Source organism: Syngnathus acus, chromosome 17, assembly GCF_901709675.1.
Source record: "Syngnathus acus chromosome 17, fSynAcu1.2, whole genome shotgun sequence".
NCBI classification, from domain to species: Eukaryota; Metazoa; Chordata; class Actinopteri; order Syngnathiformes; family Syngnathidae; genus Syngnathus; species Syngnathus acus.
Genome location: NC_051102.1, coordinates 5,549,981 through 5,671,876, shown reverse-complemented (window position 1 = coordinate 5,671,876; position 121,896 = coordinate 5,549,981). Strand labels below are relative to the sequence as shown.

General features: G+C 44.1%; 9 protein-coding genes and 2 long non-coding RNA genes across 17 annotated transcripts; 3 read left to right on the top strand and 8 right to left on the bottom strand.

Annotated features, from left to right (window-relative positions):
- Positions 1-1,298: 1,298 nt before the first annotated feature.
- LOC119137588 (guanine nucleotide exchange factor VAV3-like) lies at positions 1,299-18,372 on the bottom strand. 3 transcript variants are annotated; one of them, XM_037277044.1, is made up of 28 exons: positions 18,039-18,372; positions 16,977-17,093; positions 16,043-16,101; positions 15,858-15,923; positions 15,228-15,336; positions 15,027-15,122; positions 14,516-14,584; positions 14,315-14,418; positions 13,940-14,039; positions 13,733-13,828; positions 12,700-12,768; positions 12,187-12,273; positions 11,643-11,728; positions 11,445-11,577; positions 10,347-10,456; positions 10,174-10,275; positions 10,012-10,103; positions 9,689-9,711; positions 9,504-9,561; positions 8,789-8,919; positions 6,569-6,634; positions 6,271-6,305; positions 6,085-6,201; positions 5,309-5,396; positions 4,833-4,962; positions 3,033-3,086; positions 2,454-2,602; positions 1,299-2,391 (listed from the first exon to the last, which is right to left on the bottom strand). In XM_037277044.1, exons 1-28 carry the CDS (start codon positions 18,240-18,242, stop codon positions 2,353-2,355), a joined length of 2,589 nt encoding a protein of 862 aa, XP_037132939.1. In that variant the 5' UTR covers positions 18,243-18,372; the 3' UTR covers positions 1,299-2,352. The 3 variants fall into 3 exon arrangements, with proteins under 3 accessions (XP_037132939.1, XP_037132940.1, XP_037132941.1); XM_037277045.1 differs by lacking the exon at positions 3,033-3,086 and having other exon boundaries at positions 18,039-18,370; XM_037277046.1 differs by lacking the exons at positions 1,299-2,391; positions 2,454-2,602; positions 3,033-3,086; positions 4,833-4,962 and having other exon boundaries at positions 5,308-5,396; positions 6,569-6,629.
- Positions 18,373-19,294: 922 nt separating this feature from the next.
- dcaf8 (DDB1 and CUL4 associated factor 8) lies at positions 19,295-24,489 on the top strand. Of its 2 annotated transcripts, none has more exons than XM_037277050.1 (13): positions 19,295-19,316; positions 20,234-20,289; positions 20,362-20,445; positions 20,548-21,194; positions 21,272-21,412; positions 21,506-21,600; positions 21,708-21,818; positions 22,013-22,143; positions 22,240-22,347; positions 22,420-22,550; positions 22,704-22,823; positions 22,899-23,015; positions 23,258-24,489. In XM_037277050.1, the coding sequence occupies exons 2-13, from the start codon at positions 20,253-20,255 to the stop codon at positions 23,363-23,365; spliced, it is 1,830 nt and encodes a 609-aa protein (XP_037132945.1). In that variant the 5' UTR covers positions 19,295-19,316; positions 20,234-20,252; the 3' UTR covers positions 23,366-24,489. The 2 variants fall into 2 exon arrangements, with proteins under 2 accessions (XP_037132945.1, XP_037132944.1); XM_037277049.1 differs by lacking the exon at positions 19,295-19,316 and adding an exon at positions 19,647-19,902.
- Positions 24,490-24,811: 322 nt separating this feature from the next.
- ndc1 (NDC1 transmembrane nucleoporin) lies at positions 24,812-28,962 on the bottom strand. The gene is made up of 18 exons (XM_037277047.1): positions 28,815-28,962; positions 28,290-28,410; positions 28,121-28,222; positions 27,862-28,036; positions 27,672-27,798; positions 27,492-27,600; positions 27,208-27,259; positions 26,998-27,130; positions 26,817-26,909; positions 26,662-26,743; positions 26,419-26,580; positions 26,069-26,320; positions 25,887-25,999; positions 25,736-25,786; positions 25,601-25,664; positions 25,432-25,532; positions 25,065-25,225; positions 24,812-24,992 (listed from the first exon to the last, which is right to left on the bottom strand). Exons 1-18 carry the CDS (start codon positions 28,851-28,853, stop codon positions 24,929-24,931), a joined length of 2,001 nt encoding a protein of 666 aa, XP_037132942.1. The 5' UTR covers positions 28,854-28,962; the 3' UTR covers positions 24,812-24,928.
- Positions 28,963-29,329: 367 nt separating this feature from the next.
- Positions 29,330-30,275, bottom strand: zgc:113691 (uncharacterized protein LOC503529 homolog). The gene has a single exon (XM_037277072.1). It carries the CDS (start codon positions 30,105-30,107, stop codon positions 29,379-29,381), a length of 729 nt encoding a protein of 242 aa, XP_037132967.1. The 5' UTR covers positions 30,108-30,275; the 3' UTR covers positions 29,330-29,378.
- Positions 30,276-30,510: 235 nt separating this feature from the next.
- On the bottom strand, positions 30,511-33,948 carry yipf1 (Yip1 domain family, member 1). 4 transcript variants are annotated; one of them, XM_037277066.1, is made up of 10 exons: positions 33,856-33,948; positions 33,530-33,628; positions 33,178-33,320; positions 33,000-33,080; positions 32,765-32,852; positions 32,562-32,678; positions 32,259-32,425; positions 31,961-32,143; positions 31,672-31,769; positions 30,511-31,485 (listed from the first exon to the last, which is right to left on the bottom strand). In XM_037277066.1, exons 2-9 carry the CDS (start codon positions 33,561-33,563, stop codon positions 31,686-31,688), a joined length of 897 nt encoding a protein of 298 aa, XP_037132961.1. In that variant the 5' UTR covers positions 33,564-33,628; positions 33,856-33,948; the 3' UTR covers positions 30,511-31,485; positions 31,672-31,685. The 4 variants fall into 4 exon arrangements, with proteins under 4 accessions (XP_037132961.1, XP_037132959.1, XP_037132958.1 ...); XM_037277064.1 differs by having other exon boundaries at positions 33,530-33,646; positions 33,771-33,938; XM_037277063.1 differs by having other exon boundaries at positions 33,771-33,938.
- Positions 33,949-34,313: 365 nt separating this feature from the next.
- lrrc42 (leucine rich repeat containing 42) lies at positions 34,314-36,446 on the top strand. The gene is made up of 7 exons (XM_037277060.1): positions 34,314-34,866; positions 35,000-35,131; positions 35,204-35,325; positions 35,494-35,579; positions 35,648-35,761; positions 35,833-35,917; positions 35,992-36,446. Exons 1-7 carry the CDS (start codon positions 34,460-34,462, stop codon positions 36,267-36,269), a joined length of 1,224 nt encoding a protein of 407 aa, XP_037132955.1. The 5' UTR covers positions 34,314-34,459; the 3' UTR covers positions 36,270-36,446.
- Positions 36,447-36,740: 294 nt separating this feature from the next.
- Positions 36,741-39,372, bottom strand: tmem59 (transmembrane protein 59). Its single transcript, XM_037277062.1, has 8 exons — positions 39,116-39,372; positions 38,895-39,000; positions 38,596-38,690; positions 38,102-38,254; positions 37,966-38,011; positions 37,774-37,894; positions 37,408-37,525; positions 36,741-37,282 (listed from the first exon to the last, which is right to left on the bottom strand). Exons 1-8 carry the CDS (start codon positions 39,263-39,265, stop codon positions 37,124-37,126), a joined length of 948 nt encoding a protein of 315 aa, XP_037132957.1. The 5' UTR covers positions 39,266-39,372; the 3' UTR covers positions 36,741-37,123.
- A 423-nt stretch (positions 39,373-39,795) lies between these two features.
- Positions 39,796-41,027, top strand: tceanc2 (transcription elongation factor A (SII) N-terminal and central domain containing 2). The gene is made up of 4 exons (XM_037277074.1): positions 39,796-40,001; positions 40,090-40,231; positions 40,368-40,561; positions 40,706-41,027. The coding sequence occupies exons 1-4, from the start codon at positions 39,903-39,905 to the stop codon at positions 40,892-40,894; spliced, it is 624 nt and encodes a 207-aa protein (XP_037132969.1). The 5' UTR covers positions 39,796-39,902; the 3' UTR covers positions 40,895-41,027.
- Positions 41,028-41,101: 74 nt separating this feature from the next.
- On the bottom strand, positions 41,102-43,254 carry cdcp2 (CUB domain containing protein 2). The gene is made up of 5 exons (XM_037277079.1): positions 43,046-43,254; positions 42,541-42,888; positions 42,135-42,476; positions 41,684-42,040; positions 41,102-41,616 (listed from the first exon to the last, which is right to left on the bottom strand). Exons 1-5 carry the CDS (start codon positions 43,110-43,112, stop codon positions 41,129-41,131), a joined length of 1,602 nt encoding a protein of 533 aa, XP_037132974.1. The 5' UTR covers positions 43,113-43,254; the 3' UTR covers positions 41,102-41,128.
- A 7,065-nt stretch (positions 43,255-50,319) lies between these two features.
- Positions 50,320-61,465, bottom strand: LOC119137618. Its single transcript, XR_005100952.1, has 3 exons — positions 61,326-61,465; positions 56,013-56,015; positions 50,320-50,330 (listed from the first exon to the last, which is right to left on the bottom strand). It is a non-coding gene; the product is annotated as an uncharacterized LOC119137618 (long non-coding RNA).
- Positions 61,466-66,463: 4,998 nt separating this feature from the next.
- On the bottom strand, positions 66,464-84,112 carry LOC119137617. The gene is made up of 3 exons (XR_005100951.1): positions 83,935-84,112; positions 75,104-75,287; positions 66,464-66,674 (listed from the first exon to the last, which is right to left on the bottom strand). It is a non-coding gene; the product is annotated as an uncharacterized LOC119137617 (long non-coding RNA).
- Positions 84,113-121,896: the final 37,784 nt, after the last annotated feature.

The window sequence follows — 121,896 nt, the reverse complement described above, 5'->3', positions numbered from 1 at the left end:
ACTAAAATGTTGGCCATTAATGCAAATTCCTTCGCCGGCTTGCATTTAAAGGAGCACGGCCTCTGTCAAGTATCAAAGCGCGCAAGCACAAATAACTTCAAGAGGGAGTAACGAGGCAAAAGCGAGAAAGGGCGAAAAGCGTTTTTTTTTTTTTCGAAGGATCGCCTCATTTCGACTCTTTTGATCAGACAGATCTTAATTCGCAGTGCTAGAGATTCAGCGGCGTGTAGTGACTCCTTTCTCGATGTGTGAACCCATCAAACTGTAATTTATTTATTTTTTTCCAATCTGGCACTGGTGCTGTTTATGCACGGCAGCGGCCGTTCTTGAAGAAAAATGATGAGCTTGGGAACGCGGGCATCCAAACAAAACAACCTTTACTGAAGTGACAGATGCCCTTTGGAGGCTTCGAATGTGACGGTGCAAAAGAAGAAATCAAAGGCTGGGCAGCAGTGTGAAACTCAACAGATTATTATTTTTTTTTGGGTGCTGAATATCTTTAATACCGCCTGCCCCATGTCAAGATGCTAATTGAGTTCACGGTGTTAGCGAAAAGACAGAAGTGGCTCCATCAGGCATGAGGAGTAAGGTTAGACGTTGGACACAGTTTGGGTGTGAGGAGTATGATTTTGGGACGGGATTAAGGAAAGGATTGGGATTGGCCTTGATGTTGGCTTTTAGGATTCTGGTTTGTGTCAGGGTTAGGCCAAGCTGCTCTGTTTGACGGACTTGCGGTATCTCGTTTCCCCATGAAGCAGCGTCTTATTATTAACTATCTACTTGTGTTGCTCCAGCGTTTGTGTTTATTCATTTCATAATGGCATTTCCCATTATTAAGGCAGCGAGGTTGTTTGCATGTGGACTGACCTCAATAAATGGACACTGAAGAATAATTGTGGCCCTTTAAGATTGGAATGGAGGAGCCCTGCTTTGGCTGCTCTCAAAATACTTTATCCGAATAAATCCAATGTCTCTACAGCTGCAGTCTAAATTCGTTGTCGCCTCCTTTCATCTCAGGAACAGTTAGATTACGATGAGGAGGCATCTTAAGGGGGAGCCGTTTGCTGCCTTTTTGTGTGACGGGAGCGTTAGCGCCAAAGCGCAGTGGAGCGCTCAGCCGGCAGACTCGGGTCATTAGAGAGGCTGCGGAGCGGCGAGGGTAAAGCACGCCTCAGGCAGTGTTTACATTGCGAGAATACTGATAGCTCGACACCCCGACGCTCGAGTGAAACCTCGCCACTCACGCGGCATTTCTGCTCAATCTCGGTTTTGGAATTGCAGCCAGTACAGAGCCGCAATGTGGATAAGACAAACATGATTTATTGATCAATTATGGCAAGTTTCCAAATGGTTAATATTAATTTCAATTATTGGTGCTACTTAGCATCACCGAGAGTAATACATTTGAAATTCTCACATCCACAAATTATTTCCTTTATATGTGCATTTTTAATTGAATATCACAATTTTTGAGAAAATATAATATCCAACCGGTTTGTCTGATCTAGAAAAACTGGACGCATCCTGGGAAAAAAGGACATGCGGTCACTTGGAGATTCTCGGATGGTACCCGCATCTCCAATCAGACATTTCCAAAAGAAAATATATTCAAGGATCTGCTCAATAATTGATGAAAGTCACTTGCCGCGCGCGTGTTGTGTTGCTCAACACTTGTGCTGTCTCGTAAACAGGCGTGAATCATTCCTTGCAGAACCATAAAGATTTAAAGCATACGAAATCCTTCTTGGCATTGCCACCAAAGTGCCCAAACAAACCCCCCTCAATCGCGGCTCAAATGAAGACCTGAACGTCAAAGAACAAAATCCACCACACAGTAAACACACTCGTCTTTTTCAAATGAATGACGACTGGCTACCTCGGCATTGACAAATGTCCTCAGATCTCATGCCATGTTTGCTGTTCAACCACGTTTGGCTATTTCTGCAGACACAGCTTGGTGCACAGCCCTTGGTTTGGCGGAAGCAGTGACCAAAATGAGAAGACGCACATCTAAAATGATTACTGAATCAATTAAACAGTTTATTTACCTGATGTGAACACAAGAGAGTTCCAGCATTAGCCTGCCCTCTTCCAGTCGGCTGACTGAGCCTTCCACGCTAACGCAACCTGACGACAGCCGACAGAATTTTCACACGAGCCCACCAAGTCATCAATAATTAGACGAGGTGAGTCAGGGAAGGAAATGGATGGACGATGGGTAGATACGTATTTGTGATTTGACATGTGCTCTGCATAAAAGTCCTGTCAGGGAGGGGCCGGGGGGGGGGGGGGGGGGGTCAAGGGCATAGTCTGTTGAGTTTCTCCCAGTGACATCAGAGACATCCGGCTGAATCAGTCTTCTTCTACGTAAGTGGACGGAAACCAGCCCACCTGGGAACGAGTGAACAAATTCACAAGTGAACAAATTCAAACCAAGTCATATTGTGCCGCACCTTTCCAGCCGCCTCCCCCTTCCACCAGCCGCTGGATGTCTTGGTGTAGATGTTGACCACGTCCCCCCGCAGCAGAGACAACTCCCACGCGTCTCTGGAGCTGAAGTCGTAGCGAGCCACGGCCACGGCTAACACTCTGGGAGAAAACACTGGCGGGACACAAAGTTCTAGATGTCATCGGATGATCAGAGACGTGTTTGGATTTCATGATAATGTGATCGAAAAAAACATGCGGGGAAGGTGACATCCGAGCATTTCTAATGAAAGGGAATGCCTTGATTTTAAACGTAAAAGATGTGTTTTTATACTTGGTTATCAATAACAGAAACATTAAAATATCAATATTTGGACCCAGAAATAATTAAAACTGATCACTATTTGGTAGTCGTGTGTTGATGTAGCATATAAAAAAATTGCAAGCTTGATATTTCATTCAATACTACCAACATTAGTCCCTCGCTATGTCATTTCTGGCTATTGAGCGTCAAAGCTGGTTCTGCATTATTTATTAGTTGAGTGAGAGAAAAAAAAAAGTCATGCAACAAGACTGAAAAGCAGAGAAAGGCCGTGCAGCTGTACCTGACCAGAAAGGAGAGGAGGAGGGAGGAACAAAGCTGCAACCACCAGGAGTAACTACACACATACACACACACACAGCCAAAAAGAGAGAGAGACAGAGAGAGAATGAGAGAAAGAGAGAGAGAGAAAGTTGGCAAAGTCAAAGACCAAGCAAAGGAAGCAACACTGAGTGGGAGAGAAGAGTAAAGAGGGCAGGTCTTTACAACATCTATTTTGATTTAGGACTGAGGTCTTTTATTATTTATTAACATTCGAGTATTGTTCTTTTGTTTTCGTAAGGCAGTTGCACATATGCCCTATTAAGTCTGCCTAGCAACAAGTAGGCTGGCATCTACTGAGATGAGGCTTTTGAATTTGTAAAATATTTTATTATTTGTTTATAGATACAGATTTTTTTTTGTCCAATGCAGTTTTTGCAGTTAGTTACTCATGTGCATTGATTAAAAAGACACATTTCTGTCTTCATATTTGTACACGTACTAGATATTGTTATTACGACCTTCGGAGCTGTTGCACAGGTGCCCAATGAACTCTGCCTAGCAACAAGCTGAGGACTTTATTTGTACACACACACAAACATCTTGTCAAATGCTTCTCTGGCAAAGCAGCAGCATCTGTTTTTTTCCCCCCCAATATATAAGCACTCCTTCTTTTGATTGTGTTTATTTATTTTTATTTCTGTTTTGTTTGGCATGGCATCTGTCTCTTCACGGAAGCCGGTGCCCACACTCTCTAGCTCCAAGTCTACGGGGGCGGATGACTTAAGGCAATAATAATCTATCCCAGAATGCACTAGGCATCAGTGGCTCTGTCAAGGCGTCTTCCCGCTGAATGGCGCCGCTGCTTTGAAGGCGCATGAGGAGGGACGAGGATGTGCAGACACGCACACACACACACACATACGTGCGCACACAAAAGGCTAACGTTAGCTTTGTTCTAGCGCTGGTGCTTGTTTACGAATTTCCACTCTAGCTACCTCCCGCGCTTTTTATTTTGCAAACTTTTTCCCCCAGGTTGTGTTCCTGCCGCGAGACCCGGGGTTTCCCTCAGGTTTGTGTCACTCACTCGTTTTCTTCCTCTCTTCTCCTTCTACTCGGCTGGCTGTGCAAGTGACATGTCATGTCCTGTCAGGAAAATTGTGCATGCATGTCGGAGGCGAGCAGTGTGCTATCCGGCATGACGCTCCCTGAGTAGGGGGGCTCCAGGTGCTCGCCTGGGGCACCGACCTCTAACTGGGAGCACTCTGGCGATGCCTGCTGAGCTGCCAGGATGCCTCTCCATTCATTTCACTTTTATCTTGACTCAAATAATTTTTTTTACTATTTCATCCCTGCATCAACGAGCACATAGCAAGCAATGACCATTGAAGGTGGTCTACCTACTCAACTACCCTCCTCTCTTCACCAAGTGTCCACCTATTAATTGCCCGAGCGACTTTCCTCCACTACCGACCGACGCAACAACTCGAGGTTCATTAAAGTTTTCCTCATTGCATTTTTCCCATCCGTCTCTTTTCTGTCCGTGTCGTCTCGTCTGTCTAACCGCCTCATTACCGCGATTTCTTCACTACCTGCCGTCTCCTCACTCCTTCCTTCAAGTATGCGTCGGATATCAAAGACACCGCGTCGACATACCGCTGATGGCTTTTTGCGGGCAAAAAGAATTTCTCCACAAAAGCCCACAAGACAGGGCCCTCAAATAACCCCCCCCCAGTATCCATCTCCACTCTAAGCTGGGAGCATCTCCAGCTGTCAGACGCAAGAGTCTCTCCGGCAAAGTCTTTTGCGAGGGCGCACTCACCGCTGCCAGTCTTGCTAATGGCCCAAGACGAGCTTCCGTCGGAGCATTCCCGGTAAGGGATGCGCAGATTGGTGTCGAGGCTGCTGAAGCCTTCTTTTAAGGAGTGCTGCTTGTAGTACTCCACCAAATCCTGCAGGAGACCAAAACACACATCGCTGAATGACATATCTATCAAGTCTGCAGCCAACTACTCAACTCCCAAGATATCTTCCAACGGTGCCTACCAACACCAACCTACGAGCTAACCCTAACCCTAACCTCCCTACCATATTTAACAAATCTACCGAATCGTACTGCACCTATTTCCCTCTCACTTTGCCAACTGTACTTCATTTATATTATTATTCATCTGGTTAGCATATTTTAATGATGGTGATATTCTGCAGTGACTAACAACAAAACCACTGTGAGCAGAGAACAACATCAAATAGATTCCACCCATGGTTCAAGCGTTGCGGAGCATCTCCGAGTCTTACCAGCAGCGTTTTGAAGAGTCGACTCTCTGCGATGTAAAAGCAGCCGTCCTTGGTCAGAATCTTAATGTGCTTGACTCTGTCGTTGAACCTGCGCGAGGATGAATAAGACATGCGCTGCTAATCAACTAGACACGCTTCCGACGTCAGGCCCGGCCTCCCGTGTTGAAAGTCACGAAGGTCTGTGAGAGTATCCTCAAGACCTCTTACGAACATTGGCTTTCATCAAATGAGACCAATATCTAATGGCAGATTGCATTTAAGATACAGTTGCTGTTATATTCACTTTGCTGCCAGTTTGTATTCTTGTATAGGCAAAAATATGTCCCCCTGCGAATTTCCTGTATGTTGACTGAGCTGCAAATCTCCTAGTATAGTCTTTCATCGCCATTTAAGACTCCAATTTGAGCATGCATCATCAGTATGCAAAGCCGTCACGCACAGGCGGGCACGCACACACACACACACACACAAACAAACAAACAGACGTTTCCCGATAGAAGACCCAAAACAATGGATGGGGAAATTAAAAGGATTTTCCTTTATGCACCGTTCAAAGATTTCACAACGAGCACCTCAAGCATTCGGCAGTTGGTCTCCATTGTGTTTGCGTAATAGCATCGAGAGCCGAGCGCGACTAAAGAGCGCAGAGGTGCGGCATCAGGTGCTAACCGCGACTAATTCTTTGTTTGCATCGTTGATTCAATTAAAGAGCCTTGCTCTGTCATTTATTAGCACAGCAACCAAGGAAGGTTTTACGCTTGTGACATCAAACTTACTTTATACTAATGGCGTACTCTGTGCATTCTTTACTCCGATGCCGAAGCAGATAAGTGCTGTTCCCTCGGTCCTGGAGCTCCTCCTCGGCCTGGCACCTCTCCATAGGCCCGGCGAACCTGCAAAGCACCCACCGAGTCTTTGTGAATGTGAACGACTGGACGTAATGGAGACTGACGTGTTGTTACCAGAGGTGCGCCGAGTAATCGACAGGCTTGGGTAGCTGGCACGAAGGAGAAGAAGAAAAGAAAGCGTAGGGTTATTTTGCCATTCATCGCACTTGAAAGGCTTGGAGGTCAGACGACTGCTAATGCGATATTGGAGGCACGGCGGGGGGCTAAAATCAGACCTCGACGGGAGCGCAGGCATGTAATGGAAAAGCACATCTCTTCGCCCCAGACGTCAATAGTGGCCATTACTGGGCTAAATGCATTGCGCTCACGCTTAATGCGACGTATTGATCAGAAAGGAAATATGCACACTTACGCAGGGGCAAGGCCTCACGGCGTCGCTGGGAAAGAAGCCAATCTTGCCGCTCGCCGGGATTCTGCCCTGCGAATGCCACGGGATGTTAATCGCGTTAAATTTGTCCCGCACCTCCTCTCCAATCCCACCTCCTCCCTCCCTCGCTCCCTCCCCTCCCACGCCGTCGTGGGTAAATCCTGGGCAATTAGCACGTAACAAGCGGCGCATCTAATTTGCAGGCCCAGTTAATTACGCTAGCGACTCTGTCGGCAGTTTGATTTGTAGCGCATCACAACAAGGGCCTCGTTTGGCCCCGGAGTAATGGAGGCTAGTTTGTGCCAGTGAATACTCAAACAGCGCGGAGACCAAACAAGCTGTGTTTTAACTCGCGCTCTTGTTTATCTCTATTCAGTGTAGGAATTGCATGCAGAAGTTTTTTTTTTTTATCATTTGCACAAATCTGAATCTTCTAAAAAGAAGACAAACATCAACGATGTTTCACTTTGCTAACAATGACACGTTTAAGTTGTTATATATATTATTTAATGTGCTTTGATTTTTTTTGTTTTGGACTACACTGTTTGTGAAATTTCTCAAAATTTGTATTGTGCTGCACGCCTGATCCTGTCATGTAAGCATTCGCATTGATGCTAAAGTCACTTTTAGAGTTTCACGGGATTTGCCGACATGACGACGGTTTCAACGTTGACTTTTATTACTTTTCGAGCCGTATCACTTTCAGCTTCCACTGAATGATATGCCGGATGTCCTCAGTGGAAGTCTGCAGTCCAAAGTGACACTCTCGCGATAGATTGAGTTCATTTATAAGCGTTTAAGTCAACTAATTGAGAAAATGGAGTTCCTGCCAACTCTCTTCTACGTTTTTCCTTTTCCCTACTAACTCGTCTCCATTAGGCCACCGAGCTTTTTTTTGGGGGGGCAAGAGCATTCAGAAAAATGCGGGTAACTCAATTGGAGTCTCTGTGATTCATTCTACGCAATAACATTTCATCCAAGCTCTTTTGGTTCTATTTGTTATGCCCTGGATAAGCGTGTGCTAAAAAGATTAAATGCATTACTCGGGCAGCATAAACAGGAGGCACCCGCCGAAGGATCAAATGAAATCACTGTGATTGATTGTATTGTTGTGCCAGCGGGACGGAGATAATTGCCTTCTGGGTAACGGGGGAGGTTGGATGTGAGCGGGCGGATGGGGATGTGGGCGGGGGGGGGGGGGGCTAATTCCATCCCATGGCGCCGTCGGGGACGCCCGAGATTAAGGCTACCCTGCGGAGTTTTAATTGTCGTCACAAGTGCTTCTGTTCTGAAACTGAGTAACCTTTGTGTATTTGTAAGATGGTGCAAATGCATATTTTTATGCTCTATTTTCTGGTTTTGACAACAGTTGTCAATATGGAAATTCTATGGCAGCAGTTGGTAAAGTATGGCCACGGAGCACTTAATCTGAGCCACTGACCTTTTAGATCATCAAGAGTTATTTCTAATATTTGTTGCATTCGTGTCATCATTTTTCCATAAATGGTTAAACTAAAATCGATTTATTGTAAATAATGTTAATCAAAAAATTCGAATTTATTTCACGAAATAATTGCTCATTGTCATTACAGTCATTGAAAATGATATAATTTAAAAATGATTATATTATTTAGTTATTAAATGAAATCTCTATTGCCTCAGTCTCATTAGAGGTGATGATGAAGAGGAAATAGTATTTTTTCTTTTGGTGAAGAAGGTCTGTCACAACACAGACAAATATGGAAGATGAGGATTTAATGCCTCCGCCACCAGCCGGGATGAATTAGTGACCTTTCAAAAAAACAGATGAAGTCAAACGATATCATCTGCCTCACTAAGCAAAAGGTGAAAGCTCCTCCGCAAGCTGCAAACACCCGGCGTGTTATTGTCTCACTAAAGCCGCTAAATTCATCATCTCGTTGCTGACATCATACAGCGCCAGCTATGATTTCATGTGACCGAGAGTCACATGACCCGTGTGTCATACGTTGCCCTAAACACTTTGCGTCAGAGTCAAAGTGACAGACGAGAGCTCCGACCCCCACAAAAGCAGGAAAATATTTGCTCATCAAATTTTCTGACCGCATAAGCCTTGACCAAGTCTCATTGCTAGTTTTTGATTCCTGCTGATAAAAACAAAAAATGAAGGGAGAAAAGGCAAGGCAAGCCTCCCTGATGAGTTGCGAGTGGCACGCATGCACGCACCTGCCACCAAGAGCTGTGCAGGTCGGCGAACATCAGCTCGATCACATCGCCCGTGCGGGCGCACAACGGGGGGCCGCCTGGTGGGGAGGGGACGCCGTCATAGTCTTGGATCACCAGCATCCTGGGGAGACCTTGAACATGCACACATTTTTTATTTTACTTTTTTTTCAAATATGAATGTGATCTTTTTTTTCTCATTTAAAAATTGCAGTCTTATGAAAATAAAAGCATACATTTAACGGAAAGACTTAATTATAAAGACATAATTCTAATAAATAAAGTCATAATTTTCAGTTGTTGTAAGACAATTGTCCCCCCAAAGAAACTGAAGCTGAAGTAAAGCCCCTCTCCCCAACATGAAGTCATCTTTCGCCAAAGTGGCCGTTCACTTTGGCAGCAGATTCCTCTCCGTCCTTCCAGATGCAATATTTTCTCAGGGCGCCTAAATAAAATAAAAAAATAAAAAACATGGCCACCGGCGTCGGGCTCTGAATTGGAGACAGAGCGCTCCTGCCAGGGCGGGCGACACGGCCACTTTGTCTCCCGCCCTTCGTCGGAACCCCTGAGCAACCTATTAAGTGAAGCCGACACCCACACACTCATATCCGCAACAGCAAAGCGGCACGTTTTCCGCGACTTGCCCAAATTTGAAAAACGGTCTACATCTCATGGTACCCAAAAAAAAAAATCTAGATCCACAAAAAGCCAAACTGACCTGAGTCTGGAGGTGTTGTGCCTTCCTGAGTGGAGATAAGCGATGACATCGGTGTGACCTAAACAATATGGTCATCAGGTACACTTAAGAGGCTTTCATCTCGGAGGAAATACAATTAGCGTACCATAATAAAAAAAAAAAAATAGCAAAGGTTACATTGAAGAAGACAGTGCTGGTCTTCCTACCTTGGAGCGCTTCTTGGATGACTCTGCAATACCAAAAGAAGAAGCCAGTATGAATACTCAAAATAAATTTCTCATCCATTGCAGTCTGTGCGCTTCGATTTACACCATTAAGCTCCGTGCAGAGAATCGGACCATATATTCGAGTCGATAAAATTTTCAACCATACTATGTGATGGTCTGTGCACATCCAATTGACCATATTAATGGATTGTAATGAACCATATTAAAAAGCGTATGTCAGGCAGTCCATACGAGGATCTGTAATATACCATATTTTCTGGTCTGTTCAAATCTAGAGAGGATCAGTTGAAGGTTGTTCTCACCTGTCCTCCTGCAGAATCCCAGCTGACCCAGACACTCCTTGTGGACAGGCAATGTACATTTTAAACAAACGTAGCCTTGGTTGAAGATGCCCCTGCACAGAGACACAACGCATCTTTTGTGATGTCATGGATGAAAACATGAAGAGGAAGTGGCAGTGTTACCTGAGAAGCAGGTGACAGAAGCTGCATGAAGAGATTCGGTCAAAGGTGTGCATTTTGAAGTGGTGACCGTTATGGTTGGCCAAGGCCGGTCGGATGTTAGAGCTGATTCAGTAAATGGAGAAGAAAACAAACTTGGATGCAAATGTAAATGTCATTTGGAAAATATTACTTACACAGCCATTTCAAACTGATCCAGCCATTTCTTCTTCAGCTCCCTGGTTTTGAAGAAGAGCTCAAAGCCTGTGTGGCCCTGCTGGTGCGTCACGTAGAAGCCGTAACACCACTATGAGGGGCAACAAACAACATCGGTCAGATATATATATTTTTTTAAAGTAAAAAAAAAAAAAATTTTGAAACTACTGCTGTCCTGCTCTTTTTAAAATCATGACTAAAAAAAAAAAAAAAAGAGTCAAAATATTCTCCTTATTCAATTAAGACTGTTTTGACATTGGATTTACCTTAGTTTTGGAAAAAGAAAAAAACCAAACAATTTTTCAACAACATCAGTGAATTAGAAATTTGGGCAGACTCCGGAACGGCTGGTCCATGTCAAGGGGTCGGTCGAACCGACCGAAATCATTTTCAGACCAAATAAGCAAAACATTTCTGGAGATTCTCCAGTGCGATCCGACACACAGACATATTGAGGATCAATTTCCGAGGTGTACCAAAAGCACCATCTTCTCTCGGGCCTTAATGTGCTGCAAGCTTGTCGTGTCACATCTGATCAAATCAGCTTCAGCCGCCGCCCGCCACTGTTTGCGGCCCCTGTGAACTCCACAAGTGTTTTAGAGCTCCACCGAGCGTTAAATCAGCGCCGCCGCCGCTGCGACTCCGCGTTCACGCTCTGAAGTTTCATTTAGCGACCGATGATAGATCGCTGTGAGCAACCTCGGACCACTGCGCACGTTCATCATTCGCTATTAACGCGACGGCGATGCGGCGGCAGGCTTGCTCTTCTTCTTGTCTGCGTTGCTGCCTTTGTCGTTTCTAGGAAGCCGGAATTGGGACACAGGGGTCGACTTTATCATGGCGTGATTTTTCAATAAAGGGACTCAGACCTAGAAAAACAAAATCCTCTTCTTTTTTCCAAGACAGGAAGTACAACTTTTGTTTTCTATTATGAATTATTTTTTGCAAATTTAAAAATACCAGGTTTTCAGTTCCTAGTTTTGGTATGTTGGTGAAGTATAGTCAGCATGGTCCAGATTCTTTTTTGTCATTCTTATTGATTTCAAATGTGCTGAATCAAATATTGTGTCCAAGCCCACCTTCTTGCCCTCCTTGTCCGACATGGGGTTGTCGGTGATCTTGAAGACATTGAGGTCAAGCACGTCCTTCATCTCGTAGTTGTCGCCGCGTCGTTTGCACACCACAGCGGCCACGTCGAACAGGAAGAGGTGTCTGAAAAACAAAGAGACGGCAATCAAGTCTTGTTGCGATGGAGACAAAATGTCCGCTTAGCAAACCTGTCCAGTTTCCTCCGGTCAAAGTTGGACACCATGCGCACTTCTCCATCTCCTCTCGGGCGACCATAGCGGATTAGAGGCTGGTTCTTTCAAGTAAAAAAAATAGAATGTCATTATCAGAAAATATGAATGAAACAACAATCATATTTGTAAACAAGGCTAAAACTAAAACTTTTTTCTTATCAAATTATGACTATTGTCATTCATTTGTTTCACAACAAATCTAATTACAGCTATTTTCTACTACTTTACTTTTGTCATTTTCTTTCCAGCCTGTCCCTGATACTCCTCTGCATAATTAAAAGGCATAATGATTAAAAGAATCAACTGCTAATTAATATTTGACCAGCTTAAATACCTTTCACATAAACACTGGCCTTTGTCTAATTAGACACTGCCAGCAACAATTACCATATTGTTCCTATCGGCTTATGTTTATGCTCTCAATGAAGACTTTTGAACAGAGCGACCCTGAACACATCCTATCATATTTATTCACTACACATATGTGATGTTATGAAAACACAACATGCATGTGCCGTACCAGGTTCTCGATGGAGCGCTGGTACTGGTCCATCTCCCGTAGAGTCTCGTTGTCTCTCTTGACCTCATTGACAAATTGAGCCAAGTCCTGTCAAAACACACACACACACGCTTTATTAGATACACACCATATTTCATCTTTTACTGCAGGAGAAGTTGGATGGATGCAAAAATATTGACATCGGCCACAATATTAGGTACGGGGAACTTCTGCTGTTCCGACCAAGCCTTGCCACAAAGAGTGAAAATCTGTAAATATTTAATGTGCACCAAAAATGTTTTGTAATTACCTAAAGATACCACAAGATGGCAGCAAAACACTCTCGGTTAGACACGGCTATGGTCTGACTAAATTAAGCTCCTCTCCTCAGTTCAATAGAGTTGCTTGGCAACAAAGATGTCAGCAGATGTTGTGCCAAAAATAGATTTGGTAGATTTGCAAAAAATCCCCAGTCACAAATGTGAAATGCGAATTTCCAGAGCCGAGGTTCACTGCTCATCCATTTCCACTTACTTTCATGGCATCCAGCGCCACCTTCAGGTTGCTCTTGTCTGTGGCATCGTGAGTGTGCTTGAGAAGCTCCTGCAGGAGGATGAAAAGAATTCATTTGCTGTAGTCTCGGGTCATTTGGCGGCCGAGTACGTAACTTAATTGCTAATCGGGCTGATCTCTTATATGTATATTATATTAGAGAGAGAGAGAGAGAGACAGAAAGAAACAGAGTAAGATAGAGAAAATGTTATTTCGTTTTTTACTGATTGAATCTGGTTTTCAACTTAAAAAATAAAAGCTTTTTTTCTCAACTTGAATCTCCAAAATGTAAAGCTTATCCCCCCAAAAAATCTAAATACAACCCACGACACACTTTGAGCTAATCCTTAAAATGCTGAGGGAATTTGCATTTAAAAGAGCATTTAAAGTCACGCCTGCATGTGCCCTGCTCTCGAGCTATCACCAATGGGATGTAATTGATGGCAGGAGAAGGCATGTGCGCCTGCGGCCATCTGTTGACGACACCTGAGGACGACTTTGTGAAGGTCAACGCAAATGAACGCAAATGAGTCCACCAGGGGTGAATTGACTCTATTTTTTACACTTCAAATGCTCCTCTTTAAACTGCATATTTTTTCTACACCAAACAAACAGGATACAAAATAATGAATTAACAAGTGGTGACATTAAATCATGGCAGTTAAACTATCTGAGGACATATTTCATCTTAAAATGTACAAATGCATCCATATTTTGCTGGCCTTACTGAGACTGTGGGCCAAAATGTGGAGAGGTCGCCCCCTAGTGTATAAATGGAGAACAGTCACATCGAAGTAGATCACGCCATCTTTCACCATGTTTATTTTTTTTACACAATTCAGTCATAGTAATTCTTCTAGATTTGTAATTTGATGTAACATAATGTATTTATATAATTTGTAAAACTTTATTTCTCATTATTTCCTAATACATTTAGAAAATAATCCAATTTCTTCCATTTAAAAACTGCACTTCGGTAAAAAAAAATAAAAACATACATTAGAAAGGTCCATACCTGTAGCAAGAGGTGGTACTTGAGGACCCTCTGCATGGGGACCACCAGCAGGTCCCTCAGGGTGAACTTGCCATTGTTGGCCCTTTTCGAACACTCCTGCAAGCGTAAATGTGATGAGAACTTGTGGGACATTTTGAGTGACCAATACAAGCCGCCTTAACGAGCAATCTTGGCGTAGTAGTTTTGGTGATCGTGTGAAATCCTGACCTCCAGCTTGAGCCGCACATCCTCTTTCTCCTTGCAGATGAGGTCAAGCACAGCAATGGCGATCTCCACGCGGCTGCAGTAGACGCCATAGATGAGAAGTCTGTTGGAACAGCGATACAATTAATCAGGACATCATAAAAAAATGATGTAAGAATAATACAGTGAAATGAATTGACATCATAACTGCTCTCACATAGTTTGTTCACCCATGACTTGATCAGCAAGGTGGGTGAAGATACAGAGCCACTTTCAAGCGACAGCAATTGTTGATGCGGTGGCAGTGCGGGTGATATTTGTAGTTTAGCCCTTAACCCCGGTCGTCAAGGTAACAAAAGCTAGACTCCGCCATTGTAAATACACGTGAAAGATGAATACCTCTCTTTGTAGCTGATGAAGATCCGGTAGAGATTCAATGCGTTCTTGTTGACGATGGAATCCTGAACGTCAGCCATCAGGCTCTTGTGAACCTTCACCATGTCCTGTGGCGAGTGTGAAAGCAATGAAATGTTTGACAATAACAATGAGATGAAAAACAATAATACATTTATTCATCCACACAATAAGAGGAAAACTCACAGGGATATTTACAAACACTTGGTCGATTTCGGCCACGGAGAAAAACTTCTTGAGCGGGTTGAGGAAATACTGTGCAAAGACACGCGCAGACAAACATAAGCGTCATTATGCAACCTTCTGGCGACAATATGAATGTTAATGCATATTAATTTATAACAGCTCTCAAAAGGAAGCGGACGCTATTGCAAATTAGGGAGAAATTTACATAAAAAGTGGAACAAGTGATAGATAAACAAGAACATGGTGGTCATAGGCCACCATAAAATATCCAAGTGGACAGCCACTAAAATCAAAAGTGCATAACCACAAAGTATTTGGTGGCGGTCATTTCGTCGGAAGTGGCTCCAAAATGATGAATCTTCCACCGGCCTGCTGCCAAGTCGTGAGTGGAGAAACTCAAGTATGGATGCTAAAATATTGTCTCGATCGTGTCAACCAATTAATAATAAATGTCAACACAGTGGAAAGAGTTGCACGTTTGATCGTGCTGTTGCAAGATCAGAGGCCGTACCTTTTCGATGGATTCCAGCGTCTCGGTGTACTTCTCCTCCGTCTGCTTGATCTCGGAGAGGCAGCAGCTGCGAACGTCTGACATCTCGACCTGCTTCTGGAAAGAAACGTGACTCGCAGTAAATCTTAAAAAAAAAAAGCGATAGAAAGTACTTTCGGCAAGCTGCTAATAGTAAAACGGTATACTAATTTGTGTGTGTACCTGCTGCTCGGTCCTCATGAGGTCTTCATAAATCTCTCCTCCTGAATAGTCTTCTTCCAGGCTGTAAACTGCCACGTACAAATCCTCCTCACCTTCCATGGCATTTTCACTATGAGCCCCACGGAAAAAAAAAAAATTGCAAACTTAACACATCTCTTTGATTGTTTTGAAAATGTAGCCCTGAAACTCAACATGAAAATGAATACAAACTCGTGAGAAGACCCACAAATGGCAGGATATCTGAAAATTTGGTTCGTAGTGCCCATTTTAAGGTTCTTTTGGAAGAAATTTTAATGACCATTAAACTAAAAACCCAGCAAGCTCAAGGTTAGAGCTTGACCAAACTTGTGTGATGAAGAACCAACCATAGTGATTCATTTGCGCCCCCTACTGGCGAAACTAGCCACAACGCAAGTTACCCACCTACCTTCCCGAGTGTTTAATAGGCATGTCATGCAAACTCATTCATTTCCTTTGATAATAGCAAATAAACAGAGCAGAGCCCCAGAGAGCCAAGATGACGGGCCGAGCCGGTTTTGACACACACGCGCGCTGACATAATTATGTTATATCAACAGCAATAATGGACCCTCAGAGAGAGAGCGAGGAGGGGGGGCACCTCATACATACTCAATCAGGTCTTCCAGGTGATTGTAAATGTCTTCGTCCTTTAGACTCTCCTCTGTGTGGAAAGGCCTGCAAATGACAAAGAAAACATTTAAGACGGGAGAGTTTATTTATTCCTGACGTGAGGAGCGTGTTAAAGCAAGCATTTAGGGAAAATAACAGCCTGGACGAGAACACCAGACACTTACTTGAATCCTCCTTGCTGGGCAATTGCTGTGTATGAGAGCTTGGATAAAGTGTCCATTACCTGGGGAAATATTTAAGATGTAAGAAGGACTGGTTATAGTCAAGAGCTTGAAAACCACAAAGTTTCAGGAAATATGTTGGTTTCACAGTGCGGTAAGTGCAAAATTGTGATTGTTATCGTCAGTGAAAACGATAAGGAGGGGGGGGCAGCAATTTTACTTTGACGTTATAAACAAGAAAAAAAATTGCAATTAGAATGGGAAACATGTTCACATTTCTACGGGCGTGAAAATGAATTCATAAACGACTTTGAAAACACAGCTCCCTGTGTAAACACCGCTGTGACTTCTTGTCCACCATGTGAATTTGCAGCGTCGTATCTTTGTGGTATGACACTCAACATAAAATATCTATGTTGCCTTTAACAGGAACTTTGACTAATTCTCTTACGGACTCAAGAAATTCAAAAATCAAGGGGTTATATAAAACATGTAGTCACTGTAATGTAGGTTAGTCGCGTTCTAATGCCGCATCTTCTCATCCTCCAGTTGGCATCACTAACAAAAAGTGGATTATCTTGGTTCTAATTTTTCACATGTTCCTTTCTGGAGAGGAAAAAAAAACAGCAACAAACTTTTCCCATTTGTACAAGTTGTAAACGTCACAAGAGCTGGATCAAGTCCATCTGGGATGAACCTGACACACTGAATTGTGACGCCTTGCCAGAAGGTTGTTTGACTGAGATTATACAAAACGGTTGGTACAGTACATATTTGCAGTGTGTGGGATTATCAGATTAACTGGAAGCTTCTTTGGACCTCAAGTCAACGGAAAGAAAATGCATGCCAGCATCGAGCTTTAAAGCCGTTCCCACGTTTTGGAGAACTGTTCATTGAAAAGCTCATATGGCAATATAAAAATAAATCTGAAAGTCACCTTTCCAAAATCGCGCACGTCAAACAGGTCGAAGGCGTCGAAGAGGTCGCTTTTCTTCATGCCGAACACGTCGCAGCAGCACATCAGGAAGGTGCGAATGTTCTTCAAGCACAGAAACTGGAACGATGAAGAAAAAATACATCATAAATAATAAATAAAATAATAATAAAAAGTAAAAAAATGTCAAATAAAATTATAATAGTAATAAATAAAAAATAAAATAAAAAATAAATAAATCAGCTTGCATAGTTGTGAGTATGTTTGGAATCCTACAAATAAAAGTCACAGCACATCCTCTGGCCATAGCAGCGCTGGAGGGAGCCTTGTTTGTCCCACAATACTGCACTCCACTGACCCCGATGTCATGCTTTAAGCCGAGGAGCGATAGCGGGTCACCGTGAAAGGGGGCCACACACATGTGGCTTTTTCTTTTCGCTAGTACATGTCCCACAGCTGCAGGCCGTCCTACTGTTTTGCCATCACAGTCTAGTGAATATGCACAACAGGGCCGTGTAGAAAAAAAAACCTCGCTGCCTCATCTTAGGGCTATTCAAGTGACATCATCATCAACAACAAGACATTTGCCATTCAACATGGCCCTGATGAGAAAAAGCATTACTCTTGAAAATATTTTATGAGCTCCCGCCAGACGGGCGGATCAAAGTTGGGATGTTATCTGGCCCCCCCTGAGAAGCCACGGGACAAACTGGAAGTCGCCAAACTTGGCTTTTGTGATAATTAAATCGCTGTATCGTGATATTATCAATATTGTTGGTGAAACACAGCAACAACATCTTATTTTGTTATATGGTATTGTTGTGGTGCTGGTATGTCTTTTTTGAATAAACGATATCAATTATCAATGTCACTGTATCGTGATGGATAAATTTCATATTTTATCATAATATATCAATAGAGTATATATACTGTGATCCTATCAATATTGCTGTAAAACCAATAATGTTGTATTGTACCATTCAGTATCGCTTATTATATTTTATTATTATAAAATGAACCAATTTAGTAAAGACAGATTCCCAACTTTTTCGAGTGGAGTGGTACCTGGGACATCTGCGGCCTGAGGTTGATCTGCTTCAAGTCGATGCTGTGCGCCTTCAAGTTGTTGAGCAGCTGGCAGAGCAGCACGCCGTCACGCAGCGTCTGCGCCAGGTCGAACACCTGCGCGGTGTCCGCGGTGACGCGATGGTTGACTGGCAGAACCTTGCAGCCGATGAGCCACGCGGCGCACTGCCTCCAGTACTCCATGACAGACGGGCAGTGCGTGAACTAGTTCAAAAGGAAGAAAGTTTACACGCAGAACAGCACCGCATGACTACAACTGCGTGGATGGCAGCTGAGCAAGTGGAGGCGGCACACGACACAGCAAGCAACTTAAGTGATGTGGGTCAAAAGTGGGCATAGCCCCCCCCCCCCCCCCCTCCTCGTTCAAAGAGGTGGTCGTCTCTCTCCCGGAAGGTTATAAAAACTATTTAAAAAAAAAAGTATTGCTTTCATTTTATTTGTACTATTTTAAAGGATACGTGCATTTTTTAATTTCTACTATACCATACTATAAAACAACAAAAATATGAATATTTCATTAAATCAAGTGAAGGTAGAATTTTAAAATACATGTAAACACCTCAATCTGACCATCTTTAATTCTGACCAAAATGCCTTGTGTAATGATTGACATGTAGATTGGCCAACCTCACTCAAGCAAAAAGCACAAATCCAGCTCTAAATTTCAAACATACTGTTTACGCTTGCACATTTTTGATAGTGAGATAAAAGTGAGCTCCCATAAGTATGCAGGAGAGAAAGATAGATCCCCATGCAGTAAGATCATTAGGGTCCTGACATAAACACAGGAAGGAAGTCATGTTGTTTCCCAGCGGATGTTTGATTATTCATCACTGCACTGGACTGACTTCAGGCTGTGCAGTTTTGTCCTATTCACACAAATATTTTAGGAAGAGTAGTTATTTTGTATTTACTACTTTTGTGTCCTGATCAAACCAGCTTTTATTTTCGGGAGGGCAAAAAAATACCTTCAGCACATCCCCAAATAAAGAATTATTGCTCAGGATCATATTTCAGAAAGATCTGGGACAGAAGATTTTAACCATTTCCTTTCATTTGTAATTAGTCTGCGGAAGTAAGACCAAAATAAAATAAAAGCTCACTCTGCTCTTATTTTTAAATGTGTTTATCTTCTGCAGCGACTTCCGAGTTTGAAAACAACTTGACTCGGTCACCGGAAACCAACCAAAATTAAATTTAAGAACCATCAAAGAGAAACAAGATCCCGCGGCTGTACTGGACGTATTTTTGTGACAGGTGAGCGTGTATAAAGTAAGACTATATAAAAAGCATCAAGAAAAAAAACGGAATTAGGGAGAACTAAGGTGAATTCAGTAACGTGGTACTTTTATTTTCGCTTCTTTTTTTGTTCTGACCGGAAGCGCCCCGCTTCCCCGAAATATATAAATGGAACCGTCAAAACACAAACAGAAGTGGACATTTGTTATATTAAAGAATATAAAACACGAATGGGATCAAGTCATTCGGGTAACCAGTAGATTTTAATTGTATTTCCTCTTTCCTTCTGCTGTTGCTACTTCCTGGTTTTGAAACAAATACGTCACCGACTACGTAATAGGAAGTACACCCCCCCTCCCTCCGTACCCCCCAAAATAGAAGCTGAACCGTCAAAACATAAACAGAGCAGTCGACCTTGTTTGAACGCTTCTTGGTTCGTTTTCTTTTGCAAACTTGATGCACAATGCGGCGTCTTCTCTGTCTCAGCCTGGCCGGTAGAGGCGCGGTGTGACGATTGCAAAGCTGCCATATAAAAAGATTACAAGGACTGAGCTTTTAAGAAACAAGGAGAAAGAAGTGCGCTGAGTCGGGCCTGCGAGTCGAGGTAATAAAAAAAATGCTAAGGCTAAGTTAGCTGCAGTGTTTGTGATCAAACAGGTGCTTGCAACAACAAAGATGACAGCTGCGTATTTGTCGATATTTTGCCAACCGTGCGGATATCTAGCTACGTGCTAATGTCAGCGGGCCTGTGCACGTCAATCCGAGTTTTAACGATGCCGTCACAAAGCGGACGAGGATGTATTGGGGTGGCATTAGCCCGCTGGTTAGCCTGGCTAGTAGGTTTCATACGCTTGTCACGCACACAATAAACAGGAAATGCTGAACTTGAATACTTTCATCTGTATGACTTTTTCACCCCTTCTTACGTGTGACAGAGTCGCTATCAGGGACGTCATGGCAGAAACCGATGGCAAATCCACTTCGGTCAACGGTAACTCACTTGCCAAACCACCTGTGGTAGCCATCTCGGCTCGTCTCTGAGAGCTGCTGGGTTCTTTTGTAGGGATCTCTGGGGAGGAAGAAGCCGGCGGGGATGGCCACAAAGATGGGGACGCCTGTGGGAGCAAAGATGGAGTCAAACACCTTGGTAAATCCTTTACTCTTATTTTTCTGTAAATGACACTGTAGGAGGTTGGTGTTTTAGAAGATAATTAGCCAAGAACTTCCATCTGTGTTGCCGTACCTCAAGACAATGGAGAGGCGTCTGGTGACAGGAATGAGCCAGAAAGTGAGCTGTACGAGGAGGAAGATGAGGACGATGACGATGAGGAGGAAGACTCTGACAGCATGGATGGCAGCGGCCTCTTCTCCCTGACTGAGGACGGTGAAAGAGAAAGCGAGGAAGGCAGACGAGAGAGGGCGAAAGATGGCGGGAGAAGGGCCGCTCGGAAGCGGAACAGACCTTGCGGCGGCAACAACAACAACCGTTCCTCCAGCTCAGATGATGACGACGACGATGACGACGACGATGGCGACGAGGAGCTGAAAGATGACGAGGAAGACGACGATGAGGCGATGGAGGCGTGGCTGGGCGCCGAGTTGCGGGACCTGCGCGGGCCGGCGTGGCGCGCCATCCCCTCGCTGCGCCGCCGGGAGATCGGCCGGGACTCGCAGCAGTTCGTGAGGCAAGTGTGTGGCGCCCGCGGGCTGGTGCAGAGGTTGGAGCTACAGGGTCGGCTGGAGAGGCACTCCGGCTGTGTCAACACACTGCACTTCAATCCATCGGGCACGCGTCTGGCGTCCGGCAGCGACGACCTCCGCGTGGTTATCTGGGACTGGGCTGTCCGGCGTGCCGAGCTGGAGTTTGACAGCGGCCATAAGAGCAACGTCTTTCAGGTGAGAAGCGCAACACTTGCATTCACTGTACAAGGCAAAACACCTTGACACTTTTCTTTTGGTTTGGGGGGGGGCAGGCCAAGTTCCTACCTCACAGCGGTGACTCCACGTTAGCCATGTGCGCTCGCGATGGTCAGATTCGCGTGGCTGAGCTCTCCGCCACCCAACGCTGCAAGACCACCAAGAGGGTCGCACAACACAAAGGGGCTGCACACAAGGTCCGGTAAAACAAACACACACACACACACACACACTTTTAAACAAGATGTCACTGATCCGCTGTTTTTTGTTTTGCAATTTTTGTCTCCCAGTTGGCTCTGGAGCCTGACTCGCCGTGCTCCTTTCTATCAGCGGGAGAGGATGCCATGGTGTTTGGAATCGACCTGCGACTGGACCGGCCTGCTAAGTGAGTGGCACGTCATTTTGGAAATCCCCGGATTCACCCCTCATAGATGAGTTTAGTGTGCAAGATGTCCATCAAACCCCTGTGAAAGGTTTCCTCCTCTTTCTCAGCAAACTAGTGATGGTGAAGGAGGGTGACAAAAAAGTGGGCCTTTACACCATCTTCGTCAACCCAGCCAAGACGCAGCACTTTGCGGTTGGCGGGAGGGATCAGTACATCAGGTACCTACGCAAAATGGCTGCTACCCATGATGTTGCAACGTGCTCTGTGGTTCCTAATCAGTGTGAAATCTGGGCCTGTTTAGTTCAACACAAATGTGTGACATCGGCAGATGGATACATGTTAGTTGTACCTTCTGCCATCTAGTGGAAGAGAATTGAAATGCTCTGCCTGTCATCGCCCTGTTGCTCGGTAGGATTTACGACCAGAGGAAGATCAACGAGAATGACAATAACGGCGTGCTGAAGAAGTTCTGCCCCTCGCACCTGGTGTCCAGCGAGTCCAAAACCAACATCACCTGCCTGGTGTACAGTCACGACGGCACAGGTAGGCCTGCTCAAAACGGCTGCAAATAGCATGACGGTGCTACCCCGTTTTGGAGTTTCAGGGTTTCACCATATTATTTTGGTTATTGCAATCTAGAGCTACTAGCCAGTTACAACGACGAAGACATCTACCTGTTTGACTCCAACCACAGCGACGGCGCCGACTACTGCAGGAGATACAAGGGACACCGCAACAACGCCACAGGTGAGACGACACGCCGACCAAACTCTTATCAGCAGCCGTTAAATTTCGCTTTGGATTCTCCCCCTCGCGCAGTAAAGGGCGTCAACTTCTACGGGCCATGTAGCGAGTTTGTGGTGAGCGGCAGCGACTGCGGACACATCTACCTGTGGGACAAACACTCAGCCCGCATCGTCCAGTTCATGGAGGGCGACAAAGGCGGAGTGGTGAGTACAAACTGTCAGATTAGCGCTCGAGTAGATTAGGTTTGATTTGATATGTTTTTGTGGGTTAATATTGTGCAAATATTTTGTGTGATAATGGTAAATGGTAATTAAATAATGTTTTGGGGGGTTTTTTTTGGGCTTGATGTCGCACAGGTGAATTGCTTAGAGCCACACCCCCACCTGCCAGGCATGGCCACCAGTGGCCTAGACCACGACATCAAGCTGTGGGCTCCCACTGCCGAGACCCCCACAGGACTCAAGGGCCTCAAAGAGGTATCTGCTTCTAAGATAAGGCTCCTTTTCGCAGCCGTACTTGAAACCAAATGTGCCTTTGTGGTTTATTTGAAGCTGATGAAGAAGAACAAACGGGATCGCGACGAGGACAGCGTGCGGCATGGCGACCAGTACGACACCCAGTTGCTGTGGTTCCTGATGAGACACATGAGGAACCGACGGCCCCCGAGGGTGAGCTGTGCGAAAGGGGGGGGGGGGGGTATGTATTTGCTACACCTACTGTTACTTATACAGGAAAATGCAATACTATGCTATTGTTTTTGTGGTCCATTCATTCCAGTTGGGAAATATGAGATGTACGTTTTGAGTTGCGAGCAAGGGCATTTAACAAATTCAACTTGTATCTCAAAGCACTGTTGGCTATAAAATAAATGAAATCGCCCCACTCACTTCCTCTCCTCGTCTCCATCCAGACCCGACGTGAAGGAGCCGAGGCAGACACCGATGAGTCCTGGAGCTCGCCGGACACTTCTGACGAAGAGGAAGGAGGTCCAGATCATGTCCAGTGCATGTCCTCTTGAGCCATGTCAATATATATGTATACATACAGTCCAGTAAAAAGCAGGTATGTCAGAAAAGATAAGCAAGAAAAATTCATAAAAAGTTCGGGAAGAAAAACACCACCAAATATATTGTCTCAAATTTGGACCATGACAGTGAAAAAAAACTTACTACTCAAAATCCAGTTTTTAGGGTCACCAACTTTGTTGTATAAAGTTTTGTGACCAAAAACAAAATATTTCACATTTTGTGCGTGTCTCTTTGAAAACGACAATCTCAATGTCATGTTAAAGTCTGCTTGCCTGCTTTTCACTGGACAATCATAAGTTAATAATTGACACACTGGCACAACACAAATCAGACAGCAACAGTGCAGAACGCTGGCCCACCGTACGAAGACATCAAGTTATTCCCAATGTCCCATTTTTGACCGCTGCCTCCAAACGTACGCCAGCACGTAGCCGCCCCCCCTTTCCATCGTAGCGCCGAGCTTCCTCTTAACCGAATTATTGACAGCCACCCCCGAACTGAGTGCACTTTGAATCAGGGATGTTTCAGTTTGACTCATGCACTAAAGAGAGATTATTTTTTTTGTCGGGGGTGTTTTTTTTTTTTCCCCTGCAGCATTCACATCATCTTTGACAGGAAGCATTCTGCTCACCTTCACTGCATGCGCCACGGATGGAAACCTTTATTTTACTCAGCCTGATCAGATTCAGCACAGTTCTTGTAAAAGGTTCACCACAAAATTTGGTGGTTTCATTGGACATTGTGCTTGCCCGTTGTTTGTGCTGTGAGAGCAACTGAAGCCTGGCGTTTTTTCTCGTTTTTCGGAGAACTCTTAGATGAATTGTACATATATAAATATGAAAACTGTAAAAAAAAAAAAATCAACATTTAGAAGATGCTGTTTGATGTCACACATTTGATTGGTTAAAGATGCAGAGGTTTATATTCGATACAGATCCGATGTGCACCTATTTCTTCTGTTTGCCTAAGACTGTCCATTGTACACAGTACTGTATTTCATTTTGAGAATTTTGCCACCTAAAGGCTTAAGATTTCTGAAATGTCTCCTGGTTCTGTTGGAAATCTGTTGAAGAATTTGTGCAATAAAACAAGGATGAACAAATGTCTCCTGAAAGCAATTGATATCATTGTTCTACGCATTGCTAGGTTTGTTATTTTGAGGGAGTCAAGAGTACAGGGCAAAAAAATCTTTCTTTCAGATCCACGTTTTTCCAAATTTGCTGGAACAGCGTTTGAGTTCAGAAGACTTGTTTCTATTGCAGTGTGATTGAGTAAAATTGCTGTGGAAGAACAAGCCCCATTAAAACATTACCAAATAAACACAAACTCCTCTCACCTCGATACGCTCTTCCATCGCCGAGTCACGCTTCTCTGCTACTGCAAAATGCAACTCTACTTGCATTATTAAAATTTGCATTGAGAACCGGAGATGATTTTTTTTACACCTTTTATTTAAACAAACTAGTATGTACAAACAGGCGTCTGACCTGTGATGAAATAAAAGCAAAACGTGTGCTCGGTATCAGCATAATGCAACAATATGTATATTAAAGTTATTCCTTGTAGTGCAGGAAAAGCTGCAGCCTCTTGCGGTGCTCTGCGGACATATGCACAGCACTGCAGGGGTGCAAAAATCAAACGTTAGCATGTATGAAGGTAGACTGTCGCGCTGACATAATAGCGACTCACTTGAGGTGCTCTCCAAAGGTGGTGGTGATTCTGTAGATGGCCGTCTTGAGCGCGGCCCTGAGAGCGAAGCGCAGCGTCTTGTAAGTCGGCTCGCCCATGCCACCCGCCGTCCGCACGGGCTTGGTGGAGGCGTGCGGCAGCTTGAAGTGTCGGTCCACTGCCTGGAGGACAAACCGTGTTTTGTTTGTTGACTTTTTTTTCTTTACAATAATATACTTTCTCCCCCTTTATACTTGTATGAATGACTTGAAGCTGTGTGTGTGTGTGTGTGTGTGGGTCAATGCATCATATATTTTAAGACATTCCTGCAATAAAAATGCCAGGATTAAAAATGCTGCTAGCCTCGTCGGTAAGGTATAAATCTGACCTCTTGCAGGAGCAGCATACTGCTAAGGATGCTGGATAAGGAAGTTTGAACCACGCCAAAGTGGTCCTCTGTGAAGGAGGCTTGAACCAAGTAGGATAGTCCTGGAAAACACTCACTTGGTTAACGCAAAGTATTGAACAGGAAGTGACATTTGGGTTTTTTTGGTTACCCTCTAATGCCCAAATGTGGGCTTGGCTGTCGGCAAACAGTGCTTCACTGGAGGCTTCTGGAAGCTGCAAAATAGAGCGAACGTTCAGCATTTGCGTAAAAAGCGCTGGAGTGATGCTGAACGCAGTGAGCTCACCTTGTTGAACAAATACGCAATCAGGACACGCTTGGACAGGAAGCTTTTAACCTGGACGGGGTAGAAGAGTTAGTGTTTAAATAAGGACACCTTGAATATTAATAATTATATTTTTTTCCCCGCAATTTGTATGCAGAACCTAAGTATGTACCTGCTCTTTCCTGTTGTGGAGGAACTGGGTCAAAAGACTGGGTTGATAGCCAACCTGCTTGGGACTGGGCAGCAGGACGGGGGACGACACGGGGCTGCCGCTGGAGTGGGAATCTGTACAGAGACGGTGGCAAAATGACTACAAAGTTAACCGTTGGCTCCCATCTGCACATCTCCCTTTACCTGAGGTGGACCACAGTTTGGGGGCCCTCCTCATAACATGGGGGCTCTGCACAGAGCCGTACCACGGCGAGCCCTGGTGTACAGACGCTGCGAGACGCCGTAGGGCGGGCGAGGCAAAAAGGTTGTCCTGCTGGGGCGGGGTGAACGGCGCCGTCATGGGGCTTGGCGCGTTCCGGGCAAAGACGGAATCTGGAGTTTTGATCGAGACGTTTCTGGCTCTTGGACTCATCAGATCTTCCACACTCGAGGTTACTTTAAGTTTAAAAAGATCAGATGAAATGTTGAGATGGCCACGCCCAAAGAAAAGACTCCGCATCATTGAAATAACTTCAGCGCACGCGACCATTTACCCGAGGATGAGTCCGACTTCAGTTCGCCGCTTCCCGGCGGAAGCGACTTGGCCCTGCCGTTGGTGGCCACGCGGTCGTGGTACGTGACCAGACGCTGGGTCAGGTCTGCCAGAAGCAACTGACACTCCTTGCTGATGGCGATCCAGTTATGAGGATGTCCACCTGATGGAGAAGTATGAAGTTGTCGCCCATTTTAATCACTCGATGTTACATTTGAATTTAAACAAACAAGCAGAAACAAACCTGGCTGACTGAGGCTGAACACCTCGCTGCGTCGCGATGGCGAGTGCTGAGAGAGCAAAGCCAAGTCCTGCAGGGCTAGGAACTGCCGGGCGGAGAGACTTCAAGTCAACTTGCAAATGTGCCATAGGGCCTTAGGAGGGAAGCTGATGGACTACCTTTAAAATAGCCGGCGCTGGGTCAGAAAGAACTCTTGGAAGACACCGGTGAACTTCCTCGGTGAATGACGACTGCACTGGGAAACTGTAGCCCTGTATAAAATGAGGAAATATAATGTGAACCACGTCATTTTCCTGCTCAATCATGGCACATCATACATGGAACTGTAATTACACACACCTCCGTGATAAATATTCTGAAGAGGAGCAAGGATGTGTACCAGGTGAAGAGCAGGTAGGTGGCGCTGGTCCACAGGTGGTAGAGGAGGGACAAGTCCACAAGCCCACTGATGGTGTCCAGACGGTGGGTGGAACTGAAGGGGGGGGGCGGCGGATACTTGTGAATATTGATACACACGTGTGAGGGAGGACGTTCACAAAATGCACTGACCTGTTTAAGTGAAGGTTAAACATTTTACAGATCCACTCTCTTGGGATGTGACCTGTCAAAGAAAGACTTGGTTTCATTTCATAGGTTCATAAATGAACTACACTTGTGAAATAGGTGGCATTAGTAGGAGGGGGAGGTCTTGTTCTCTATAGCTCAGGTAGACAAAGGGTCTCAGTCACATAATTACTGTGAAATAATCCTACTTTTGAAATCATTGTAGATTAATTTTATTATTCAGGGAATTGAATTTTGTGCACTCACCAGCAAGAAGAAAAATAACTTACCCAAAAAGAAATAGATGAGAATGTAATTCCTGATCGAGTAAAGAGCTTGAGCGGCACTGCACTTCACCACCAGCGGCAAGGAACCCTTAAAGCGAAGGGACTTGTATTGCTGAGGAGAAAAGGGAGGATTCAAAAAGTGACTATAAATTCACTCAAAGACATGTCCAATGACACACGTACCTGAACTGTGTGGAAAGACACATAGTTCATGTTATGGATGACGCCAAAAAGGTTGTGGGAGAAACCCACGAAAGCGCCCGCCAGCAAAAGGATGAGTTGGTACTCATTCAAACACACCCGAGGAGGGCTGCAAGACAAGTTATCTGTTAGCGATGAGCCACTCTCAAGCGCTGCGGAAAGGTAGACTTACACGTCTTGGAGGCTGCAAGGGTAGGTCAGCATCTCGTAGCGGCCCCCAATGGCGATGGCGGCGCACCAGGCCACGATAACGCCTAGGACGCAGTGGAGCAGGGAGTTGGCCACGTGACGTGGGTGCAGCAGCTGACCCAACAGCGCAATTTTGGAGCAGGCGACGGTGGGGATGACTAAGCAGAACCAGAATAAAGCTTGACAACATAAATCACGAGAAAAATAGTTCATTCACACCATCTGATTTGAACCTCACTGACCTGAATAATATTCAAAGATGAGGAAGGCCACCATGATGGTGACACTGCACAGCAGGACAAAGGACAAAAAGGCACTGGCGCTTGTCATGACGGTCAAACATTCTGTAAGAGGAAGACATTTTGAGTTGATAAGAATGCTCAATACAAACACAAACAGTGACTGACTGACCTGATAGGGTCTGGATTGGGGAGAGAAGGCTGAATCTGCTGAGGATGACAAAAACTGCTGTAGGGGGTGGCAACAACAAGACACCCCAAATTATGCTGGCTGCAGCCCTCCAGCAAATCACCTAAACACAGGGTGGTAAGATTATCCTATTATATTATTGATTCATAGTTATCTTCCCGAAATGGGCTTCCTCGTTTTTTTTCGGGTGGGAGGTCTCGACCATGGTATGTTGATGATTTTATTTACTATGTGCCTGTAAAGGTTTTGATTCTTTTATGAGAGTTATAAATAAACTAGACAACTTTATGACAACTGATGCCACATTTGGACATTTCTTTTCCTAGGCAAAACCGCCAATGCCTGTCCTGCTTATATTCAATTACTGTAAAGGAAGAAGTAGGGAGAAAACACAGAATAACTCATGTAAACTGATACACAGGAGTTGCTGCTACAGGTTAGCATGCGAGCTAACACCTGTCGTTTAAGAAAACAAAAGTCGGGCTTTTATATGACACAGAGACTCACCTTGCGGACAAACCAACAACTTTGATCCGCAGAAAACATAGCGAAAGAAAACACGTTATTTCTTCTTTCTTCGTCAAAACTTCCAGGTTGTCATCATGCCGCGCCACTTTCGTTCAAAGGACCTCCGGAAGGACCCATGCTCCACAAGGGTCTCCATATACATGCCTGTTTCAAATGACTTAAAAGCCTGTCATGTCATGAATTTATTATTTTTCTTAATTCATTATTTGATTTTTTTTTTTTAAAAGTCTGTCACGTGTACGGACTATGAGGCGCGTTCTTAATGACATATTGTATTGGTTTACACCTAACGGCATATTTTGTAATATTACTAAAACACTTTACATTTAACATTTTGAAAAGCATACGTAAATCAAGACCGCTGTTTTAAATCATGAGGCCATTTACTTAATTCTAGACAATGACACTTACTTAGGAATTAGTTGTAAATGCCTTTAATTTCCAACACCAGAAGCTTGTGGGTTTCAGACAAAATGCATTTGCCACGAATTATTCCTGGATGGAGAAGATCTTGCCACTATAAATTATTGGACTACTTATGAATTAGTTGTGAATCCCTTTACTTTCATCACGCATAAAAGACTTATCCTGATGATAAGTGGTAAAACTGGGTCTATCCAATGCTGTCTTTGCATCGTCTGTCTTGGTCTCAAAGGCGTTGACAGGTAGTTTTTGGGACGCACTGATGGACATGTCCGTCTGAACGGCCTTCTGAGTAAATGTGGGTTTCTGCCCGGGCTTGAACGTGATGGCGGGCAAGGCCTGCTGCTCCCGCTGGACCCTCTTGTCCTCCCACAGCTTGAGCAGACGCCGCTGGTTGTTGGTCATATCCTTGAGGTTCTGCTGCAAAGACTGGACCTGCTCCTCCAGCAGTGTCTTGGACGTGACGGCGTTGGCCAGCTCGGATGTCAGTTCATCCACAGTCAGACCCAGCTTCGCCGCCTTCTCTATCAGGGCGTCGCACTCACGTTCCTTCTCATGCAGGTCGTTGATGATGTCCTTTGTAGTCTTGCCGAGGAACTTGGGACTGCACTCCAGGCCAATATCTATACGCAGGGTTTTGATATTCTTCCTCAGCTCCTTGTTGTCTATGAGCAAGGTCTTGAACTTCTGCTTCAGGGCCTCAGTGGAGCGAAGCCTGGACTCATACTGCCGGAGTTTTTCCCGCAGGATGCCTTCTCGGTGGACAGCGTCATCCCGCTCCTTTCTGCATTTTTCCAGGAGTCTTAAGGTCTCGAACTTGGATGCTCGGTCACCTTTGGCAGTGGCCATCTTACAGCAAATCAAAATCAAGCAACTGCAAAATTCCTTTTACAAAGTCATTGTTTCCATCCACACGAAAACTGCTTGAGCGGCTATTTGCGAGCCCGACACTGAGGCAGGTGATATCGCCCTCACGGGGTTAGTGCCGAGCTCACGTGTGTAACTCAAAGCTGGTGGCTAGGATGACCTGTAACCAGGCCGCCAGCTTCCCTCCCACTGACAATGTTTCCAGTGACACCATTCTTTTCCCATTTGTCTAATGAAGTCCTTAAACAGGCAATCATTCAAGTCGACTGAATGCTTGACATTCTTCTATGTCCATGTTAACATTTAATTGTTTTCTCAAAAAATGCAAATTAACGACTGGATTCTTGCACATTATAGCTGATTAAATAAAAAGGAGTCCTTAGGCTGGTGTTCATATTGACTTAGTGTTTATTTAAACTGACTGCCCAAATCACATACCTAAAACAGGATAAGTCGCAGTGATGGAAGCTTTTTTTTTTTTAATAAATTTAATATTTCCATCAGCAAATTCATACATTTTTAAATAATGTGGCTTGTCAATCAGCAAAAATGAATTATTAAATAAAAGATGCAACATTTGTGGAAATTTACAAGGGCTTTATGTGCGAATATGTATTGGGGCCACACTGAGGGGGAAAAAAAAAAGTGTTTTAAGAACAAAGTTGTTATAGTCAAAGAATGACTGTATATAGAAATAATGCAAGAATTAAGTTGTCTAGAGAATAAAGTTGCATTTTCAAGAAAAAAGTACTAATTTACAATATTATAGCATTACAAGGAGAAAGTTGTCATTCAACGAAAATTTAATGTTACGAGTCCTCTTGGAAAATCAGATCCTCATTCTTAATAAATTATAACCTTGTTTCTCATAATACTACAAACTTATTCTTGTAAAATTACATCCCTGTTCTTTGAAAACTGTCAAGATTTTTTGCTACAGTACATTTCCTCTTCAGAAATTCACGACTTATAATTTACTGATTTTATATTTGTTTGTCGCTGCTTCAGTGTGACATTAATAGCTTCCATACATTTGTTGACATATTTTAAGAGTAGTAAATAAAATTCAAGACATCTGTTCAGTATGGACGCACTGTCCGAATCCCATTACCACAATATGCAATAAACGGCATCTAAAATGTCATCGATGCCGTTCCAAACACCTTTAAGATTGGTCGTGTTTTGGCGTTAAATAGAAACCCAGAGCACCATGTCTTGCCCACCCCGTTACAAAGAACATACTTGGCAGCGGTGCACCAAGCGCACCCCCTACAAGTAGGTTAGGAGGTGAAATCCACACAGCCCTTGACTTCATCGCCGCAAGGCAACCCGATTCTCTCGAGTAAGGCAACAGGAGACGCTGCAGTTTGGGAGAGGGGGGGGGGGGGGGGGGGAACAACAACACAAGGTTGACACTTGCGTTGGCGAGGAGACATCATGTCGAGGGAAGTGCGGTGTCGAGTGTTGTCCTCATTCGAACACGAGGACATGAAATAGTAGGCCCCGGGGAGTGAAAGAAGGGTATTAAAAAAAAAAAGGTGTGTACCTTCTAACAACTCCTCATGTCGTGTGCGGGTGGAGCATTGGTGTCGTCGAAAGATTGGTGCGCGGTGGCAACAGTTCTTCTTCGCTGAAGAAATACATCTAAAATGGAGGACAACAAGAACGACGTAAACAGCAGCTCAACCATGCAGATATTAGAATCAACCGCACAGACCAAGTAAGCCAAAGTAATAGGACATGTGACACCCGCTAGCTAGCTAGTCACTATGTAGCTACAGCTAATGAGGAAAAAAAAAAGGGTTTAAAGATGTTCACTGTATGTGCGTGTTTACTTTGCAGCCAACGGCTAGCAGGGCATTGAGCATCAGGACGGCAGACATGACTGCCACGATGACTTTGGGCTTGTCGTCGCGGACGGCGGGCCAGAAGGTGATGACCAGGACGGAGCCCGATAGGCAGAGCGCCACCATGATGGTGAGCCACCGCAGCCACTCGACCGGGATTATCCACAGAACCTTGTGTGGGCAATGAGAACAAGTTAACAAATATGATCTGAGGGAGAAAATGGGGCACATTTGCAAAGGACTTTGATTTGTCTGTCCTGCGACTGATTTTGGACATGAAACTCACCACTGCAGGAATGTATATGGAAAGAGAGTATCCATACACACAAACAATCTCAATGAAGGAATAAGAGACCAAGTTCATGATCTTGTTGTTCCTCCACAGCAGAAAACCCCATACGGCGAGTGGTACTAGCCAAGCGTAGCTGAAGATGGCTGTAGCAGCTATGGAGACTGGGGTGGGGGGGGAAAAAAACATGAAAGCTATGAGAATATAGTACGTCTCTGCAAGTAGGGGCACTTGTAACATTTTTTGGTCAAGCTTTGACTTTGTGGAGCTGAGTAAATCGAGTTCTTTTTTGGTGCTTACCTTTTCCAAACTCAGGTGTGTACCTGTAGCTTGGCTTGCCCAGGTTCACCAGGAAGGTGGAGAGGTTACCACTGATGGCGATGGCAAACACAAGAGTGGTGCAGATCCAGAACGGTCCTGAGAGGAGTCATGAGCGTATTAGGAATATCAGATTAAAGGGTAAACTTATAAATTGGAAAATAGATGTGCGTTTGCATGCTTACCGTAGAGATCGGGATTTCGGCGAAGGTACACATGGATGAAGTTCTTTCCCGGCCAAGGCAGCACAGAGCCAACAATCCTTTCCGTCACCTGAGATAAAAGTCACTTGATGGGACTCTCAAAAATTCCTGACTGTCCCGTGAGTTGAAAATCACTCAGGCTAGCTTACAGATGTTTTTGTTTAATACAAAACACCACATTTTGTGGTTTCAGTTACAATTAAACAGTCATACTTACATGCCGTGTGTCAACATTGAAAAACTGTTGGTAGTACTCAAAAGACCAGAAAGCTGGGCTTTTCTTCTCCCCTGCGAGAAGCTATAATGTAAAATGAATTATCAAAATGAAGCATTATTTAATTAAAAGTCCCCAACAACATAATAATCATCACATATAAATATAACCAGAATCTTGCCTCAGCTTTGTCATCTTCCTCCATGGGATCTTCATCACCACTGGGAACAGAACCACCGAGGGACTTCTGGTTTATAAAATCATCCTCGATGTTGATAGCAGTTGAGTCGCTAGCAGCTGCTAGCAGATTGCTCTCTTCGAATTCTTAAATTGTGACATAAAAAGACAACATACAATTCAGCTACACCAGTTGTTACCTAGACATTCTGTGGGAACTTACCACACTTATAATACCACAATTAAGTCACAAAAAACATTAAAATATCACACACATGTGCAATGTACATCATCTGCTGTGCCATTTTTGAGCAACAATGAAGACTCAAAGGTTGACGACGAATTACGTCACCTACCTTGAAATTGAAAAGGGTCGTTCGCAGACGCCATCTATGCCAACCAGTCAGACAGGAAGTTGTCGGATTACTACTTGAGACGAAACAAGTCCTGAGTACCTTTTTTGGGAGAGGAAATGAATAACAAATCACAGTTCCATATCAATAGATAAAGAAACACGCAAACAAGCAAGCGTTTCAACTTGGCTACTTGTTAGCACGTTTGCACTGTAGAAACGAGGACGATACGTTATATACTCACGTTGAAACAAATAAACAGTACTTTTAAGTTGTGTATGAGAAAGCCTGGAGGACAATTTGACCACAAACGTAAATAAAAGGCTCACTTTAACCATGCACGATACAAAAATCGTGTCCCAACCGTTAGCTTACGTTGACGGAAGCAGGACCCGGATGTGTAAGCTTTGTAAACAGACCAACTTCCTGTTAGTGGTTTTTCAAAATAATATTTATCTTGTTTCAATAATACAAATCAGATTAAATGAAAGGCTACGAAGATACAATTTGGGGATGAAAATACTACTATTTATTTTAATTATTTGCTCTATGTTTATGATGAAACTACTTTTGTAGTCGATAGCCTTTATTTTGACACTATACTTTTAAAACAGACATCTGGGTGAATTTTCAAAAGAAAAGGTAATTCAAGTAAAGAAAATCAAATTGAAACTTAAAAATCATCAACGATGGCATATTTAACTACGTCTTGGACGGCAAAGAAAGATTGTGTCGTATTTAACGTGTGCTCATGATAAAACTGTGATGTTTCTCGTCGCAGAGCTTTTATTTTGACAGCACAAAAGCAAAACACTCAAACCCCAGTCAATTCGAATGTCGGCTCTGCCACCCAACTGCGGTGCTTTTTTATTTCCTTTTAATTGGACAGAAACACATATTAACTTGATGTTGTTGTGAAGGTCGACACCAACAATGGACGCCAGCAGCGTGTACGTACGAGAAAGAGGCCACCTGCGTCGTGTCAGCGACAACATGCTCTGGAGGCCGGTGATGGCCTCCTCCACGTCTCCGTCTTCTTCCTGTCGGCGGACCAACCCGCTGGTACTTCGGAAGGAGCACTTTGTGTCCACGTACAACGCGGAGGGCAGCCTGCGCTACAGCAGCAAGTCGCTGTTTGACATCACGCTGCTCTTTGTGGTGTGCAACGTGCAGCACGTGGACTCGCTGGTGGGCTTCCCGGAACAGATCGGGGACAGGCTGTTCGCGGCCGCGAAGGAAAACCGTGTATTTCTGAACCAGGAAGTCTCCCCCAAAGTTCTGCAGCTCTTCGGGGACGCCTATGGCGACACGGTGCTCGGTTCCCTCTGCCTCAGGAACAGGTCTGACCCACCCTTCGGTATTAGATGTTATCGGGCTGCAAATTTGTATCAGGGTCCTTTGATGACCTTCAAATTTTCATAAGAGTATTCATGGTGGATGAAGTTTACGTGATGTGATCCTTGTGTGTCTCAGGTTTCCTCTACTGAGCGAGCGAATGGCTGACATCAAGACCTTCCACAGTTTGAAACGTTTGGACCTGTTCGGCTGCAGACTGGGCGACGACCATGAGATATTCCAGCACCTGACGTCGGCCTCACTTGCGAGGTGATAAACTGCCCTAGGGTCAAGGCTCGCTGTGCCCATCTTTTTTCTATTCGGCCTTCTCTCCTCTCGTAGATGCTTGAGTCAGCTCTTCATTGGTGGCAACGGCCTGTCGGATGATGGCCTGCGGCGACTGATGGCGCCTGTGAGAATAATGAAGAAAGGACTGGACTGTCTTCAGTGCCTGGATGTTTCACGTAAGTTGCCATTGTTCCAATTTTGAGAGGGAAGAATGAAAATAACTAGCTCCGTTACTCATGACACGTTTGCTTGAGGTGCAGGTATTATTGTTGTCCACTTGGGGTCGCCATTTAAGGTTTTACACTATGTATGAGTCTTGGTTTGCAATGATCTCTTTAATCCAGATAACCCCATTTCTGAGAGGGCTCTCCGCTACCTGAAGTGCCTTCCCAAGCTTGAAAAACTGGATGCATCTGGCACCAGCATGAAGGTGCTTGAGGGCACACTTAGTTCGTATTAGCGCTTAGCTTAAACAAAAAATAATTTTGTCCTTTGCAGTTTAGCGCAAGACTTAATTCCTGCACGTGGGAGCTGCTGGGCCTGACTTATTCCGAAAAGGCGCTGGATGTCTTTGACCACTCAGAATGTAAAACACAAGGATGGGCAGAGCAGGTAACAGGGTTGACGTTTTTCGTGAATCGTTGTTTGTTGTATGACCGATGTCTCATATCCAAATGTGTAAGGTTGTAAATCAGTGGGAAACCAGTGGAGCGCAAATGTCCAAACAGAAGAGACTCAATGAGTCCAGAATATCAGCGCTTCGCTTTTGTAAGTGTTTATTGTTCCATTTTGCTTTTAACGAGCAATTCAAAAACCGCCATTATTAATTTAGCATTTTGAAGTCGGCAGGCAAAAGTTTGTCCAAGAAGTGTTGAACTCGGCACCGTTGTGTCGCGATGAAGTTGCAACACCTGAGAAGCATCGTCTGCATTTCTACAAGCCTCCAGCTGGGAGCATCGCAGACGGCGCCTCCTCCGACAGAACTTGCCAGATCGCAACGGGCAAAAGGAAGCGGATGTCGGAAAAGTGCGGCGACGGTTTGACAGCTAGTCCGCCGACAAAACGCGCCTCCTCGTCGGTGTTGACGCCTGACGATATGGATTTGTTGGACCTATACTGAGATGCATCGTCGCGAGGACTGTACAGTTGTTTTGTTCAGTTCTGTTTTATCCATCCATCCATCCATTATCTGTACCACTTGTCCCCACGGGGGTCGCGGGCGTGCTGTATCTCAGCAGTCATCGGGCAGTAGGCGGGGGACACCCAGAACTGGTTGCCAGCCAATCGCAGGGCACACAGAGACGAACAACCATTCGCACTCACACCTAGGGACAATTTACCAAGCATGTTTTTGGGGTGTGGGAGGAAACCGTAGTGCCCGGAGAAAGCCCACGTGGGCCCGGGGAGAACATGCAAACTCTACACAGGGAGGGCCGGAGGTGGAATCGAACCCGCGCCCTTCTAACTGAGGCGGTCGTGCTAACCAGTGCCGCCAGTTATGTTTTAGAAATAAAATTATTTTGTACCGTTTGTGTTTTGTTCAGTTCATCTTCACCCATTCCGTTGAGAACAGAAGGACCCACAGTCACTGTTGGGTTCAAAAAGAGCAAATTATTTTATTGTTAAGATCTGTCAAGTACAGTTATGGCAGTGGGACAACAAGAACCAGCCAGGTGAGCGAATTTAGCTTATGGCATTTCATTTGCCATTTTGTTGAAACATTGAGTGCCTGGATGAAATCAACTCAAAAGAAGTCACAGCTTTTAATAAAATAAGCACAGCCACCAAATGCTAACAAATGCAAAATATATAGAAGGCGATTTGTATTGGCATTGCAGGACCATCATACAAACCCGTTTGAAAAGCACCGAAAGGGGCGTAAGGAATCAGTTTTAGAAACATTTGACAAAGTTTCTTAATGCGACCACAAGTGGAATTAAAAGTTTTCACATCACCACACTCATTTAGGTTTTTTTAGACGTCAGACTGGCCAAGGTTCACTTTTGGAAGAAGAGGCCCCGCCTCCTCGCCATCTTCTTGCCCTTTGGAGGTGATGATGAGCAGGGAGGATGCCGGGTACGGAACCAGCTTCTGCGTCGAGAAGAAATCCCTGTCGCCGTAGATGCTCAATTTCTGAAAAATAAAATGTCGTCACATAACAAATTAAACTCCAAAGTCAAAGTAACCACAATATCTAGTGTGTCATTGCTCTGTTAAAAGTAACAAGTGTTATCCCCAAAGGTCTCACAGCAACTGACCTCAGCCGGCACGTACTGGTCCACAGCGGTGGCCACGGTGGCACAGCAGATCCAGACAAGGACCAGCACAGACAGTACCAGGGTGGTGGTGAGAATCCAGCCTGGCAGCCAAGGGTTCCTGAGGAGCAAATGTTTCAACCTCTGCTTCGTGTCCTTTCAGGCCATTTACAAAACTTTTTTTTTTCTTTTCATAAGAGTTAATTAATTTGGGGTTCCTGTTTCTTCATATAAGAAGAATATATGATTTTGCCTCCAAGTGCAGCCTTCCCCGCTTCCCGAAGACTTCAAAGAATGCGCCAAAAAAAAAACATTTGTGTTGAGGTGCATTTGATATATAAGTAATAGTATACAAATGTGTTATTAAACCTTGAAAGGCAGCTGAAAAAGTTGTAATTGTAGTAGCTGCGGTCGGCACTCATGTCACGATCCCTCTCTTGGATGAGCGCCCGCTGGTAGTCTTTGTAAACTGGGCTATTCACATCAGAGACTTGAAAGGAGACAAAAAAACAACATCACACAAAAGTAAGACTATTTGGTTTCTTGAACATGAGAGCTTACACGTCGTCTGTACGTCCTCTGCGTCATCTTCTTTCTCAGATTCAAACTGAGGGGAAAAACAGATTTGAATTAGGATTCAGTCTGACAAGCACACAGGATCCCATATTCTTGTTTTTCCCCCCGTAGCATCACTCGCCTGGAAAATGACAACTTTGCCGTCGTCAGCCTGGAGATAAAAGGTCCATGTATTAGTGATGAAGCCGTGCGCCTGATTCATCATGTCCTCCCAAAAGCGTTGCACAACCATCAGCGGGTAGAGCAAGTGAATCCTCGGCACCATCGCTTCAAGCTAAATGTGTGAGAGTAAGACACTCAAATTCACCCATTTGTTGACGGAACAAGTTTGTGGTGGGGTTGACTTTCGAGTTAAGACTTAATTGTACGTTGAAATGGAATGTAGCTTATCAAGACGCAACCTGATTCCAGCAGTCTCATGAATGCTTAACAAGTCATTTATAGACGCATTGGCGTCAAATAATCTTGTCAGCCACTTCTTTTTAAGGATGATGTTGTAAGATGTGCTACGTGCTAGGTGATACGAAAGTGCTTTTGATATCAGCTTCCCTTTGTAAACATATCGATCCTTACTGACAAGACAGTTCCATATTAGGGCAGACATATTGTGTGCACCTGTTCATGGCGCTGCAGGGCAAAAGGAAGCTGGTTGTTGCAGCCCAGGTTGCATGCATACTGCTCGATCACCTGCGTGTAAGCTTCGTGACAGGCTGTAAGAGAATTTAAAAAAGGATTACACAGAGACAACAAAGGAAACGCAACACTGTTTACAGCGCAAGCAGCAAGTGACTCCCTATGCTTAATCTATAATCCCTTTGAATCAAAGTACATGTAAATTTCCTTCGACTTTGAACCCGATGAATGTAAAGCCCAGTGACATTAGAATAGAGTAAAAGTCGGACATTTTCTCTTACTTGACTGACAGTCGGCTAAGGTCCGATTCAAGTCTTTACCGTCACGAACAAATTGGCAAATAGAGAACAAACGGCAGCCTCGCTGACAAGCGTAGAGTTCCTCTTCCTACGAACACACACAAACCACAAATGCCCACTGAAATGAGCTATCATGACATTATATCAATTAAACTGTAGGCTAAAACTTGCTTTTATCCAACTGAAGCTAGCCAACTACTCACCCGCGGATAAGTGTGTAAAGTATAGGTCATTTCACAAGACCTATGGCAAGATGCCGTGCTTCCCAAAACGCTATCGAACACGTCCGAGGACGCTGCCACCAAAGTCCCAAAGAGTCCCAAAAAGACTACGATTCTAGACGCAGTCGCCATTTCGTATACTGCTCAAAACAAACCCCAAACAAAACAAACACGGTCGCTTCCTCCTCCACCTTAATCCGATCAAGGCCTCGCGAGAACATATCCTCTCACGAGTTCTCATTGTTTACAGGCCAAGCAGTCGCTCTCGCGAGACATCCCGGAAATATTTGGATGCATTTATTGACTCGGGAATTTTTTAATTCAGTACGTTTCATGCCAAGATTATTTTGGGAAGATATGACGAATCGTGAATCAAATAGCCTCTAAGCGTAAGAAAGATTCTGATTGGTAAAATAAAAAAGAGCTAAAACCTAAACAGCATGAAAATTTGAAAATTCCTGACTTTCATTGTCATTTTTTGCGTGCCCGTTGCATATACACTTATTCTAATTTCACGCTGAAATAAATCGAAATTAACCGTGAAGTAGTCACTATGTGTTTTAATATTCAATTCAAAATAATAAACCCACAAAGAATAAAACAAAAATATCGGGCAACTCCCATAATTTAACCATAGTATATCTTATATTTCCGACAACAGCAAATGCAACATTGGTAGCACTGTGTTGCTAGCTACGGCTAGCTTTAGCAGCAAATGTTTTTATTCTGTTCCAACCTCATGTGAACATTTTGTCAAGCTACTCTTAAGATGGACAAGTTTGTGGTGCGGCTACCTAAAGGAGAGAGGTCCAAAACGTCGAGGAGTACCGAGAAGAATTACAAGCAAACCACCATAGAATCCTTACGAGTGGGTTATTGTGTTGTTGTTTTTCTGCATGCACGCTATCCTTGAATACAAGCCAAATATGAGCAACCTAATAATACTTTATCTACAGAGGGTGGTCGTCATTGAGGACATATTGCGCTATAAATCCACACTGGAGCTGCCAGGACAGAGCAGGGACAACATGCTGAGTGCCTTGGACGCTTTGAGCAAGAAGATGCCATCCAAGGAGGTGCTGAAGTCAACCAAAATAGGTAACATTATGCAAAACATTGTGGAGGGACTCGCAATCAAACATCCACTTCAGTTGTCTTCCATAATGACACGACGAGATTTATTTAAAGTCTTGACTTTATTTTAACCTGGAACAAAACTCTTTGCCTTCCACAGGTCACACCGTCAACAAATTGCGGAAGCACCCAGAGCCTGAAGTGAGCTTGGCGGCTTCCGGAGTGTACACTGCCTGGAGGACGTTTGTGGAGGAGAATTCCAACAAGCCGTCCATCGAAGTGCACTCGGACAAGCAATCGGAAGGCCTGAGGAGCAATGCCAGGAGACTTCTGGCTGAAGCGCTGGAGCTCAAGGTGAGGGTTGATGTAACAACGGGCATCATCTTCTGAGGTGATGCATCAATTTTTCTCCTCCATCTTCGCCAACCACGTGGCGCAACTGCACTGTTAACTGAGCATTTGTTCCTTTTTGTATGTATTTCCACTCCTGCCTGCCAGGAGGACTGCGGCCTGGTGGACAACACTGAGAGGGAAGTGTTCCACCAGAGCGGTCGGCTTGTCAGCGGCTCGTACCGGAGGACAGTACGGACGCTGGTGTTCGCCTTCAAACGGCAGCCTGAGCTCAAAGCGAAGCTAAAGCGGGATCATGCCTCGGTTGCCCAGCTGGTGTCCAAGTATAAGCGATAAGCTTTTTATCTTGTGTTGAATGTAAATATGCAATTTATGATTGGTGATGTATGTTTTTATTCTTAATTATGCTTTGTTTTTATACTGTATCGAAAGTGTGAATTAAAAATAAACTTTCACACACTTTGGAGGATATCCTGGTAGTATACATTGTTACAAAAAGACTTAGACAATTTTTTTTCTTTTTTTTTATATCCAGTGTTTACACCTAACGTTACGAACGAGCATAGGCCGCTAAAGCAACACGAGCCAGACGATGGCGATCACCATGAGGATGACAGCTAGGACGCAGATACTAATGAAGACGATATCGCTGAGGTCGTGGGGCTCGACGTCGGCGCGCCCCAGCCCGCCCCCTCCGGCGGCGGCCTCGCCACTCACGGCTTCCCGCTCGAGCCGGTGCTCCTCGGCCGAGACGATGGACGCCGAGGCCACCTTGCGCATGGCGTCACACTGCACTTTGTACTCCTGCACGTTGCGCCGCTCGCCGTCAGAAAAGTCAATGTAGAGCTTGTTGACCAGCATGGTGACGTTACGGTGCTTCTGGCTGGCCGTGCCGCAGTTGACGAACTGGGCGAGGATCTTGTAAGAGGTGGCCGTCAGCTGGGCGGTGCACGTGGGGTTGCCTAGGTAGATGCGCTCGCGGTCCAACTGGGGTAACGAGTGCTGGGGTATTAGGATGGTGAACTCTGACCTGGTGCAACTCACGTTGACGGGCACCACTACGGAAGGCCATGCAACTTTGGTAACATGATACAAAAATAGACACTACGTATTTGGTGGCCATACCTCCAAGATAAGAAGCAGTGAAGCCTCTGTGCGCCTCATCCCTGTCGGTGCTCAGCACCACCAGCATCTTGTTGCCCCGGGAGACGAGCGACGACGGCCTCTCGGCGCCGCACCAGCGTCCGAGGAGCGCGTCTGCCGACTGCCGCTCCCCGTCGTACACGGCCACCCAGTCGTAGTCGCACTCATCCGTGAGGCTGTTGCGGCCTTCCAGGTCCATGACGGGGAAGAAGAGCTTGATGCGGTAGCCAGCCGCCAGCGAAATGCTCCAGTGGCAGTTGATGTTGTTTGGATAGATCTGCGGGAAGTTCGGGCTGCTGAAGTTGCCGCACACGTCCGAAAGCACTTGCTGGCATTCGCCTACGGACACACGGGGAACAACTTGGCCTTCTAAACCAGAAATTGTGTCCCATCTGGGGAGCACACATTTTGGAATAGCTACAAAATGACCTACCTGAGTAGTAATAGGCCTTGAAGCCCCGCCCCCCGATGTTAAAGTCAGATTTGAAGACGAGCAGCAGTTGGCTGGCGGTGGTGACGGTGGCGGGAGGCTTGTTGGCCCCGCAGTACGTACCCAGGTGGCGATGCGCCACCGTGGGGCCGTCGAACAGGGCCACGTAGTCAAAATGGCACCCCTCATTGTTTTCCATCTGGAAATCCAAGAAGAGAAGCGTGACGGCGCTGCTGTTGGAGACGTGGATGAGCCACGAGCAGTCAGCGTCGTTGCTGTACTCCGCGGGGTAACCTGGGCTGGAGATGACGCCCGAAAGGCCTGTTAGCACCCCGCCGCACATATCTGCACGAAAAAGAGAGTCCACTTCAATAAAAAGTCGAATTCTTTAACTATCACTGACATATACCTTTCCTGTAGCCCAAACTGAAGCCCCTGTGCGCCACGTGACGGTCCGAGCGGAAGATGACCGACATGACGTTCCAGGACGAAGTGAAGGCCGGCGGGGGGGCGTCGCCACAAAAGGTACCCAGAAGGTTGCCCTCATCGCCGGCTACACCGTTGTAGATCTTGACATGGTCGTAGGCACAGCTGGAGTGGTACTCCAGTTCAAAGTGTTGGAAGGTGAGCAGCACCGAGGAACCTTCCGGCACAACAATGAGCCAGGAACAGCGGATGTTGTACGGGTAAAGGCCCGGGAAGTTTGGACTGGACAGATTGCCGGACGCCGCCGAGAGGATGCCGCCACATTTAACACCTTCAAAGATCAAATTAACCAAGTGTATCTAGTTTTCATTTGGGTCACAATTTTTTGCTTTTAAACTCCGAATTCATCTTACGCATTAAAATCCTGAAGTGGCACATGCGGGTGCAACCTTGTAGAACGTGTGTGCAAGCTGTGATAACAAACTCACCTTTTTGATCCGCCACTGTGTCGACAAGCAGTATGAAATAAACAAGCGGAGCCACCCGGAGCGTCATCTTAGACTTTTTGTCTCACGTAAAGTCAGCATTGGTTTAAAAAACACCACGTCGGCAGCAGAAGCAGAAGCAGTAGCATGATGATGAAGGCGTACACACACAGGCCAGAGCACTCAGCTGTCTATCTATTGTGTAGCTCCTAAAAAATTCATCCCCAACCTGAAACTCACCTGAGGCTATACTGTCACTAAATTTTAATGACGTAGGGGGTCGGCTTGTCGGGACAGCGTACATTTTTAATAACCACCACCGAAGGGAAAGACAACAACACAGAACACATGTCGCCCACCTGGAACATACTCAGAATCTGCCTCGTGCTTTACTCCCTCAGCAATTACAGTGCAGCTCAGCCTCTGGCACCTAGTGCTCGTCATCGTTCTGATTGTTGGAAAAGCAATAAAAAAAATAATGCCCATGAGTGTTTGTGTGAGTGAGAGAGAACTGAACACAAAGTGTGGAGGAAAAACATTAAAAAAGACAGAATATTTTTTAGTCACGTCAAGTCAAATTTATTTATACAACCCTTAGTAGAGATTTTATGATGGGAACAATTTGGCTTACATTTACATTATTTCCTATGGGAGAAGCATTTCCTCCCCCGTCGTCCTCATGAATGAATGCAGAATACGTAATAGTCATCTTCCCATGCAAGATGGCGCTGTTGCATCATGATAACAAAATGGCAAGTTTTTTTTTTAAATTCTCCACGCACCTCCTTACAAGCCATGCCAAGCTCTAAACTGAAACAAATAAGAACGTGATTAAAATCAGTCAAGTGTTTTTTTTTTTAACCCCCACCACACAAGCACAGGCGCATGCACGCACAGACGTACACAAGAAATTCTTGGAAGTTCCTCTGCTGCGTTTGAATTTTAATTCCGTCCTCTATGAGGGAAAGAAAAGCTCGTCATTGTTGAAGGATTCGGATATGTGGCGGGGCAGCAGTTGAAATGTGTTGTGGAAAGATACGGGCAAGTGTTCGGGTGGGAGGGGGGTGCAATTAAATCACACCTCGAGTAATACTCCAGAAACAAATGGGCTTGAAATGACTGCAAAATGAATCAAAGGTGGGGGCTTGAGTGATACACTCAAACATCAAATGGAACCTAGTAATTGAATATTACTAAACACTCTGCCTGAAAAATTACTACTAGAAATGCATGGTTGCAGCCATCCGTCGGTATGTCATCCATCCATCCATCCATCCATCCATCCATCCATCCATCCATCCATCCATCCATCCATCCATCCATCCATCCATCCATCCATCCATCCATCCATCCATCCATCCATCCATCCATCCATCCATCCATCCATCCATCCATCCATCCATCCATCCATCCATATTGTCTGTCTACATGTGTTGCTACACCACCGGAATGTTTTGAATACAACATGAAGGCCCTGCAGCGCATAGTGAACACGGCTGGTAAGATTATTGGTGCTTCACTCCCCTCGCTGAAGGACATTTACACCTCCCATCTCACCCGCAAGGCGACCACGATTGTGAGTGATGTGAGTCACCCCGCTCACTCTGTTTGATCTTCTACCCTCTGGGAAGAGGTACAGGAGCCTGCGCTCCCGCACCACCAGACTCACCAACAGCTTCATACTCCAAGCTGTTAGGATCCTGAACTCTCTCCCCCCCCTTCTGCGTAGCGTCCTGTACTTTTGCGCTCTATTCTGACTGTCTGCTGTATGCACACTTGCTCCATTTTTGCTCCTCTTGTTTATTATGTTGTTTATTTATTATTTATTCATCACTCTTATTTATTCATTGTTTGTGCCTTCTTGTTTTTATTTTTTTGTGTTGTTTACTTGTATGTATATTGTGTACTATGTCTTGTCACCGTGGGATAGTGGGAACGTAATGTCGATTTCTTTGTGTGTCTTGGCATGTGAAGAAATTGACAATAAAGCAGACTTTGACTTTGAAACTCAGCAGTCCAAACGACTGCCAAACAAGACAACATTTCAAGACAGAAATAGCAGAGTTTCTCCAAAGTGTCATAAAAGCATGCACTTTGTGCTTGTGTGACACGCACACACTGGCTGATATTTTCAGCTACCTACTTGCAAAAGTCATCTGAGGCATCCAGGAACCATCTGCATTCATGCGCACACATTGTATGCATTTGGGAAGTATTTAGTCAAATGTCATCTGCCAACAGAAGCTATTTATTAGTTCTCTTGTTTTGCTAATCAAAAGGGGCGCAAATGCCAAAGCTCACACCACTGCGGCACACGCACACAAGCGTGCTTAGGAATGACAACAAGCAGTTAAATTTAATATAATAATTCAAGTCTTAAAAAGTTTCATTTACCAAAAGGAAGACAATAAATCTCATTTAAAAAAAATCAAGTCGGCCTTAATTTTACTGAAGGTCTTCAAAATGTCACGCAATAAACAATAACACAATGCGGAGCCACAAATACACGATGAATACAGCAAAATAATCACAGTAAGAAATATGACTATTTTCCTACTTATGAAGCTCCGCTGCAGCAGTTTATTTGGAAGAATGACAAAAAACTATAATTTGAATGTTAATTGATTGCTCACGCGACGACAACGTCGCTACAGTCAAGCGTATTCCACTAAAACATGGAACACGGGCAAGTCAGTCTTCCAGCGCGGTTTTGAGTGGCACCCGCCGGCGTGACTCACGATGCGTATGTTCAAGTAATTGGACGCTTACATTTTTTGGGGTGGGCTTTGCAGTAATAAGGGATGCTTATGTTTGTATATTAGCAAGAGCATCCTAACTTGCTAATACAGTAATCCCTCGCTACTTCGCGTTTCGTTTATCGCGGCTTCACTACATCGCGGATTTTTTTCCCCAAATTAAAAAAACATTTAAAAGTCAAAATGAAACTTATAAATTGAGGAAGCATGTGTCTAACCTTTAGGACAATGTAGTATTGCTCCAAATGTTGGTTTACATTCCTTGAGAAGTCCGTTTTCGCGTGTTAGCACGATTACGAATTAGCACCTTTCCGCTAACTAGTTAGCCTGCCAGTACTTCTTGTTGATGACCATACTTCGCGGATTTCACTTATCAGAGGTGGTTTTTGGAACCGATTATCCGCGATAAACGAGGGATTACTCTACTTTCATTTTCTCCTATCCAACGGTGTCCATTAAAATAAAATCTTAAATTGTGTGTGAATGTGTATTGTGTATCCATTTTACTTTACTTGACAGTCCTTACTTTATTTTAAATTTAACCATAACTCCTTTTTACATGACACTTGAGTCTGCACAGTTCATAAAGTTTTCACGAATATATTCACTTCACATGATTTCACGTGGGCGTCAATATGCTTGTCACTTCCCAATAGATGGAAACTCTCAGGGGAGCCACCATGCTGCATATATACACTGTCCACATACATCACCAATTATTGCACTTCCATACTGTGTATATAAATATATATAAATGTGTGTGTGTGTGTCTGTATAAATACATAAGAAATCACCACCAGGGGCGAATATGCATGATTCGTGCTGGTGCTTCTCTGGTAATCTGACCAAAACGTACTGCACCCAAATACGAGACAAGCCGTATTATTGAGTGACATTTCCTGGCTCATTAGACTAGGCTTTGCAGCAGTAATCCAGTAGATATTTTCCTGTGAAAACAAAACACGTGTTTGTACATTGAGACTGTACAAAAGCAAAACTAATCCACCTGCATGCTGTGTGAAGAAACAGCTGGGAGATCATCAAACCCTGTGGAAAATATTAGCAGGAATTATGGACGGTAAACAATGCTACGGAACCACTTCTTAATTATGAATGTAAAAGCAATTTCAGCTTTTTTTGCGGGGGGGCGGGTAAATTTGTGGCTATGGCAAAATCACAAAATTCTTGAATGTATCTAAACACCTTTGGTCAAGGATTACCCCCAAAGTGTCAAGGAAAAAGACACCTAAAGCGGTAAGCGCGCATGTGTGTGGGAAGCTAGGATTCAAACGGCTGTCACTTTAAATCTCACTCAACCTCGATCTCCACCATCCAAAATCCCACACGTTAGGAAAAAAAATCCTCAAGACAAGAAGAAAAAAAGACTCAAACCTTTGCAAGCATATATATTTATTTAATTATTAAAACAAAATGGATAGTTTGGAAAAGTGTTTCCAAAATGGAAAGTTTGTTATGATTTGATCTCTTCCTATTCATTTGATGACCCTTGTCCCATTTCTTCTTCAGAGCCGATGGTCTGTAACCGGGCCTCGGGAGATGGCTTCATTTATTTTTTGGTCAGCATCCACATATCCACTGTATGTGTTGCATTCTAGGTCCGATATCAAGCTGGGGTGTATATTTGCCCAGAAAAAGTAGTTCCTCCTCCCCTCTCTTCTCCATAGGATGCCCAGTGAAGCAGGAAATTGGAAAAAAAAAAAAAAAACGTACATCACCTTCCTTATTAAGTCTTGTTGGCATGGACACGAACATTGCGGATGTTCATTTCACGCTTAAAAGTGAAACATGTCAGCTCAGTTGTCGACGCCTCCTTGGCTTTTTGTCATCAGTCTTTTAACCCGAGTGTCGGATCACGGAGAATAAGCCATGCACACCTGGCTGGAACCGGAATTTACTCTCATGGAAACTACCTTGTGACTTTGATGAATTGTGCACAGACGTGGAAATGAGTAGACGATGGTTAGTAGCAATTAGATGGTTGATTATGAGTAATGTACATCCATCAGTGCAAAACTATGACAGGTGTTATATATATTATATATATCATATACAAGGTCTCTTGAATCCCCCCCTGTGACCCCACAAGCTTCAATAATAATAAGCCGGTGCTCCGCTAAGAATGAGCTGTTTAGGATTCATGTATGGTGATGATGAAGAGAAGCTACTTGAGTTGGGAAAAGAAGAAAAATGTAGGTCATGTGGGAACGTCTTGAGGGAAAGTCATTTACTGGGAAATGAATTTCTAATGGCGCTAAATGAAATTGAAACCGCCAACACCACGTTCTGACGGAGGATACAGCGCTCGAGGACATGTGAAATTCCATATATTATTGCAATTTAAGACTATTATTAAGAACTCCGTGACCGGTTAATAAATAATGTCACCCTTAGGATGGAAGTACCTTCATGTGGTCTTTTGGGTGAGGAAGTAAAAGTTTGGTGCTAGGTGGTCCCAAATGCTAATTAACTAGCTAAAAAGGCCGCCGGCGTGGTTGCCAACGCCAACAGATTGGAATGTTCAACAGGCCAGCTGCTTTGTGGTGGGTGGCCGCAGTTCCATTAATGCTGGGCACATAGCAGATTTTTTTTTTTTACAGGCCAAGAGCTTTATAAGCATCCTGGCATATATTTTTTTTAAGCATATACTAAGTCACCAGTTTTTCCTCTCTCTTCCATTTCTTACAATAGTTAAGACAGACACATTAATTAATACGAGAGCCTCTTCATCTTTAGTAAAGGTGCCTGGGAGATGGAAAACGAAGTCGACTCAATCGTCTTTTCACTCTAATGTTGATTAATGTGCAGTGTCCGTGACACGTAAATAAAATGAAGAGACGCCTTTTACGTTCACCGGAATGAAACATTTTGCAGCTCATCTCCTGGCTGATAAAGGTCCAAAAAAGATAAATGTGTTGCATTAGCACGTTTTCAACCGTGTCTCATTTGACATTTCCTTTAGCGAGTCTAACTCGAATGTTATTTTATTGGGTGAACAAACAAATTACATGAAGCCTTCCATTTTTGAGTCACTCGAAAACAAAATAATGCAATACAAAGAAATATATTCTGTGTTTTCAGTTGCAAGTTGATGTTTCATTGTGTGGCTGAAAAAGAAGGGAAGTAAAGTCAACTGTAAATTTGCTCAAAATCCTACTTTGATTGTCCCCTAAAGAAAATGTTTTGCCCTTGAACGTGTCGCGCCCTCGACTGAGCATGTGCAAACGCGCTAAGATAAACAGGATCTTTAGCACAGCAAATGTCCCGCAGGAATACTAATTAAGTCGGGTATTTATTTACTCCCGACGCTCGCTCCGAGCTGCGTCTTATCTATATTGCTTACGTGACACAAACAGAAATAAAAAGTCACCAGGCGATGTGGAAGATGAATAATTAACCTTCTTTCCCGAGCACTTTCAAATGTTTACACGTCAGGGAGGTGTGAGGTATGGCATTTAGCACCTGCGAGCGCGATGGGATGTGACAGAACGTTCAAGTCGGCCAAAGTCATCAGCACCCACGCACAGGCCTTGAATAGACGCATCTATCTATCTATCTATCTATCTATCTATCTATCTATCTATCTATCTATCTATCTATCTATCTATCTATCTATCTATCTATCTATCTATCTATCTATCTATCTATCTATCTACCTATCTATCTATCTACCTATCTATCTATCTATCTATCTATCTATCTATCTATCTATCTATCCAGCTTATTTATTTATTTATTTATCCAGCCTGTTTATTTATTTATTTATTTATTTATTTATTTATCCAGCTTATTTATGTATTTATTTATTTATTCATTTATTTATCTATTTTATTTATCTATCCAGCTTATTTATTTATTTATTTACATTATTAGAGTGTGTGTGAATTTCGTGTGGCGTTTCTGGTTTTCCGGATGTGTCAATGACTTGGGACTTTTCTTTTTTTTTTTTGCAGCAAGACTTCGGTCTCTGTCCCCGATTACTGCTCTGCGACGACAACAAATTGAACATGCTTCAGAGAGTGGGTATCATTACACGCTGCTTGGAGTGTGACCGTTCACATGTGACGCCATCACCACCCGCGGCCCACCTTGGGTTTTATCGCACCGTTGCCGATATTCATCTTTTAATCAGCCCGGCCGCCTGTGGATTAGCATACGCGTGTGGCTGCCATGTCAGGCGTTAGCGCTCTGCTTCCTGTTCACCGGCTGTGGGCGAGATAAGGTCAGCTGTCAAATATTATCAGCAGCGAGAGAGAGGCCGGGTCGGCCTTGGATTGGATGGCGGCCGGTGGGCAAGGTGGTGCCTGCCATGTGTAAATGCATTCATAAAGAGGCTTATCAATGAGGAGGCGCCTCGGGAAAACACTTGTTCAAGCTTTAATGTGATCCAGCAGTGGCCAAGTGTGACATTGAACCCCGTTCAGTTCATAATCAAACACAACAAGGTTCTTAGTTGAACAGTTCTGGATGTATTTCATGGCTTCATCAGTTCATGCAACAAGACTTGGTTAAGACTTCATCTAAACCAGAGGTGTGGATATAATATGGCATAAAATTGCTTAACATATTCTGGATTCTTCTTGCAAAAGAAATTGTGCTGGCCCATCCATTGTTGCTTGCAGCTTGAATTGTTTGCTTTTTTTTACGTGTGTGTCATTTTCATTCACCAAAGCAATTTCCTCCCAGCTCCTCAACCATGAATACTAAACACAAAGTGGAGCAACACAATATCAGCTCAAAACATCGGGGACTATTTTGGTACGTTTCCTTTGCTTGCGCTGCAGGTAAAACTTTATCATGGGAGCATTCTGCCACGTGAGGCTCATCTCCTCCCACGTTTCGTTGTGACTCGAGGGGCCTTTACGGCATCTCCGTGAAACGACTGCCTGTGTTGCCTCGGGTTCAAGTGAAGGCGCTTGTGAGCTCATTTGAAGTTTCCTTGAAAGGTGTTCATGGGATATTCATAAAAACGATTCCTATTTTAATATTAGAGGGGGATATTTTGGAAAATGGTACGTGGGTCAGTTATTGAAACGATATGGCTTAAGTGACCTTTCTCTCTCTCTCTCTCGCTCTCTCTCTCGTTTGCAACAACAACATGAATGTGATTCATGGCTCCTAATTGAACTTAAATACTAGCAGTCAAGTGTGTTTATGAAAATGGAGTGCTCAGAGTGCACTGAAGAGATTAAATTGGCTATTAAACAGGTAAGTCCCCTGCCAGAATATCTTGTGAGGACTGAAGATAACTGCACACAAAGTGGAAAAGAAATAATACAAGGCAGGATGTTGAAATTTCTGAGAGTGCAGGAAAAATGAGACCTGAAGGCTCTTAGTGCCAAAAATTAATCAGACTCGAGCAATTATTCCTGACGTATTATACACCGGATACACATAATTATATCTGGTGATATAGTCATTAATTTGAAAAAACGGAGTGGATTTGAAGACACGACACATTTGAGACACATCCTTCTACTAGTGTGTAAATTGTGCCTAGCAACACATGATAACAAAAATGTCTGACATGTCCAAGAAAAAAAAAAAAAGCCTCTAAAGTTCTACAACCGCCCACCACCCCTCTGTTCAAATACATAGAGGAGACATTTTAATACAGTTCCAATCATTTTTGTCCGGGTCATCCTCAAAGGGAAATGACAAACATAAAACGTGGGAGTGAAGACGCTGATTTGCGACTTTGCCTTCGGCTGGCCGCGAAAGCGCCTTTTAGGAGGCCGCTATTAATCATAGTGGCTGGGAGTCAGTCTAATAGCGGGGAAGAAGACATCAGTCACACTTTGTTCAAATCTGCGAGATGGCTAGCTGCCTTTGCTCCACTACACTCTGCAGCTTTTTTCATGTGCAAAACACAAATAAAAGGACGATGAACTCCCACAGGAAATAAATAGCATTCAACGCTAATTAGCAAGAAGTGACCACCAAAGTTAGGGAGCTCATTAACATAAAAAGAGAGTTTCTCAACAAAAGACTGGGTGAAGATCCAGAGCGAAAAAATGTACTGCCACGTCAAAGCCAAAGGGGGTAAGCAGAGCTGCATCGTTTGCACAAATTAGTGTTAGCAGACACTCTTACCAATATTTGTTAGTATTGTTTGACAGAAACAGATCTGCCCCTAAAATGAGCCATTTTCACCTAAGCAAGAAATATGCTGTGCATCATTATCGTCCTTCTTTTTTGTTCTTTTTATAAAAATGCTGTGTTATCTCCTATGGGGACAGTTGGTGAGCGAACAAGCCTTAAATTTTAATATAGTGAGCACATTTGGGTAAGGAAGACATAACATGGTGCTAATCTGAAAAGGGCTCAATTAGCATAGAAAGCACCTTTGCATAACTCTGCATGGTGATGTAATGTCTTTTCGCTCACTCATTAGACACATACAATGAGAGGTAATAAGAATTCCATAATACATCCAACCCCAAGGGAGACAATTTGCATAGTGAGCAGCCGCCTATTTTACATGAAGTATAGTTTGCGTGTGCACTCACAGCCGTGTCATAATTTCACCCTGCTGACACTGAATCGTGATGCATTGTGGGAACACATTGTGAAGCATCTGTTGAGTTATATTATGCAAATATTATGGCTGGGCTTTACAGGCATGGCAAAAAGGACAAAGTGGTCTTCAACCAATGCGGACCCCTACAAAATAAATAAATTTCCGGTTCATTTCGTACTTCCGGTTACAGCAGCAAAAAAATATTTTATTTTGAAACGTGACCGGATTCTTTCTATTGCATCCACGTTTGTAACTAGTTATCCTTCACGTTGCCGCCGCGTGAATCCAATATTGAATCCCAAAGCTTGTAAAATTAGTCAAATAATCAGACACACAGTATTTGGAAATGTTTGTTTTTGGTAATGGAGAAAGCCACAGTGAACATTTAACACAAGAAACTATGACCAAGAAGAAAAAGCAAGGTGCGTTTCACAGGTTCGTCTAATTAGGTAAGTGCGTTGAGAACGAACTGCTAACTGCTAATCTTAAAAGGTTATTCAATATTAGTGTACAACAAAAAAATGGTAGATAAGTTGGCCATCCCCATAAACACACACAAACACACACACCGCAGGTGGACACATTGATGAACTCAGACGTTTCAACGTGGAAGTTCTGAAACTTTCCCTACAAAGTGCAAGAGTTGGAGTGGCGGGATAATGGCAGCGGTCGGAGAGACAAGATGGACGAATAATGGACTTCTTCTCAGGTCAACGCTGAGCTGCTGACCTCCCGCCGTGGTCGACCCGTCCTCAGCTCATCTGCCGCCGTGTCCATCAAACCCCCGTCGGGCTTTGAGAGAGAAAATGGTGAGTGGGAAAAATACGTTTTCTTCTTTCCTTTTGAAGCATCAATCAATGTTATGTTGTATTTTGTCAGTGCTGTTCATGACAAACAGTAATCTGGATTAAAGGTACAAAAATGAAAAAAAAAAAAAGCTTTACATTCTCCTTCCTCTGTTTCCTCCCCCAAAGGTGGAAAGATAACCCAGTTGACTTTCGCTCCATCCTTAACACATACAAGTAAGTTATGATAATTACTACCCCCAAAAGTGCAATATAGCCTGATTGACTTTTTACCCCCAGTTGTTGCCGTTCACCCCACGCAAGAACCTGTAAAAAGTTGTACAATTGCTGTAAATTATTTTTACAGCCAACGTAAAACAACCGGAGTGGTTCTGGCTGTTTTGGCAGTGTTATGACCTCCAAAGGTGGAAAATTGCCCGGTCGACTCTACTTTATACCCGTATCGGTGCCATTTAACAACATGGAAAATGATGGCTTTGCAGACAGCGTGAAAGGGGCTATCGTCTTCTGGTGAGTGTCTCTCTGTTGTATCTCTCAAGACATCCTCCATGTGATCAACACAACAAGCCATTTTTGTTGTTCGAAAAATGGCTCTCTCGCTTTCACACATGCACACACACAAACACGCCCGCAAAAGGTTAATTGGCTCGACTGTCGCTGTTTTGAGTCAAAAGCGTCCCTTTTGGAGGCACAAATGAAAGTGTGGCGGTACTGCGTCGGCGGAGAGTGGGGAGGGTGTTGTTGTGGCTTTACTGACAGAGCGAGAGTGTTGTCCTTCAAAGATGCTTAGAAGTGGCGCCTGCCATTACACAAAAATGACGCCACGGGAGCCAAAGCAGCACTTGTGGCAGTGCTGTTGTTTTTTTGGACGGCGGCGTGCTCTCCAATTAAGACCGCCGTCAAGATGGAGGCCGCAGAGGTGGCCACCGTTAACGAGTCGTCAGCGCGAGAGACTGCCAGGCAATTATGAGACATGAGGCTCGCCGGTCGCCGGGCACAGTCCCAATTACCGGTTGATCGTCAAAGGGTGATATGAAGGAGAAGGGGTCGCTGGTAATTTGCCCGCGGCCGTCGTGATGACGGGCGTAACCTAGTAACCAAAAATAATGTGGCGATGCAAAATGTTGCTGATGACGATGTCTGTGGTGGGACAAACGAGTTATAACGCAGCTTTGTATCACAGTCCGAAATGATCGCTAAATTGTACTCTAAAAAGATTAATGTATTATGATACCTAATTGTATGTATTATTTAAAAAAAACAAAAAAAAAAACGACAACAATTAATGTCACATTTTTATGACTTGCATTTTCAAAATGTCAATATTCGCATAATTGTAATACACTTTACGCAAATCATGAAGTGGCATTTAAAATCATTTGCATCCAAGACTGCCCTTTTTTTGGGCTCTAAGTGCTGCAAATGAATAAAAGTGGCAACCTGAATATTAATAATAGACACTTCATTAGGTACACCACTGAATCCTTGTCACTGTCAAACCAAAGTTATAATTGATCATTTTTGCTGTGTGCTTTTCCAGTAAATTTGAAGCAAGATCTGTACATGTCTATTATTCATGAAAAGTCCTATTCCACACTCTCGAACATCAGTGAAAGGATGATTTGGTCCTTTACATAACGCTCTGTGGCCTCAGGCCAATAATCACGGATTACGTACTAAGCATATGCCTATAGGGGGCGTTTGGGGACGCATGTGGCTCAAAATTCATGAGGCCTAATTTGGCTAAACACAGAAGCTTCTTGTTACATATTAAATGAAGATGCTGGCTCCTCGAATCGGGGCTAGTTGAAGAGGCCACCAGGGGGCAGTGGCTTACTTGCAGTGCCGGGAATACTCGAGTGTATTTTGAGGATGGGGGAGTGGAAGACCAGTCTGAGGTCGGTCTGCATTGCCCAGTTCAGCCCCCCCCCCCCACACCACCGCATGCACACACTCACAGAGTACTCACGCCCTACTTTCAATGACTACTTTCGGATACAACCTTATCTTGGGGCTACTGTGAGAAAATTAAGTTTAAAAGAAAGAAAGAAATAAGAAAAAACAATGACAGGCGTGCAATTATTATTCTCCGAGCTAAGCAGGTATTGTGCATCAGTGGGTTCTTTCCTAAATCACAATGTGGTTTATCTTCTTCTCTCACACAGTTGTTTATTTTGGTAAATCTGCCAATAAATGCGGAGCTCACGAATTGCTGGATTAATCTAAAGCTTTTCCAAGAGACTTTTTAGTTTACTTGTTTTATTTTAACTGGTAACAGTTATGCTTAAGGGTTAAGCAGAGGGTAAGGTTTAGGGGTTTTAAGATTTGAAGTTTAGGGCTTAATGGTTTGTATTCAGAGCACAATGTTGTGACCTACATGTCATCCACTCTTGTCGACATCAACTATGGCTAACTGTTGCTAACAAAAACAGCAGTCCTTCCTTAAACACCTTAAACGGTATCTCAGTTGATTCAGTATTGATACTTCCTGTGCTGTATCAAATTTTATATTACAAAAAGACTCGATTTGTGCACCAGTCTTTACTTGAAACTAAATATAATAGTAGAACAGAACCGCAAAGACAAAAGGGGCGAGACATCTTAAAAAAAACAGCTTTATTGCGTTCATGTTTAATGCGCAGTTGCCCTTGTAAAAGAATCTATACGAGACTCTTTAACATTAATTCTTCATTCGGCTGCCAATCAATGATGTCAGCTGAGGTTAGCCGAGGGAAGATTAGCCTGCCAGGGTTCTCGATTACAGTTTTCTCGATAATCTCTGCAGCTGGTGGGGTGTTGCCAGCGCTCAGCGTTGGGCAGAGCTGCCTAATCAATAGCCCGTCTAGGAGCATATAAATGAAAATACAAACTGTCTTAGCTATCTTATCTATTTCTATCGAGATAGATAGCGATCTAAATTTTCCAATTTCCACTTCCAATTTCTGCTTTGTAAAAGTTGGAATTGATCAGCTGGAAGTCGGACAAAATTGACCAAACGGCCACCTCCAACGTTGACGTGTCCATGTGACGCCCCAAAAAAAAGTGATGGAGAGGCTTGTGAAGCCGTCTGCTTGCACCTTGAGGGGATTAGCAGCATTTTTGTTGGGAGGCGGTAGTGAGTACTTACCTCCTGCTGTGAAACAAGCTTCCTGCGCAAGTCTGATAATGTCACCACGACTGACGGCGCGCTGACACCTCTCCATATCACTGCCACTTTTTTATTCCCTTTAAAAGTAAAATACTACCTCTCTGTGACTTTTCCACTTATTAGAAAGTGGGTAGACGAAGTGTGAGAGGGACAACGAGGGGAAACTATTGTCATGTTCCCTTGGCTTTGACAAGCTGCCGGCTGCAGGGGACATTTTCCAGCATCCCGGACGTGCAGATTCGTGTGCCACGGGACGTATTTCTTTATATTCTAGGACGTGTCAAACATGATGGGAGACAGCATCCCTTCGGAAGTACGCTACTGCCAGTAAGCGGGCCTTGTTATTGTCAAGCTTGCTGCCAAGCGGCTGTGAGTGGAGCCTTTCAGATTAAATTTGACGAAACGGACATGTTTCAAAACAGATCAGCTTCCTGGACAAAAAAAATCTCAGCGGGAACCCAAAAATGACATCAACACAAGTTGGATGAATTTGAAATCACTTTTTTAGTTGCAGCTATCATGTTTTCAGACCCAGAAGACAGTTTGACTTTGTCCGGTATGAACAGACCCACAAAAATGTCTCAAGAAGCTATTGTAGGAAAAGTGACAGAAAGTATTTTGGTTTGAAGTGCAGTTGAAGGTTTGAATTGTGTTTGGTAGCATCCCCCTCAATGTTTAGAAAAAGAATCACCCCTCCAGTTACACTTTACGAAATTTAGTAGGCATTTTTATCATGAGAAGACACACAAAAAAGTCTGAAGAAGGCATGCTTGAAAAGACATAAAAGTTCATCCTTGTGGTTTGAAATGACCGTTTTAAGGAATCTTAAAAAAATAAATAAAACAACAACTTTGAAACCAGTTACACTTAGCACTTAAAATGGAGGAGAAGACGACAGCCTCCACGTGGCCTCCTATGCAAGTAGCAAGAAATGGCGCAAGACCAACTTGTGAAACGAATGTCGTCAACCAAACGTCGAGCTCGTCGAGCTCGAGCTGGCAGGCTTAGGACCGGCGGACGGGCAGTCATCCCGACCGTCGAAAACCGAGGCCCGTCAGTGCTTCAACTCAATGTCGAGGGCCTAACAACCGCCAAACTCGAAGTCCTGCGTCACCTGGCTGACTCCAACGAGGCAGCGGTTCTGCTCCTGCAGGAGACACACTGCACATCCGACAACATCCTCAAGATCCCTGGGTTCCATCTTGCTGGGTCCATCTACAGCAAGCAACACGGTGTGGCAATGTTCGTCACGACTGAATTAAGCTGGTCAGCCAGCAGCCAATCCCCACCAGGCTCTAACATCGAGTGGCTGGTTACAAAAATCCAGGAAACATCAGTCGTCAACGTATACAAACCCCCACCATCGGAGCTGTCCGTGACATCACTCCCATCAACAACTGCACCTGCCATCTATGCAGGTGACTTCAACTGTCAGCACACAGACTGGGGGTACAACCACACAACACCTAATGGAGTGGCGCTGAGTGAATGGGCCTCCAACACTGATGCTCTGCTGCTATATGACCCCAAGGAGCCTCCAACGTTCTTCTCTGCACGCTGGAACACCTCCACCAACCCGGACCTGACCTTCGCCATCTGCCACAGTAACGACCCGAAACCGGAGAGACGCATCCTGGATAGGTTTCCCCGATCACATCACCGGCCATCCATCATTAAAGTCCCAGCACTGGTGGAACCGGTACCAGGGAAGCCCGTCAAGCGATGGAACTTCCGAAAGGCCAACTGGGAGTCGTATGCTGAGGAGACTGAAAGGTCGTCAGCTGGCCTGCCAGACCCAGACACAGCCGATCTGGATGCGGCCTATGCAGCTTACTGCCAGGTCCTCCTGGGTGCGGCAAAGAAGACCATCCCACGGGGCTATAACAGGAACTACATCCCGGGTTGGGACAAGGAATGTAGCCGCCTTCTGTGGGATCACCAGAGGGCTAGCTCCAGAGAAGAGGTGGACATGACTGCAGCAGCGCTGCTCCAGAAGCTGGACATCACCCGTAGGGCCAGATGGACAGAAGTCGTCGAATCAATCGACTTCACCCATTCTAGTCGCAAGGCGTGGCAGACCATCAACCAGCTCACAGGCAGAAATACAACACCCCACAGCTGCCCAGTCACAGCAAATGCCATTGCATCCCATCTCCTGAAGAACGGCCGCTTCCCGGATGCTGACAAAGTTTTTGCCCGACTGATATCGTGTGAGGTGTCTGGCCTCTCGGGAGCGGCCAGTGTCGATTCCAACCTCTCGGGAGACTTCACAGCAGAGGAACTCAGTGAGGCCTTGAGCAAGCTCAAGCCAGGCAAATCCCCTGGTCGTGACAACATCCACCCAGAGTTTGTCATCCACCAGAGCACAACAACATCTGGTTGGCTCTGTGCTTTCTTTACATCATGCTACCGGAGATTAAAGCTCCCAAAGACTTGGCGCCGTGCCTCTGTCATAGCTCTGCCGAAGCCAAATAAACCTGCAGAAGATCCTAAGTCATACAGACCAATCTCGCTGCTCTGTGTCCCATTTAAGATCTTGGAGAAGATGATCCATAGCCGCATCGAGCCAGTGGTGGACTCACAGCTCCCACGGGAACAAGCTGGTTTCCGTTGTGGAAGATCAACAGCAGACCAGGTGACACTACTCTGTCAGGACATTGAGGACAGCTTCCAGGACAATGAGAAAGCTGGGGTAGTGTACCTGGATCTGACGGCTGCATATGACACCGTGTGGCACCGGGGACTCCACCTGAAGCTGCTGAGGACAATACCAGACCGGCACATGGTGAAGTTCATCATGGAGACAATTTCCAACCGCAGCTTCATCCTCCAGACCAGCAGTGGCCAGTGCAGTAGGCTCAGAAGACTGAGGAACGGGGTACCGCAGGGGTCTGTCCTCTCGCCGATGTTGTTCAATGTTTACATCCACGACCTACCTGATACAGCATCGAGAAAGTATGGGTACGCAGACGACCTTGCCATCATGATGAGCCGACCAACGTGGAAGGCGATGGAAGAGGGTCTTAATGAAGACATGGGCACACTGGTAGCATACCTTCGGAGGTGGCGTCTACAGCTCAGCGTCGGAAAGACAGTCGCAGCGGCATACCACCTTAGCACCAGAGAAGCCAGGAGGGAACTTGAGGTGCGCGTAGACAACAAATGTCTGGAGGTCTAGCAAGCCCCGAAGTACCTTGGAGTGCGCCTAGATCGGACATTATCCTTCAAACAACACCTGGAAGAAGTCAAGGCCAAGGTGACATCCAGAGCCGCGCTGATCCGCCGCCTCGCTGGAACAACCTGGGGAGCCTCCGCTAAGACGCTGCGAATATCCACCCAAGCCCTGGTCTTCTCTGCAGCTGAATACTGCAGCCCAGTCTGGAGAAGAAGCCCGCATGCGAGAAAGGTCGACGTGGCTATTAATACCTCCCTCCGGATAATAACTGGATGCTTGAAACCTACTCAGCACCCTTCAGCACCCCCCTTCGGAACTGGCTGCTAGACTTCCTCACCAACAGACCTCAGTCAGTCCGGGTTGGACAGAACACCTCAGATGTCATCACCCTCAGCACAGGCTCCCCTCAGGGCTGCGTCCTGAGCCCCCTGCTGTTCACCCTGATGACACACGACTGCGCCCCCAGGTTCACCACCAATCACATCGTGAAGTTTGCAGACGACACAACGGTGGTGGGCCTCATCAGGGACAACAACGACCTGGACTACAGAGAGGAGGTGGAGCAGTTGGTGGGTTGGTGCAGAGAAAATAGCCTGATCCTGAATGTGGAGAAGACGAAGGAGATCATCGTCGACTTCAGGAAGAACCAGCCTCACCACGCTCCACTGATCATCAACAGCTCAGCTGTGGAGGTGGTCAGCAGCACTAAATTCCTGGGAGTCCACATCACAGACGACCTCACCTGGACTGTGAACACCACAACACTGGTCAAGAGGGCACAGAAGCGCTTGTACTTCCTGCGGAGGATGAGGAGAGCCCACCTGCCCCCACCCATCATGAGGACGTTCTACCGAAGCACCATAGAGAGCATTCTGACAAGCTGTCTCTCGGTGTGGTGTGGAGGTTGCAGCGCCTCCGATTGGAAGAACTTGAGGAGAGTGGTGAGGACAGCAGAGAGGATCATCGGGGCTCCTCTTCCCTCCATTCAGGACTTGTCATCCCAGCGCTGCGTGTCCCGAGCCCGTAATATTATCAGTGACCCATCACACCCCCACCATGGACTGTTCTCCCTGCTGCCCTCTGGGAAGAGGTTTCGCAGCATCCGCTGCAGGTCCACCAGGTTCTGCAATAGTTTTTTCCCTGCTGTCGTCAGACTGTTGAACATTCAAACGTAGCATTCCTCTGCACACTTGTAAATACTGCTTTTGTCTCCTGCACTGTTTACATACTTTATCACTGCTGCACTTTGTACTTTATAATTATCTTATTTCATATTTTTATATAGAATGTCACTTTTTAACCAGCCGAAATACCACTACATTGTTGAAAGCCGTATGCAACGAAATTTCGTTTTGTACACACCTAGTGTTGACAAAATGACAATAAAGTTCTGTCTAAGTCTAAGTAAGTCTAAGTACTCCTGTGTCCCTCTTGCCGGTCCTCGCGGGAATAGCACCGGCCGGCCTCCGACGGGAGGCTGCCACCCTCGCCCTGGCCAGGAAGGCACAAAAATATGACTGGCACATCTTGCACAACACCACAATAACACCAGCACCTCCAAGCAGACTCAAGTCCCGCCACCCCTACAACAAGGCAGCACAAGAGATGCTCGACTCCACCTCTGAGGACATCTCCAGAGACGCATGGTTGGCAACAGCCTGGAAGCAGGAGTGGGAGTCGGCCGGACCCTCCCGAGTCCACCGCTACATTTGGGACCCAGGAGATGGCGCCATGGGAGGAGACGACCTACCACGCCGGCAATGGACCACGCTGAACCGCCTACGGACTGGGGTCGGTCGCTTTGGGTCATCAATGAAGACGTGGGGCATGGCGGACAGTGCGGCATGCGAGTGTGGTGACCCTGAGCAGACCGCCGACCATATAATCAACATCTGCCCCTTATATGGACCACCCTCGGAAGCCAGCCTCTTCGACCTAGGACCAGAGATGCGGGCATGGCTACGCGACACCGAGTTGGACATTTGACGTTACACGAAAGAAGAAGCACTTCAAATTTTGTAGGATGAGCCATCAGGAGTAAACCCACAGAAAGTGCCAAGCACCTATCCAGGAAGTCTGTCTTTTTGGTTTGAAGCCTTTGAAACCATTTGGGTCCAGAATAACCCAAGTTGGATCAAACAAGGACCGACCCAACTTTTTAAGCTCTTTTTTTAACCCAAGAACTCGGGTCATTTCTGCTTACGGTATCTAATGTGGGTGTCGCTGTTAAAAAAGGATTCCGAGGGCCCATTCATCACCACTCGTACATCCCCGAATTAAGAATATTCAGTGTCTTGGTCTACTCAAATCCCCTCGAAAGATGCCCGCGGGTTGGTGGCAGTGTGGATTAGTCTGCTGCTGAACACTGCAGCTTTCTTGCAGTAAAGCTGACAGAGAACAAGCTGTAAGTTTGGGCTGCTGCAGCGTGTGATTCATTGGAATGCTGACCTTCCTTTAAAGGGGGGGGATGATGAACAACCCACTACTAGACCTCAGGCCTGGGGGCCAAACTCCGCTCTCAGCTGTCTGCAGCCTCACCTTCAGCTCACATTCAATCACCATGGCAGCCGAGCCGCTTGATAAATACTGACCATATGGCTACCTTCGTCAATCGGCGTGGAAAACGGGAGAAAATGTCATGGTGCCATCTTGTCCGCTTACAAGTGCAATATCCACTCCACTTTGTGCCCCCCCCCTCCTCCCACGACGATAATAGCTTGCATTAGTGCAGCAACTAATGGACAAGATGACAGGCAAATTGATGTTTGCTTTAGTTAGTGGGGGAAAAAAATCTCCTCCTTTTATGGTACATATAATATGTACATAGTAAGCAGGATTTCAAGTATCTGCAAAATATTACGAGATAAATATCAAATATATCCAAATAATTATCCAGAAGAATTGAACCCACCACTTATAATTTGTTGCGTCGGTTCGGAAGTCGAAAAATGGTTCGAAAGTCGATGCGAAAAATCGCGACGCTCCGGTTCGTATCCCGAGAAGGTTCCTAAGTATGGCGTTTGTAAGTAGAGGTACCACTGTACCTGCATCATGCGCAAGAAATTAGAGTAGCAAGACGTGACGAATCAATAAATAAAGTAACGAATGAGTCATTAATCGCCCGGCTTCTTATTTATCGCATTCTCACAAATCCAACTTAAGTGTCGCCGCTTGTGGTCAAGCAGCCGCTGCGGCCATAATGAGACCACCCACCAGCAATTAGACTTCCCCCTCTTGAAAACAGCCATTAATTAGCCAGCTGTGGCGTGATCGAGCGGCCTATTTGCTAATACCGTGTCACGCCTTAATGCCGCAATTTATATGCAAATGTTGACTTCAAGACACCCCCACCTCCCCCTTCCCCATTGCATTTGCTATGACTTGTTGCCGCTTCTGTTTTGCGACTTTGGAATGAGGGAAATCCAAAAGAACTGTTACGAAAGCACTTCATTCTGTCAATCAGTACAGTGACTATTTATGATAAATAAAAAGTTAAAAAAAAAGCATTCAGGACGCTGTGAACGTAGTGCCTCCGTTTTATTCCACGCCCCTCTGTCGGAGTTCAAGGAGGGCCGTAATTTGGCCAAATCAGTCATTTGATGCAAGTAATTTCTGCGAATGAATCTTTGAGGAAGTGATGTCAAAGACAAAAGAGGGCGGGCCCAGGCGCCTCCCCATTGCATAAAGTCGCCATCCCACACACTAACGGAGATGCATAATTAGGGTAATTAATGCCACTGTCAACATGGGCAACGCATATATGCAGTATAGCTCCCGAAGTGCCATCTTGAAATAATTACATTATAATGACGCCGCATGCCGCCTTTTATTCGAAAGGAGTATGAGCCACGCTGAGAAGAAATAACTAGAGTTAGCATTTTAGTAGATGACGCTTTTTTTTCCCTAAACTGCGAACCCAGTGGAAAAAAAATATTAGGATTAGAATACTCAAATGGAAAATAATTTCATGAAGTAATTTTTTTTTTTTCATAATCTTTACAGTCAGGCTCCTCCTCCCCTGCCTACCCTGTCCGCAAACTAGGGAAACTATAAGGGAAAATATAACTGGTTATTATTGACACAGTCAGTTTCTGGATACAATTTTTGTATTTCCCCTCATGATTGTGTGTTCGAACCTAATTTATATTTGAGCTTATAAAAATGAACCTAAAGTATGTGAAGCATGTTGTTTACGTTCCCTCCCGAGTTCTGTTCCTCCACTAATTAATATGAGGCATACCACCGAGTATTGCTGTAGAGCCGCCAAACGCTTTATTTTTCTTTGAGACCCCTTGGTGGGAGCAGAGATGAAGGTTTCCAACAACACACAAGCTTTGCGCTATGGATCTCACGGAACAAAAGGAAAGAAATACAACTCGGCTTCTGGCACCGCTACGCTTCGATGGAAGGAATCAGGGGAACGCGCACAGACCAGCAAGTGTTCTCTGCATGATGCAATTATAATTCATACAGAGTAAAAACAAATTGTGGGTCAGATCTTTGGCAGCTCGCTGTAAGATTGTTACGCTCAGACTGGGCCTGTCAGAAACAGCCGCAAATGAATCTACTAACACGAGCCGATCACCCATTTATGCCCGGATGCCAGTCACGTGTGAAACAAATAAACAGGCATCGTGATTCCAAATCATACTTAACGCCGCCTTGTGCCAACTCATCTATTGTAATGAATCAAATAAAGCAAAACTAATCACAGTCATGGCGAAAGAAGAAGGTGATTGTTGGCCTTCCTGTGGTGGAATCGGTCACCCCAAAAAAACAACTAAAAACCAAAATTAGGCCAAAGTTGTATTTGAGCCGTTGTATAACACATGTTAACGAAAATAACGTAAATGAAGAAGATGGTCACAATTGCTCAGTAATATGACTTGTTCTTCGCAGAGGATAAAGAATATACGCCTGAGTATCGTCGTATAATTTGTGTCCTGAGCATGTGGTGTGCCATTAAATGTGCTCAAATAGCCGTTGCTTAAAGGGTTATAACACCGCAACACCAATCGTATTTGTACGCCTGTCTATGGCAAAGGTCCCTTTTGACATCGGGGACCCGGGCAACTGCCACAGACGGACGAAGAACCAATTAAAAATAACGAGCCGCTCTCCTCGTGTCGAAAACTTCTTTGCCGTGACAAGGTGATGACAAACCTGTAGGTTTTTGAGGGGGGAATGTTTGTTGGCTTGGCGACTTGTGTGACTATTTAGTTTTGTTTTTCACGTTGATTATTTATGGCGGCGGCGCAAAGTAGTTGGCGAAAATGATGTACCTTTTTACTCTGAAAACAGAGGTGACGCCTGTAGGTCAGCTTGGCGCAATTAAGATTCAGCGAATTCTTCACTCGTCGCTTGTTTAATGAGGCCCCTCACTTTTTATATTACAGATTTAAATATGGATTCAAACTCGGATGTTTGGTTCATGACTATCCTGGGATGAAGAATTGAGTTTCTCAACTCAATGCCGTAGCGACCGTTTTAAAATATCAAGTGAAATAAAATTAACAAATAATTAAGCAAATTTACTTCATATCATTCTAATCATAATCTCATTATTTTTGTTCTAAATGTTGGTCTTATTTTTAATATTCGTGTTAAAAATAGACAGTAAAAACTTTAATTATATTCTTAATAAATGTAAAAAAGTGAGGATCCGCTTTACAACTGAACTGCATAAGAGAGTGGTTCTTTCTTTTACCACTAAAGGGAGCGTGTAAACTATTCCTGTGATATATTAGCGGTGTTTCGGTACAATTTACACATTTCTGATGTGCTAAACTTTTTTGGGACTTTTGTATGACAGCTCGATATGTTTGAATGCAAAATTAAGAGCTACTAATTAAGAATTTTAAGGGCAACTAACAACTCAAATTATTTCCGATGGGAAAGATTGATATGATACCTCCCTCGGTCTCTCATAGAAGATTCTCATCATGTGTAAAACGGCAGGGTCGTAATGAGCTGAAGTTAATTGGCGGAGTATCACGTCCCTGAAAATCATGCGCTCCGTGCTTGTTAGTATTCGACGGCAGGGTATGGAGCGACGTAGCCGTTCTAATGAGATGCGCGACGCTGTCGGATTTATGATCAGCTGCACTTGTAATACGTGCAGAATTTCGCCCTAATGCGGCGCCACGGGGGCTCTACGTACAAACAACCAAACAAACAAACAAACGGCGGCTTCGGATGCATTGATCACTTTGCGTTGTGTTTGCAGTGTTGACGCAAGGTTGATTGACAGTAGTTCCTCTGAGAGGCTCCTGATTGCTTGGCTCCAGGCTTGCTCTGTATGAATTATAAGGCGCTCACGGCTTCATTGTTGTGTGTGGGTTTAAACTGAGTTTGTCGTGTGTAAGTGAGGTGGGAGTATTATATTACTAATAGTGATAAATGCCTGGGACATTTAACAATATATATATATATATATATACACACATATATATATATATATATATATATATATATATATATATATATATATATATATATATATATATGTATATATATATATATATATATACACATACACACACATATATATATATACACATATATATATATATATATATATATATATATACACACACATATATATATATATACACATACATATATATATACACATACATATATATATACACACACAGATACTATTACAGTACGGTTTGATTAATTTTGTTATTTTATGGGGAAGTGACAACTTGGAAGTCAATTTTGGCTGCGCAGTGCAGATCAATAGAATCACGTTGCCATCTTGATATTCAAAATGAATAATGATGTGGCTTTCATATAGAGCGGAGTTTTCTCAAACAAACATCTCATTCTCACTTCCATTTCAGATATATTTTGCATTGTGGCATCTGAAAAATGTTCCCCGCTTCCATACCTCCACACTGTTGATATGACAAGAATCAAATTATGCACAGATGCGCCCCGCTCAATCTGCTTCACCCACTTTATTTTTTGCGCGGATACTCCAAAACAATTCCACCCCCACCACACACACAAAAAAACAAAACAAAAAACAGACTTGTGAATTTTAATCAGCTCGGCAAAAGGAAAATGTCCGTTTTAATTTTGTTGTTCTGGTGCACTTGCAATCATCACAAAGACGGTAAATGGGGAGCCATCCACTTAACATGGAAATGCTCCTTTCATCCTCCCGACGAGTGACAAGGCGACCAGTCATCAGGGAACAATCTGTGAAACCAAAGACAGGCATTAGACATCTTCTATTTGGACCCTTGTTGAAGTTTGAATGTTTTGAGTGTCTCATTCAAATGACCCGGTCGGTGCTCACCCCAACCCAAAATATGCTATTTGTAGACTCTCACGGAATTAAGAAAAATCAGTAGCTATGTCATTCATGAATAAACCCACAAAAAATCCGATATCTGGACGTCCTTGGGTTTTTGAAAATACCAACCATTCAATCGTGTGCGGCGATAAGATGGTAGTGCGGCGTAAAAGATACTGTAGACGCCGGCACTCCCAACCCGCGTTTTGCCCCAGCGACTGCTCAATTGACCTTAAAGGCCACTTAAGGAACCGAGTGCGAACAATTTCACTTAATGGAATTTGCATGAAACTTCTTCATTTATTCATATCAGCAGTAGAAAGGGGGGCAAATCCTGAATAATAACACGGATTCGCACCTGATTCGTCCTAATTCTCGGTCAGTCCCGAGACTTTTTTTTCCCTTTTCCCCAGCCGTCCACACGCTCTGATCATGTCATACGTGTGGAAAAAGACAGTATTAACATTAATCTGTATTAAGACGTCTTCAAGGGGATGGGGGGGAGGTAATTGGGTGTTAGTGCAGATCTAAGAGCACTGTCAGAAAGTGGATCACCAGGCAAACGGTGAGCCGAGACCTTCTCCATAGGACTGGTCACTTAAAAATCAACATTTAAAAAAACTTTTTTTTTCACTGAAGATTGTAACTATTTTCCTTTTATGCCTAAATGTTCAGGACTTATTTTTTTTCTTGTAATATTACAATTTATTGGTGTTTGTGAATGAGGATATTTTTTGAAATTCCGGGAAAATCATCACTTTTTTTTGGACATATTTTCCAAAATTACCGACATTTGTAGAGAACATTACTGAATCACTCAAAACACAAAGTTTTTTTTAAATAATACAGTTAGGATTTTTTTTTGCAAGATTTATTGTCTTTGTTTTATGCCTTTTTTTCTTTTTTTCTTCTATATTATGGTGATATTATGCCCCACCCCCGAACGATGACATCATTTTCTTGAACGAACAGATGTCGCCCGGCTGACTCGGCGTTAGCACTTCGGAGTCGGAATAAAACGAAATATAGCATCGTTGAGTCTCTTAATGCGGGACATCCGAGAGCCCGGCGGCCGGGCGGAATCTAATTAGGCTCCGAGGAAAACCGCATTTTTGCCTCATTACCGTTAATTGACCTCTCCGAGACCTGTTACTGGAATGCCAGAAAGGAAGCCTGGATACAGACATAAACATTAAGGTTTGGAAATGGACAGAAAAGCTTGTTAGCCATTAGCGAGTGCATTGTTTTGCAAGTATTTGATCAAATAGTCTCTGCGAGGAAGACTTGAATTGGGTGTTAAAGAGGAGCAGGAGGAGCTCATTTTCCTTTGATCGGATTCATTTTGCTTCAGGCGTTCCGAGATGAGTCGCGGTATCCGGCGGAATGATGCTAACGCATTCGATTAACGGACAAAGACATTGTACTGGTAGATTACTTTTGACTGTAAAACACACAGAGTGAGTGCAAAGGTTTATTATGAGAGAGAGGTTTGAAATTTTCTGACTTCACCCCCCCCCCCCTTGCTAAGTTTCTTTTGAATCAGATGGAGTTCCAAGGTGCAATGCTAACGCGTCGCTTTTACCTGACAAAGGCAACGTATTGGTAGATCATCGTTAACTACGACATGAAACGGTTCGCGTCAGGGTCAGATCCGTGCCAAGCCATCATGAATTATGATTCACAACACAAAAACACGCATTCCGACAGCACAATGCCATAAAAAGGAATCATAAAAGGCGCCGAGCGGGAGGGATCAACCCGCCCCCCCCCCACCCCCCCCCACCCCCCCCCCCCCCGACTCCCTCCTAGCTTCAGGCTGGCTCCCATCTTGCCTCATTAAATTCTCACGCAGCCGTCATCAAAACACATCTTTCATGGAGCCGATGGACGCTCACTGCAAGCGCAGTGGGGAGAAGACGTTTTGTGTTTTTTTCTTTCGTTTCTTTTTTTTTTATAAAGACGAGCGCCTCGAAAGCGGGTGATGTTCCCCAACAGCTGGCGTCAGCGCAGAAACGTCAGCCGCGGGATAATATCGTAGTCATCATAAAACAGAAACTGTAAAGTAACTTTTAGCCAGCTCTTCTGCAAAGAACATTTGAAGCATTTGTTGCTAAACACATGAAACAACACTTTTCAAACTAAATAATAAGCTTCCCGGTTGATTTGTTCATCAAAAGCTTCACGCTGTGTGAATTTCACTTGAGAAATTTTCGCTGTGTTCAATTAGACATCACGCGGTGAGAAATGGAACTCGCTTTCAAGATACAATAATGAAAATGGTAAAAGTATGAGGGTCACACTAAAAACTTGCGCTCAGACTGTTAGTATGTCAAAATTGATACTTTTAAAAACGGCACCGATACTACACACACCGACACCATGTCACCAGCTACTTTTATGGCTTACTTTTCTAATAACAGTATGACTTCCCGTCAGTTGAATTGCACTGGATACCACCCGTGTGCGGACACACATTAGCCACACGCGTGCACTCGCACACTAAAGTAACATCCAGTCGGTACAGTGACTACTTGATTCGCTTGCTTATAATTGGCTCTCTCCAGTGCGTCCCGGGGGTCTATTACTCGGAGCTTTTCATGTCGCGGGGCACAAAAGTGCAAGACATTTTAACAAGAGAAAAACGCAGAGATGAAGTCTGGCTTAATAACCGTATCTCATCTGAGGGAATTTTTAGCCACAAAATCTGGGGAAAAAAAAAATATTGAGAAGGAATTGACTCGCGCTCACAAACCAAATCGGGACTAAAAGGCTCCAATTGTATTTATGTGTCATTTAATAGAATATCTGACATCAAAATGATTTGGGCACCACATGGTGAAAATGACCTTTATAGCGAAACATTTATGGCACTAGCACAAACAGTGTAACCAATTTTATTTGTGTGTGTGTGTGTGTGTGTGTGTGGGGGTAGCGGTGTGTGTTAAACAGGTGTTTGTTTGGAAGCAGAGCTGGGGGCTGAAGCGATTTGAAAAGCTGGCGCGCCCAGGGGGGACACGTACTGTATGAAAACAACATTTTATCAGTGTCAGCCAACAATAATAAGTCAACGCTGGCCAGTGTGCACAGCAGAGCGACACGGTGGCTGCAGGCCACAAAGTGCTCTACTCGCCCCCCTCCCTCCCCTCCCGCCGTTCCAGCCAGGCACAAGGTCGTTATGGAGTGCGCAGATGACGGTAAATCTCCTAAAGCACAAAAGCACGCGGCTATTAGAGTTAATTAGCAGATCATTACTTTGTTGTTATTATAAATTAGTCATAATATGCCTCATCTTTTCTCAGAATTGAGCAAAAACAAGATAGCTGTGTTAACCGGGAGAGACTTCATTAGGTACACCTGAACAATCAAACGGAATTCCTTTTTTTTTTTTCTGCTTTTCTGATTTTTGAAACATTCTGATTATTATTTTTTTTTAAATTATTCTCCTTACTGTACGTCTTTTTTTGAAATATTCAGACTTTTGCTTGGAACATGTCAATTCACTTGTAATACTTGGTAAGGTTTTTTTTTAGCAACTGCATCATACAAGAAGCAAGCGTCACACCTGCTCTGCAGTGTCTACAAGGTCATGTTTTTTTCAGCACTTGGCACTTTCAGCCACATGCGCGGTCGATAATATTTTTTCAAAAAACATCATGGCCACATATCCCCCCCACTCCCTCGAGACGGCCGGCTGCACGCGGAAGAAAATAGAAGCGGGGCGATGACGTTATCGCATCTCAAGGCAGATAAAGCAAAGAGTTTTCTTGTTCTTTTGCGTGTCGATATGCCAGATACAAACAAAGCGCTGATGAAGTCCTCGTCATGGCGGAGTATTGTCTGGTTTAAGGAGCTTCTTGCGAGGAAGTAATCAAACACTACTCGACGGGCATTCCGGTCCCGGAGACAATGGCGGCAGATGGGTGATTAGCTGGAGTGGTCGGGCAGGCCGCGTTCACTCGCGAGGACATCTGCAATCAGCGACCCTTCACAAAGAAGATGAGACGAGGCTAACAAATGGCATCTTGTGAGTCGTCATTCTTAATTAACAAATGCTTCCGATTGAAACCGAATACGCCAAGGTTGCTCCGACGTGATATGAAGCTAAGTGTCGAGACTCAAACACCTGTAGAACTCGACATTTTTTCAAATGTTTTTATCTTACTTTATAAAGATTATCGCCAAAATATAGTAAAAAACATTGAACTCAAATGTAAACGTTTGCGTCGCAATTAATTCATTGCGACTCCTTCTGGTATCTGGTACTTGGCCACCGGGGGCAGTATAACAGTCATGAAGACACAAATGAAGACTGCAGTAATTATTTTAGAATGTGTTAAAATGTTGCTTTTGTTAAGTTCACTGCCACCAGTCTCAAATGATTGCTCACAAGTCAAAGCAAAAAAAATAAAAATAAAAAAATGGTATGCAGAGAAACTCCTAAGTCCGGGTTACTTGAATTTCAAGGCTCCATTATATGTGCCGCTGAAAACAATTTTCAGGAAAAGCCAGATAACAAGATTTATTTGCTTGTGTAATTTCACACTTGATGGGTGGGCAGACCCTGGAGAGTACAGACTATTTGTATACAAGCAATTAAAAAGTCTTTTTTTCCCCCATAATAAGTCCCCTTTAATGAGGCCCTCATCTCCTTTCTGTGCTAATGAATATGGAGTACAAAGACAAGCTGGATCAGGTACCATAAAAAAATTAAAAGAACATGCTTCAAGCGGGTTCATATTTGTGAGCAGTATTAATGGCTTTGAGAAGGGCCAGATGACAGGCCTCGCCGGGTTGCAAAGCAAGCATTAATCATACATTTCCATTCCGTGTGTTGGATGAAAAAAAAAAGCCAAAACACTCGCGGAGAAGCCTGCAGAGGTCACTAATTGAAATGAGATGGTGGTCGGCGGACACCCTTGAATGCAGGAATGACTCGTCCCGTTGACGTGTTTAAAAAGTCACGTGGGATTTTCTTCATGCGCGGCGCGGTGCGTTCGAGCGTCTCGTAAAAAGGATTGCCCAGTGGCTGTAAATCCAAAGGAATTAACATTCCTCGGCGAGTAGAAGCAGAAAGTTGTTTTTAGTTGAGAGTTAAAGCTATCACACTGTCAGTTTTGAAACCACTCCCACTGCAATTATTTCATGGTCAATTTAGCAAGTTTCTTCAATAAGTCTTTTTTCAACCCCAGCAAAAATCGTAAAACTATAAATTGAACAAAATGAAAGAAGGAGGGTGTCTATCCGTCGACCATGAAAGCAGACAATTAGAAGCCTGCCGTCCCCATTGAGGACTTCTTTGTTGCTAGGACTTAAACATCGAGGCGCAAAAGCACGTTGCGCCATCTCGGCTCATCGTCCCATGGAGACAATAGCTAATCACGCTGACATTCTGTCATTATCTGGGCTTTGCTGCCATTTAAATGAAAGCCGGCTGACACAACACGGGTGAGATAGCTGTCCATTGTCACCCCGTCTACCACACACAAAATCTTTTTCAACCTTCACAAATGTCAAAGCAGGAGCCCCATTGATTGCTGAGCAGAAATCGGAAAATTGTGCGAAATATTGTCGTCGGCTTTGAATGGCGTAAACTGCAGTGGTTCTCAACTGTTGTCACCCTCGTGACCCCCATTTTTTTTTTTTTTTTTATTATTGCAATGTCATGACCCGCATGTGTCGAAGCAGAATTTTCCGTTGGGGTGGCCAAGGATATTTCAGGTGGTCCACAAAACAACCCCCCCCCCCAAATTCTTTAGAAAACACAAGAAACATTCACTATGTTTGGTCATGTGACAATCACAATTTGAGCTGTGATTGGGTTTTAGCTGAGCCCTCAGCATGTGATGCAAGTGGCAAAATGTCATTTTAAATATATTAAATGTACCGTATTTTCCGGACTATAAGGCACCTAAAAACCTAAAATTTTCTCAAAAGCCGACATCTGACATGATGCATTAATGGTGCGCCTTATAGTCCAGGGCGCCTTATATAAGGACAAAGTTTTAAAATAGGCCATTCATTGAAGGTGCGCCTTATAGTCCGGTGCGCCTTATAGTCCGGAAAATATGGTATATGAAAAATAATCAAGTGACCAATTCCTTTTTTGACTTTTACAGCTGAAATCGGCTAAATATGTTGAAATCGGTGCAATATCACTTCAAGAGATTTTTTTTTACAATTATCCTCAGACGATCAAATAGAGAAAACTTGCAGTGGGCAAATTTTTTTAACTTTGTTTTTTAACATAGGCCAGCGTTCTCTTTCGCATTGAGCATAAACAGCCAATCGGCTTAACGAGGGGGATTTTCTTCGGGAAAGCGGCGTTAAGACGATGAAAGCGCGTCCGAGGCGTGCTTTCAGAGCATCCCTGGAGGCACATGGTGACCTTGAACAACCTTTCCAAAGTTTCCTCCGAGTTAATATAGATTAATTCTCTCCTCTCTTGTCAGGACATGCCAATTAAATTAGGCATTAACTTTATTTATTTTCCGTCGGCCAGAATTTATTACCAACCGGGTCTTGATCCTAGGATTGGTCCCATAACAAAAGAACAAAAAAAACCCAAAACAATGAGCGAGTATTTTCTAATTTGCGGAAGAATAATTATGGATTATCCAGCGAGACTGAGATAATTATGTCACTAAGTCATGATGACGATGGACAATGGCAAATGGCCAGTCAAACTTTTTGCACGTCATACGCTCACCAGGAGGCAGTTTAAAGTTTGAACGATATTTTTCCCTGTAAGAATTTTCTTTAGTGCTTGTCTTCAATAGGCTAGCAAATGAATTGGAGCTTGGGATACACCCGATTGCTGAAGCAACCACTTGCCTTACCCATGGACAATATTTCCCCTGAAATTTTTCGGCTGAACTTTTTTTTTCTTTCTACAATTACACAGCTGTATGAAGCGGATGGGGATGCCTTTTTTAACTTCCCGTGCGAACAACCTGCTCGAATCTCACGACGTTGGCTGAACTTTTCCTCATATTTCCGAGTAAAAAAAAAAAAAAAAAAAGCTTTTCTAGCTTTGTAATCGCACCGGAGAAAAAAGCGACTGGGAGAGAGCCAAATGAATATTTGATAGCGCGAGATGGATAGGTTCTCCTCGGCGGGAAGCCGGCCCAATTTTGTGCTGTATTAGCCGGAATGTGATGTCCTGGGAGCACGAGTGCAAGCAAGTCTTTTCTGCTGCTTTTTAATCCAGGTCGTGTCCTATTTCTTCTGACACTGTGATTGTGATACTACACGGGTTCGCACTAACATGACTATTGTTTCATTCAGTGCCCTTTACAACCTTGTACAATCTACTTTAGCATTCGTTGTCGACTTAGCCCAACCACCGCTAGTGCTGTGTTGCCATTTTTTTTACTTTTGTTAGACTGTTTAAACATTTAGTTAGTTTTAGCACCAGTCCACTCACCCGTAGAATAAAAATATGGAACAGGCCATTTTATGTAATCTTCTGAGAACCAGGAAGTAGCTTGTTGGCTAGCATACAGAGACAAACACAAATATGCCGGTCATTGAGTTTTTTTCACTTTTGTTAGAGGAGTTTGTTACTCTTGTCATTTGAGTTACCTAGCTACCAGAAGTAAAAATAGTACAGTCTTGTTATTTTGTGTCATTATCCGTTATTTCCACTTTGGTAAATGCAGTTGACTCGGTACTTCAAATTTTTTGGGGAATCTGTATTTCTTCAGTACTGGGTAAGAATACCTCTGCCACCTCTAATTGTCAGCACGTCTGGTTCTGACTGATCGCAGGTTTTCAGTTTTCCGCCCCTAATGAAGTGGTGCAATCCAAACCGAGATGAAATTCTGTCAGGAGTTGCGACTCGGAGGGGTGTAGTGTTTTGTTCCATCGCAAAACTTGACATTGAACGTGGTTGAGAATACTTAAGTGATGGTGAAATGCCACATTGCGGCGTTCCTTCAGATGAGACCAATTGAACCCGAGGTCAGAGCGAGGTGACGGAACAAGCGTAAGAGCGTGAAAACGAGGTATTGGAAAATGTTATTTTACCCTTTTTTTCCCGAGCTCGTATGTGAATAATGCATGAAAAGCCAAAGAAAATGTCCGTCACTCTGCAAACTTTGGTTCACCGACTGAAGACGAGAGGGAGAATAGTTAAAAAAAAATTCTCCTGCACTGAGCAAAGCCTTTGGGTCAGCAAAAAATACGTATTTGCCATTTTTCTCCCTGAATCATGTCAGTTCTCGCTCTTTATTGCAGCGGTCTTGGCTTCTCGCTTCTGTCGTAGAAGTGCTGAAGTCAGTAAACTCTCTCGGATTTGTTTCTTTGGAGTGTAAGCACTTGTGTGAAATCTTACCACCCTGCTAGATTAACTAGCCAATGACAGAGGATTTTCATGGCCCCAGCTTCCATCACCGAGGAGTGATGCGCTCCACCTGGAATTCTTTTATTTCACTGCTGGGAATTATCGGAGGAAGAGAGAGCCTGTTGATCATGCTCTCTGCCACTTATCCAATCACAAGCAAACCAAGCGAGGATTCCTGCAGAAATTGGAGATAGTTATCAGTCATTTAAACCCGACACGGAGCGATAGTCGCCCATGAGAGGAATGTCAAGGAGGGATTTACGCTACGAGGGCTTGTGAAATAGGTGGCCGTTTATGCATTTAGTGGAGCGGGAATGGGATTGCAACCAACAGGTTTGCAGATCAAGACGATTAGTCACCGGAAAATGTTAGCTGCCCTGCTTCTTGATCTAACACTTTAATAGCGGACGATGCTTCCCGTTCCAAAACCAGCCCTAAAAGACTTTAAAAATTCATTTGAGGATTTTAAACTTCTGCAGACACTCTAATAAAAATCATCATTTTGAATAAACTCACCCCTGCTGAGAGCCTGAGGATGGACCTGACTGGGAAGCAAGCCTTTTGTCTCGAAGGCTCTTATCTGTACCAAAGCCAGCAGTGGCACATTTGCAATCACATTCAGATAATGAGACTGAGGGGTGTTTGCGGGCGGCGGGGTTGGGCTCTCCCCACTGCTTCCAAAAAAGCCACTGGCAAACTTTCAGGATTGGGGAATCGGGACGTGACCTTACTGGACTGCTGCAAGCAGGGAAATTGGAAATTTGATGTGCACGGGAAACGTCTTTAATTGCAAAAGCGGAAAGCAGTAAAAGGCTATCGGCAACATCAGCACAAAAAAAAAAAAAAAAGGAGGAGGCGGGGAGAAAGGTCCATCAAACAGCCCAGCTTTCAGGAAGTTCTGTAAGTGAGGCAAGATAAAAGGAATATTCCCAAAAGAGAACAAGATGAGTATCAGAAATCATTTTGGAAGCATACATATTTGTTACCTTAAGTATAACAGATCAGTCGAATATCATAGAAATCATTTTTTGTACCTTAAGTCATTTTTTTGGGACTGAAGTATGAAGAATATAACAACATTTAAAATCTAAATCCTGTTTTCTGGATGAATCCTATTTTATCCTTTGTGCATGCAGCTAATTTATAATGTGGGGGTGTCGTCAGATCCGATCTAATAAAGTCTAATTGCCTTGAGTCGCGACACGCAAAGCTACATTTAACATTCATGCTAGCGGTGCCAAAACAGCCAAACCGCCCGAATAAAAAAAAATCACATAACACGTCATGGCAGCAAAGCCAGTTGATGCGCGACTTGGTACGAGCTTCGCCACCATGCTTCAAGGTTTCATCGGTCCTTATTAAGAGCAACAGCTTCGGCACCGGTTGTATCCCCAGCCCACCCCTGCCGCCGCTCAACCTCCCGCTCCCCTTGATCCCGCCGATCCTTTGATCCTTCCGACCCGCCTCGGCACTCGACTGTCTTGTTTGCTCCTTGTCAGGCATTTTGCCAGGGAACAAGTGCAGCCTGCTTTGAATGCGGGATGATTCTTCCGGCGGGTGGGCCGGCACGGCGGGGTAATTATCGGTCAAAGTCATCAATGGCGTCATCTTTTCAGGGCTCGTCTGCTAATGTCCCACTGGGGAGTTCTGTCAGACTAATCAGGATGTTACCCATGAGTAGAGAAAACAAAAAAACAACAACAATGGCTGTTTATGCATTTGAAACCTGACATGGACTTGAAGGGCTTATTCACCCTGACAGGATATGACAAAGTAAATAAAGTCGCTCGATGGCCCCTGCAGGTATTTTTAAAAGTTTCTTCCCTGTGATTTTTTTTTTTTTTATTTTAAAAAAGGAAACCAAACAAAATCCTTAAGTAGGTTTCATTTTAGAACAATCAAGCGGTTCTGAAGGATCGACAACATTTAGGAAACATTACCGTCATCATACCGGTACTTTGGTACTTTACACATCAGGAGAATTTCGCCTTCTTTTTTTGGGTACCTGTGGAAAATCACCATATTGACAGCATGACCGATTCAAGACGCTCGAGGGCATTGCAAGGACCAACCACTTTTGTACGGTACAGTTCCGTCGTCAGCTGTCTTGTATTAGCACATCTAAACCCGTCGAATCCGAATTTTTCTTTTAAGGTGATAATGGTTACGTAGCCGACAGCTGGCATGTTGTTTTTCGAAAGGCTTTTCAAACTTGATGCTTTAATGGCATCAAACTGTGAGACCTTGCCACAATTAACATCAGTCTTAGCCCGGTTTCTCTAAGAATGTGACAAGAAAATGAGTCGGGCGCAAAACGTTCAGTCCCGCCATCCCATCAAACAGCTGTAGCCTTTTGCTACAAAACAAAACAGATGTCGGACTAATGACCCGCTCACCGACTTAAATGACAGTCCAAATAGGTTTAGAAGCAATGCGGGATCAGATAAATGGACCTAATCTCGTTGTGCCGGGGTCCCTGGCCGGGAAATGGCCAGTGACACCTGAGTCCCTGCAATGCGTCAAGGCTGCGTCGCAGAAGCACATACATCTCCATTTTACATGACAAGTCCCGCGTGTGAATTCTTTAGTGAGAAGCAAGTGTGAAAGGCAGAGAGGCTCAGCGTGAGATTAGAGAGGAGGGAGACCAACACAGGCGTAATGAGTTTGTTTTAGACGATAAAACAAAAAAGGTGCTGCGGAGATTGTTTAGGCCTCATTAAATCAAGGTGGACTTTAAATCTCAAAGACAACACCAAGTGAAGCAATTAGAGAAATGTGGTGCTGGACATTTTTAATTGTAGCTCTTAAAATAGAAAAGCTTTCAGCATGCTCTCAAGCTATTTCCTTATGTTCTTAGCTATAGGCCTGCAGGAATTGTCCATTCTTCAGGTGGATTCGTCCATCTCATCAGTCTCGACTGTGCTCTCCTACATCAGTGACACAAATGTGATGATAGAGCCATGTCAGGATGTGATATTCCCGCCGCCGCCCGCAAGAGACCATCTCTGTGCCGCGAAAAGCCGCATCGCAACCATCAAGGGTTGAAAATAAATGTCAGAGCACATTTCGGGGTGGCAAGAAGGACACAAGATGAATAGACCTGTACTTGAATTCTCCTTGCGATGTCTGACTTCTTCGAAAAAGGCTGCGGCTTTCGACACTATTTACACAGCTGCGGCGAGTTTACCGAGACCTGATTACATTTGTCTTGTTCACCGGGCGGATGTAGATTTGGTGAACTTTCATTTGCCTTGTTGGTTAATGAAAGGCAAATTCCGGTGGTGTGACATGCGGATATTATGATTCATTCCCTTAATTAAGTTACACAATGTGACAAATTAGTCACGGCAATTACATGCTGATCAAAAGCGCACATTACTCACAGACATCCGTGTTTTCCGACGGGCCCGCACGTGTGGACATTACTCAAAACATGCCTAATTGTAAACAAAATATTTTCTTGAGTGACAATTGAGATCTTTGCGTCATTTGTAATGCTAACCCTTCAGAATCCCCCGAGGATGTCATTTGTGTTCAACCTGGTTGCTTTATCAAGAACAATATTTGGTACCCTATCTTTGTACCATTAGCATTAGCATCATTATCACTCCCGTTGTACTCTCGTGCCGTGTTTTTATCATGTGTGAGTTCTCAGCTTCCAAGTGAGTATCACGTTGCAACAAACAATCACATCTGTTCCAGTCAGTCATTAGACTCCAACAACAGCGCCACGAGCTAATCGCAGTGGAACAGCGAGAGAGAAAATGTCCGCCTTTTGACTGGCGTCGTTCGTCCCCCCGTGTTACGTTCCGCCAATTTCACGGCCGTGATTTTTGCATAAAGTTTGAGGCGACAGTGTATACACACACATGGCCATCAATGTCATCCCCCCCCTCCACTGTAATTAATCGTATATCTCCAGGGCGTGGAGATAGCAAGGCGGTGGGGTAAAAGCTGGGCGGGATAGTGTAATCTGACATTGATGTTCCAGCAAGCAAAAAAAAAAAAAATTGGACGTCCTGCTTCACCTTCCCTTTGTTCCCAGGGATGGGAAGTGGTGTGTGAAAGGGGTGTAATTAATGGCCCTACAAATCGCTTCGGTTAGGTTTAATGACAATCTACGTGTTGCGGGGCAGCAGCCTTTGTTACTCTGGCAACGGCGAGCCCCCTGACAGGTGATGCAGTAGTTTCTGAAATGCTAATGAAGCGCAGCGCTTCACCAGAGGGCCTAAAGTGTCGGGCATCTTTTGGGAGTTAGGGACGGTGGTGCAAGGAGGGCGTTAGGGAGAGTAATGCTCTTAATCATTGACGAGGCCGTCGGCAGGTGTGAAGGTCAAGAAAATGCATCGGCTTGACTTCCCTGAGAGCCTCACCGCCCATGCTGCCAATTTCTAATTGATGCTTTAAATGAGCCAAATGAAGCGAGCGTGACGAAAGGCGTCAAAACAAATGGTAGGGAGGTGCTCGGTGCTGGGAAGAACTCCGAAGCGTGATCAGGTTACCAGGTTGCAAATTTTTGGTTCGCAGTCAGCAAGACCGAACCAGCGGGGTTTGACAACTAGGCCACAGGTTTTGTGCCAATTCAAAAGTAACATGAGCATGTACACACACGATACTTTCTCTTGTAATATTACAGCTTCATTTTCTCCCGAATTACTTTTTTTTGGTTCTTAATATTGTGACTTTTCCCACTGCGACTTTAAAACGTCGATAAGGGATCGCATTAACATCTTAAATGACGTGATTGATTCTTCAGAGGCATCGTACTTCATTTTTCTATTCATACCATTTCGAAGAGCATATCTGCGTCTCTCATCAATCAGTCAGTCAGTCAGTCAGTCAGTCCAAGTGAGGCGCCATCTATTTTCACCATATGCTTATCTCGGTCCCTCAAAGATTGTCAAGGCTGCTGCTAATCCTCGAAATCTGCAGTCAAAACGAAACTCCAAACTCTCTGGTGTGTCAAAGAGAGTCCCAGTCTGTATTGTGTTCTAAAATGCCACACCTGTGAGTTTTAATCATTTTGGTGTGTCAAAGGAGCCATGAGGCGCTTGAACGGTCCGCTCGTGTATTAATGAGGCGCTGTTGTTTTGCCTTCTTTTTTTTCTCGCCAATCTGATACTGAAGCATACCGCTTTGTCTGCTTATTATCTCCCTCTTTGCTGGCACAATAATGGCGAGTGAATGCATGTTAGGATTGCTGAATTCCTGAGGACCAAGAGAAAAAATAAATAGAGGAAATGGAGTTGATTAAAGTGCTTTGTTGACAGTGTCTATGCGTGTTATTGAAAGCCGGACATTAGCACTCTTTATGCCAATTGAGATCGCAGCAGTGGACAACATTGTATGTCGGAATGCACAATTCCCATTTCAGACCAAACGATCATTTTTTGCGATAGCTCCTCTTGGCAGTTACTCATGATAACAAGAGAAATAAACCAAATGAAATAAACTATAACGAGGAAAATAGATTAGAAATGAAAGAAAAAGGATTTGAAGGCATGCTTAGAGGCTCACAAATGCCTCTGCTGTGGCGACCAGACACACACAACCAAATCATTGCATACTGTCTCGTACTCTACTGCCAGCCCTTTAATTACTGTCTCAAGAATCGTTGATTAAAGGTCCCACATTCCACATTCCTCTGGGAGCCTTATGTATGTCCTCTGCACGCCTGGGTGGCCATTTGTATGACGGGCCAGGACTTGGGTTCGCAACCCCTGACCGACCTTGAACCATCTCCCAGAGCTCCATGGCGCCACCTCGGGGAGCAACCATCAGCACCTCGAGGCAATCTCGTGGCGTCTGAGCTAAGGCTGCTCTTACAAGTCTGAGCATGTGAGGGGGAGAGCGATTGATTTGATTCACTGTTGAATTTGTCTACTGCCAAAAGAATTCTATTCTTTCAATTTCTGAACACACGGCATTGTGTGATTCTTGAAAATGGGTCTTGCTATATAGATTACAAGGGTAAGAAATGGATTCCTAGCACAGATGTGTTTTATACGCCTGAGATGAGATCAGGACTATTGGAAATTGGTTAATTGTGTGTGTGGTCTATTTGCCACATGGGCCCCAGTGTGTGAGCCAAAATTCCGGCACAGTTATTTAAGATCAAATCCTTACTTCACTCGATGAAATTCAACAAACTCACTTGGTAGATAGAAACACCCAAGAAGGTGAAAGTCGTCTGTCCTCAGGGGGCTCAAGTTCTAGGACGTTCTCAAGACGAGATTAGGCAGCTGCGAGGGACTCTTATCTAAAAGTTGAATAATGTTTGCGCTGAGGTAAAGCCTTGCAATCTTTTACCAGGAAAAAGTGCCCAAAGTACTTCTGCTCTTTCTAACTGTGGGGTGAAAACACACAGTAGTATTTCTTCATCTTCCAGAGTTTTGTTTTTTATGTGGTCAAATAAGCCATAGTTTGTGATCATTTTCCTAAGAGCTAAAATAATCAGTGTAAAATATCCAAGTAATGCACAAAAATAGCCATTTTCATGGAAATGGCTCTTGACACGTTATTTTTCTATAAAGGGTTTTAGCTACCATCGCTACTATTTAAACCTAATAACCATCTTATGTAAGCATCACTAAACATATATCATACTTACGAGGTTTAGCTCATCTTCATACCCAAGCTCTTCTAAGTAAAGCTATCGCGAGCCAAAATGGACGATTGATGCGGCAATGACAATTAACACCAAATTTAACAGCCTATGCTAGTGAGATCAGCCTAATGATATTATTTTTTTCACATTTCAAAACCTCCCACATCTTACTAACATAGACAATAAATTGTTTAAATGGAAGTCATACGACAACAATGCTCGATTTGAGCCCAAACCTCCTTGCCGCCAGGCAGCCGTGCTCAACACGCCCCCCCCCCCACCAAACATGATTACATAAATCAGCTTATAGCCTCTCGTGTCACTGGAACGCAATCCTTTCAGACAGGCTAATAAATTACGGCCAACTAACTTAGCCGTCCACTTGCGGTAATTGGGTTTGCTGTCTGTTGCCACACATTCCTATCTGCGGGACTTTGTTATGCCTAATCATCAAATTCAACGGGCGGACATAATGTTGTTTTGGCGATAAGGCGGACGAGATGGGGGCGGGCACGCCGGCCTATTTGAATATGCTTTAGCCGGGATTTAGCGTCTCCGCCTGCAGCATTGTGACCGCCCGTCATTTTTCATTCAGTGTTTATTAAACGCGCAGAGTCACCGGCGCAACACGCGGCCACAGGGAGACATATTGTTGAATACCGATGTGGCGAGCGGAGCGCTTATCACAGATGCCGTCTCGCACCATTGAGCAGGAGACGGGATACTGATGACTAAAGGAGAAGGAGGAAGCAGAAGCATAAAATGCAAATGCTTACAATAACAGGCGGCGATGCAGCAGGCAAGCCAAGCTGATGATAAAGAAAAAACAACGGGAGGGGCTTTGGATGGTTTCATTACAAGAGGCAGCACATCAAGACATGTTATCACGGCGCAGTATGCAGATATATACCACCGCTGAATTATTTAACACCAGCTCAAGGGAAAACGCTCGCTATTGATTAGGCCTGTTACACGTGTCGGATGACCCACGTGTTATCACATGATCCGCACAGATTGAAGCCCCCCCCCGGTTTCACTTTCCACCAACTGGATACGATATCGAGGACTAATCTGTGCACCGAAAACCTCTTTGACCTTCAAGTGTTTTTGTCAGCGCGCAGTTATTCGGTCACACTTCGGCAAGCATTAGCTTACATGGAGCCTTTTTTTTTTGTCTCTCAGAATGGACAGCATGTATCGTTCGGTTGCCTTTAAATGGTCGCTTTAATGTGCTGTCAGAGATTGCTAATTGGTGACATGCGCAGGTAGCCCTTTTGCATTTTTGGTCAAAGTCAAAGTCTGCTTTATTGTCAATTTCTTCACATGCCAAGACACACAAAGAGATCGAAATTACGTTCCCACTATCCCACGGTGACGAGACATAGTACACAATATAAGTAAACAAAAATGAAGCAAGTGAGCATGCAGCAGACAGTCAGAATATAGCGCAAAAATATTTATATTTTTTTAATATTTGACCAGTTTTTACTCGTATGATTTGAAAACGAGTTATTTGTCAGTTTGTTTTGTAGCTTTTACTGTATAGAATATGAGGCGTTCATACATTTATTTGGGTTGACAGTCATAATGGCCCTCCGAAAGAAGCTATGACTACAATGCGGCCCGCCAAAAAAATGAGTTTGACACCCCTGATATATGGGAACTTAAGAATTGATTTTACGCAGGATATATGTCCATAGTCGCAATACGGGCAGGATTTTTCTGCTGCTAATTGTTGACGTCCAGATGGAGTAAACCGTTTTTTCCCATTTCTTTTAACATCATTAAGCGTCGGTGCTTCAAAAGCATCGTCACCAAGTAAGAAACAATGTGGAAAATCATTCGAAACAATCTCTGACCATGTCATGAAAGCCTTCTGGCTCCAACGCCATTACTAAGCGTTTGCGATGTGACAGTTGTGTGGCTTTTTTTTATTCAGAATGATGCTGGAAGGCAAATGTGGTTAGAGCGCCAGCTGTTGCTGATGCATCATGATATGTCACATGACGCGTCATGGCGCCGCACGCAGCTGGTGACAATAACCGAATCGCGATGTGCCAAACAGCCATCGATTAAATGCGGGTGCTTAATCAAGACAGCGGGAAACGAGAAATTATTCTTGGGAATTAGCCTGCACACAGAAGCAGAGGCGGCGCTACATTATAAACAAGGGCACGCGAGGAACCCCTTTGTCTCAGCTAGTTTGAATTCTTACTGTTATCCGTCGTGACTTGTTGGCTCATTTCGACATGTGGCGACTCCTCTTCCATCTGTTAACGTCGAGTAAAAAGATATCATCAGCCCTGTGCTTTCATTACCACTTCCATTACTTCCACCGTGCTGAGAAAGCTTCTGTAGTGTATACTGTAGCAGAGACCTCCTGGCATTTATTACCCAATCAATACCCAACTTAATCTAATTTAGTGGGAAGTGGTGAACTCTTTTACTTTAACCCCCTCCCCCTACCTTTTCCGCCTCCGCCCCTCCCACGGGTAAAAGGGCCTCTCTCATTGCTCCATTCTTTTCACGCGGCAGACAGATACAATGTTCTTCGAGCAGCCGCCGTGACTGTTCTCACGCTTTCCCGTCTTTCAGCGCCGTGACAGGAGGAAGCGGCGAGGCTCCTGGCCAGCGCTCCTTCTCTCCCTCTGCCAAATTGAAAAAGCTTTTCCCAAACTTTTTAAACAACCCGTGCTCCTAAACACTCTCGGAAGCATTGAACTAAAGTAATATCACTGGGATCGAGGGTGAGTTGGGGCCTAGCCCGGCGGACTCCGGGCGAGAGGCGGGGTACACCCTGAACTGGTCGCTAGCCAATTACAGGAAAACATTTCGACAAACAACCATTCACACTGACATTCACACTTAGACAAGTGTGACAAAATGTTATCTTTTACTGTCAGCGTGAAAAGGAACTCAAGACAAATTCCCATACAGAAATATAACTACGTGGTTGTTTTTGTAAAAAGTACAAGATATCTGTGGCGAGGTGTGAAATGTGAACTGCGGGGCGTCGTCTTTAACCAAAACACCGAACGCAGGTGGTCGCAACTTCGCGCATTCTGCCGGCGAAACAGTTCCACCTGCCATTATTTGGAAAAATAGACAATTGAGATGCTTTTTTTTTTTTTTTACAGCGGGGGGCAGAGAGTCTGAAGACCATCTATTGGCCCACGGTGGCTTGTTTTGCTTTTTTTTTAGACTCCGATTGTGGCTGATTTTGATCCCAAGCGCGTTTAGTGGCAGTTGATTGCGGCTGAAAGGAACACTACATTTGTCGAGAAATATATCACACTGTAGGGCAAATTGCGTCTTGTGTTGGCACGCAATCAGAGGCCGAGCCTGATTGCGTGAGAGCTGGCCGGTGAGGTTGTAGCAGCCCAGCGGGCAAATGAACGCACTGACGTCTGACGTGGTTTGTTGCATTTCATTTCAACACAAAAACATGTTCAACAAGTCTTTTCAATGTATATTTCAACATTGATTTGTATGGACATAATTCATTAATTCATCTTCTAAACCGCTTATCCTCATGTTTTTTTTTGCATACGTAAAATTATTTAGCATGGGATATGTTTAACAGGAGTTTGAATGTAACACAACTTTCAGAGGGTGCCTACACTTTTTCAACCCCATTATATCAGTTGTTTATTTCTACTTTGAAAAGATTTATTTCAAAACATTCAACTGAGGTCACAAGCCCTGTTAATGATGGGAAAGGTTTTTAATTCATTTTTTAGTATATATATTTTTTCTTACCTTGTTCTCATTTGGATCTATCACCATAATGTTTAGACTTTGGTATAAGCAACAACACAGACACACACACAAACACACACACCCTGCGGCATGCTGACTCACGCAGACTATCAAAGTCGCGCTGTCGTCGAGCCCGACAAAGAGACCCAAATAAAACTTGTATGTAGAGGAACTCTAGTAAAACAGCTTTGTATTGAAAGCATTGCACGGGGGTGGCGTGTTAAAGCATCCATATCAAAACACAGCGGAGATAAAGAGCGTCTGCATTAATATGCAAACATCTGCTTGCTTCTCATCCCTGCCTGCACTTTTTTAGCATCTGCGAGGCAGCGGCGACGACGCTCAGGTGGAACTCGTGGCTTGCTAAACGCTCGCCAGCTGGTGAACCGCGCCACCCTCCCTCCCGTAAGGAGACATCATGTTGCACTGCACCTTCAGACAACAGTTAGCACTCTGCGTTCCCAAGTCGCTCCTGCTGCGCAGAGGATTACCAGCATGCCCGCGTTTCATAAAGCAAAGTGATGGCTCGGTCCTGCCAGGTCCGATAGACTGCCTTGGCCACCGCGTGGCAATGTTGTTTGCCTTATTACAAGATGATGTAACATCCTAATGCTTTTTAAAAAAAAACAAAAAAGAAAGAATTGGAACAAGGGAAGGAAGAATGATGGAAGGTAGGAATTAGAAATACGAAGGAAGGAAGGAATGAGGGGAAGGAAGGAGGAAGGCAGGAAGGAAGGAAGGAAGGAAGGAAGGAAGGAAGGAAGGAAGGAAGGAAGAGAGGGAGGAAGGAAGGAAGGAAGGAAGGAAGGAAGGAAGGAAGGAAGCAAGGAAGGCAGGCAGGCAGGCAGGCAGGCAGGCAGGCAGGCAGGCAGGCAGGCAGGCAGCTAAGTTGGAAGAAATAAAAGAAAGGGAAGGCAATGTTGGATGTGTGGAAATACTAAGGAAGGAAGAAAGGAAGGAAGGAAGGAAGGAAGGAAGGAAGGCAGCTAAGTTGGAAGAAATGAAAGAAAGAAGGAAGGCAATGTTGAATGTGTGGAAATTCTAAATGAAGGAAGGAAGGAAGGAAGGAAGGAAGGAAGGAAGGAAGGAAGGAAGGAAGGAAGGAAGGAAGGAAGGAAGGCAGGCAGGCAGGCAGGCAGGCAGGCAGGCAGGCAGGCAGGCAGGCAGGAAGGAAGGGAGGGATGGTATCCCTTTCAAACTGTCTGACAAAGTTGCTTGAATGCCATAAGAAGTGGAATTTCTTCATTGTTATGTTTCGTCAGCATGTAAGCAAAGCGAGGTGGATTAATAATGAGAACAATCACCAAAAGGAACGCCAGCGCCTGATGTAGAAAGGTAAATAAAACAAACACAAAAAGGTTTCATCTCTGCAGGGATATTTTTCCAACCTGCTGGCAGACACAAATAATAACAACAGTCTGCTGTTTTTAGCACGTGTAGTTTTTTTGTCCACACTCGCTCCGGGCGATATTGGAATGATCCTGAAGATTTGGGCTTTGTGTCTCTATTAATCATTCGGAAGCCCGCCAGAACAAAAACACAATGTGTCCTTTTAGAGATTGGGCCCAGGTTGCAGGAAAAAGTCCCGTTGTATCGCTATCGTTCCGAGGCTCACCTTTTGACCTTGTTGACGGCGTTATTGATGAAACGGCAGCGATTGAGAAAGAAAGAAAGAAAGAAAGTGATGGCAAGAAAAAGCGCTTTTTGGCGTCTTTGTCCGCATGCAGAAAGGAGCACAAAGGGCCTTCTACTGGCTGGCCAAAGCGACAAGCTCGTGTTTTCCAGGGCAAAAAAAAACGAATCGATACAATGTGTCACTTCTATCTTGCCTTGGAGAGCTTTGTTTGCGCTGCGAATACAGCACCAGCTACACCCAATCACACTCCTGGAGAAAAGGATTGGGCTCCTATCTCTTGATCAAGCCATCTATCAATAAATCTACCTCAAGGGAAACGAGCGCGGCCAACGATGCTGATTGGGACGTCCTCCGGCGTTGTGGATAGTCAGTCCAAGTCCTGAATGGACAACCAAGTCCAATGAGGGATTTTCTTGCTGGGGGATCAACGTCAGCATCTCATTGATTGACGCTCTGTTGAACATCTCCGTTCGTGGAACTTTTGACTTCAAGGCTATCAAAGTGAATGAATTCATCAAATAAAAAATAAAAAATCAATACATTTGTTGGAATGCATAATTCCAGTTGGAAGCATTTTTGATAACGTGAAAAAAAATCAAGTCGATAAGCAGAATTAATAAAAAATGGTTACATGTTTGAAAAATTTCTATTTTGATTTAATTTGTCACGATACTCTCACGATAACTTGCATGCGTAAAATACAATTGTAATGGTTATAGATGAACGACTATATACAAAACTGCATTTCGATGAAAAAATGGTGTCACATAAGTTTAATAGCAGCATTAATCACAATAAAATAAAATACATGCAACAAATCGAATTTCAAATTTATAACTCCTACTCCTCCCCGAGGTGTCAAATCCACGTGCTTCTAATCGACAAAGCAGGCAGATAATCTTCGTTGCGGTGTCCATACAGTAATATGTAGGCAGTGTGTTATAGATTACATGCCATCATACGTGCAGCGCCGTTTTGGCAACAAGATAAATACATGTAATTGATCTCCATTCATCGCCTGCATTGATTGACTTCATCGAAGGCCTCGTTTGCCGCTTATGGCGGATCTTCGACCGTGTTCCTAAGCGCGCTTGAATGTCGCCCAGAGACACATTGCTTGGTCATCGTTGCGATTTGCCTCAGCCTTTATACGAGAGGGTGATTAATATTCGGGAGATGACAGGAACTCGTGTCCTCTCGCTGACCCGCCACTTTTGCTGCCTTGTAATTGCAACGTTCCCCAAAGGAGGCCCAAGAGCCACACCGGGAGTTTCCCACCCGCCGTTGATCAAAAACAAGAAAATCTTAACCCTAATTACACTCTGGTGAGCTCTGGTTAGCGTTGATTGTGGGTTTGAATTCACCCAAAACACTGTTTTTAGGCGGAATGGAACAGATGGTCCAAATAAGAGGTTGATGGGTTTACATTTTTGCGACGCAGTTGGTTTTCCTATTTTTTTTCTCGACACTTGACCGCTTATTGTGAGACTGAATTCATATCATGACTGCAATATGAGGCAGAAAAAAATACAGATTACGATTAATCGATTTATGAATAAAAAAAAAAATCATAAAATCATTCCAAGGATAGGTCTACATAATTGTTACATTTAAAAAGTGTCTTGTGTCTTAGAAAAATGGTACACGGAGGAATTGAAAATATTTTCACCTGGCAGTCAACAGCAAAGACTCGAACCTAGGCAGAAACACGCTAATTAACATGAACGCTTGATTATTCAGCCATGTTTTCTGACCCGGAATATTTCCATTTGTGTTAATTAAAACATTTGTACTACTCCAGAGGCCCGCTCATGGTTGCAGTTGTTGCATAAGACAAATCACAGCTACTCTCACTATTAAGCAGATAAAGACTACTTAAAAAAAACTGCCCAGCGCTACATTAAAAATGCAGATGACCATTTTACAGCAATTCTTAGGATTGCACAGATGACAAAAAAAAAAAAAAACGGTCACTCCATTATTTGTTGTTTGGCAGATTTAGAAATGCCCCATAAGAGAGTAGAAAAGATGCCAGCCATGCTCGCTAGCTTGAGCAGCAACAGGAACACGAGCTCAGGCACAGTAAGGACAAACGCTTAGTACGGAGAAGACAAATTCTAATCGATCACGATTCAAAGTCGACGGCTCGGAATGCCGTCGTATCCGTCTGTTTCCATCTAAAGGGTGGTATTATTGCTCTTTGGGTGCTCACATTTAAATACTTTGCGGGGAGCCATAACATGGAAAGACTCTCCGAAGGACAATGATGTTGATTAGTGCGTCCGTTTCCTATTTGGAGCCTGAGATGAAACAAACGAGCTCCCATTCAAATTCTCTACTTGCGTATTAGCGTTTTACTTGATTGTCACTCCCTTGAATACACTATTTCTGAGCAAGAAACTGATCGGTCAGCGTTAGCGCTTAATGAGCTTCCCGCGGGCTTTGTCTGTGAAGCACTTTAATACACTTGAAAACAATCCAGCGCATCAATTTCAAATCAAGAAAACTAACCACCAAGCCATTTCTGTGGACTGTATAAAGATTAGCGGGGATGCTAACATAAGGTAGATGCTAACAGAGAAACCATAACTTTTTGGATGGATGGATAGATGGATGGATGGATGGATCCACTTATTGCTCGACAGACTTCTGAGGTGCATAACTACTGTATTTTCCGGACTATAAGGCGCACCGGACTATAAGGCGCACTGTCAGCTTTTGAGAAAATTTTAGATTTTTAGGTGCGCCTCATAGTCCGGAAAATACGGTACTTCATGTGGAATTAGAAAAAAACTGTCACATGCCATTCTGCAGGAAAGGAAATCCCGGAAACATCTTAATAAACTCCACGAGGCAAACTTATTTATATAATTTGATTTCTTACTTGAATTACACCTCTTTGTTAAGTGACCCGGCATGCCATTTTGAGTGTAAAGCATTACCGGAGGAGGGGAGAAAACGGAGATGTCATCAGGGACAAAAGCATTTGAATGACACAAGTGATTTCGTTTTATCTCCCCGAGATTGAGGGTGAGATGCTTCTCATTTCCACCGATTGACTCTCACAGCATTGATTCATCGACATGACGACCTGGAAGGTCCGGAGTGGATGTTTGGTGCAACTGTGATTAATCCGCTTCCCGAAGCCTGGGAGATACACGCACACACACGTAAATAGACACACAGACAGGCCCTCAGGGCTCTTTTTTCATAGACATCATACATGCGCTCGGTGTAAAAACCAGCGTATCTTGAATTTTGAGCCAGGGCAAGTCTTTAAACTGCAAAGATGCTGTTTAAATCAATAGTGCAGAGTAAACTTGTTTTTCGGATCGTCGTTGACGAAGTTAAGCATTCCGTCCTGTCGGCGGTGGTAGGTCCAGATAGGAAAATGCTCCTTGCTATTCCTTCCTGTCTTTATTATTGGCATATAAGGACACCCAGCAGCTTAGCTCTCCAAACTCTTTGTTTGCGGGCCGACCGCCACCGTGCTCGGGTCTGATACGGCTTGTGCGCTTTTATTTTCTCCATTGTGATTTCCACAGTCATTATCAATGGCAAACACATGTCGGCCTGCCTCTCAACGTCCCACTAGCACACTGACCGAAACGCTAATCCGCCGCCTCCTCTAAATGGTTCCCGAACAATTGCTTGGCATTCGCAACACTCGATTGTCTTCTTCCGCGGTAGGACATCCAATCCTGAACGGTTTAATCAGATGATCCTGTCGACATTTCGGCGAGAACACACAATTGTTTAACGTAATTAAGGGTTAAGGATTTAATAGAGCGCTTATGAATTGTGCATCTGATGCCCCAAGTATGGCATCTGTCCGTCACAATTCAATTGTTTCCCGTTCTCTGTTTACGCATTCGAGGAGCGTGTCGAAATCGAGCCGATTATTACACGAGGAAATCAAGCAGTCCGACACGACGATCAATGGTTGCTTTGACTGATCGGTCTCCTATCTGGACCAACGACGCCCCAGAGGGATGCCGACTCTGACTCACCGCCGCCGTCTTTGGATGCCAAGGTTGCCCAGCGGCTCCCGAGATGACTCAATGACTCAGACAAACACGAAGGACGCGCGTGCCGCAGGTCACGACCACAGAATTAAAGGGGGGGATAAAACACTCGAACACACGAAGAGGCCCGCGGAGTCATCTGAGGTCTCGGTTTCTCGACAACCGAGTCGAAAGCCCTCAAGGACGTGATCCTGCTCGTCGAGTCGCCCTTCAGAGCGGGCCAGATGTCCCTCGAGTGGGCATGAGTCGGCTTTGACATTGAAAGTGGCCTCAAGATGTTGGGCCCGGCATACCGATGATGCTCATGCTGGTCATCTGTTGAACCGCGGCAAGGAGGTCACAGTGAGCCACTTTTACTTTTTATCTTGGGGATGGTGGGGAACTTTTACTCTTTGCAACCTTAACATGGATGACGATATTTGGGGGCTGCCGACATGTTACTCTCGACATCTGTCCTTGTTCGAAAACCACCGATTCCTTTTTCAGTCAGTCAGTCTACTGAAGTGCACTCTTCTTAGTAACCTCAAATACGGCACTTGCAATCCTTTTCGAAATGCTCGCAGAAACCTTCCTTGCGTTCTCTCTCCAGCAGCCCGCTAACAAACACCAGATCAAAGGCATGCGTCTGAAACCTAATCAAATCATTTCCCAGTCCTACTCGGGCGCCGCCCGGTGCGCTTTGAGCTACTGTCTGAATACCTGCAACAGTAAATAGATGGGCGGGGAGGATGATTTGCATATAAAAAGGCGGAGTGATAAAAGAAAGTACTTAACCTGGACTTTCTCACCAGCCGACACTGCGGCGCCTTCACCATGACAGAAAGCTGCATTTTATCAAAGGAGGGGGGATCCCATTATAAGATAATTGTATTTATGCTCGGCGCAGAATAAAAGCCGCAACAAATAACTCGGTCGGATGCAAACCAGAGACGTTCAAGTGTCGGCTCGCGTTTGTAACAACGCCACGCTTTCCCCGAGATTTCCCAGCTTTGAACTCATTGCAAGGTATAATTCATGTCCCGTCAATTACTAAGCAGCAGATGTGAATGAGCAGAGGTGCTGGTATGGAGAAGGGAGGGCTCACAAAGCATAACTCTTCAAAAAGTTTGCGCTAGCCCCTGGTAACAGCGCTACCATCAAGAATGCACTCAGATGTTTGTTTTTTTTTCGATCCCGATTTAGAAGATTTGTTTGTGGCTCCTCGAGAGGAAGGTGAAGTTCATGGCATCTGCCGGGAAGCCCGTTTTTCTTGTTCACTGAGGAAACAAGCCCGAGCCTAATTAGGGTTGGGACCACTTACACATTTTGTTTCTCCAAACCTTGGCCTGTACGAACTTGAGAGTATCACTCACTTTTCATTGGTCTGTCGACGTGTCGGCAAAACCCGCAGCTGGCTGAAGAGCCAACTACTGATATGGACCTGCATGTAGATTGGACCAATTAAAAAGGAAAACCGTCCTTGTCGAGATTTTAAATAATTTTAAAAGTATAATCTGCATTGCCTCACTAAGAGAATTTTAACTCTGCATAGACTCACCCTCAGGATTGATTTGAAGGATCTATTACTGTTTTTTAAACAAAAGGGCAACCTAAATCATTGCTTGAAGAGTTAATAGTATAATATTAATATAATAATGGACTCTTATCATTTGAAGAAAAACTAAAAAAAAAATCTAGTAGATCAGGATCACCCGGATGATGACAAAGCAAACACGATATGTGTAATCTGACAACGCTGACACATCTTTACCTCAAAGATGTTTGCTTTTTATCTTTAATTAAACCACAGCTATCGGCGGGGGGAAAAAAAGACGACATCAGTGACACACAACACTGAGATAAGTCCTCATTTGACTTCCTTTTGCACAGCCCGAGGGCGTGGACAAAAGGTGGCTGCTGTTGTATGTGCCGGAGTCTATTAAAAGACTCAAAAGTCTATGTCGGGCGAGCACGCCGAGATTAGTAGCAGATGGCTGATTTATAATTAAAATGTTGTGCCGTCTTACCCTCTCCGTCACTGCCAAACAAGAGAAGCGTCTCTTTTGTTGAAGAGTAATTGACATCAGTGAGCGAGCAGGAGTCGAATGATTTCCCTCGGATTACAAAATTAGGGCGTGAATATATATATTTTTAACCCCTGCACAAAATTTGATGATATGGCAACTGTTAAAAATAAAATTTACGCCAGATTCTAAATGACATCAACACTCGACAATAGTCACCGTGCATTGATTTGGTGTCTGATTTCCACCAGATTAAATTCGGAGGAAATTGACAAGAGCAGGCTACAGTTGGTAATCAAAATCCAGATTACAGTTATTTTTCGTTGGATGACAGGTTGAAGGCCAAAATCATTCCATTTCTCCCTCACTGGATTTTTACCGGCCCAATGGGTACAGAGCACCCGCAGGCGAAGGTCCGTGGAGGGCTGCCAAAATGGAATGTGCCCGCACCACGTCTAAAGGTTAACCGTCCTACCCCGAGGGGACTTGAAACCGCTTGGCCTCGACCACACGGGTCAGAGGACGGCGGTCATAAATCACACACTCACGTGATCAACCAGCATAAAACGGGCCAAGAAAAGCACCTTCGTCTAGGTTTGAATGTTTTTTTTCTGCACACGGTCAGAGACAGAAAATACGTGTAAGTTTATACACGTGTGTACAATTTTTTTTTTTTTTTTTTTTTTTACTTCCAGTGTGTAACGCAAAATAACAATTGAAGAGGATGCTGAGTTAGCTCATCCGAGTCAAGGTCACAAGACAAAGATGAGGTGACTGATATGCTAATGACACCAATGAGCCCGCTGCCGTCCGTGTCTGGCAGGTTGCATTTTTCCCCTCCATAAAACATTCATGTGGCAAATCGGCGGGAAAATCGATATACGCGGCGAACAACATGCGCGGTCACCTAAGTGCTTGTGCAAGTGGGATGAATTCTAATTACAATCACGTAGGGAGAGTAATTAGCATCTCACTTGACTGTATAACAAAAAAGTTGCCATCCAAAGGCCAACCGGTGATAACCTGTAATTGTGCCTTTTTTTTTTTTTTTGAGGGCCAGAATGCATTCAAAGCATTTGACTTAATGTGCAAAATTGATTTGATATACAAGTAAATTGAGTTACCAGCTTGGTCACGGAACAAATTCAACTAGTTAGTCAAGGTATCATTTTAATGAGCTAATAAGCGCTTCAGATGATAAATGAATTTCCAAAGAGAAATTGTGAGGGATGATGCAGACTGTGCTCATTCCCACATTTGTCAAGGACACTTTTCTGCATCATCCTTCACTGTGAGCAAATCATTTGACTCAAGGTTATGTTGGCTTTTTTTTTTTTGGCTGCGTCCCTAATTCAGCCTCGAGCAAAGGCTCCTAAAGACGGCACGGATGCTCGTACTGACAGCTCCATCTGGACTCGCAACGTGGGTCTCGGATCACAGAGCGTGCTATGCGGGAATCCCTCTAGTGGCATGAAAAAAAAAAACGGACCCGCTGCCCACTTGGCTCCGCCTTTTATCCGCCATTTTCCCGCCTTTGATACGAAAGCTTTATCGGTCGAGACCATGAGGGAGATTAATGTTTCACCCGGAGAACACTCCCAAGGAGATTTACAGTTTGATTCGCTTCCCTGTGAAACGCACACAATATGGGATTCGTTTTGATTGAGATATGTGACGCTGACACAGTTTTACGGCGGAACAGCTATTGCCGTGTCCTTGGGGGAGGTTGCGCCGGCGTCATCGCTCCGGTTCACACCTACCTAGCTAGCAGTGACTCCATCAATCAGACGTGGGCCGGTGTGCAAATCACTCAGTGAAAGAGGCAACAGCAGCCGTCCGCTGACAAAACAGCGAGTCGTCGTCATAAATTCTCAAGTCAAACCTTGAGAAACGGTTCATAGAACTATCGTTTCAAATTGTAATTAGTTTATACTACATTTAGCATGCAGCGAACATATGATCATGATCTGCCTGGAAATTTCACAATTTGGACCTTTGCACGCAAAATCTAGTTTTTTCCTCAGTATGTGAGTCACATGTGCAAAGAGGGAGGGAAACGAAATCGAGGGTGTTTATTCCGAGCGTGACACAGACGTGCGTTTCAGCTCCACTGCCTTCAGTCCTGTGCGTGACCGCCACCGAGGAAAGACTGGGGGGGGCAGCAACGGCAAATGTTCTTGGCCAGACTAAATTTAGAGGCGACGTGCCGTACCATCAATCCTGCTTAAACCTTAAACCGTGGCGCCGGTGAGAAGAATATAGTAGTAGGAATGGGTGCAGGAATCCGTCTTATAAGTGTCTTATCCGTATGGTCACGGCGTACCTGTCAGCGTGAAACTCCCTGTGGGACACTGTATAGCTATTTCGAGCCTGTTGGCTACAAGGTGGACAGTCGCCATAGAAACCCGAATTATGGATTCACTTTGAGTGCAAATCCATCATCTATTCACCGGCTGCACTGACAATATCCCACCAACGTGACTCAGCAAATGTGACAATCTAAATTTTAATGTATTGATTGTATTATGTATTATTTCATAAAGTCGTTCCCATTTTAATGTCTGCTAGCATAGCGGTAGCACAAGTGTTTGTAACATCCCGTGATGTAGCAGATGCTAATATACCATAGCGTAGCCGTAGCAATCCTGAACCTAAATTCTGTTTCGTTAATTGGGATGCAGCCTCTATTTCGTGAAAAAAAAAATCAGCCACATATATATTTTTTTAACAAAAGTCATCCATTTGAGGTCGTTTTCTTAAGTGGACAATTCAAGCCTGTTTTGCTACACTGACACTTTAAAACAAGGCTTATGGCAGTACAGGAAGAAGGCAGTGGTGGTGAACATTTTAATGAGCGTTTGCCATTTATTTTTTCGTTTTCATTCGTCTTCCCAAAAGTGCATCTTGTCAAGGTGTGCGTGCGTTTGTGTGTGTGCATGTCGCCAAGGTCCCGCCACTTAGACGTGATAGCTGCTCTTTGCTTGTCCACTTGTGTCGCACCCTGTAATGGTCGCCAATAGCTTGAAATGACACAAAGCCAAAACATATCCGCTCCAAAAAATAATCGCAAAGCTTTCATGTCGTCAGCATTTCTGTATAGCAACGTTTTTTTGTCAAGTTTAGTCCACAACGTTTACTGCAAATGGCGTCATACATATGCCCATTATAATGTCTCATAGCACAGCAAATTCTTTATTTGGTAGTAAAAAATGTTTTTAATATGCATTAGCAAAGCTGGTTGTAATTTCCGCGACCCGAGATGATTCTGATATCCAGTAGAATAACTCATTATCAGAGTAGCATCACTTTGTCATGTAAATAAAAGAATGTTTTGAAAAACTCAGCAAATGCACCAGCAGACAAACACCTAGTGCTCCCCTTGAAAAAGAAAACAACTTTTTGTTTTCACGGTGGGCCTGACATTTTAACGGTCATCACCTCATGCATTATGGATGAAGTCGTAAACATAAATAAGCCTATGTATGACAGGCGTTTACATTTTTTTTCCTCTTTTGACCGTGAATCAAAGTGACTCCAAGTCCCCGTGAAGACTCGGGTGAGATTATTTACTCAAATGTGTCTCGTGCCTGCGGACGTTTGCAGTAAAGTGAAAGCTCAGCTCCTAGGAAGATGTCGAACATGTGATTGCGCGTTCATTCCACCATTTTATTGCACCATCGAGACATGAATTTAATATGGATCGCTTTCATCTCGAATCTTCGGAGTAATTTTAGCACAAATGATTATCGTCGTTCACGCCTTCAAGTCTGCTTCAACGTGTCTAGGAATTTAAGAAGAAATGTATCATAACTGTTTTTAATCTTTTATACACTGTCATTATTGTCAAGTATAATATGAAAGTTAAACGTCTTTTTAAAAAGAGTGCTTGAACGCATTAATGGCATTTCCATTCGTTTTAACAGGGAACTATTCTTTGAGATGAATATTTTGAGTTATAAGTGTACTCACAGAGTGATTTAAAGTCATGAGGGCTACATATCTTGGTAGTTGAAGAGTATTCATTTCATTTAAAAATCCTCCTAAATTGTTTTGTCAGTGGCCTGGCCCACCATCCAAGGGCCTGTCACATGATGGAACATAAGATGTGACATGGAGAGTAAATATCTGCTGGTACGCCTCCCTCATTAACCCAAAAGTTGTGATGGATTCCCCCTGTCAAACATGCGTGTAATGCCATTACATTAAATCAAATATTTATTTAAATGCAACACCTCATGCGTCACTTAGGGGGGGGGGGGCAAATACGGCATTTGCATGCAGCAAAGTGCATCTCGACTGTGATTCATCATGTAAATCGATGCAGCAGGCTTGTTTTCACGCTGGGTATTCATAAAGAACGACTCACGGTGTCACTTTTGGTGTCAAATTAGCTCCGGGTTGTCCACGCATCGTCTAATTACCAGCCCGGCGGCAAGGGGGAGGAAAACCGCGTCTTCGCCCCACGCCCCGGATGGCGAGACTTCCTTTCGTCTAATGTTGTGATTGATGGATGCGCAGGTTGTCTTTTTTGTAGCAATTAAAATAATCCTGTGGAATAGTTTAGTTGAATCAAAACTTTTTGTAGTTTTTCGAGAAATAAAGGAATTTCTTTGACAGTTGTACTGTAATGTGCTGGCTCATAATGACTATTGAGCCAGCCATGTTTTTCTTGAACGAGAAGAAAAGGTCAACTTTGGTGATCTCCATCCAAATCAATAACACGTTGCCATGTATACAGTTGGATTGCTTTATTTTTTTTCCAGGCACCTCACATGGAAAGTTCCCTCCATTACACCACACCACCGGTTATTGATCAGCTCTCACTGTCGTAATTGCATCGCCGCCTATTTAATTTGCCGTTAAGCTTCCTAGTTAATTACTGGGCTTTCCGCACGGGCAGGGCTATCCATCTGGGATCGGTCTAATAAGCCTCACATCCGATTCACTGTCATAAACGTGGGAAACAGAGTTGTCTTTCTCCACAGAATGAAGCTAGTCGCCTTTACTTTATTCTAAGTCACCATGACTTTGTTGTGATGGACCAAGTTTTTGTACTCGTTTGGATCATAACGTTATCGTTGTCAATAGCAAAATATTGCAATACAATTTCCCTCCATCCTTACATTTCAGGAGTCTGCCATTTTCATCCGAATTCATTCGCTTGTGCTTTGCCGTGAACTAACGTGTAATAAATAAAAGCACACAAGCATAAAATTCATTGGAAACTGAGATGTTTCACACTTGAAGGAGGAGGACACAAGCACGAGTTCCAAAAATGAGCTTGGTCACCATCCAAGCCTTGCAGAGCGTCAAAACACCTGAAAATAATTCCCTCCTGCCAAGCCCCTAACCCCCACCATCCCGAAAAAGCCAATCTTCATCTACGGGGAGGACTTCCTCTCAAACTCAATTTTGTTGACAATCAATCTTCACCTGGCACCTTGAGTCTGTCCAATGTGAAACCTCCAAAGGAGCATTTCAATTTCACTCTTCAGGTCCTTAGTGGCAGCCAGCATATGTTAGCTTTAACACTGGCCTGAACTATTTTGAAAGCCAGATGGGCTAGCAGAGGTGGTTTAAACATACTGCCGCTAGCGTATCATTTTTTTTTTCAATGAATGACTCACTTTTTGGACATTTCAACAATCCCAAAAATTAAATTTTCACAAACGTGTATGTAGGTTAGGGGTGTCCTAACCCTAACCCTAACCCTAACCCAACATGACAACACAAGACACACAGAGCCAGTTTACTGTATGTTGCTGGACGCCGACAAGGCAATGAACCCAATTGAGGCATTTCAAGGCCAAACGATTACATGTTGTTGTTCAAAGACATGTGAGCAGTCCTTCTGTGATGGCTGCCTTTCTCTGATTGTCCCTTGCGTCTCAAATGAGATCAGCGGTCGGAGATGCTTATCAGACTCCTTGTTAATAATTCATTTGCGACCGATGGCAGGTGTATAATTGATCAGGCTCTCATAGAAGTTGTGCTTATAAATATTTCAGGGGTCACCGAGAATGAAAGCAGGAGCTTGCCCACCACCACCACCGACCGACCATCAGCACCCACCCCGTGTACCCGCTCTTGCTAGCTCATGCTTAGATTGCGCAGTCATCTTTTTTCACAGAATGACTCATTAAGACATAGAAGGCTCTTTTATCGATCGATTGGGCGGGAGGAAGGTTGCTTGGAATTGCTTGTGCTCGAAGAATGCAGGGTGTGACATTGTTCCTCATAGTCGATTTAGCTAATGTTAGCATGATTAGCATTAGCTCATCTAACATTACATTTCCAAAGACATCGGATCTACCAAAGATTTCCTCCTCCAAATTCATTGATTATCATTATCAATGGCCACACTGGCTAAACGGCGTGATAACATTATATACTGAGTCACGTTTATACGACCATATGCTGTCTCGCTGTCGAGTTTGAAAGACACCATGCAGTATTTAATGTACTGTAAGATAACTGAAAACGAGATCGCATCATCTTTTATTAGTTCCACAGCAGCGTTTTAAATTAGCATATCTCACGGGGGGGGGGGTTGAGGGGCGTTTTGACAGTGCGCTTACTTGAGGGATTATTGTGACATTTTCAAAACTGTACCGATGGCCCATTGTAATCATTGACAGATGAAATATTGAATTTTGTCAGCACTCCGCGTGATAAATGGCATTGTCATCCGGGTTGGAAAAAGGAGCGCACAAAAGAAACAAAATGAGATATTTTACACCTTGAGTAGGAGTTTTCCGCTCAGAAGTCACACAATAGACGCCCGTTGTGGTAAATTGTTGCTGCAAAACATGATCGTGATATCTAAATTCATGAAGCTACCCCCCTCGTCAACTTAATGACTCATCCCTCATGAATGAAGTAAACATAAAACAAGCGCTGCTAATTAGCCACCTGAATAACCACGGATTGAACCCGAACGTCGACTCGATTTGTTTCTGCTTTGTTTTTTTTCCCCAATTTCATTAGCATATACAGTATTAGCCATTTGTTTAGCATGATTTTTTACAGAAGCAGGGGTGGGGGTCGTGAAGTAGCACGGAGGGGATTCGTTTTCAATTCAGCAAGGAAGCTATGACATTACACGTGCAGTTTTGCTAATACTAGAAAGAAAATAATATTTAGTCAGAGGACGAGTCGTTGCCAGTTTGGAGTCAAAGGAGGTAAGTTGCCACAAGATCCCCTTCCATCAGACGTCTTCCTTGACACTCTGCAGTGTTTTGGCTTTAAATCAAAATGTGATAGCGGCCGATTTGAATAAAGATAAAGTTGCCGGGCCGAATTGATAAATCACCACTGCACATTCACTGCTTTCAAAGTCCTTGGCGGTAGAAGAGAAATTCAGCACCGCTGTCGGATTAATTTCATCTTCTAATCTGTGGAGGCGAAGACTGCGAACGGACGACCCCACTGCCGACACCCTGCCGCAAGGGGCGGGCGGCGGGATTAAACTGCCAATTTAAATCCTTCTGTTCTCTTTTTTTACTCAGTACGACTCAATGGAGCAGCCTACCTGGCTAAAACTTTTATGTGCTCTTATAATTGAGAGATCATAATTCCAAGATGACCTTACTGTAAGTGAAGCCCGTTGGCACACAGTGCTCCACGCGACACTCAATTAGTTTCTCGGTCCTGACATCCCATTCCATGAAGCCGTACGGTGGTAATGGAGGTCTAATGGTAGTCGCAATAGCTATGTACGTATATTTCCTGTTTTATGGTTATTAGCACTCCTTTGCCCTCTCTGGTGCCCTGCTGTGGTGACATCACCAAAGCAAATTATGCTCATGAAGATTTTTGGACTCGTTTTTTTCCCCCCAGAATTTCTTGATTTGAATTCCAAATTGTTCAACTTTAGCAGTAGTCAGCCAGAAGCAGAGTCCTTGCTTTGGAGATGATACCTTAACCCAGGGAGTATCCATGCGGGAATGCGGATCGATATCCATCCAATGAGGACGCGTAACACAATCATACAGGCAAATTATCAGCGCGGGGCTATGATGGCTATCATCAGCACTCACCTCTAAGATTTCACCTCGAGAAAAGTTGAATATCCCGTTGAACAATGCAAGAGAAGGCCCCAGAAACGCTGACTGTTGCCAATTGTGGAAAATAGTATTGACGTGACCTGAGAAAAGGGTGAATCCCGTTTTTCTGTCCAATCACTGTCATGAGCCAACTTTGAAAGCTGAAGGACAGTATATGTATTTATCTTTATTTTTGCTGTATTGCTTGAATGAATGTGACTAAAATATAGTACATAAAACAAATGCAAGCCACCACAAGCCCAAATTGTTCACCCCCAATGAAAACCCCCAGCGTTTGCCCATAAACGTCCTCATCGCTAGGGTTATTACATATTTATCGAGTGTTACGTTGACAGTGAGGCTAAAGTGTGGGTGAGGCGCGACTGTAAATCTTGAAACTGGAGCTAGCCAACATGGCTGAGAGCCTGCCACGTGCTCGCATTAGTTTCTATCAACATATACAATAAAATATAATGGCTTTGCAGTCTGTTATGTAGGCTTGTAAATTTCAACTAAGGCCTAAGCAATGCGGACTTTAACGTTGAGGCTTCTTGTAATGGGACAATGACTTTAGTTTTTAAAAATATTTACGGCTTCCCTCGCTATGGGGCAATTTTGGCTGTCCAATGAAAATCGGGTAATGTTGTCAGGACGTCCAAAATAACTTTGGGCTATCCGATCGCTGTTTTTGAGAATTTTTGACTTTGGCCGGGTTGATTTTTCTCCGGTAAAGTGTCACCGCTGTTTGCGCCCCTTTCAGGAAGCTCGCCCGCCCTTGTAATAAGGACGTTGGTCCCAATTGGAAGGTTAATGGCTACCTACATAGAGGAACCCCGACGGATCACGAGAACCACATGACTCCTCGGGCAATTTCACAAAGAATCTCCACTTTTGGTGGCCATTCTCTGTGTGAATGAGTTAGAGGAAAATCCAATTCCAAAAAGGCAATGGGATTCGAGATGGGGCGGGGTTGTGTGTCGGGGGGCAAATTGCACCAAGGTGATGGCGGACCGGTCAAGAGAACCTCGAGGAAGAAAGAGGAAGAAAAAAAACATTCCAACACAATAGAGGACATTGCTGTTATCTTTGCTGTTGGTCGTGTTTTTATAATTGATTTGCCCCTGCGGCACAATGGCTAGAAAATCCTGTCACTCCTGTTCTTTTGTGCTCTACACTGATGAGGTCATGAGCTCAAGGTGGCCCGAGTTACTTGTCGCTCGGGCCACACAGGAGACGTTCAAAAAGACATGTCGGATCGAATCTAACCGTTTTGCTTCTTCAGTTACATGGCGAGAGTGATTTATTTTGCTTGGAAAAAAAGCACCAAGTCTTATATTCTGGTTTCAAGTTCATCTGTCTAATTTTGTCCGATTGTCGCCAAATTTGAAGTGCAGACGTTTGGCGTCCAATTGCAAAGTTGTCAGCGTTGTGAGTAGGCAGAGCTAGGTGGCAAAGTTTCTTGACTCCTATCTCAGTCCAACCCTGTATCTAAAATGTATGAAATCAACAACTCCATTCCCAGTGCTTGGAATTCCTTCAAATGAGTCAACAAAAAGGATATCGAAAAACACACCAGTGTGAGCGAGACGCAGTGGTTGACATACTGCACGATTTTGTAACTTGTAACTTCGAGAGCAGCGGATACGAGTGTGACTTAGGTGGTAAAAAGCAGCCGTGAGAGTCCTTGTAGGCTTCATTAGCAGAAGCTGCAGAACAAGGTCCTCACCTGTTACGACGGACCTCCTCTCACAGCTCCAGCATCCATCTTAACGCGTCTAGTGCGTGTAATTAGCGCAAATGAAAAGTGGGGCGGTGAAGAGATTGAACAAGGTTCCGCCATGCATAAAAAGACTCCCCAATGAATCGTGGCGCATTTACATACACAAACATTCAATTAGCGTCAAAATTGACGCAATTTTGTCTCGGTGCGGTCGACTCGGAGCGGAACCAAACCGGGAGAGGAAAGGAAAAAAAAAATCGCGTTGATGAAGATTGCATTTCTCATTAGTTTACATTAGAAATAACAAAGCATACAAGAAGGCAAACAAGCTCAGGTGCGCAACAAGTCCCTCCTCCAATCAGCTCCTGATCTCGTACGCATGATTGACCGGTGAACTAAACAATACAGAGCAGAGAGAACAGCGGGCGGCCACGCTTGGTGAGCAGCACGGGACCACACAATGACACCAACTTTGTTTGCGCTGGACGGACAGGAACGATTTCCCAGATGACGGACGGCTCGATCGTGTGCGTTTGTTTGTGTGTTTGGGTGTGCGTGTGTGTGTTAATAAGCAAACCTGCCCGAAGGCACAGCTGGCTTCTCGGCTTGCCTTGTTAGCCTGTCAATGGGGAATCAAAAGGAAGAGCCACAACACAATCAAGTGCGTCTCTATGCACTCCTCGTAACACAAACTCCGGGACCATAACGTAGTTACACTTCATTATGCACAAAAATAAAGACATCTGGTTAAAAAACTGTTAGAGCAGACCAAACCAAGCACGTTTCTTCGAATTTTGGCATCGACATCATCATATGATGCGAATCCCGTTTGCGTTAGTGTTTATGGTGCACCATTTTCACCGAACGTTTTGTCAGACTTCGAAAATGGAGTGTAACTTTGCTTGTACAGTTAATAAAGGTGTTAAGGACGATGATTTCACAGCTTAGATGGCGCTTTGAGAGGCCGCGCTAAGTAGCGGCGTTGAGCTAAATGCTTGGTGACAAGGCGCTAACACGCTAAGACGTACCCAAGCTGTAAAAGCTTCGGTGGCCGCACGCTTTTATTTTACAGCCGTAATTACGGGCCCCAGAAGGTCACAGTGATCGAAAATGCTTTTAAAGCATTGCCGTATGGTTAATGAAGGTTGGATGGCGGAGACACTCTGACACTGGAATGCCTTATTATTTCTACATTATCATCAATGGCGACTGTAGTTCCACAATGCTTTAGCGCCATGCGATGGACGCAATTTCCACAAAGGTTCATCCCACTGAATAAAACTGCCTTTGGGGGCTGATTATTTTTTTATCATAAATTTCAGTGAGACAAATTTTGCACATTCCCAGAATTTCAAAAAAGAGGGCTTTCGAAATATTTATCTCTTTGTGTGTTTTCAGTTTGGACTGTTGTCATATCTCAAAACACTCGGATCTAAAATCGAATTTCTGCTTTCATCTATCGTAAGGGACTTACTCAACTACAGTAGTCTTAACCGTTCTTCTCAGAGGATAACGAACAATGTGCCGATTGTTTTGTCAACATGTGTTCCTGTTTGTTTTTAGATAAACGTAATCCGTTCTATCGCTGCCACTGCCACTTTGTTAAAATTTCCTAGCTATCAGAAAAAAATAATCACCTCATTTCTTTCTCCCGCCATTTCTCCTTCTCAAGTGGTTGCTAGGCAACGCCAAAAGTAATCAGCTGGGAAATATCTTGCCGACCATATTTCCACCTCTTGTGATGAGACTGCGTGGAATATATTTTGTCAATGTGGCCTGACCAAAATATGAATAACGCATCTTTGGATGCTCTGAAAAGTGTTTGACTTTTAGAATGAAGAGCTTTTAAAAAAATATATTTGTGCAGCTGAAATCCTAATGTTTTGAAATGTGAACTATTTTTTTTACACATTCAACGGAGAAGTAGTTTTACTTATTTCAAGTTTTATTACTCAGTGGCTATCTTTCTGTCTCCAAAAGGTATTTCTCAAGTTTGGATTTATGTGGTTTCAGTATACAGTCGTTCAATCGTCTGTGTTTTACTTTTGAGTCTACAAAAGGTACAATATTCATATTCAGCGTCCGGCATTTGCAAATTTCTCTAATAGTACATTTTTGAGGGAGAAGCTAGTCACCGTTATTATTTTGTGACAGTCAGCAGTAGATATAAATAGTTAAATTGCACAGCTTGAAAAGTGTGCGACAGGGGTGGCCGGATGCTCGCAAATGGTGCCCATCCAGCTGAGCCTGTTATAGCGCCACTGTCATCAACGCGTTCTTTCTATTATCGATGATGGTGCGCTGCTGGGCCATCACTGTTGAAAAAAACTAAACAACAAAAACAATGCGACAAGGGAATTGTACTTGCTGCTGCCATGAAGTTTAGACTCAGGTGGTCATTAATTTTGACACGGGCCTGGAGAAATATTCTTAGATTGTCAGCACTTTTGACGGGCAATGACGAAATATATCGCTATTTGGCGTCAGAGTCTGCGGTTCAAATTTAGTAGCAAAATCTCTCGAAGGAACGCTGGAAATGGCTAAAATGGCCGCCTCAAAGCAAAATGGCAGGCTTCCTGCTTCTTTTCAGGTATGAGACTTTTTTTGTGATAGACAAGTGTATTCAATGTAATCTTGGCAAACAGATGGCTAGATTAGATAGAAGTGTTTTTTGAGTCGGAGAAAATGTCAATTCATTAATCTTCAGATAAGTGACAAAGAAATAACGAGAAAGAAAGCAAATCAATTTCAAGAGGAGCCTTCGTGCAGCATGCTCAGACCCTAATTAAATATAGTCCTTTTGCAAATGCCGTAAAGCATCTCGAGAAGGAATGCGCTACGCAGACACAAGCAGCGCTAATTGCTTTTTGGATTTTAATCCGTTAAGGGGCTCGTGTGTGAGACGACGTGAATTGCGCTCGTTGATTTTGCCGGCGGGAATTTGACTGTGAGAATGTCACCGACGGATATGAGAAGCTCAGCAAATGCGAATGAACGAACCAGGAGAAGTGTAACTTTACACATTTACCTGTTTTTGTGCACCGTGTGACCGCCCCAGTTCTTTTTTTTTTTTTTTTTTAACGGTCTGCGGACAGATTGCACAGACTTTTGGTTGGCTGAGGATGTTAGAGCGCCGAATCTGTTTCCATGTCCTGACGTCAGTGGCAATAACATTTGCCATTACTCCCCCCCCCCCCCCTTTGTGAGATTGAATCAGCAACACACAAAGCCATGCCTCACACCAACACACACAATGAGCAGCTTTTTTCTTTTTTTGCCATTCACAGCAGAGTGACTCGCATATGGAGTGAATGTGAGATAGCATTGTTTCAGGAGGGCAAAGAAGAAAAAAAAAGCAAATCTAATCTTCATAATCTTCCTCGCTCGGAGGTGGCGGCGATGGGAAAGATTTCGTCAAACCGCAAGGCCCCCGCTCGCCTGCTTGGCAAGTGTGCGGATGTAGGAAATTGCCGGCGGCACAGGATATTAAACTTCAATTTGAGAACACTCACAAGCACCGAATCGGTGATTTATTTAGGTGCGTTTGTCAACTAAATCACTGCTAAGCATTGGTCGCCACTATATTTAGAAAAACATAAAGCTCCTGTGTGCGTTGCAGCTGTGTACTCGCGTTATGATTTTTTTTTTTGCCTTTTCTGACTCTAGACTTAGTGTAGCTTCAATGAGCGCTTATCATGAAATAAACAACATCAAATGCAGAGACGCCCGCGGCTGCCGTGCGTCTGGTACCTGGGCCAAATCACAACATAAAAAAAACATCAATAATATACACAATAGCCGCCAGAGATGCTGATTATTAAATGGCAGGCTCAATGGCATGTACGAATGTCATTACGACGTATCGAGATTCAACAAAGCAATTTATGCTTCCAGTTGTGTGGACTGTGGAAAGAAGGCAGCGCAATAAAAGCATTTTCATCCAGCGGCCATATTGTTAAGCGCTATGCTAACTATGCTGAATACAACGGGAAATGCCACTGACATCAGAGCGCATGAGGCTAAAACGCTTAATAATTGCACAAATTTCATTTCGAAACAAAATGCTACACTTCCAATTCAGTTTTGGGTCTTTCAGGCTTTTTCATGTGTTCTGTTACGGTCCAAACAAATTTGGAGATGATGGCTAAAAACGGGTGTCAGGGGCTATTTTTCTTCTCAGTGGGAACGACTCCCCCAAAAGATGATTTATTCTTTGGAAGAATAATCAACAAGGATTCCAAGAGGCCATCAAAAAGTGCAGTTCCAAGCTGTTCACTGGACATCTGTTCAACTTCAACGACTTGAGTTAGTGAGAACAAGTTCACCAACAGAGCGTTACAGCGCCAGCTCGTAAAAGTCATTGTCTTGAGCCCGCAAGCTTGCGATTATTATTCCCTAAATCCGGAGAGTTCATTACTTCAAAGCGGAAAACCTCATTAGCTAAGTTGCCTTTCGACTTTGCTCTCGCTCTCATGGAGCCCAGACTTTAAAAAGCATTAATTACTCTTTCAATTAATTACAAGGAATGTTACCTCAGAGGCAGGTGCTGATACGCCGTCAAAACGTTCAGCCTATTTCTGTCATCCGGAGTAGCGCCGCCTCCTTGGAAGGAGAAAATAAGGGCCATCCAATATTCTCTTAGCATTCCCGCTGTTTGATGTAAAGCTTGATTAAACATCACAGTTATTAATTTTCAAGCCAGACCTCAATTAAGCGCGCTCTGGCAGTTAATCACAGAGCGGGACGTTTAACAACAATTCCAAATTCTTGACCGACGTTGAGGCGGGATTTAATTAGTTGGGAATGGCCAAGCGGCTAAATTAAAGCAAGCGCTCCCGGCGAATGAGCATTCAGACATTTTCTATAGGGTCGCGGGTGAGTTAGAGTCCAACTTTGGACAGAAACTTGGACTGGTTGCCTGAGAATAAAAAACAAACAAAAAAAAACACTCACATTTACGCCTTGGGGTCAGTTACAGACTGTCGTTTTTATGAGTTTCCGGCAATCTCCCGCGAGGAGATTTGCAGATTCCGACAGATAGGAGGTGAACACAAGTTCAGCTTCAGTATTTTTATTTTAGTCTTTAAAAATGTGTGTCCTTACCCGCGCCGTGTCACACTTGATGCGTCAGGTTTGATCAAACGTCGACGGGGTGTGATTAAATCGGAAGCCGAGAGAAGTTCACACAGCTCTTACTTCCACACACTTCAATTTGTCAAGACGTCTTATGAGGAAAAATCTCAAATTTGATTTCCAAGTGCTTCTTTTGTAACATTGTAAAGTTTATTTTTTTACTTTCAGACCTTGTGGAGGGAGGCAGTCGGATATTAAAATATGTGGCAAGTATTTTCAATTGTCAAGCAAATATGTAAACAACAATTCTTCACACAACATCGGAGTTTGGCGGGTTTATTTTTTAAACAAATATCAAGTCGAAACCGAGCGAGAAAACTGACAGGAGTGCTCTTTGTTCACTTCTCTTCCCTCCCATTGCACGGATTGGAAAAAAATAATAATTTTCTCAAACAATTCCACTCAGCTGACACCTTTCAGCCAAATCCCCCATTAGTCTCATTTGCGCAGACACATTAAAACAACGTGTCTTATTTAAGTGTTTTTTTTTCCCCTCTGCACGCCTATGGCAGGCTCTCATCTGATTGATTTGCATTCAACGCGCAATTACGCTCTCCAGAACAAAACGACTAAAAGTTACAAAACCTTTTAACGGCGATGACGAAGGCAGGGCCACTTTTCAATGAGGGGCTTGATTATTGTATCCCCATCAACCGTAATTCTTGTGAATTCCTTTTGAGGTCAGGCTTTTAACGCTGCCATTTAAGGATATGACGAATCAAATTCACATTATATTAGCTTGAATCAACTGAATGTGAGCTACTTCTTTTCATGTAAAAGTAAGATGTCATTCCTCAAATGATGATTCAATGATTTACGGCCTCTTATGTCTGTCTCTGCGCTCACAAGTATAGCTCAGTGGAATTGCTCCTTTTTTACTTGCAAGCAAAAATTTCAGATTTCAAGCCCGAGCCAACTCACATAAATCAAAGAGAATTACGCATTGTATTTTTAAACATAACTTTGTCTTATAGTCGGCTTACTGAACGCTAACACGTAGCGAGAAAGACGGGCTAACGAACGACAGCATCAATCCAAACTCTGCATTATCTTTGTAACGGCAAGTCCCCCCCCCGGTCCCCCTCGCGGTCCTAATGACCACCGGGGATGCGGCAGTGTGGAAAGGCGGTCATGTGACTCCGCTTCTCCTTCTTAAAGGGATCCGTGTCGGTTTCCCTCGGCGTGCCGGGGGCGCTCGGCGGTCTGCCCCGGTTTGAATGCAGAGTGTCAGGAAGCACGGCAGCGCTGAGCGGTGACCATCAACTCGGAGTGACAGCGTGTCATCTCTCCTCTTTCAGCTTCAGCAAACGCAACGCTGCCCGCCGCCCTCTCCATGCTGCCCCCTTTTACCAAGCCTCTTCGTAATGATCATAACGCGGCACATCCTCATCTGTACAAACCAAAGCGGAGATACCCATGCTGGTTGAGCTGCCAGGCTTTTTTGCCGAGTAACTGGTAGATTCCGATATAAAAAGGAATCTCACTCCCGCACGCTAGCATGTTAGCCTTATTAATCTTCCCAAGAGAATCCATTTTTTTCTAAAAGCATCCGATTCTCAGGGGACTCACATCTGTATGGAGACGGCAAATGCCAACCCCCCCCCCATCAACCCAAGAGGTTTAATAGAGGTTTATTTTAGACTGCTGCATAAAATAAAACATACATAGAAGGTCTTTGTTCTGAACATGCGTTCCAGGGAGGTCAACGTGACCAATGAGAAAATTGTAGCGGAAAGTCTGAATAAAAACATCTTGTTTTGGCCGTAGTGAAATCAGTTCTACTTCTTTCTAAACACATAACCTACAGGTCCACATGACTGACAACATTTGTAAAAATATAAATATGTTGATGGCGTAGTCATCTGGGCAGTATTTTTTTTCTTTTTCTCCATCTGGACTTTTTTTTTGCACCGGAAGAATCTCCACCTCCGTGTTGCATATTTCACTCATGCTAACAAGCAAGCATGCACAGATGATTCCGCATTTCCAAGCTTGTTTTTTTTCCCATTTTTAACCTCAGGGGCTTTTATTGTGCTGGGGAGGATGCATAAACTTTGCAGTTTGAATCTGGTAGAAACTTCCACTGTTATCGTGGGCTGCAAGGGAGCAGACACAACAGTCGAGTGAGGAATTAAAAGCAATGGTTTATTTTACAGGTATGTCATTTCCCCCCTGCGGAGAACAAAGTCGTGTGCTACTAATGAACTCATCCAGGCAATTCCTTCCAGCGTATTATCGTTATTAGGAATGAGTGTTGTTTCCGTTTCGACCCTTCCATTTTTAGATTTGTGCTAAAAACACTCCTGCCACTGTCTTTTATTCTCCCAACAATACAGCAATTTGTGGTTTTGTACCGTGATTGAACACTTGAAGACAGCTATTGTCAGAAATTGGATACAAAGAAATTCTCAATGCCCTCTCACCAAAGCCATATTTTCTTATTGACACACAAGTAGCCCCAGAATTGACATCAATTCTACATTCAGCCAGCACACGACGGACAATCAATACCTTTATCGTGTCGTCCACATCTTTTGGCCAGCGCCAATCTCTCTCCTTGTTTCATTTTTGTTACCCACGGTCGAGTGCTCCAATTTGAATTTTTTAATAACGCCGACCAAGACGGACGAGCGCTCCCTTTTGAAAAGGGCCTATTGGAGGATTTATAAGGCATTTACATTCCCGGGGAGAATGGACGCGGCCGCGCTCTCCTTTGAGAGGGAAGGACGACGGCGGGATGAAATTGCGCGTAAATGAATGGCGGGGGTCACACGCCTCGGCGTAATGTTAATGAGGAGCAGTTGTGGAGAATCCGAGAGGATTGGAGGGGATTCTAAATGAGGCGCGATCCGCCAGCCGAGAGAATTCCTGTTGACAATGCGCGTGACGCTGCTGCTTTTTGTTCCTATTCATTCACTTGTTTTTTATCAACCCGAGCACATATAGTATCCGTTTATTCATGTATTGTTTTACATTCACAGCAGCATGTGTAAAATATTTATTATTAATGTCCTGATTCCACATACATAGTCTCGCTGCCGAATAGCCGACCTTTCCATTTAAGAGCTTCGACCAGACTCAGGTGTGTGTGTTTGTGTGTGTGTGTGTCGAAGCTTTGCATTTTATCTGTCATTGTTAACGTCAAAATGGAGCGAGCATCCCAGATAATGGTGGCCCTATTTCAGATGTTAATCTCCAAAAGCGCACCCACCGTGCGAGCTGACACGACGTGCACGGGGCCTCGGAGGCAGGTTGTTTACTCTGAAGGACAACCTGGTCCAAAATGTCACGTCGCATCTCGCTCACGAGCGGCGGGAGGTAGCCACATGTCACCGCGAGTCGTTTGATCAGAGCTTGACGAACGCGCGGTAGGACCGCCGTGACCTTCTCTTCAGCTTCTTGTGGCTATCAGCACTCGGTGCCTGCCCCCTTATACCCAGTATGTCACTTTGCAAATATTGAATGTATATGAGGATCAAAGAAGTCTTTTCTGACTCCACTCAGGTGAAGCCATGGTACCCGCATTTCGATGAATACACAATACACTTAATAATGAATTTGCCCTTCGAGTCAGTCACTCTTATGCATTTGTTGTTTGTTAGCAAAGTGAGCCATAGAGCTGGCAAATATCATCTGCTGACCCGTTTTATTAAATCCATCCAAGTAATAAGGACGAAGGAAATCAGAGAGTCAAGTGTGATGGGTCAGTAAATCTCACCTTTCTACAAGTTTGTCTTTGAAGGACCCCTGGTAATATTTTTCCCCTGTTCTCCCCAAAGAACAAACAAAATGATTTTATTTGAGTCTCAACTCATGGCAGATATGCCTACCAAGTTTCTTGTTGCTCAGTGAAATTAGCTTTTGCGACCTGGTTTTCAAAGAACTGCAGGGGCAGACGGGAGGCATTTTCTTCTTAAAGAACGCTATTTTCATCAGTGGTCACTATCTATGGCGTTAATTGAGGAAAAGCGTGAGCTAATTAAATGCCGTTCATGAACAGAAGGAAGACAATTATGGCTCACAGTGCCGCCCACTCCTTCCTCTTCTTGAGAAAATGCAGATTGAGATGAGTAACTGGCGTGCTTGTAGGTTGACCCATGAGTCAAACTCGCACATACGCTCGACGGCTAAACAGGCCGGCAGCTGTGAAGAGAATCTCGAGGAAGAAAAGTCAGGGGAAAAAAACAACAACTCCAAACGCAGCGGCGGAAACAGCAGCCATTGGCTCGTTGCCTTGGTTACGAACGTCTGGACACCTCCGGGGAGTTCACCTCAGACACAGGAAGATGTGTAGCAAAAGCAAACCGCTCCGTGATATGAAGCTCCATCGTTCAAATGGCGAGAGAAAAAAAATTAGTTAGTCGCATGTCTAATGTCTTTCTATCATCATTAACGACCACACAAGCACAGTGGAGATCGACTGTCACGTCGACACTGATGATGTTGCAATGTAACATAAGAAATGAACACAATGCCGAGAAATAATCCACCGCCACGGGTATTTATCTTAACCCCGCTGACGTTAAATGGAATCCACGCACGTCAAACGTCTTTCTACTCTACTCTTTCTAACAAACGAACTACAATCGTCTCGCCTGGTCTAGAGACGAATGCATCTGAAGTCGACGACGTACGCCAAACAACCTCGCAGGCGAGCGAGCCTTTATCCGCCTTTCGGTTGTCGGCTGAAGATTTCACAGGAGCAGATGGCGGAACGAGGGAAGAACGTAGAGGAGGAAGAAAATGAGCAAGGGAGGAGGCCTTGCACTGCACTGATTGTCTTAACCAACTTTGTTTTGATATTTGCAGTTCAGTCTACTGATAATGTGCCCAAAATAATTTTTTTTACATCATGCTCACTAGAGATGCCGATTTTTTTAATGTCGATGTCAAGCACTTGCATCTTTCCTCATTGAAATGAATGGAAATACTATTAATCCGTTCTGGAGGAAACTTTGTTGTAAATAATGTCGAAAAATGGATGAAATCGTGAACATGACAATGCCGACAAGCTCTTTCAGCTTTACCCTGAATTTATCCCAAAAAAAAGGAACAAAAGAAGAAAAAAGAACCTTTTTCTGAGCAGAAAAGTTTGAGAAACTGTGCTTTCCCCTCAAGGGAATACATGTAACACAGGTCCATTCAGATGTGTGTTCCTGCACACAGACACAGACACATGCTCATGCAGAGTGCTGGAGGCTAGATCATACTTTCACTGACCTTTCATCTGCACTAGCAACACACACACACACACGCATGCGCAAAGTCTTAATTGCTCAGTCACACGTAAGTCTGCATTGTATGCGTGTTCACAGCCTTTATATTGTCACTCGCTATAACTCAGCAGCGTGTGCGTCGGTGCTGTCATGAGTAATATCGGCGAGGCCACGGGCACGCGAGGCCAAATGACGCGGGGCATTCAAACGACGCCTTGTGAAACGGAGCTAATTACTGTTGTCTAAAGTGGCGGGTCGGCCGGGTGGCCTGGTGGCGAGGAAGGAAAAGGTCAGCGGACCTCGAAGATGACAGCATCGTTGCATGAAGCGTGCAAGAAATAAGGACTCAAAAAGTTCGGAAGAATCGCTACGGTCTGCAATTCCCCATCGGAAACGTTATTAATAGATTCCAACTGTGGCCATTATAAAATCACTTATTCCACTTTGCACAGTAGAAATGAATGCAAATAAGGCACAAAGGACAAAAAAATAATCCACGACATGCTTGGTCACACACAAGCATATTACGCTATAATTTGCAAGACTAGCGATGGCATGACAACCTTGTACGATAGCAACAAACGTAAAACTAATAATAAGCTTCACAGTCAGATAGACGGGTATAGAATAGTCTATCGGCTCGGTTCACTTCTATGTTGTTACCTGTCCATCAATACCTCACGTTTGATTATCAGCTTTGTTCTTCACTCTCAGCGCAGTGAAGCTATCAAGGCTATAATGGCAAACTCAACACGGAGCCACCGGGAGAAATAGCCACAGCAACCGGCTAGAGAATTGGAAGTCTATTGTGGAGCAAATTACCCCTGCGGCGATGGCAACTATAGGCAAGTAATTGATGTTGCTGGGCAGCTGCCAGAAGAGGTTGCAGCCACGTAGACCAGACCCCCCCCTCGCCTCCTAATAGACCCTGCCGGGGGGTCACAGCCCACGCTCAGACCTGATCGGCACTTCATTGTCTCCCGCCGCACACTTTGAAAGTGGACATTAACCTCCGGACTCACCTGTAGAGCAGGATTGGTCGTCCTCTTTCAGGGCTTTGCGGTGGGCAGGATGTTGGTTGAAGATGATTTTCTTTGTAACGCATGTCAAAGGGGAAGAAAAATTGTTACCGTGTTGAACTGTACTGGTCGGTGAAGAGAGGCATTTAGTCACTCGCTCGAGGCCATTTGAACGGTGCCGGACTTGAGCATTATTTCGATTTTATTCTTTCTCTGTGGATAATTTCTAGTAATTATGATCTGCTGGCACGTGCACTTCTCCCAGAATTTGCTGTCTACAAAAATGGCACCCATTGTATTTATTTCTCGGTTGTTACCCTGAATAACTGGCAAAAGGAGCGATAGAATAATTATTTGATTGTAAAGCGTGCACGCGTTGAGCTTTCGGCTAAATCCGAGCCAGCCAATAACGAAATAGTATTTGGACGTCTGACTGGGAATGTGTAGGCGACTTCACAGTGGCCAGGACACGAGCGAGGTTTTTCTTGTTAGAAACTGTTTAGCGATTCCTTTGGATTCATTTGGGTGTGAGAAAGTCGGGCTACGAGCCAACAAAGTCCAGACTGCAAATGGTGTACGAGTGTTGGTCAGAGTTTCTTAGTCGCAGAGGGCCTGGATTGATTATATTTCAGCTCATTGGCTATTTGTGTGCTATTTGTGTTGTAAAGATGCACATTTAAGTAGCTAGTGTGTGGCGTCCGTTTGGACATGCTAATGCTAGCACTAGGGGCATGACAACTGAATGAAATAGAGATTGAACTGGAAGTTTCTGTCATCATCGACAGGTTACTGACCGATCGCCCCCAGGTTCCGGGTGACGAATGGGAGCAAACGAGACTTGTTCGGCCTCCTTGTGGCGGGTTCCGTTTTAAATAATCACTGTCACCGGGTCAATGGTAATTTGCTTATTTTCACACGGAGGGATGTGGGTCGCAGTGGAATGACTCCATCAAGCGATTTCTGGCAGGCTCCCAGGTAGACTGGAGACAGGCCACCATCCGCACCTCGCCTCCATGAAAATAACAATCTTCTCGGAGGGGGGCACGTTTGGGAAAAGGAGAGAATGAGGCGGCCGTGCCAAGATGCAAAAACCTGGAGCGTGGCAGTGCCAAAGCAAACCGGGAAGGATCTCGGTCGAGAGTCCCGCCGAGGACAGAGAGACTGTGTCCAGATGGTCAGCTCAGTGGCTCTCCATAAATTATGGATTGACTTAGTCCATTTTTATGGCACCCGAGGCGTAAAACTTTTATTCATGAGAACAACATGTGAGGGAGGGAAGTATTCTTCAGGAACACTTTGTTTTGGACAAAATTGTCATCCCATTATTGTAAATTACACACGAGGATGCCATGAGTCCCTCCAGCTCGTGAAGAGCCTTGAAGGGTGAGATTGACAGGGGGCTGCTAATAATAATGCAGAACATTAAAGTGGGGCAATAGAGGACTTTTTTTTTTTGATGGAGAAAATTTTACAAACAAGTGCTGATAATAAAAAGACCTTGAAGAGCCGCGCTATTGCTAAAAGGTCTTTTTTTTTTAATAAATAAAAACAGATTGCTCTTTTACTTTCTTTTCATTCAAGATTCAAGAATTTTTATTCTGTAGTACAACCATGTTCTAAAAACTGATTGAAAAACAGCAATTCATTCAGGTGTAAAAAACGCCAGGTTTGTGTGATGGAGTGTGAAAGACCCAAATTTCGGCAAGCAAGAATTTCTGTTTTAAAAAAGAAAATATTGAAAAAAGAAGGCAAACAATAAATGTGTAATCATCCAGTATTTTAATGAAATAAGTCCCATAGCCAAGATTTAAAGTAACAATAAAAAATTGGCAATAACCTCACCACAGTAGGAAGCAAGACATAACTCTGGGAAAACATGAGTGATGACAACAACACAGCAATGATCCAACACAGAGCCAAAAAAGGTCCGCCACTAAACAGAAGCAAATTGATGAGAGCACACCAGGACAAGAGACAAATGGCGAGAGGGAGCTGATTAGTTGACACAAGAGACCTGGCTGACAAAAACAGTTGGAAACAAAAACCAAATGAGCAAGGCAAGATGAAAAAGGGGAGAAAATATCACAAAACATGAAAGAAAACCAAATGTAATCAAAACAAAGTGGACTTGAAAAAAATGTAAACAAACTGGACTCTTGGAATCAGAAGACCCTCAGGAAAGCCCTTGAAGGACACACAAGCAGTCGGCTGTTTTTCCAATCACATCCACACGCTAATGACTTCACCTCACCAACAAAGTCCTAATTACAAACGAAACAAACTCACCAGGCGAGGGAGCACAAGTTGAAGAAAAGTAATAACCATATCCAAACTTTCCCAAGCCTAATTGAAACCGTTGCAAATTGTTTGCCCTTTCAGTGCTCCACTCCAACTTATTTCCCCTCCGCGTAATTCAACTTTTACCGCCGACTTTTTAAGGGTTTCTTAATATTCTACCAGTGCCAACCAGTTCCCGGATCAGCATTTAAGAGCTGCAAAGTGACGACGGCTCGCTCCTCTGATAAAGTCGGAGCTCGCGTCCAAGTCGGAAGCCTTTGCCAAAAGCTCAGCAAGCGCCTCCTCGCCATCTCGCCGTCCAATGCCAGCGTTTAACATCCCTCTAATTACTGCTCTTCCTCTTATTGCAAGCCAAACGTTTCTCCAGTTCGTCTTTTTGTTTGAATTGGTTGGAATTTTATGACAGGATTATGTCATCCAGCCATTTTCTATGCCACTCATCCCAATCGGGGTCACGGGGAAGGCGGCGCTTGTCAGGCCTTGACAGATGAGCCGTCAGTCTCGAGACCGTCCTGTAAAGACGACCACGTCTCGGCATTTCAATTGTTTCAAACACCAAAATACTCTCTTAGCATTCTGTACTAACCAGACATCCACTTTAACCCGAGCCAAATGACCGAGGACGCCAAGCTTTTGCTTCTCTCCTCAAATCATCATTAGCGTGGATGATTCCCCCTCATGGTGTAGCAAACCACATTGGTGATAACCCCCCCCTCCGGACGCTCCCCCCCGTCGCTTTTGGCCGCCTTCTGTAGAGGCGAGCGATGAGTTTCCATGGAAACAGACCTGTCGGGGCCCAGTCGTCGGAACCAGAACCAGGCTGGCCGGAGAGGAAACAGCTGGTGACCCAGCTGATCTTGCATCAGTTTGACACGGTGTGTTATCACTCTCCCAAGAGAAAGAAAAATTTGCTTTCATGAGGACAAAGTAAACTCTTTAATTGTTAATTACCTCCTCAAATGGCAATTTAGAGGCTCTGAAGGAAAAAAGCATCGCCTCAAGAAGGAAGGATATTTGTAAACGCAAACCACAGTGCGGTAATGATACTTTTACTGAAGCTCCCAACTGAGGTTTCCATTTGATTATTTAACGAAAGCGCTCACCTACATTGTTGCAGTCACAACATAAGCACAAAGTCTGCGGCCGCCTCGCTTTCCAACGACTGCACGCCGTGTTTGAGTAGCGCAACATTGTACGGCGCACGCAAGCCCGCGCCGATCGATGCCGCTTGTTTGCAGACAGTCGCGGCTTCATCGGTGCTCCCGCGAGCTTTGTCTTCATCACAAACAGCAGGCAAGAAATACCGAGCTTGATGCCGACATCGCATCCGTTGCCTCAGAAACTGAGTCAAGACAGACGTCTGTGTAAAATATGTACAGTCAAACACAATCTGCTCCAGGATGTTGGTCAAAACTCAAAATTGAAAAGCATTTTTGCCCACAAGACTTGTCATACATTTAAATGATGAGAACTTTGTAGAAAAAAAACACCTCATCAATAGTTGGAACCACACCAACCACGGCCTTAGCAAGTTTTCTGGAGGAAACCCACAATAGATCAAAATCAGAGATGTTACGTTAATTTCAATTTTTAAATTGTCTTTTGATTCATTAGATTTGTCAATGACTTACTTTGAGGTATACAACACGTTAGCATTATTGTTAGGGATGCACCGAAATAAAAATTCTTGGCCGAAACCGAAAACCAAAAATGAGGAAACCAAGGCCGAAAACCGAAACACCGAAAGAAATGATTATGTCAGTTATTAGAACCACAGCATTTATGGCTACATGTGTACTAACCTCACTAAAATCAAGGCATTGCAATAAACCAGTTACAAAAGTATGAAAATATTTATTTAGCACTGACATTACAACAATGCACAATATAAATTAAAATTCAAAAATAAAATAAAAATAAAATGTTTAACTTGACCCCACTCATGTGTACATTAAATAATAATTTACAGGCTTATAACTGACTGGATGTTCTCCCCGGACCCGCGTGGGTTTTCTCCGGGCACTCCCACATCCCAAAAACATGCTTGGTAGGCCGATTGAGGACTCCAAATTGTCCCTAGGTGTGAGTGCGAGTGCAAATGGTTGTTTGTCTCTGTGTGCCCTGCGATTGGCTGGCAACCGGTTCAGGGTGTCCCCCGCCTACTGCCCGATGACGGCTGGGATAGGCTCCAGCACGCCCGCGACCCCTGTGGGGACTAAGCGGTTCGGAAAATGGATGGATGGATGGATGGATAACTGACTGGCCTGCTGAAAGACTGTAAAATTAAATATGTTCTCTTATAAAAACACAAAGTGCATAAGTCAAGTGCCTTTTAAATTTTGTTCTGTGTGTACAACATAAAAGTGTATCAAAACAATGGTTACCATAGCCTTTATCAACAACAAATCCACCAAGAATTGTGGATGCACAAACTTTCTTGCCTTTTCAAAAACGTCCGCCACAGACGGAGTGGGCGTGCTCGGTGTCAGTTTCCTTTTCTGTGTCGCCTTCTTCTCATATTCAGAATGGCGATCGGGATGTTTGGATTTCAGGTGATGAATTAAACCCGACGTGGAGAAACTTTTTGCAGATGCACCCTCTCTTGAAATTTCAGCATTGCATGTTTTGCAAATCGCTATCCGTGGGTCTTTCTCTGAGATAGTGAAATCAGTCCACACCGCAGACATGCTGGCTCTTATCCCGTTTTCCCGCGTGCTGGCTGCGCTGTTTGCTCACGTCATCACAGGTTTCGGCCGTGTTGTTTCGGTGATTTAGGTCTTTCGGCCAAAAACCGAAAATGCACTTTTGGGTCATTTTCGGCCGAAAATCTTCGGTGGCCGAATTTTCGGTGCATCCCTAATTCTTGTTATTGTTAGCTAAATTTGCATTATTGTTATTGTTAGCTAAATTTGTCCTTTTTTTTTTATAAAACACAAGTAATCTGCAGACTAAACTGTCTTTGATATTTACAAAAACACTTGGTAGGTTCAATGAAGACTTCACAAAACTTGTGTGATATGTTAATGTGGTCAGAATTGTCAAAATGATCAAAAACAAAAATGAACATTTACATAAAAAAAATGTGTTCATCAAAACTTACATAAAAAAATGTGTTCATCAAAACTTAAAATTGTCTTTGTTGTTTCCAGATGTATTCATAGTAGTTATCAAAAACATGTATAGCTCCACTTTTCTAAATCAGTTTTAGCTTTAGTGACAGCTAAACAGCGTGTTTACAAAACATGTTACGTTAGCAGACAGCTAAGTTGTCTTTGATGTTGACAAACACCTATGCTAGCTCCACCAAATTCATAGCAACAGTATCTGACAAATGTGGTGCACTTTCAAATTAACGCGCCCGTCAACTACACACAATCGCATCCGAACAAAACCGCCAATGTTCTGAACGCGAGCGACGAAAGTTCAAGCGTCAGGCGTATTCAATAATGCATGTGCTGTAAGCGCCTTGCATCCGTGCGGCTCCTGCCTCATAATGAACTGATTAGCAATAGTCAAACTGAATTATTAATGTGACACGCACGTCCGACAAGTCAGAATATTTGAGAGGCCATAAAACAAGAGCTCAGACATACAAACGAGTGTAAATATGTCTTCTCGGAAAGAGAACATTGACTTAATCAGTATTCGTTTCCATACATTCATGCATATATGTTTGGTCTTTGTGTTTACAAAAGACCTTAGTGAAAATTGTATAGGGTCTTTGAAGTGTCCAAACACGTTTGAAGACTTTAATTTGTCCGTGTGGCTAACAAAAACAGTATGTTAGCATCATTGAAGATTTTGTTTACAGAAACAAAATTGTCCCTGAACGTTCCTGGAGAAGAATGTGTTCAATTGTCAAGGGTGACCCGTTTGCCAAGGCCTTGAAGATATGTGATATATTTTAGTTTGGCTTTTGCATCCCCTGCGAGCGGATGGCATCTGGCGCCAGGCGACACTTATAGACATACAAAAACAACAGAGCCAAATGATGGAGGATCCGCAACAGAGAAACACGTCACTTTGCTTAACGACCGGTGACGATGGCAAAGATTTGTGATCTTTGAGGGTTGCGCCCGTCTCCCCGAGCCTTCCGACCAAAGGAGCAATGGGGACGACCCCATCTGAAAGCGGCGACCGCGGAATTGTCGCCATTCATCTATGTCTCGCCGACCACGCTAAGGCTGCCGGGCAGTGTGACACATTCCTCGCTGGCCACTTGTCAGCCGCAGACACCAGCCATGTGCTGCAATGTGGACGTGCGTGTGTGGTCCATGTGGAGACACGCAGGCCTTCGGATAGTGCCGTCTAAATTTAAAATGCATGGATAGTCACAATTTGAACCCTCGACATTCATTTCCTTTTCAACAACAAAGCATTTTAGCCCCGTTTTAGTCTTTTTTTTTTTCGAGCTCGTGCCGATTGTTTATCTTTCTTTCGAAGCAAAAGATCAACAGATGTGTTGTGTGCCAGGCCAATTAAAAATCCAGAAGGGAACATAGCGCGTATTCGGGGTCGCTGTTGGGAGATAACCATGTCAACCACTCATAACGCTCGTGCGTCATGATTCATGGTCGTGTTTGGCGGAATGAACCATTTAAGAGCAGCGTCTCTTGTGTGCTTTGTCTTCATTAACCCAAAGCTCAATATGTCATTGGCTTAATTACATTAGGCACTGATGACATTGAGCCCCCGTGTCCTATTTGTTCTGCGCCGCTTTATCTTGGAGCCTCAAAAGCCTGGCCGGCCCTCAACTCCCTCAGTTGGCGCGTACAAACTCACATAGCGACCCCACTCGCCGTTTTCATCAGTGTGCTCGCAGAGTAAACAGCCTCCAGTGATGATGTGTGCAAAAGCCATGCCCTCTGGGAAGTAAAGGCTAATACAAAATATTAGAACTGCACAAGGAATTATCCAATGGAGAAGCTATTCTGAAGAGGTTGATATAGATAGAGGTTGCTGGGTAAAAAAAAAAAGTTAACTGGCTTATGCCGGGTTAAGCTGAGCTTTTACCCCTTCGAGGCACTTTCATGATGCAGCGTAAAGTTATTTAATGTATTTATTTAACCGATGTCATCCAGTTTAAATTCATTTTTTTATGAAACAATGTATAGTTAAAGATACTTCTCATATACTTCCAATTGTAGTAATTGAAATAAAATATAAATAATAGTTCGTAGAAGAGTAAACAGCCTTTAAATTGTCCTCATTGTTTCCAATAACATGCGTTAGCATCACTGAAGGCTTTACCTAGCTTAGCTGTTTAAAAAACGTGCGCTAGTTTCATAAACTGTAAATCATCTTTGTTTTAGATTTATTAAAG

Coding starts and splice junctions, on each gene's coding strand:
- LOC119137588 (XM_037277044.1), bottom strand. CDS start 18,242: ATGGAGTACTGGAGGCAGTGCGCCGCGTGGCTCATCGGCTGCAAGGTT. Junction 11,729..12,186: donor AGCGCTCCATCGAGAACCTG/GTACGGCACATG, acceptor TTTACTTGAAAG/AACCAGCCTCTAATCCGCTA. Junction 3,087..4,832: donor CATTAGCAAGACTGGCAGCG/GTGAGTGCGCCC, acceptor GTATGTGTGTAG/TTACTCCTGGTGGTTGCAGC.
- dcaf8 (XM_037277050.1), top strand. CDS start 20,253: ATGGCAGAAACCGATGGCAAATCCACTTCGGTCAACG. Junction 22,551..22,703: donor AGGGCGACAAAGGCGGAGTG/GTGAGTACAAAC, acceptor GATGTCGCACAG/GTGAATTGCTTAGAGCCACA. Junction 22,824..22,898: donor GACTCAAGGGCCTCAAAGAG/GTATCTGCTTCT, acceptor GTTTATTTGAAG/CTGATGAAGAAGAACAAACG.
- ndc1 (XM_037277047.1), bottom strand. CDS start 28,853: ATGTTTTCTGCGGATCAAAGTTGTTGGTTTGTCCGCAAG. Junction 26,910..26,997: donor TCAGAATATTTATCACGGAG/GTGTGTGTAATT, acceptor CATTTTATACAG/GGCTACAGTTTCCCAGTGCA. Junction 25,787..25,886: donor TCCACAACAGGAAAGAGCAG/GTACATACTTAG, acceptor TACCCCGTCCAG/GTTAAAAGCTTCCTGTCCAA.
- zgc:113691 (XM_037277072.1), bottom strand. CDS start 30,107: ATGGCCACTGCCAAAGGTGACCGAGCATCCAAGTTCGAGACCTTAAGA.
- yipf1 (XM_037277066.1), bottom strand. CDS start 33,563: ATGGCGTCTGCGAACGACCCTTTTCAATTTCAAG. Junction 33,081..33,177: donor AGGAAGATGACAAAGCTGAG/GCAAGATTCTGG, acceptor TTTACATTATAG/CTTCTCGCAGGGGAGAAGAA. Junction 32,853..32,999: donor TCAATGTTGACACACGGCAT/GTAAGTATGACT, acceptor CTTTTATCTCAG/GTGACGGAAAGGATTGTTGG.
- lrrc42 (XM_037277060.1), top strand. CDS start 34,460: ATGGACGCCAGCAGCGTGTACGTACGAGAAAGAGGCCACCTGCGTCGT. Junction 35,132..35,203: donor ACGTCGGCCTCACTTGCGAG/GTGATAAACTGC, acceptor CTCCTCTCGTAG/ATGCTTGAGTCAGCTCTTCA. Junction 35,762..35,832: donor CACAAGGATGGGCAGAGCAG/GTAACAGGGTTG, acceptor CAAATGTGTAAG/GTTGTAAATCAGTGGGAAAC.
- tmem59 (XM_037277062.1), bottom strand. CDS start 39,265: ATGGCGACTGCGTCTAGAATCGTAGTCTTTTTGGGACTCTTTGGGACT. Junction 38,691..38,894: donor CTTAGCCGACTGTCAGTCAA/GTAAGAGAAAAT, acceptor ATTCTCTTACAG/CCTGTCACGAAGCTTACACG. Junction 38,255..38,595: donor CCCTGCAGCGCCATGAACAG/GTGCACACAATA, acceptor TCACACATTTAG/CTTGAAGCGATGGTGCCGAG.
- tceanc2 (XM_037277074.1), top strand. CDS start 39,903: ATGGACAAGTTTGTGGTGCGGCTACCTAAAGGAGAGAGGTCCAAAACG. Junction 40,002..40,089: donor CCACCATAGAATCCTTACGA/GTGGGTTATTGT, acceptor CTTTATCTACAG/AGGGTGGTCGTCATTGAGGA. Junction 40,562..40,705: donor CTGAAGCGCTGGAGCTCAAG/GTGAGGGTTGAT, acceptor CCTGCCTGCCAG/GAGGACTGCGGCCTGGTGGA.
- cdcp2 (XM_037277079.1), bottom strand. CDS start 43,112: ATGACGCTCCGGGTGGCTCCGCTTGTTTATTTCATACTGCTTGTCGAC. Junction 42,889..43,045: donor CACAGTGGCGGATCAAAAAG/GTGAGTTTGTTA, acceptor TGATCTTTGAAG/GTGTTAAATGTGGCGGCATC. Junction 41,617..41,683: donor CACTGCTTCTTATCTTGGAG/GTATGGCCACCA, acceptor GGCCTTCCGTAG/TGGTGCCCGTCAACGTGAGT.